This window comes from Leptonotus elevatus, chromosome 21 (assembly GCF_054856555.1).
Source record: "Leptonotus elevatus isolate MCC_2025b chromosome 21, RoL_Lele_1.0, whole genome shotgun sequence".
Lineage (NCBI taxonomy): Eukaryota > Metazoa > Chordata > Actinopteri > Syngnathiformes > Syngnathidae > Leptonotus > Leptonotus elevatus.
In genome coordinates, this window is record NC_141259.1 from 11,461,149 (window position 1) to 11,605,327 (window position 144,179).

General features: G+C 39.4%; 7 protein-coding genes across 24 annotated transcripts in view; 3 read left to right on the forward strand and 4 right to left on the reverse strand.

Annotated features, from left to right (window-relative positions):
• Positions 1 to 36,974: 36,974 nt before the first annotated feature.
• Positions 36,975 to 47,303, forward strand: shha (sonic hedgehog signaling molecule a). Its single transcript, XM_086066551.1, has 3 exons — positions 36,975 to 37,609; positions 42,232 to 42,493; positions 46,216 to 47,303. Exons 1-3 carry the CDS (start codon positions 37,307 to 37,309, stop codon positions 46,881 to 46,883), a joined length of 1,233 nt encoding a protein of 410 aa, XP_085922677.1. The 5' UTR covers positions 36,975 to 37,306; the 3' UTR covers positions 46,884 to 47,303.
• A 3,782-nt stretch (positions 47,304 to 51,085) lies between these two features.
• On the reverse strand, positions 51,086 to 77,518 carry rbm33a (RNA binding motif protein 33a). Of its 3 annotated transcripts, none has more exons than XM_086066096.1 (19): positions 77,292 to 77,518; positions 76,243 to 76,321; positions 75,789 to 75,837; positions 75,627 to 75,697; positions 75,187 to 75,430; positions 71,013 to 71,120; positions 70,673 to 70,841; positions 70,407 to 70,603; positions 69,889 to 70,210; positions 68,726 to 68,787; positions 64,790 to 64,919; positions 64,050 to 64,411; positions 63,259 to 63,525; positions 62,834 to 63,121; positions 60,901 to 61,614; positions 58,823 to 59,011; positions 57,466 to 57,645; positions 57,017 to 57,105; positions 51,086 to 56,277 (listed from the first exon to the last, which is right to left on the reverse strand). In XM_086066096.1, the coding sequence occupies exons 1-19, from the start codon at positions 77,308 to 77,310 to the stop codon at positions 56,229 to 56,231; spliced, it is 3,588 nt and encodes a 1,195-aa protein (XP_085922222.1). In that variant the 5' UTR covers positions 77,311 to 77,518; the 3' UTR covers positions 51,086 to 56,228. The 3 variants fall into 3 exon arrangements, with proteins under 3 accessions (XP_085922222.1, XP_085922221.1, XP_085922220.1); XM_086066095.1 differs by having other exon boundaries at positions 69,889 to 70,213; XM_086066094.1 differs by having other exon boundaries at positions 69,889 to 70,249.
• Positions 77,519 to 79,894: 2,376 nt separating this feature from the next.
• Positions 79,895 to 115,587, forward strand: LOC147155869 (uncharacterized). 7 transcript variants are annotated; one of them, XM_086065692.1, is made up of 6 exons: positions 79,895 to 80,169; positions 80,557 to 80,605; positions 83,616 to 83,676; positions 100,200 to 100,340; positions 102,036 to 102,168; positions 105,373 to 115,587. In XM_086065692.1, exons 1-6 carry the CDS (start codon positions 80,076 to 80,078, stop codon positions 105,432 to 105,434), a joined length of 540 nt encoding a protein of 179 aa, XP_085921818.1. In that variant the 5' UTR covers positions 79,895 to 80,075; the 3' UTR covers positions 105,435 to 115,587. The 7 variants fall into 7 exon arrangements, 2 of the variants coding, with proteins under 2 accessions (XP_085921818.1, XP_085921819.1); XM_086065693.1 differs by having other exon boundaries at positions 102,036 to 102,159; XR_015091979.1 differs by lacking the exons at positions 83,616 to 83,676; positions 102,036 to 102,168 and having other exon boundaries at positions 105,373 to 111,506; positions 113,872 to 115,587.
• On the reverse strand, positions 105,707 to 109,834 carry en2a (engrailed homeobox 2a). Its single transcript, XM_086065690.1, has 2 exons — positions 108,932 to 109,834; positions 105,707 to 108,084 (listed from the first exon to the last, which is right to left on the reverse strand). The coding sequence occupies exons 1-2, from the start codon at positions 109,464 to 109,466 to the stop codon at positions 107,768 to 107,770; spliced, it is 852 nt and encodes a 283-aa protein (XP_085921816.1). The 5' UTR covers positions 109,467 to 109,834; the 3' UTR covers positions 105,707 to 107,767.
• Positions 115,588 to 118,906: 3,319 nt separating the features above from the next.
• insig1 (insulin induced gene 1) lies at positions 118,907 to 123,536 on the reverse strand. Its single transcript, XM_086065691.1, has 6 exons — positions 123,317 to 123,536; positions 122,885 to 123,236; positions 121,309 to 121,433; positions 121,038 to 121,204; positions 120,857 to 120,956; positions 118,907 to 120,384 (listed from the first exon to the last, which is right to left on the reverse strand). The coding sequence occupies exons 2-6, from the start codon at positions 123,228 to 123,230 to the stop codon at positions 120,355 to 120,357; spliced, it is 768 nt and encodes a 255-aa protein (XP_085921817.1). The 5' UTR covers positions 123,231 to 123,236; positions 123,317 to 123,536; the 3' UTR covers positions 118,907 to 120,354.
• Positions 123,537 to 124,312: 776 nt separating this feature from the next.
• dlgap1b (discs, large (Drosophila) homolog-associated protein 1b) overlaps positions 124,313 to 144,179 on the forward strand; it is a 132,714-nt gene continuing 112,847 nt past the window's right edge. For 8 of the 10 annotated variants that reach the window (XR_015091974.1, XR_015091975.1, XM_086065683.1 and 5 more), the window contains exons 1-3: positions 124,313 to 124,447; positions 125,369 to 125,535; positions 139,173 to 139,256. The gene's annotated coding sequence lies outside the window, so the exon portion shown is untranslated. The other 2 variants (XM_086065682.1, XM_086065681.1) reach the window with 2 other exon arrangements.
• htr5ab (5-hydroxytryptamine (serotonin) receptor 5A, genome duplicate b) overlaps positions 141,737 to 144,179 on the reverse strand; it is a 9,942-nt gene continuing 7,499 nt past the window's right edge. The window contains exon 4 of the mRNA XM_086066269.1: positions 141,737 to 143,681. Within this exon, the coding sequence (XP_085922395.1) occupies positions 143,349 to 143,681 (333 nt within the window). The 3' untranslated portion in view covers positions 141,737 to 143,348. The remainder of the gene's footprint in view (positions 143,682 to 144,179) is intronic.

Genomic DNA, 144,179 nt, shown 5'->3' on the forward strand with positions numbered 1-144,179 from the left:
CGAATGTTAATACATGGGCCCAAACATTTGAGCTAATTTTGTTTGTTTTTTGTTTTTTTGAATATTGCTATATTATGGAAGAAAAATAACAATGCTGAACATTTTTCAATCTCATGATAATTTCAAATTATTATGTTGATAAAGTAAAAAAAAAGAAGAAAAAAAGTCATAATGATAAAGAATTAATGTTGACATAATACGAGAAAATATAATTATGAGAATAATAGATCAATTCTTTTTTTTTTAAGTCATTAAATAGCGTGGGGAAAAAAAGAAGTTCAGAGAATAAATTTGAAATATTTCTAAAAAAAAAAAAAAAAAATCCTAAAGGGGGGAAAAAGGTTTTAATTTTAGAATAATGTGTGAAATTATACAAAAATCTTTTTTAAAAATGTATATGCAAGAAAAAAAAAAGTCGTCTAGCTACCTACACATGAAAAAAAAAGGCTGGCTTGTATTCCTAACCCACTTAGAATTTGAGCAGATTGGGTTATTTTTACCCAAGGTTGGGTTCATTAATTTGACCCAGCAGATTGGGTTGAAGATTGGATTATAATTATAATGTAATTTTCAGATGATCAATATTGGCTGAAAAGATTGGATTAAACATTTTTTTAAAGTAAAAGATAAATGTTTTTTTGGACCCACTGGATGTACTTTTTTTGTATTTTGGTTAATATTACATTAATGGAATGTGAGTTTAGCAGCAAAATCCAGCAGCTTTTATCAATATCAGAAGGCGGCCATTTTGCCTTTTGCTGTCAAAGTGAAAATGACATCACAGTTGCTCAGGTCTCAGGCAACAACCAATCACAGCTCAGCTTAAAAAAAAAACAGGTGAGCTGTGATTGGTCGCTGCCTGAGCCCTGAGCAAGCGTGATGTCATCTTCAGTCGACAGCAAGTGGCAAAATGGCCGCTGAAATGGATAACTGGATTTTGCTGCATAACTCATATTCCACAAATGTAATATTAATCAGAATGTCATGTTTAGACTAGTGAGGTTACATATAACATATGCTAAAAAAAAGGAAAATAAAAGGCTGAGATTGACTTGGATGCAAAAAAGTGTGATCGAAAATTTGATCTTTTTAATCAATTTCTTGGTAGCAAGAACAAACAACAAAGCATCTTTTTTTGTGTGTATTTTGACACCAGAAACAGACATAAAAAAAAAATAATAATAATTTGCCTCAGCTGCGAATGCCGACATGTCACACAAGCGGCAAACGATTTGCCCGCCAACCTTTGAACTGTCACTCGTGCGTAGAAAAAAAAAAAAAAAAAAAAAAGCCCAAACAAGATGGCGTGTCAGCAGACACCTCGAAGGTCATGCAAGGTGGGAACATTTTCCACGGAAGCTCCCCCCTGACCACGATTATTTACGCCGCGGCTGTACTGTACGCGCAAGCACACGCATGCACGCCTTCAAAAAAGGAGATGAAACAAAAAAAGCAAACGCAGACACATCAAGCCTCGGCGTGGCCTTTAAAGCTTAATTATACCTGTTGGCGTGCTGAGAGACACATCACACAACCTAGTGATTAATAAACAAACGCCGCGGCCCATAAAGACCCCCCCCCCTCCTCGACGACAAGTCACTGCTCATCGCCCACCACTCCGCACTTGGCTGAATCAAAGTGTATCAAACAGAAATCAAGTCACACAACCTCACGTCTCTCCCTTGTCCCGCACGGGACCGGCTCCAGCTGTCCCGGGGTCGGATGAGAGCATCTCGCCGAGCTTTCATCTTCTGGCGGGCAGGCCCGAGATCACTCGACAGCGTCGCCCTCGCCGCCGTTTAGTAAACAGACACACCTTTGAGATGGAGTTACTAACTACCGCGGCCAAGTTGATGAATGAAGGGACATATTAGATAACAGGCCTCCAAGACGACACTTGGGGAAAAGCATCTTATCAAAAGTAGTGCTTCAGAAATTGCGTGGGAAGGCTGAATGCTAATAGCTGAATGCTTATGAAGAAAATGTTAAGGTAAATTATGTGAGAATTACCCATTTTTAATTGTAGTTAAGTAACAAATGGATAAAAAGAAAACTTGAACTGCGATCTGTCTAAAAGGTGGGATTTAATCATTTCAGAGAAATCATCATGTATTTCCTGATATCAACTGGTATCGAACGCACTAAAACGTGGTCCAAGCGGGGTTTGAACGCAGGCTCTCCGAGGCGTATTTGTATTGAATTTTTTTTGTACAAAGCTGAAATCTGCGGATAGAAACTGAATGGCTAATATCCGAATGTTAAATGCCAGCATTCCCACAAATATGCTGTTGTTTGATGAGAATAGCGGTTAGCCATGCTAACGTCAGCTATTCCGATCGCCGCTATTCCGATCGCCGCTAGTCCTTTAGCGGCGTTGAACGAGGGCAGCGACATCTGCGAGTCACGATATTTTTACAATGCAAACCGACATCACAACATTTGAGCTGCTTTACGGCGTTGTGTTGTACTATTTATACATTCGGGGGAAATGGGCAAAATGGTGAAAAAATGGTTGTAATATTATGGAGAAAAATTTCAAAATATTGATTTCTGTCAATTGAAAATATATCAAATGAAAAATTAGATTAAGAAAAAGTCCTAATTTGGGGTGAATTACATAAAAATATTACAAAGAAAAAAAGTCCTAAAATGATAAAGAAATTTTAAATCATGAAGGGAAAAAAATCATAAAATTATGGAAAGAATAATCGAAAAAATGTATGAGACAAAAGCCATAAAGTAATGACAAAAAAAAAGTTGTAATTTTATTAATGAAAAAGTCAAAAAATATAGGAGGGAAAGCTCTTTAGTTTAAGTGAATAAAAAAAGTCTAAATCATGGTAAAAAAAATAAAATAATAATACTATAATTCTACATGTCAAAACGTGATAACATTTTTTTTTAATTAAATTGTGGAAATAAAATGCCAAATTAAAAAAGTCATGCAATTAAAATATTAGCTCCAAATTTGGGATTTAGTTCCCGCTGACACACGATCAGATGCAACACATTTCAATCATCATAAAAACCCTTTTGATTGGTCATCACATGCAGCCAGCGAGGATTCTTTACCATCCAATAGAACATCAGCAGTACAAAAATGCCACCATTGGATCAGCGCTCTGTATTAAATACATTTTCCGCCATCCGCCAAGGAAACACATGATGATGTTTGTTCAGTCACACTTTTGGTATTTCTTAAGCCCGCTCCTCACTTTTAAGCCGCTTTGGCCAAACAAATGTGCTTGAGTCTTAATCATTCCACTCAAACAAGTTGCTATTGTTTGCCGGGTTTTTCCACTAGGATGCCAGATTGTGGAGCACAACGTATTGTATGACATTTATAAAAAATAAAATAAAAAAAAGGAGGACATTTTTGGCATTTAAATGATTTTTATTTCAAAAAATGATTACAAGAAATTGTGGAAATAATGTTGAAATGAAATCCCAGTAGTCATCGATGCCGCTTTAAACGATCACGCCTTCGCCGTTTCGCTAATGATGAGCGAATGCGCGGATGCAACAATAGTCATTTTGCCATAAAGCTGTCAGCGGTCAATCAAGTTGCGTTTAGGGCTTTCCTCGCGCAACGGAAGATTTACGACGCTTCGGCCCGTCCCTGCAACATTTAAAAAAAAAAAAGACAGACGCTTCCCATTTGTCACCATCATTGTTGCTTCATATGAGTTACTTACAGTATTCTTTATACAAAACGGGTACTAATTTTATTTTATTTTTTTAAACTAAAGTGACAGTTACATTTTTATTTTCCCAGCCGCTTCGAAGCAAAATATGAAACTCTCTGCTTCTAATGTGGTTTTACACAAAGATTAACTTAAACACATAGCATAGGATTGTAATTATTATTATTTTGTTAAGGAAAAAGAAAAAAAAGAAAAAGAAAAATCCCCCCCTAAATACAGTATCATGATATCAAATGGCTGATGATCATCAGTGGAAGCTGGAGCGGCAGCCATCTTGTCTCTCACGGTGTTATTAAATGGCGTAATCATAGACGGTGTGAATGAGAACAACTGTCTTTGGCGTACTTTGAAATGGTTTAGCTTAAGTGCGCGTGTATGTGTGTGCGCGTGCGTGTGTGTGTGTGTTGCCTATTTTTAGCACAATAGCTCACGCATGTCTATTTGCGGGATGCTTTGATCTGGGATGAAAATAGCAGAAAACTTATTTTCCCATTAAATGAAATAAAATGTAATCTTGAGTTCAGCTATTAAGTGTGCTCGCCAGGAAGACAAAAGTGTTTTTTGGGGGGGGGGGGGGGGCTGCGTAAACAGACGGGTGTGTGCGACAGATGGGCCTGGGCAAACTAGACCCGTTGACCTTTCAACTCCACTGTCCGGCTCTCCCGGTCCCCTCTGTAAGGCAAACATGCCAAGGAAATTCCAAGGAGATTATGGCGGCCATTGGGGGAACACAGGAAAGCAACGCTAGGTGGCTAACTAGCCAGTTAGCACGATTTAAAACCTTGCTTTGCTAACATTTGTTCATTAAAAGTTGCAATTTATGTCATTTTTTTGTGATATATGTAACTTTCAATTGGGGAAGCATTGCTTGGTTGCTAACTACCAAGTTAGCACGTTTTATAAACTTGCTTTGCTAGCATTTGTTATAGTGTGACAATAGTAATAGTATGATATTAAGCAACTGTGGGAAGGCGATGCTAGGTTGCTAATGACGAAGTTAGCACATTTTCTAACCTTTCTTTGATAATGTCCACTTGTGAAAAGTTGCAGGAATATATTTTAAGCAAGTAGCAACTGGGAAGTTGATGCTAGGTGACTAGCTAGCTAGTTAGCGCATCAAGAAGCATGTATGTATAGGTCATACGCCAACATTTTTAATTGGCCGATGAGGCAAGCCTCATGTACTCTGCCTAGCAACAATAGTGACATAAAAATGGGACAAGGGTGTGCCGCGCCTGCTTTTTAATTGAAATATAAAGTTTTATAACAAGATGTTTAAATGATTTTCATTTTCCTAATTGATTATATATGTAATGACAGAGTTGTCTGTCCGCACGAGGGATGGCAGCTCGTAGCAAAATAAGAGGAAACTAGTAATTTGGAAAATGATCACTTGCGATAGCCCAAAGCTATACTTTTACACACAAACCCATTTCAAGGTACAGGCACAGCCCCACCCCTTCCTCAGATTATTTGGGAGTTCTTGTCTTTTTTCTTTGTCGTTTTAGAGCATGTCATTCATTTGTATTTTTTTTTTTTACTTAAATATATATATATTTTAGTTTTTATTAGTTTTAGACTTTTATTTTCTAAATTCAGTTAAGTTGTTCATGTTCGTTCATTTTTATTAGATTTAGTATTCGTTTTTTTCAAAAGAACATTGTAGGTTCAGTTACTCTTCGTTTTTTTTTTTTTTTTTTAAAGCAATTGTTTTTTTAAATCATAAAGTAATCTTGGTCTGTACACGTCAATATACGTTTTAATTAGATTTCATTTTTGGGATTTTTATTTTATTTTATTTATTTATTTATTTTTAGACTTTTATTTTCTAAATTCAATTACGTTTTTAAGAGCATGTTCGTTCATTTTTATTATTAAGTTTTTATTAGATTTAGTATTAGTTTTTTTTAAAGAACATTGTAGTTTCAGTTAGTCTTCGTTTTTTTTTTTAAGCAATTGTTTTTGTTTCGTTTTTTTAATACATAAATTAAAATATGTTTTTTTTTTTTTATTGGAGTTATTTTGGTAGCTTGGTAACCCTTGGTCTTGTGCACTTCAATATACGTTTTCTCAACAAAACAACAAAAAGACAACAAAATCGACTACTTTTTAATTTGCTCATCCAATCTATCATTTTCCCGCATACAGATGGTGAAGGGTCATCATTTTTGAAGGTACGCACACTTACTCGCGCCTCACAATGCTGATTAACAGAACATTTCCCTTTTGTGGGTGTCGCACAAAGGGCGGCCCTCGGCCCCGCTGCGGCCGAGTCGGCGCCCATTCACGTTTTTCCCATGTTGCAATTTACTCACTGAATTAGGCCCGGCGACCGAGAAAAGTGTCTCGGGGCCCAATTATCATGTGGCAAGGAGGTGGCGAGGTGTGTGTTGGGGGGTCCGTGAGATACTTAAGCCTTTTCACCGGCCCTGCCTTGTTTCTCCTTGAGAGACTCATGTGTTTTGGCACACAAAAGGAGGATCTTCAGAGATATGCCAAGAGTCTGGAGAGCGTGTTTGCCGGACCCGTGAAGAGAGCCCTTTAGCGGCCCGGCGGGACAATGGTGCTTGGGCACCGGCCGCGCTCTACTTTGTCCACGCCAAGCATTTCACACGCACCCGGGGCAACATGGAGCGTAAACATTAGGATTGGGGGGTAGGGTTGGGGGTCTTGAAAAGGCCTCTTTTTCATCTTTGTCACCCAATCAGAAACCACGCTGGCTTATGTTTGCAAGCTCTCGCCTCATTTATTCTGACTTAGAGCATCCGCTTTTGTCGCTTTGCTAATGATTTTTTTTTTTTTTGTCGTTAAATCATCTTCACGGATGTCATCATAATGGATAGCATGAAGGCTTCACTCGTATTGTTGATTAATTACAAAATAATTCAAAATCTGACATGCTTTTTCCTCATAAAAATGAAAAATAAAACCATCAAAATGCACATTTCTTGTGAGAAAATAAATTTGGCTTTGGAAAAAAATAATAGACACAAAATCAAGAACTTTTCTTGAAATTTTCTGCATGAAACGGCGAATCCTTAGCTTAGCTAGCTGGTACGACAGAACATGGATGTATTTAGAACTTTACCAAAAGTGGAAAAAATAAACACACCCTAGGATCTTGCCGTTGGCCAGAGTACAGCGAACAATACTGGAAGTTTAAGTAAGTGGTTTTAGCCATAGTTCAGGGGACCATAACCTGCGGCTCTGGAGCCACATGTAGCTCTTTAGTCCCCTTTCTGTGGCTCTCTATAGATATCTACAAAATTAGTAGAAATTATTTATTTATTTATTTGTACATATTTTTATTTTTTTTAAGCAACTTCAGTGTCTCTGTCAATTTGAATTTAAATGAATTCATCAAAAATCCTTTAAAAAAATTCAAAAATATCAGTGATTTGAATTTAATTTTTTATTTAATTTTTTAGAAAAAGATAACATTCAAAATAAAATGACCCAAAATAAAAGCAATCCTGAAAAGTAACATAAAAAATGTCCACAAAATTGCACAAAAATTTTTTATAGCAAAAAGGGAGAAAAAAAGTCAGAAGAAACAGCCATAAAATTTCCCAAAAAAGAAAATTGCCATAATACAGTATGTACATAAAATAAAAATGACAGAAATTTTACAAAAGCAAAAAGTCTAAAAACGTAAGACGAATGGTAGCAGAAAAGGAATCTCTAAAGCACTATACACGTGCACTCCATTTACCATTATGATCAAACTGGAATTTTTTTTGGTCTTTGACGCCTTATTTATTTTTTGGGGCAAAAGCACAATTTTAGTAACCCATTGGAATAGGATTCAGGAATCTCTACTTAAATGGAAAACAAATAGCAAATGCAGATTTTAGTTGCTAGTTTGAGTTGGAATATATATCGTTTTTCCTCTTGAGTAACAATTGCAACATTTTTCCTTCTATTTTTTTTTGCTAAGCTTATAATAAAATTAATATAAAATATATTTAAATAGACAAAAATACACTATAATGTTTTTGTTGTTACTCTAAACGGCAGCAGCTGAGCAGCGCCTTCTGCAGGTGACACATATCCCATTGTAACAGTGAGCGTGATGTGACGGCAACAACACGCATCAATCACGGGACCGCCATAAATACTTTGTTATGGCGCCGATAAGAGCGCCGACTCTGCGCGCCGTGTTAAATATTAAACTCTCGAGCTGAAAACATTCCTCGGAGCTGGCGGTCGAGCCGACCTGTGGAATGCGACGCCAACTTCCTGAACCTGTATTTCCTGACAGAGGCATTCTGGGAAATCCTTTACAGACACCTTTACTAAACCAGCACCCAAATATATGGCTTTGATTGGTCAGCGAAAGTAGTGCATCAGAAGCGGCAAATCCAGGTCCCGAAAGTAAAAACCCTGCCACATTTTGGCTTTAGCCCTAGGTGCTAGCTAGCTAGCTCCCTAGCTATCTCCCCGGGTGCTTGTTTACCTGCTAGGTAGCTAGCTAGCTTGCCCCAGTTTGGCTTTAGCCCCAGGTAATAGCTAGCTAGGTAGTTCCCTAACTAGCTCCCCAAGTGCTTGTTTACCTGCTAGGGAGCTAGCTAGCTAGCACGAGGAGCTAAAGCCAAACTGTGGCAGGGTTTTTACTTCCTGGACCTGGATTTGCCATCTCTGGTGTGTATTAAGAGAGACTATGTTCAGGCATATCTGATCCCCAGGCAGTTCACAAAAGGCCTGTCAAATCAGATCAAGCCAACGGCAATGTGCCACAAACAGGAAGTAGAAACCTACGAAAATAAAAGCATTAAACATTAACTTTGATGTGCAATAATTAAGACATGATGTGACACTCAATGTGGGTGTGTAATCCCAAAAAGAGGATGCAGATTAACGCCATGACGATGTGTTCCGCTGCTGAGGAAAGGGCGCAAGTAAAAAAAAGGAGGGAGGAAGGATTGGAGGGGGACGTCGGAGCCCCCAAATTAGGAGGAGGAGGGGTGGTCGTTATGGGATTTTCATACTGTTCTTGATGCTCTCAATGGTTGAGAGAATCAAAAGAATTAAAAAAAAAAATTACATAAAAAAAAACGGACTAATAATGTTTACATTAAAATCAGTAAATTTTACTTTATTTTAGTTGGGTATTTTAGTTGTTTAAAAAGATTAGATTTATATGTATATTAGATAGATTTTCTTTTCAGAAATAATACTTGAAGAAAAATATTTTGTAAATTGAGTTTAGGGAAAAATATGACTTTATTCCGCCTGAGGGCTACCAATCACCTGTTTTCTGGTCATGTGACATTAAGGCACTGTGATGTCGTCATTTTCAGTCGAGAGCAAGTGGCAAAATGGCCGCCACCCCAGAGATGGATACAAATGGGTGGATTTTGCTGCTTAATTCAAAACTAAATAATGTGTTTAGACTAGTGGGGCTTCATAGAATATATTATGGTAAAGAATATTTTGCCCTTTAAGATCAAGATTTTTTATTCTCTTATAGAGAATCCAACTTTTTAGTTCAGATTTCCCAATTGATGGTTTTAAATGGAAAAAGTACAACTTCTTGTAACATCCAGAATTTTTTACTCAAAAATAATTCAATGTATCTCATAAGATTATTCCTCTTAAAAAAAAAAGAAAGAAAAAAAAGGGGGGGGGGCATTTTCGTGGGAAAAATATAACTTCCTGCAATATTACGATTACTTTCTCAGGAAAAACAAAAGCTTTAGCCTCAGAAAATACAAACTTTTCTCAAATATATATATTTTTAATATACAACCTTTTTCTACTAAATATGTTTTCCCTGTTATGACTATGATCAATTACATTGTAGTCAAAAAAAAAAAAGCTATTTAATTCAGATTCTTAAAAAATAAAAAAAGATTGAAAAACAATTTTTTTTCACATTTCCCAAGAAATAACATTTACCAAATAGGCCTTCTCCTTAAAATATACAATAGAGACTTTTTCATAAAATGAGATTTTTTTGTTTACCCTTACTGTCAACATAAAAATAAAAATAAAATACTATTCAACTTAATCCCAAAAATATTTACCAAGAAAAAAAATGCATTTTTTAATAATAAAAATACAAAAAAATTGGCTTTCTATTGAAATTACGAGGGACCTTGTGATGTTATTTTCATACTTTTCTTACCGTTCTCACCATTTGAGAGCAACGTATTGCACAAAAAAAGAAAAAAAAAAAAAAAAAAGAAGACAAAAAGCGAAAGTAATTGGGATCTCTTTTGTATCAAAATCCTCCCAAGAGCTCCTCAGCCCATGATTTCATTATCGCTGCGACTTACTTACACTAATCCTCTCCGAGTGGCCCTTGTTGGAAGCGTCCACAAAAAAAGCCCGAGTGTCAGTGGGAGCGTCAAATATTGCCCAAAAGTGGAGAAGTTGTGGAATGTGTTTGGGGATGATCCCCAGACGCTCCAGACTGTTTTGATTTCCCACTTGAGGGAGAAGGTGAAGAGTAATCCCCCGAGGATTCCCTCCTCTCCAGCACTTTAGCCGCCATAAGCCACCATTCAACAGGCCCGACCCGACATGGGCTCCATACAAGCGGACGGTATTAGCCGATGATCGGCTGGGGGGGGGGGGGGGGGGGGGGGGGCGTGCTTAATCTGCCCCAGTGGCTAAAGGGGGTCCCGGACGTGGTGCATTGTCACGTCCTGGGGCCGCATTGAAGGACAGAATTCTTAATTAGTCAATTACCTCCTGGACAATGACATGAATCCTCGCTAAGCTTCCTATCGCTGTTTTTTTGGGAACCAAGAAATGGCAAAGGGATAGCTTCTCATGCTGATATGTTCATAATGCTAATGTGTCTTCCTTATGTTTTTAAGGACAATGTTATCCAAAAGTTTTTTTTTTTTTTGTGGTGGGAACAAGGACAAAATAAATTTGACTACATGTTTCTCATTGAATAGCTCCATATTTAAATGTTAGCATTATTAGCATATGAAACTAGAGGCGTGAGAAGCGATTTCCTTGTCCAATGAAAAATTAAATATACTAAAGTGCTGTCCAATGCTTACAGTTTGCTTGTAAAAAGTATTATTAAAAAAAAAAGAAAAAGAAATGAGGAAAATATAAAATGCTTCTATTTTCATATGCTAATAATGCTAATCTTTTCATAGAGTGGCTAGCTTGCATGCATAGTCTTCTTAAAAAAAAAAAATCTTTTGTTTTTTCTTTTTTAATCTGAAGCAAGATTTGTCATTTTACGCACATGAACACACAATTTATATATTTTTTTCAGGGACAAATAAATTTTAAATTTGACTACGAGCTTTTCATCGACTAGCTCTATATCAAAAAGGTTAGCACTATTAGCATATGAAAAGAGAAGCGTGAGAAGCTTTTTTTTGTTTAACAAAAAAATATACATAGGCCTACACAATATATATTATAGTGGTGTCAAAAGTTTTCTTGTAAAACAATATATAATTTAAAAAAAAATCACTTCCCATACTTCATATGCTAAGAATTAAATTTTTATTTTCGGCCAAAACAAGTTTTATGACAATGTTATCCAAAACACGGGAACAAAATTACATTTAAAAAAAGCTAAGCTAATTGCTAAAAATGTTTTACCGTTTGTGTTATAAATGTGAATGTTGGGGACAGGCATGCTATTTTTTTTTTTTCATACTTTGGAAAAATTTGTAAATACATACATAAATTTTGTTAGTTCCTTTTTCTTTCATGAAAAAATCCTGTCCCCTTATTTTCCTCCCGTCTGAAGGTCTGACGCCGTTTGAATGTGTGAGCGTCTTTGTGCGACAGCTGATTGTATGCCGTTACCATGGCGATGGCACGAAGGTCACTGTGCTTTTGTGCCACCTGTACCTGCGCTGTCACATGTGAAGCTTTACACAGGTAAACTCTGTGCTCAGTTTTTATCAATCAAATCACAAAATGGGACGTTTTGGTGGGAGTGAAATAAAGACATTAGTAAAATGTGACATGATAAAAATTTGTTTTATGTTGTCATTGTTGTTGGTTTTATTTTATTTTTACAATCAAAGCCATCATTGAGTCTTTTTTGCTTCCTAAAATGTAGCTTTATTTTTAAACTAGTGCGATGAATAGTAACTAGGACGAGTACGTAGCATTAGCATTGAGTGTGGTGAAATGTAGCATAACTTTTAAACTAGCGTCACAGATAGTATCCAGGCCTGCGCTAATAGCATATTAGCAGCATGACGTTAGCATTTTTACTTGATTTGGTTTATCCAAAGCCTGCTTTTATCTGAGTTAATTTTGAAAATGTTACATATTTTTTAAGCTAGCACCACGAGGGGTAACTTCGCCTAATTTTAACAGCATGCCATACGGGTTGTTTTTTTAACGCAGTCAAAAACTATGAGGCTGTAGCATAGCCTGCTTTCATCTGGGCTAGTCTTGAATCACATTCGAACTCCTTTAGCTTCCTAAATGTTGCTTTTCCATTAAGCTAGCACAACGAATACTAACTAGGCCTCACGCTAGTAGCATAATGTTAGCATTCCGTTTTTTTTTTTTTGATGGATTCACATGACTGAAAATGAAGTATATCTTTATCCAAAATGTTCTTTTTTTGTCCTAACTTAGCTTTTAGTGTCGCTTTGCTTGTATTAGCTTGATAGTTTTTAAGGATAGCAAACAGTTCTTAAAAGCAGACACATTTGCATTTTGGCTAACAAGCTAACGATAATGTACCTTAATGAACCAAAATGATGGCCCTATACATACGAATTGATTTTGAATGTCATTTTGCATGGCGAGTAAAGCGTCAGACCTCTTTTGTAATTGGTCGATTGGACATTTCCAGAATATTTGCGCCATCCAAAAGCGTCTGAAGTGCGTGTGGGATGGGTGGCCTGACTAAGCGACAATTATCTGCCCGGCTGGAGAGGCCTGGCATTGAGTCCGCGAGAGATCAGAGGAGGGAGGCTCCTCGCCCCAAGATCCCAGGTATTAGCACCGCGTCTGAATTAACAGGATGCGCATACTTCGCCCGACATGTCACGTCTTAGCCGCGCTCGGCTGCGAATTCTTCCGTGAAGCCCCCTTTTCTGCTCGTTTCGCAAGCTCCGAATGAAGCCTTAAGCCCTCCGCCGCAAGATGAATGCTGAGTGCTAAATTAATTTCAGGCATTTTCTTTTGTGCGCTGACAAAAAAAAAAAAGAAAGAAAGAAACGAGCAGGTTGCTCGGCGGCTTCCGCGGCCGATGACAGATGCGTGTTTGCCCAGGTGTCAGGCCTCCCCGCTCTGCAGACAGCACAGGGTTTGTCCGCCTCCCCAAAAAAAAGTGCCTTAATTGTACACAGCGGCTTCATTCACGGCGGCTGGGAAAAGAATTCCTTAAAAAGTAATCGGACGGGGGCCTAAATAGCGGCGCCTCTTGTTGAAATGTTGAAACATGCCCCCCCCCCCGCATTCAAGTGATTGCAGGCTGCAATAAAAGGGAAAAGTTGCATTCAATGGAAGACCAAAGGAAGATCTGCACTTAGCGGCCTTTTCATTAGGCACACCTGCACTATTTAACCACCTCCAATATAAGCGCTGCAAAGGGTTAGAAATGGGCTTTATAAATGGCTAATAAATTGGTTATACCATTTTACTTAAGATTGCTATGTGGCAACTGAGTCGCATTTGTATAGCATGATGAATTAGTAAAAGAAAATCAGCCACAATTGACCGAGGTTCACTATTTGGCAAGACAGTCTCACCGTTTGAAAAACAGCCACCAATGACAGAGGCTCACAATTTAGCAAGTCTGCCGTTGGGAAAAAAGCCTACAAAATTTTTTTAGCTCACTATTTGGCAAGTGAGTCATTGGTTTGGAAAAAGGGCTACAAATGACTTAGGCTCACTATTTTGCAAGTCCATATATATTTTTTTTGTGCCAATTATTAAAGCCCTCGAAGTTTTCACAATTAGTCAATATCCATTTTTATAAACTATTAACAAATTGGTAGCTGCATTTTTGTGATATGATCAAATTCAGTAGAAAAATTGCCACAAACGACTTGGGTTGGCTCACTAGTTGATATCGTCCTCGTTATGTATAGCTGCTGCTTATTACGACTTTATGAAGTGCTAACAATAAGTCAATAACATTTATTATAAAGTACATTATTATGACATGATGAATTATTGATCAACATAGTGGAATTTGTTCATGTTATAACGCATTAATAAAGCGCTTGTTACTCTTTGACATGTGGGCTCACTATTTGGCAAGTCAATTAGGATGTAATTAGATTGTGCAGGTGTACCTCAAATTGTGGCCTTGACAGAAATCACTGTTGTTGGTTTTAGCTAGCTAGCTAAGATACTGGCATGTGTTTTGTTGCAGAGCGCGATCAAAAATAAACATATGCACTTTGACGTTGAAGGTGTCACTGTTTGCTTTGGGTTAATCTGTGTGTGCGAGCGTGCGTGTGTGTTAGACTGCTTGTTATGTCTGCATTTAGAGCACTGGGCTGAGTGATGGCTGAGCAGCTGGCAGGTACAAAAGTGTCCGCGTCCATAAAGTCCCTCTGGCCTTTTTTTTTTTGTGGCTAATTGGAAATATATATACATAATTGGTTGACTAATGGTATGCTGCTAGCTTGTTCACCAAAATGCTAATGTTGTGCTAATATTTCCTAAATTATTGACTTCCTGTCAGCGTTTTACTTTGGAGTCAGCCAGCCCACTCTATAAAAACAGAGTGAGGGTGGTAGTATGCCTGGTGAGCAGAAGACACGGTCTTGATTTTGAGATAAACCTGGGCAAGAGAATTTGTCTGTGTAAACGGGGTCGATGGCCTCGAACCTAGTCTTCCTGGCCCGCCCGAAGGGAGTGTCGCGGCTTGGGAACAAAATACCTCGCAGGCGCTCGTGTGCTCACACGCCTGCAAGTTTATATTCGCCTCTTTCCAGTTGATATAAGGGATCCCAAAGTAAGTCGACGGGAGAAATCGAGCAACTTGAAAGAGTTCCGGAGGACGAGGAGGAGGGTGGAGATGTTTTGCGATTGGGTTTTCCACCGTGTGGGAAAAAGAATCCGAATCCTCCGCCACTTAATTTGGCGGCCCTTTTTTTTTTTTTTTTTTTTTTTAACCCTCGCGCACGTTTTTGTTTTTCTAAGCCGCCAACACAACAGAGTGCGCCCGGGCCGTCAGCACCTTAAGCGAGTAAAAGCATTTGCCTTTTATGAGCTAAACCCGCCTCGTATTTGCTTTGCCACAATAGGCAAAAAGGACTTTTTCAAACAAGTGTGTGCGCAGGACGACATGAAAGAGCAAATGAATTGAATGTTGTTGTTTTTTCCATTGAAGACGAAGAGGAAGAAGGTGGAGAGGAGGGCCGATGGCATCTGAAGGCCTCGTTTTCCCACAAGCCTCGGCGCAGGTGATTCATCACGGCGCTCTGTCAAAGGAGCTTTCCACAACATGAGGCGAACAATGACGCTGTGATTGCAAAGCACAGCGGAGCCCTCGATTGAAAGATATCAGCGATACGTTCGCATCCACGCACGAGAGGAGGAGGAGGGTGAGGTACGGAAGTGTATTGCATTCACTTGGGGAAAAAAAAAAAAAAATCTGACTTTTGGGGGGGGGGGGGGGCTTTAGGTTTTTTTGTGTGTTTATTTTTTTCTGTTTTATTGCATATATTTTTCTGTTCTAAAAATATATATATCCGAAAATTGGGGAAAAAAATTAAGAAAAACAGGAAGGAAAAAGTATTCAAAAAAGAAAAAAAAATTCTGAAAAACATGGGGGATTATAAAAAAAACGAGTAATTATTATTATTATTTTTTTTTATAACTCCCCCAATAACTTATTTTTCTGAATATTTTTAAACAGAAAAAAAATGTTCAGTAAAACAGAAAAAAATATTCGGAAAGACAACAAATTGAAAAAAATTACACAAGAAAAACTGACAAAATATTCAAATATTAAAAAAAAGAAAGAAAGAAAAAAAACGTTATCCGGTAATTATTTTCAGTTTTAAATAATTCCCTTCCCCCTGTTTTTCAGAAGATTTTTTTCCTGTTTTTCTGAGTCATTTGTCCTCCTGTTTTTGTGTTGTTGTTTTTTTTATAACAGAAAAAAAAATTCTGTAAAACAGAAACAAATATTCAGAAAGACAGAAAATAAGGTTATTGGGGCAAAAGTATTTAAAAAGAGTGGGAAGAGTGTTCGGATTTCAGTTTTTAAGTTTAGAATTCTTGTAACAAGAATGTGGGAAAATGACAGGGGCCTCGGGATTGAGCCCTGAGGACCGCCTAACTCTACAAAGACGAGTCTACTGTATTTAAAAGTGAAATGGAATGCTTATCTAAATACTTGTTTTACCAATTCAGCCCATTATGAAAAAGTGAAAAATAAAAAACGTCTAAATTTATTAATTCAACGACATACTCCCCGCCCCGGCCCATTACCTCAAATGCTATTTACACTGAGAGGCAGGAACTAGCATTACCCTGCCATCAATATCAGTACTTTAGGCTCATAAAACACAGCAGCCTGTTATTGAGGGAATCCCTAATTGCTGGTGACAACAACTAATATTACAGGCTACGCCGACTCTCACTGCTTGCAAAAAGCACCACGGCAATGCACTTAATCAGAAATTTCATACCAAACACACACTCAACTCAACTATATATTTTAAAGAAATTCCAAATCTTAAAATAATATCCTAAGTAATTTTTTTGCAATTTTTTTTAAATGCCTTAATTATCTTCTCATGATGCAAATGATTAAGCCCTAATTAAAAGGAGCTGACTAATGATAAACATATGTGAAAATACTGTGAGTGTAAAGGCTCAAAAGCCACAGAATGATATTTTGTGCTTGCAAATATTTGCCAAGTACAACTTCATCTTCATCACAGCAAACGCCCATCGCGATCGGCGTACGGCTTCATTTCCTGCCGCAAGCAGTCAATCAAACACGATCCATGTAAATCCACTGTCAGATCAAATCGAATAAAACACGCCGATATTGATCTCGCCGCGTCGGTCGCGGGAGGGCGTTTATCCTGTAATTACACGCCGCCAAATATGTAATTATCAAAGATGATCGACGTGTGTCATAAGTGGGCCCTTTTTGGGGGGGGGGGGGGGGGTAGCGTGCGAGGACACGTCGGGTGTTATGAAAACACAGGCTTTCCCTGTGACAACAACGGGCCCCGACGACAACATTGGCGAGCTCCCGTGATTTCCCACCCCGCCGCCCGGGAAAAAGCACAACATTCATTATTGAGCGAGTTCCACAGGAAGCCAGATGTGTGATACGGAGGATGGAGACCAAGGCGCTCTGTAATTGCTTCTTTCCTGCAGCAAAAAAAAAAAAGAAGTATTTTTTAACTGGGGACTATCCTGAGATGCTCATTCAGATTGGAAAGCGTGTGCTATATGAAAAAAAAAAAAAAAAAAAAGCCAAATTAGCGCCACATTCACAAGTTGTGAAAGGCGGCTGAATAACAACAATGGAGGCTGAGCTGCTTAATTATGCCAAATGTGTGTGTTTGTGCTTGCGCATGTGCACTCGGGTCGAGAGGCGATGATGTAATATCAAAACTGTTTTTGTCTCGGGATGAGCATTACATCATTGCGAGCGAGGCGGAGAAGCAGCAAAGAGACAGTCACATTATAAAAGGGTGTCGGGTGGGGGGGGGGGGTGTACCGGGGTCTCTATAGGGTAATTTGTATGACAGGTAAGATTGTTTAATTGTACGCATGATTAAGGTTTTATGATGAGTGACAGCTTTCCTCATAAGCATGAATATTCATGAATATTAGCAAGGCCAGTGATAAGACAAAAAAACGGTACAATATTACTAATAGCAATTAAATAGAATTAATAAGCTGTTAAGAAAATGGATGGATGAATTTTTTTCTGTCGGATGTGTATGCATTGGCCACTAGGGGGCAATATTACGCATAAAGACATACAACATGAACACAGAAGAAGATTGTTGCTAAGCTTCAGTATCATTAGTCGGTTTTTTTGGGAGGAAAAAAAAAGCGTTGTACAACATTACTACTAACAATTAAATATAATGTAATGATTAATTGTTTTTTTTTTAAATCAATTTAATGGGAATTTTCTGTTGAATGTGTACGCTTTGGCCACTAGAGGGCAATATTACGCATAAAGACATACAACATGATGAACACAGAAGAAAATCATTGCTAAGCTACAGTATTTATTAGTCGTTTTTTTGCGGAGAATAAATAAATATGTTCCTGTGAGTATTGTTGTGTGCTCCGTCTGCATGTGTAGCTCATATTTGTGTTCAAATATAAGTAAGGTTTATAAGTAAGGTGGCATTGATGCTAGTTTTATTAGCCCGTCATGGCGTTTTGCACCATGTGTTAGCATCAAGCTAGCGGACTATTTTAAGGCAAAGTTATACATTTTCATTAAGTACATTTGTATGTATAATTTTCTGTAAATTGTAAAAAAAAAAAAACTTTTTTAACAATTACTTAAGTCACTTTTTATTTTTGATCAATAACATAACCATTTAAATTAACATATTCATGCAATTCTATTGAATTGGAACCTCTCAACATCTCCCTTCACTGATTGGCCGAGAGCAATCACATGGTCGCGTGGCAGCCATTACGGTTCAAGCTGAAGTTAGCAAACACTAGTTGTGCTAGAATACAAAATTATTGGAATTTTGCGACATTGAATGATAATTTTGAATTTAATGACTGCTCCCCCAAGCCAATGACGCCACTCTCCAAAACACATCCTGTGTTTAAAAGGCTGGCGTTATAAAAATGATCATCTGTGCAAAAACTTCACAGCGGCCCTTCATGTCTGACTGCACTTAGCTGGCCACAAAAAAAAAAATAAAAAAAATATAAAAAAGTTTGACTGACGGTGTGCATTGAGCCTCCTGTAATTGGGCCGCTCCCTCGTGGAAGAACACATCAAAAGATTACAGATTACAATTTAAGCTCAAAAAGAAGCCGAGATGATCACAAGATCCACAAAGTCCGGAAAGACAAATTAACATCGCAGGAAACGGCAGTAAACACGCTTGGTTGTTTTCTTAACAATTCAATTCATTGATACATCCGTTTTGCAAAGCTGGTAGGTAGGGTGGCAGATGGTAGGCCGGGTAGTTTGGTTAGTAGGTTGGTTCCTAGGTTAATTGATAAATTGGTAAAGTATTGGTAGGCCGGCAGTTTACGTGCTAGTTTGGTTTGTTGAAAGTAGGATGTTTGGGTAATTTGGTAAGTTGATAGGTAGGTATTGGTTGGCTGGTAGGCAGCTAGGTAGATTGGCAGATAAGTTGGTAGTTTGTAGGTCTGTTAATTGGTAAGCTGTTAAGTATTTGTAGGCACTAGGTAGGCCAGTAGTTTACTTGATAGGCTGGTAAATAGGTCAGTAGTTTGGTTAGAAGGTAGGTTGGTACGATAGATAATATAGTAGTTTAATTGGTAAATTGTATGTTGGTAAGCAGCTTGGTTGCTGGGTAGGTTAGTTTGTGAGCTGGTTGATAGGCTGCTAGTTACTGTAGGTAACTTGTTAGATAGGTTAGTACTTTGGGCAGTAGGTACTATAATTAGATAGACCGGTCGGTAGGCTGATAAATTGATAGTGAGCTAGTTGATAACTAGACTGGCAGCCAATGGGATGGTAGGTAGTTAAATACACTTTCTGTATTTAAACTATTAATCGGTAGTTTGTTTGGTAGGCTCGTATAGGTTGCTAAGCTGTTGGTAATTGGATGAAAGTTTGGTAGGTATGATGGTAAAATAGTTAAATTTTCTCCTGCAGACCTTGAACACATCCCCGCAGACGGGCAACATGTCGGGTCCTGCAGCGACGAGCGCATTAGTCGCAAGGAGGGGAACGGGGGCGAGCACCTTGACACGTGGACGAGCTGCCACGCTGACACCACACCACTCAAAAGCACACACTCATAATTAATACGCTTTTTCTTTTTTGTCGCCATGACGATCTGACATCGGCGAGAAGAAACCACATGTGAGCCAGGCGGCATGGACGCCAAGTGTCATGTTTACCTTCATTATAAAAGGCGGCAATCCCCCAACAATCACGCAGCCGCTCCTCACCTTGCAATTAAACTTGACTTACTTTCTTCTCAGGAAAGCAGCCATCCACAATAATAATAATGATAAGGATAAGAACCATTCATTTGATAAAAGCGCCTCTCGCCTTACAAGTGTACACGTCTGCATGCTAGTTTTACACGTGCCGGACAAATCATTAGGTACACTGCTAAAAGATGATCACAAATGCTACATTCACATGGCAACACAGAAGCTGAAATCTGATTGGACAACAAATTAAGACACAAATGGCAGTTAGTCAGTCCATTAGTTACATAGTTGGAGGTACATTTTGTGAATTTTGGGGAAAATATCTATATCTAATTTATAACTTAAGCAAAAGTTTGTGTGCTTGCTCTTGTAATTTGTTGATTAAAATATTGTAAATGGGTATAATTCTTGGAAAAAAATATGACTTTATTCAAATAAGATTATCTATATATATATTTTTTTTTACAATGTGCTGATTATATCACAGCTTTTTATGAACAAATATATGTTCTTGAAAAAAAAGATTTTATTGTTGTAAAATTATGACTTCGACAAAACTGCTTTATTATAAAAGTAAAACTACTATAACTAGTGCAAAATGATAAATATCTCCCCAAAAATACTGTAAGTTATGTTTGGAAAATACTCAACTACTTTCTGTTGGGAAAAATGCATCTTCAATCAGGAGTTCTCAAAAAATATACACGACTTACTAAATTGCAAAGTATTTGTCTTGGGGGGAAAAAAAAAAATCAAACTTTATTCTTGTGAAATTACAACTTTTTTTGAAAAAAAAAAAAGAAAGAAAGAAAGAAAGGTGAATATATTTTTTTAAATATTATGATATCTGGCTTCTTTTCTCAAATAAAATCTGACTTTAGTCTTTTAAAATCGCACTATTTTTTCAAAAAATATTAATTTTCTGAAACATATTTGACTTTATAACTGTTCCCCCCCCCCCAGTCTCCACATCCAGTACGCTCACCTCGATCCCAGTGCGATTCAACTTGTGGAAAGGTACAAGTGCGACAAACGGCATGACTCATCAGACTTCATCAGAAGTCATGACTTAGCAAATAATTGCCAGCCAGCCAAGTGGAGGAGGAGGTGGCCTGGTGGGAATGTTAATGGTGACTTTTTAATAAGCTTTGACCTTGTCTGCAGACGATAATAAGAAAGTCGTAGTGTTTGTGTGTGCGTGTGGGTGTGTGTGTGTCACGCAATAGACCTTCTAAATCATGCGCCACAAATGTTTTAATCTCACAAATTGCTTTCTTTGGTTTTCCAGCCCGCCCATGGCCGCTCTCGCATTCATTCATTCATTCATACACGAAGGAGGAATTTCCGAACGGGAGGTGATGTCATCGTCTCATCCTCTTAGCAAGGCACCGCGGCCAATATTGTACGGGATGGATGGAAGCACCACCTAATGGTTCCCCATAATCGAATCGCGGATCCACTGGCGAAAAATCAGCTCTCTGGACTGTTTTATTGCCAGACAGATTTGGTTCGATTTCCACCAAAGTGGAACCGTGGAAACTTCAAAAATGGGCGCAAATAAACGGACAAACTTTTTCGGCTTTTTTTGCGGGTGCAGTATGGCGGCAAAGGTTGATGGCTCAGAATAAAACTCAAGCAGGTTATGATGAGAGCCATTTGTAATTTGGTGGGCATGTTGATCAGGAGCAGACCCACAAAAATTATAAACAGGAAGTCTGCCATTTGCTTATGGTTTGATGTTACCCTTTTTTTTTTTTTCAAAATGACATTTGGCAGGCATGTCCATCATAAATAGACCCCCCAAAAAATCCAGAGAAACCATATATACGAAATGCTTTGTTTATCAGTTTTTGGTTTTTCTTTTGAAAAATTCATCCCCTGTACCCAGTTTCTTTGCGCATCATGAAATTTGGTAGGCAAGTCTAGCACGTGTATATCTTTAAAAAAAAAAAAAATAATAATAATAAATTATAATCTAATGCCTATGCCTGAAAACACAGGAAGGGATCCATTTGGTTTGGTCACATCACTCAGTTTTATTTTGAAAATTTAGCCCGCAAAGCCAGTTTGACTTAGCAGAATGAAATTTGGTGGGTATGTTCATCATGAGTTGGCCCACAAAAAAGTCACAAGAACCCTTACCTAAAAAGACATTAAGGCAGCCCTTTGGTTTGGAATTCTGTCCCTGAATACAACATCCAATTTAATATCTTGATTAATATTATGATTAGACCCACAAAAAGTTCTAAAAATCCCATAAAAAAAAAAACTGAAAGTCTGCCATTTTGGTTTGAAGCAGCTTTTGGGGGCCACCCACGAAAATTCAGCTACTGAAGTCAGTTTTACTTAGAAACAGAAAATTTGGCAGGCATGATTAGACCCACAAAAAAAAGTCTCAAGAATTCATATCAGAAAAGACACAAGGTGTCTACCGTTTGGTTTAGTCTGGTCATGTCTACCAGGTAAAAACCAGACCCTGACGCCTTTCCTTAGCAAAAATAAATTTGGTCTGTCATGATAAGACCCACAAAAAAAGTCTCAAAAACCCATTCCCAAAAAGACACAGGATGTCTACTGTTTGGTTTTGTTTGTTTAGTCTGGTCATGTCTACCAGGTAATTTAGTAAAAACCAGACCCTGACGCTTTTACTTAGCAAGAAGAAATTTGGTCTATCATGTTAAGACCCACAAAAAAAAGTCTGCCATCTTGTTTGCAGCAGATTTTTTTAGGGTCATTTAGACCATGGTTACTTCAAAAGGCAAAATATGTTGTCCGATTGCTACCAAATTGGAACCGTGTCCACAAAACAGACCGGCAACAACGCTAAATAGCCAACCATTTGAATTTCCGTCACTGCCTGCAGGAGTATGATGGCGGCCAAGTTGGAAGCTTCTCCGACATTCGTCACGTTGAGGCTGTCGGCGTGGCGCTCTACACCCGCCGCACGGATCAGTGCCTCTGTATGGCTCGCCTGGAGCAGCCTCTTGTTCCCCGGCGTTAACATTCCAGGTACACGAAAAAAAAAAAAAAAAAGCCGGGAGCCGGGCCTCCTTCCTGCCGCTCGCCTTGTGTGGTGCCGAGTGACACGCGTCCGCTCGTCTCTCGGGCGCGTAATCAATCTGCTAATTGGTGTCGGAGGGTCGGCCGCTGTTGAAGCGTCCCCTCCTCTTTCGTTGGCTCGTTCGTCTTTGTCACGCTCAGTGCCGGCATGCTACATTAGTTGCGCGCACATAAGCAACACCGTGCTTTGTTCACCCCCCCCCCCCCCCCACCTGATGCATGAATCACACAAAAGGGTGAGGCTCAATTGGTAACCACTGCTCAGGAGGAGCAAAATCTCAAAATGTGTGAGAACGCATATCGAAGAAGTAAACAAAAAACAGTTTGGCTTTAGCCCCTGATGCTTGCTAGCTAGCAGGTAAATGAGCGCCATCAACCATGGGCGCTCGCTAGCTAGCATCTGGGGCTAAAGACAAACTGTAGCAGGGTTTTTAACTTTCTGGACCTGGATTTGCCACCCCTGCAAAAAAACTTTATTCTCATTATGTTGTCAAGATAAGCTAAATTCATTTTTTTTTATCCTCTGCAGATGAGAAGGCGTAAGAAAATACTTAAATAGACAATTGAAGTCAACTGAGCGTGAGACTTTGATTAGATTGAGAGAAATATGAATCAGGGATCATTACATGTTGGGTCAAAAGTAACCCAATTATGGATCAAAAATGGACCGATCCACTTAATGGGTCAATTTGACCCAACTTTCTGGATTGTTTTATACAAAATGACCCGAGTAAAGGATCTAAAGTAAAGGAGTCGTTTTACACTAAACTACCCATTTCTTGACTCAAAGTTGGGTCACATTGACCCAAGTAGAGGATCAGCCCATTTTTGACCCATAGTTGGGTGATTTTTGACCCAACTGTTTTTAGAGTGTAGTACAAAAAAATCAGTAACTTTTACTCTAAACAGACTATTTGGTCCCACTCTAAACAGAGTAAAATGTACAGTTGGAAGAGAGTTAAAAAAAATAAAAAAGTCACCCAAGGGTTGAGGAACAAATCTACTTCAGGGTGGGAGACAGCCAATCCTTCTCCTTGTGGATATAAGCAAACAGTAGAAGTGGCATAGCTCAGGTGGTAGAGTGGTGGTCTGCCAAGCTGAAGATTGTAAGTTTGTTCCTCAATTTTTTTTAAATAAACTAGTAAAAATTTAGTCAAAATTGCTCCTTGCAAAATGTACTTTTTCTGAGTGAAAAATATTTAATAGTTTTTTTTTTCATGGATTCTCTCATACACACTAAAAATAAAATAAATAAAAAGTAAAATTTACTCCGAATATTTTTACACTCACTTTTACAATTTTACTCTTTAGAGTGGGACCAAATAAAATCTGTTTAGAGTAAAAGTAAAAAAAAATATTCTAGAATACTTTTGACATTACGCTGCAAAAGCAACAGGCGGCACTGTAAACATCGTACAGCAACAAAGTTGCTTTAGACAATCAGGGGCTTGAGAAAAAGTCATGTTCGGAAAAAGCGTGATTTAAAAAAAAAAAGAAGAAGAAGAAAATGTTGAAATGGTAAAGACACAAGGCGGGCGGGACTTTGCCATGTCATTCTGATTTCTATACTACCTAGACGGCAAATAGGAGGGCAGCGAGTAGAAAAAAAGCTGCACGGGAAAAAAAGAAAAAGAAAAAGAAAAAAAACACACGTCAAAGAACAACTGACGTGATTTTTCTTCTGCGTGCTTCTGACGGAGCCGTCTGAAGAGTACTTGACATGAGAGTGATTTACAGGCCGTTTCCACGCGGGATGCCAATCAAGCCGTGATTACTCATTGCTGATGGCGGACCCCTCAGCCCCCACTTTTTTCCTTTTTTTTTGATTGCAGAAAGAAAAAAGAAAAAAAAAATCGACTTGACTTTGACTCTTGGTACTAAACGCAGGGATGCGAAGGAAAGCACAGAGGAGCAGCAGAAGGTTACATTAGCCCCCCAGTGCCCCCTATAGGCCCCCCAAATCATCTGTGGATGATTGCAACCTTTTAAGACAGTTTGACGGTTTTCTGCTTTCTTCTCACACTTTCTTACCCATCTCATACATATACAGTGGATATAAAAAGTATACACACCCCTGTGTAATAAAATGACACCGAAGTAACTTTTCAAAACCATTTCCTTCCACCATTAACGTGATATATAACTTACACAACCCAATAAAAAAATAGATACAAAAAGTAAAAATAAACAACTGATGTGGTTGCATAAGTGTGCACGCCCTCTTATAACTGATGTGTTCAAATTTACCCAATCAACTGTTAAATCAGCATGCACCTGCCACTATTTGAAGTGCCTATGATTAACTTCATATAAAGTTCAGATGTTCTAGTAGGCTTTTCCTGACTTTTTTTTTTGCTTTCTAGCAGAATCTTGAAGGACAGGAGATTGTACTTGCCAGAAATTCCTGCAGCTCCTTCAATGTTCATTCTTTCATCATTTTTAGAGGGGTAGTCCATGGAATATGTATATAAATGCATTGTGCTGCAAGATGTGACCAATAAAAGGTCCAGGAAAAGCCTACTAGAACATCTAAACTTTAACTGGGATTAATCAGAGGCACACTAAATGGCGATAAGTGCGTGCTGACTTCCATCTAACATAGATTTAAAATTGATTGGTTAATTTTGAGCACAAGTTTTCGGTCACATGATTTCCATTTTGTTGATCACAAAAGCCTGGCATTCGAACAGGGGTGTGTAGACTTTTTATATCCACTGCACTCCATGTAATCTTGAGCTAATGCACTGCAAGCTACAATTTGAAATATGCGAATATGATCATTGTTGCAATTCCCTCGACTTCCACCGCACAGTAATGCTCTTAACATAGTAGAGTGCACTACTCTGAGCAGCACGCTATTAACGACAGAAGAGGGAAAAAAAAAAAGCCTCTCGAACCCTGTGCACCCTTTGCCACTGCTGATAGTGCACACTCGTTTTGAACAGAAATGGCAGGAAAACTTATAATATTTTGTATAATAAATGTAGCTGTATCCAATTAAGATGCACTTTTTGGGCTTTGATTGCACTGAAATCTGATAAACATTAGAAATGATGACAAAGAATTATAAAAGCTATAAAAATAATAGTATTGTAAGTGCAATTTCTTCAGAAATTGCGTAGGAATGCTGCAAGCTTGTGAAGGAAATTGAAAGATAAATTATGTGAAAATTACAGATTTTTAATTGTAGTTAAATGACAAATGAATAAAAAGAAAACTTGAACTGCAATCTGTCTAAGATTGATTTAATCATTTCAGAGAAATTACAATCCATTTCCTGATATGATAGTCAGTTGGTATCGAACCATCGAATGTACCAAAATGCGGTGCAAGCAGGATTTGAACCTGCAACCTTCTGGTTGGACAATGCACTTTACCAACTGCACTAATGAGCAGTATCAGACATTTGGTAATGATGATAAGTTGTAGCCATGGAAGTGGGGCTTAAATTATTATTTTTTTTATGCCCCATTGAAAATCAATGGGGAAAAGTTGATATTTAATCAGACGATATATACGGAAGGCGTGAATTTGTTAAATTTGAACGGTGTAAATTGGAAGTATTATGTTGGAATTGGGCTTTGTTGCTAGCAAGAGTGATTGAAAAAACAAAAAAAACAAATGGAAAAATAATTTCAGAAATTTTTTTATGTCTCGAATTTGTGAATTTAGAACAAATTAAAAATGTGTTTTTGTGGAACGTTATGATTTTATTTGAGTCTTGAATAATTTTGAAATTGCAATGATTTGAATAGAGTTGGCAAATGTGCACAAGGGAGATCAATATGAAAAATCTTGTAATTTGGAGATTTTATTTTGAAAATGTGGGAATTTTTAGGATGTTAAAAAAGCTGCAAAGCTGTTTAAATTGGTCGAAAAATGTGGAAGAAGGAGCTCAACTATAGTATGTCAAAAGTTTGCAATTAATCACGAAACATGTGGAAAACCTCAAGTTCTGAGGATGGATGTTAGGAATAAAACATTTGCGATTTTACTGATAAAATGATAGCGTTTCATCCGATAAAAAAAACAATGGATGAATAAAAAAAATGCCGCCTTCAAGCGCAATACTTGAGTGATGAGCAATAGATTTTAGTGCAACGATGGCCTTAATACCTTTTTACAGGCAGCGCTGTGGCGGGGTCAGAGTACGAGCAGATAAGAGCGAAAAACACAAGCAGGAAGTCCAAGTCAAGCGAAATGTCAAGATGATATGATTGATTCAACATATCGACTGTGCGTCACAACACGCACGCGCGACCAAAATATGGCGAGTGTGCATTCACCGTCACCGCATTCCTCCCCCGCGACTTTTCTCGAAAAGCACCAAAGTCGGTACATTCAACACGTTTTTGTGTGCGCAGCCGACAGTCTAGCAAGTGGGTGAGCTTTTACGCACTCCCGCGTCACTTTTCGGAGAGCTGCGCAATCATGAGGATGTGCTCAAACACTCACAGCAGGAAAAACTTCAATAAGTCTAGCTTGAGAAGGCTGAGAGTCCAAATAATGAACAGGGGAGTATAACCGTTTGACCTTTTCAGCTATGAGGGCAAAAAAATATGACAACAGCAAAAAAACATTGCATGCAAAAATGTGTGGTGCATGCCAAGGCAGCAGGGCGGCGCTATAGGCTGTAATCATGAAGCCAATTCAACCAATCACAATCATGAAAGTTCGTAGACTACTTGAAAAATCACACTGAAAAGTTAAAAGAATCATAATTGGAATAATGTGATATTAGCTGAAAAAAAATTCACTAATTGGTAACAAGTATTAAAGTTGTATATTTTTCTAGAAATAAAAAATACTTCTCATAATTTTAAAGCTACGAGGGGGCGAAAAAGTCATAATATTAGGTCAATAGTCACAATATTCCATAGAAAATATATGCCAGCTAGCATGCATTGTGCATGCCAAGGCAGCAGGGCGGCGCTATAGGCTGTTTTAATGAAGCCAATCAGAAACCTGGAAAGTAAAAACACTCAAAGTTAAGAGGAAAGTTGCAATAACGCGATTATATTAGATGAATAAAAATCATAACTAGTGAGAACAAAGTTGTTGGGGGGTTTTGTCAGTAAAAATTTACAAAATGTAGAAATATTTTTCACATCATTTTTAAGAAAAAAATTATAAATATAAGGACAATAGATAAATTGCAGTATTACGAGAATTAAGTCCAATTATGTCAAAGAAAGTTGTAAATATATATAAAAAAAAAAAAAAATTACAAGAATCTTTTTTTCTTCAAGAAAACAAATAAAATGTCCTAGTCCTAATATGAAAAAAAAAAAGTCACAAATATTAATTTTTGGGAAAAACTAAAAATTATGAGAAGAATGACAAAGTTACAAGAATAAAAGACAAGAGTCATAAATTCAGAGACAAATTATATGAACAAACTACGTAGCGACGACAACCAATGATGAAAAAGCCAAACTCCTTGAGCAGGCATTCTCGCAAAGCCTCTCGGCACAGATACACTGGACAACACCGTGATGCTCTTTAAGATGGCGCAGGGCAAAATAAACATCAATTCGATCCACAACATAACAAGCAAACTGCAGCATCTGTGAAATAGAAGTGACTTTTTGATCACATTACAACGTCTACGCCACTAAAAGCAACGTCAAACACCTGCACGCACGCCGACTCCTATGATCCTCTCGCCTCTGATGTCTTCGGCCTTTTATAAACTGCTCCGCCCTGCAGTCGGGAAAACTTTCCAGCTTTTTCTTCCTCTTTCTTTTTTGCTTGGAGGCAGGAAAGATAAAGGACGTGAGTGTGAGGAGTTTCCCACCTGCAGACGAGGGGGCGGTGCTATGTTCACCTGGACTCTCACGGTCAGAAGCAGACCGGCACTCGTTTCTTATTGGCCCGCTGCCAGTGATGGGAAGTAACCAAGTACAGATACTTTGAGTATTTAACTTTACTGATGACTTTTTACTTTAACTACCATTTATTTGAAAAAATAAAAATAAAAAATATACAAAATTCAGTTTGAATGTAAAAAATAAATAAATAATAGTCACATTTTTTTTCATTCTTTATAAAAATAAAAATAAAAGGTTGGAAAAAAGTTTAATGGAAATTGGCACGTAAAACATGATAAAACGTTGTTTTTTTAAAATACCGGCGCACCAAATTCAGTTTGAATGTTACAAGATATCACATATTTATTTTAATTTTCTAAAAACAAAAAATAAATTTTTTGGGGAAATAGTAATAATTAATAATAAAATTTAAAGTTAAATGTTACAAGATAGACTTTTTAAATTGGATTATTTGGGAATAAAATCACAATGGTAAAAATCTACAAGATATCGTCATAAGACATTTAAAATTTTTAAGTTGAATGTTACAAGATATTAGATAAATATTTCTATATATATATCACTTTTTTTTATTAAAAAAAAACAGTCACAATGTTACAGATATCATCCTTTTGTTTTTATTATATATTTTGTAAAAATAAAAAATAATAAAAAGTTGAATGTAAATTTCTAAAAAAAATTAAACATATTTCTATTCAAAATTAAAAATATATGTATTATAAAGATAAAGCTTTTATCAGACTATTTTTTTTTAAGTTACAAGATACTGACTATAAAAAACAATGAAATGATTGTTTTGAATTAAAATTTGTCACACTTGTTATCTACAATCATTTTCATGTATAATCAAATAAAAAATATTGGTTATGTAAAAATGGCAAATTTATCACACAAACATTTAATCACTACATATTGTGTTGTTTTTTCACATAAACTAAAAACTAGAGAACATGAATGTTAGCTATCACTCAATATAAAATAAAAACCATTTTGAATGTGAGAATGATCAATCATCAATAACAAATAGTGTGAGTATGTCATTACATTTTACTGCTTGGCATATGTTGACCTCCAGTATAATGAATTGCTTTGAACACAAGATGAAGTGGCCCTCGTCTTCCTTCCATTTTTGTATCTGACCTACCGTGGATGACGCCAACAAATATGGCGACTTGTCCCAACATGCCCGCCCCTTCTAAAGCACCTCCCGTAGCCGCAATTTCTTGTTTGAATTGTACGAACTTCTCAAAGGTTGTGTGTTGTTTTGGAGGAAAGCCGCTTTGGGATTAGTGCTGCTTTACAGAGCACAACGCTGAAGGAAAAATACTCGCAAGACGGCGTGTTACAACTAATTTAGAGTCGACGTCCTTTTGATGGCGGAGCTCGGCGCGCCGCTATTGAAAGCCGCGTAAATCAATGTTTTGTTAGCCAGCAGAACAAACTGGAAGGTTACAGAAGTTGCTCAAGGTTTGCTATTACTGCCGTTAAAACATTTGGTATGATGAGCCTCATAATAGTACTGAGAACCAGTGAACTGTGGCTGGCTTGTGCGCTAGCCTAGCATTTACCTTCTAAAGGATTGTTTTGTTTTTAAAAAAAATCTATTTGTAAGCGTTGATAAATTATGGATTCCAAAGAACTATTAACCATGGCATACAATGGCTCCTAACTAACTGTGGCAAGGTAGCGAACCTAGCCTAGCATTTGCCTGCTAATTTTTTTTCTAGAAATCTGAAGGAAAAAATAACAATATAATTTGTAGATCCCAAAAATATGAACTATGAAAATATTAGTCCAGAAATTGCTTTGATTAATGGCCAACTGCGGCTAGCTTGTAAACTATTCTAGCATTGGCCTTCTAAAATGCTTTTACAACAACTAATCGCTCAATGTAGCTAGCTTGCAAAACTAGCCTAGCATTTACATCCAACATTGTTTCCTAAAGGGATCCATTAAATAGTAAAGCGTAAGGACAATCCCTAATAAACAACCAACTGTGGCTAGCTAGCAAATTTGGTCTAGAATTTGCCTTAAAATATAAAATTATTTGCTATAAATTTCTATACACAAATGCAAAAAAAATCCTCTGGGGTAACCACAAAGGACTTGTAGCATTTATTAGTCCCAGAATACTGTGATAAATCTTCCAAAGGCAGCTGGTTAGCTAACGTAGCCTACAATTTTCACAGTAGTATTTGCTCTTTTACAAAAAAAAATATATATATATATAACATTTTACAAAATATTGTTCTAGAAAATTTCTGACTGCAAATTTCTTTCTGGGATCCGTATATTATGTACTCTGAAACTGATTCCTAGGAAGCAGTTGTAGCAAAACAGCCTCAACAAACTGCTAACTGCTGCTAGCGTAGCATTTGTCAATCTCTACAAGACATTTTGTTCTACTGGACAAACATTCTTCATATCATAAATATGTGATCATAGCACAGAAGCTCCTGAACGACAAGATGATGAAACGCGGCCCCCAGCGACTGATCGTCTTACTGCTTCATAAAAACATCTGCCATAAAGCGATTTGGGGCCCCTTCACGATCCATTTGAACTTTTTCACGGGGTCTTTTGAGTGCACATATAAATAAAACGAGGTGGATGTTCCTGTGTGTGTGAGGTTGTTAGCTAGCGTCATTCTTATTTTTAATATAATATGAGAGTCACGAAACTGAAAATCGTCAGATTAACTGAGCGAAACGATTTCAAATGGCAAAGTCCTCCAACAAAATAGCAATCTGGTAACTTTTGTTCTTCAACCCTTGGTGGGCAATTGCAATGTTTAACTACCAATAAAAGATTAAATCGTGACAGTCAAATCGTAAAGTCACCATAAATTAATTTCCTATTTTGTACATTTTTGAAGTCTGTCTGTTTTCGTCCGATTCTCGCGATTAGCACTATAATGTATTTTCAGGAACTTACAGTATGTGACGACAATAAAAGTAAACACTAAGAAAAAAAAAGCCAATCCAGACGATCCTGAAGTTGCCGAAACATTAAAATTCTGTAGGTTTTTAAAAATGTATCCAAAAAGACGACAAAATAAATTCCCTTCCTAGTTAGCAACTAGTGGAAAATAAACAGATGACCGTGGCTAATTAGCAAAACCTAGCATTTACTTTCTCAAATGCTCTTCTAGAAATGTTTCTTCAGAAATCTACAAAAAGTAAAATACAAATATTTTGAGTATACTTTAAGCGTGAATAACCGCTGATAAACTACTAATAGCCAGCTAGCTAAAATGATTAGTCACATAATAACTCTGATAAACAGATGAGTGCAGCTAGCTAGTGAACCTAGCCGCATTTGCCTTTTACTGTAAGACCCTAGTGAGGATAAACGGTTCAGATAGTGGATGGATGTAAAATTATCTTAAAAAAAATGTTTACACAAAAAGACTTCAATTTCCCTCAGGGTGCTCCTAAAGTATTTTGACTACACAGAAGACTTCAGATAAACGCTTAACCGTGGCTAGCTTCGAGAATCAATCAATTAGCCCACATGCGACCATGAATCTTTATGTTGAAAATGTTACTCTTAAAATGGTGTTAGTGTCAAGTCAGAAGAGTTTTTCCAGAAAATGTAACAGGTGTCAGTCGTGGACTGACTCGCCTATGGAGTGCGCAGGCACACACCTACACACAAACACACGGCGTAGCCCAACCCCCTGGCACTCTTTCACCTCAGTTCAAAGTGGCTGTGGCTGTCTAGCCTTGGCGTTTAATGTTTAAGTATTGGGAGCGGCCCCGAGGAGAGCAAATAAAAAGCCTTTACACACTCAGGAGAGCTGTGATTCCAACATTTACTGTATTGTGACATTCCCATTGTGAGCCACGTACACCGCCTTCGTCCTTTTTGGCTGGGGAGAAGAGTGTTCGGGTTCGAGCAAGGCGGGAAGCAGAACTGGTGAAAGTACTCACACTGTAGTTTAGTACAAGTGCAGATGCTAAAGAAAAGGGATTGTGGTGTCTTGTAGCATTCATGTTACTGTTTGATTTTCTTTTTTAAATAGAATGTGTAATGTCTTTTAACATTTATTTTTCTGTTTTATTTTCATTTTTTTATTCAAACAAAATCAGCTATTAAAAAAATTTAAATAAAATGTACAATATATTGCATACTTTCAATTTAATTTTTTTTATTTAAAAAAAAATGCCTTTAAAAAATGTTAAGTAGCAAAAAGTCTGATGGCTTGTAGTAACATCCACCTGTTCTATTTTTTTTTTTTTTATCAAACTAAGAAATGTTGAATAAAAAGTAGTCTGATATTCAACTCCTGGACTATATAATACAAAACAAAAAATAAAAAACTGAAATAAATAAAGGAAAAAAAGTCACATTGGCTTGACTTTTATGTTAACAAAAAGTGTAGCCTAGCAAAATGCTAAATAAGCTAATGCTAACTGGAGGGGAAAAAAAATCAGTTTGACAAAAATAACGTTATCTATTTTGACTAAAAAAAACATCTAAATAAAATGTGTGACATCTTGTCACATTACACTTTTAATTTCATTTTTTTTTATTAAAAAACTGTCTTTAAAAATGTTAAGTAGCAAAAAGACTGATAGCTTGTAGTAACATCCGTCTGTTCTATTTTTTTTAATCAAACTGAGAAATGTTGAATAAAAAGTAGTGTGAAATTAAACCCCTGTACTTTAGAAATACAAAAAAATAAGACTGAAATAAATATAAGGAGAAAAAAAAAAATCACATTGCTAGCATTAGCTTGACTTTTATGCTAACAAAAAATGTAGCCTTGCAAAATAAGCCAATGCTAACTGGAAAAAAAAATCATAGTTTGAAAAAAATAACGTTATCTATAGCTAAAGAGTTAAAAGTACATATAAATGTTTTCAATTGGAGTAAGTAAACTAAAAAGTCATCCGAAGTACAGCTACCTGAAAAATCTACTCAAGTACAGTAACAAAGTATTTGTACTTAGTTACTTCTCACAACACAATGCTGCTGCCGCTGCTTGTGCATGGCGAACAGGAAATCCTATTTGTCGCCAAGACAAACAACCCAGAAAGCCTGATACTACTTACATGTTTGTGCGCCATTATTCCCGCACTCCTAATCCGTCTAACAATGTTACAAAACATTCCGACACGAGGAGGCTTTAACGTGCTAATTGGGAGCAGGAGGAGGAGGAGGTGGAGGCGACTCAAGTCAACAGCGCTACCTTCAACGTCCCGCGACTTGGACGAACAGAACTTATTCTTCAAAATTCAATGATGTCAACCGAGCCAAGCAATCAAGTATTTGCCGCTTATCAGAAGCCAACGCTGTTAACCAATGCTAATCAGCGCGTCTATGCAGCTCTGCTTACCTTTTGACTTTGAAAGCAGGGGCGCTACTTCTTGATGATAACGTTTCAGACAGTGTGGTTGCTTGAAAGTAGCTCTGGATCTTCACCCTGTCGTCGTGTGGGAACGATTATGTAAATTAAAAGCGCTCACTCACAGGCACATTTTCAGATAATCAGCAGATATCTTGAGATTTGCGTGGTATAGTTGCATTTCACTTTTAATTTTACTCTAGAGACTATTTGTATACATGGAAGCAAATACAAAAATATATATATTTTCATAAGATATCCTCTTTAACATCCAGTGGTTGATTTTATTCAATTTTTGTGTAATTGTTTTTTTTTTTTTTTTTTTTAATGAGATGCGTTCACATAAAATAAGTAAAACCGGATTAGCCGCCACATGCGACCTTGGCGAGAATGGTGTAGTAACGACCTCAATCCTTCAAGAAGTGTTTGGGAGGAAAGCAGCCTAACTTTTGCTGTGTCACCTCTATTAGCAAAAAAAAGTGTGGGAAAGGAGACTTAATGTAGCAAAAGCAGGGCAAAATGTTGTAGGATTGTTGACGAATTTGCATTTAGAACGAAAGCTTTCATCTTTTCACTTATATTCATTTCATCTAGCTAGCGTCAGAAGTTAAAGTATGAGAACTAGCAAAGTTAGATTCCCCCTCAAAAAACAAAACAGGAGTAAAAGTAAAGCGTCATGAATTGTAGCGAATACAAACCACTCCAGACCTGTAGTTAGCTTAATTGCTAGCAAATCATTGATTTGAGAACTAACCTTGCTATGCCGTGCTAGCGCTCTCTCGCTTAGCACCTAGCATTATACATACAATACCAGTAGGAAACAGTATTGTACGTTAATTTAAAAGAGTCCGGCCACCAAAAAGAAGGTATAACAGTATGTGTCATAAAAATAAAAATAAAGTCGTAAGCTGTTACGAATATTGTTCCACTCCAGTCCTGTGGGTGGCAACAATGAGCACTCAATTTTGACAACTGATACAAATCTATGGCATAAACCTCCGCCAAGGCATAACAAAAATGCTAGCTAAAGCTAGCCTACTCACTTTTTGATTAGTGACAGGTGTAATTGCTTATTTTTATATACAGTAGTCACATATTGCAGTAAATAATCCACTAAAGTCCTTTAGGTGGCAAAGATCCATATTAAGATATTTGAAGGAGAAGAAGCTGTGGTTAAGGTATACGATCGAGCACAGACCTCTGCCAAGGCAGAAGAAGAAAAATTTAATCAATAGATCACATAATTGAATTTTTAAACCTTGTATACAATGCTACTACATTGTCTGTGGCGTGGCGTCCCTCAGGGCATCACCACTGCAGCATCTCTACGGGATGGAGGGAACAATTCCCCGCCGCTTGCCAAACGCACACGCCATCTTTTGGCGGCGGCGGACGACGTGGGCGAGTGGCAGGTTGGTCGGCGAGCCAACATGGAGGTCAGCCAGGATGAGCTTTAATGAGACGGAAAGTGCAGCGAAAGACTGGCATCGGCCGCCACTGGCAGGGCCACGAGTGGCATCCAAATGACGCAGGCACTTCTGCTATTACTTCATCGTTCCACACTTTTGTGCTGCTTTTTGAAAGCTCTTAATAAAAAGGGACTGATTCCAATTTTACATTTTTTTTTTATACATGTTTATGTATTTTTTTTGTTGCCATTTCTTTTGTTTTAACAAAAAACGTAAACATCTTTACAATACCATGTTCATTATTTATTTATTTTTTACTTTACCATAAAAATAAATAAATAAATTGTGCTAAAAAAAATTATTTGCATTTGTTTTCTTATTGGCTGAGGTAAGCTACATGGGTTCATACATCCCTAATGTAACTAAATATGATTTCGCCTGATGGTGAAGTGACAGGCAATAACTTTAGTTATATTTTTTTGTTGAATTTGATGGGGTTTTTCCCGCCCCAAAAAAATCTTAACTTCATATAAGTATATTTAAATAATTTGTATTTCATTATCGCTCTTTTTACTTAAAAAAAAAAGAAAAAAAAAAGGGGGTTGTTTGCTTTTTATAGTTATTTAAAATAAGTCATTAAAAAAATGAATATATTTTTATATATACATATATTTTAACTGTATTATCCTAATTCTATTTTATTTCTGACTGAGGTAAATTATTCCACTCCCTCACTAATGCAACCAAGCATGGTTCTGATTTAAAATGAGTTTGTACAATACTATAGAAAGTACTACAATATGCTTAATTTTCCCTTTCTTTTTACTGAACCTTGGAAGTTTTGGTTTCCGATTTTTTCAGCTCAATATCCAACATGAGAAGAAAAAAATGCACACTTTAAAAATAATCTAATGATGATCATTATTATGATGAAAAAATATTGTGCAGTCCAAGAAAATGTGACTGGAGCCATTTTTGGGCCTCGCCCCTCAGTTTGGTAACTTCTGTTACAAAGGGGATTTCAATTAGACCAGTAAATTTCTTCTTCTTCTTCTTCTTCTTTTACTCTATGTGCACTACAGTAAAATTTCATACAACTCTTGCATATTTTGATGTGCTGCAAAAAGTTTGCCAACTACTGCTTGTGGATTGAAAGTGTAGAGCCTTGGTTGCGTTTTTTTGGGTGGCTTGGACGCGCGTACGTGCGCAACCAGGGCGCGCGCGCGCGCGTCGTCGTCTCTTGTCACGTTATGCCACTTTTGGAAAATGTATCACGCATGAGTTGCCACGGGACATATTCGTGAAAGTTCACGGGGGTACAGCTGGCCAAGAGGGTCGCCTTTTTATGTATATAGATATATAAATATATATATATATAATTGATGTTTTCCCATGGAGGAGCCCCTCCCAGCGACGCAACACATGCAGGTGGAAGGAAATCTGTGCTTTTTGTGTGTGTGGGTTGGTGTGGGCGAACATGAAGAGGGCGAGCCAATCAAGTCCCTCCCCTGCTATAGATCGCTGCTATAATACAAAGCAGTAAAAAGCGGGTCGCCTCACACAAGCGGCTGCAGCTCGACTTGAAGATCCGGCGGGTTTCTTTTTTTTTTCTTATTATTTTGATTTCATTTCACCTCCTTTAAAAAAAAAAAGGGGGAGAGAAAAGAAGGAGAAGCGGGCATAACAAGCCTCCTTGGATGTTCTTCCCCCTTTCTTAAGACGTCCATTTCCGCACCTGCCGTATATAGAAGAGGACCGGAGAGGAGGGGGGGGTGGCGAGCGACAAGGGCACCGGGAGAGAGCCGGCAAAGGCGCACCGAGAGGCGGCCACCTCGTGAAGGACACACACACACACACACACCCTCCCTCTCCCTCCCTCCCTCCCTCCTCCTCCCTTTCCCCCCCAACATGCTGCTGTGGACCAGAATAGTCCTGGTGGCCGTCGTCTGCTCGTCCTTGGCGGTGTCCCCCGGCATGGGATGCGGACCGGGCCGGGGCTACGGCCGCAGGAGGCACCCCAAGAAGCTGACACCTCTCGCCCTCAAGCAGTTCATCCCCAACGTGGCCGAGAAGACCCTGGGGGCCAGCGGCCGCTACGAGGGCAAGATCACGCGCAACTCCGAGCGATTTAAAGAGCTCACGCCCAACTACAACACGGACATCATCTTCAAGGATGAGGAGAACACCGGCGCCGACCGGCTCATGACTCAGGTAAGAAAAAAAAAAAAACGCGTTTCTTCGCCACTCCGTGAACGCACCATCCCTTGTCAGCCCGATTGCGCACCTCCAAAGTGAAGTCTTTTTAGCCCCCTGGTGAACTCTGCGCATTATCCACGGCTCCACGCAGCCGAAACAGACCCTGCACTTTTTATTTATTTATATCAGTCAGATCTCACCCCCCCCCCCCCCTATATATAAAAGAAATAAAGTATCAACGCGGCAGCGCGCATGCGGACAGTCAGGGACGCTCGGCCTTCATTCTTGGTGACAGTGGATTTAAAATATTCATGCGCAAGCCTTGTTCTTCGTATCTATATTTGTATCCTCCTCCAGCTGCTCCCTTTAATAAAAAATAAAATAAAAAAAAGCCAGATGGAGATAATTTGGAGTCAAATTTGTTGTCATTTTAAACAAAACGTGTCCTCTGTATTATTCAGGGGGAAAATGTCGGGTCCGGTCATCCAGACACAAATGGACAGAAATGACATTTTTGGGGGGAACGTTTTTGAATTATTCACAAGCTCGATTCGGCTCGTGGTGGTCCTGATGTGGAGGCTGGTGGTCCTGATGAGGGCCAGACGTGAGCTGAGGAGTCGAGATGAAATATTCACCGTGCGTGCGTGCGTGCGTGCGGTCGCTCGCTCGCTCCAGTCTCACCCCCGCGATCCTCCCCCATCATCGCGTCTACTTACCGGCAGCCACGCACGCATCTCGGGGACGATATGGTCCATATTACGTCTCAGCGAAAATAGATTTTTTTTTTTTAACGACAGCAGATTAACTCTACGATGCATTGTCAACGAAACCACCCGGCGCTTGTCCGATCTCCACTATCAAGGTGATAACTGTTGGTTTTGTGCGTTTTAGCGCATTTTTTAAAATAAATGTCGATGAAACAAACGGTTAGCGTCTTTCCTCTTAAATCGTTAGTCAAGACCAAAAAAAGTGGCGACTTTGTGTGTCCGCGGCATAAGCACGGTCACATGGGGATTATTAAGGCTACAGTGCCGGTGCGTTTCACGGCTTTACGCACGAAGCCGGTCACCGTGAGAGTTTTACGCACGGGATTTTACGCATGAATGTCGGGTGGCTTATTTAGAATAAATGCATTTTGTGTTTGCGGACGCATGCCGAACGGTCCGCGTAAGCTTCCTAACAAAAAAGCGCGCTGAATGAAGTCATTAGTCGGTTCGTTTTATGCTTGATTAAGTCCAAGTGAATTCCAGATTGCCATTTTATGGATGGAGTTTCGTTTCATGTTTTATTATGAAGTCGCGCTTAATTGACAGAAGCTAATTAAGCGTGAAATCACCCCCCCCCCCTCCCCCCTCCCCCCTTCTGCTTGTCAAAATGGCTGTTTGCGCTGACAGGTAGCTGAGAAGTGTTTCCTCAAACCAAATCATTTGTGAAACGGATTAAGAGGTTGGCTGTTGGACAACTTTAACCCCCTCCTTCCCGAAGCACAAAGTCCGGGTGGGGGGGGGGGGAAGGCTGGTGGGGGCTTTACGGTGGCTGAACAGAATTGGGCTTGATTTGCGGCACACGACCTAATGAATTAATAAATAGGGGCCCTTTACGGCTTACTTCGAATGCCCCCCACCCCCACCCCACCCCCACTTTTTTTTTTTTTGCCTTGTGCGTTTAATGCAGCGCATTCTACAAGTGTGATATGCTCATAAAGCTGCAGCCGCTGATATATGTGCAGACTGCAGGAGAAAAAGGAGAGCTTGTGGACATTTCACAAGTCTGTCAGTCAGCAGGCGACTTAAGGAGGCGCGTCACGTCCGCCCCCCCATCCCCGATCCCATAAGACTTTGCTGGACAAGAAGAATGAAAGTGCTCCCTGAAAAGCCTCTTTGTGATGTTTTTATTTGACATATCGCTCGAGTGTGGAGAAGAATTGTCTCGGGGAAGGTGAAGCATCCTCGCTGAGGCCCAAAGGGAGCTTTTATTTATTGGCTAGATTACAAATTTATTCCAAATGGTCACCTGCTGCCCCTCTAATGTGAGTCGTGTTGCGTTCAATGGCACATAAACATAAAAAAAAAATGGAGAAGAGGGAGGGGGGTGGGGGGACCCTTATGTTCCCATGCAGACCCATATGTTATAGAGCAGTCAAGCGAATGTGGGCTCTTATCAATATTTCATTGTGGGCTTTTTTCTTTTTTTTTTTCCCCTTCCTTTATCCGAGATGTGCCCTCTGACGCGGCTGCTCGGCGCTGAGAAATAAAAATGCAAGCTCACATTTAAACATCACACCAGCTCTCGGCCATGCAGACAGCGAAAGGATATGCTTCGCAAGATTCCAAAGCGGATAAATGTTGGAGAAATGAAATAGTCGGAATTAAAAGCGCGTCATGATGCTGGATGGTCTGTTCTTGTTTTAATGACAGAGTCTACAGATTACAGTATTTGTAATTCAACCTCCTAATATTGAGTCAACAGTACAAAAAGTAGTAACTTTGAGTGGCACATCCCCAAAAAGAACATTTTGCACCCAATGGTATTGAACTCAAAAGCTCTCACAGGACCGCAAAGTGGGCCTCCAACCTGCTCACATCAATTTGGCCAAGTAATTGTACTTTTTCCAGTACGAAAATGTTATCTTGAAATCAAGGGTACACTAAAAACTAGGGTTCAAAAATGGACTGATTCTCTACTTTGAGTCAAGAAGTGGCTCTTTTAGTGTAAACAACTCGTAAATATTGACCAGATCCTTTACTTTGGACCGATCGGTCCATTTTTGATCCATAATTGAGTTACTTTTGACCTAACTGTTTTTAGTGTGTAGGAAAGTAGTAGTACCAAATGGTCAGAAATTGAGGTACAGGATAGTCACTCATGTCCCCCACAGAGATCATTACTATATGCAGCTATTTAAACCTTTTCCAAGAGCAATACAAAGTTGTCGTCTAGTGTCGAGTGTACAAAACCGGTTGATAGGGGCACAGCCCATTACTATTCCCAGACTCTAAAATAAAATTTTGGACCTTTCATAGGGTCAAAAAACTATGACAATCAAAAGTCAAGTACTGAGGGTGCCAAAATACCTTTTTCTGGAGGCTTCCCAGCTGTAAAGATACAAAAGTTGTGCCACTTGAGGCAAATATGGGTGCAGTGGGTGCCAATTTATGTCTTGAGGTTCTTTCTAGACTAAAGTATCCCCTGAAATGATACAGGGTGTGTTCCCAAGCTGTCAAGTCAAGCATTGATTGGTTAAATCTGTGTTGTAGGTACGATAGAATGGGACGGTAGGTGGCAGTTTGGGTCCCTCAAGGTACAAGCAATACATGTTCTGGGACCAGAAGTAAACGGTACAAACCACACCTTGTCAGAAATAGATATAAAAGCAGGTACCCAGTTTGGTCCCCAAGTCAATGTTTGTACCGTTTCTAGGGCTAAAAGACTCCAGATCTTAACTCATTTACTGCCATTGACGCCTATAAAAACATCAAAAAATAATTTTAACCATTTCTATTAGTTTAACTTTTTTTTCCAGAGTATGAAAACCTATACTTTTTTTTTTTTTTAAAAGATTACTAAAAATTAAGGGCGTCAGGCGATTTAATTTGTTTTTTTATTAATTAATTAATTAATCGCATGACTTCAATAGTTAACAAACGATTACTCACACATTTTAATATCTGTTCTAAATGTACATTTATTTATTTTTTCTAGGTTTTCATACTCTGGTTAACAAAAGTGGGGAAAATGTTAAACTCATAGAAATAGTCCAAATGAATTTTTCACACCTGTAGCCATCTATGGCAGTGAATGAGTTAATCTGAAGGCAGGTTAAGGGTACCGAAGGACACTTTTCCAGGGACAGAGTACAAAGTATGAGTCAACTCAATTCTGTCCTTAAGTCAGCAACTGTAAAATGGTAAAACCTTAACAGTAAAAAAAAAATATATATATATTTTACGAGTATAACCGTCAATGGCAGTGATTGAGTTAAAATGTACAATCCAAACAGGCTATAGTTATTTGGACTGTAAGGTTATATTAATGTTTCTATGGTTATTATAGTCAAGTTCTACTACTTTCTGGGAACTAAAGGACCATTTTCTGGTAGTATATTCCCAAGCCGAAGTAGTCCTGTATCAAGGGTACTAAAGCAGGGTAGTACCCTCATATTGTCAGGAATTGGGGTACAATGGGCACTGACATTGGAGTAAAAAAAATTCTAGGATTAGTCCTTTTATGCAAGATCACCAGAGGTGGCAAAGTCAGGTCCAGAAAGTAAAAACCCTGCCACAGTTACGCTTTAGCCATTGATGCTAGCTAGTTAGCTCCCTAGCAGGTAAACAAGCTCCATGGGAGCTAGCTAGCTAGCTAGCTAGCACCTGGGGCTAAAGCCAAACTGTGGCAGGGTTTTTACTTTGCCACCTCTGAAGATCAATAAGGTATGAGAAGAGGATGTACCCTGTAGGGATAATAATTTGATTCTGAACTATTTGTATGGCCAAAAAAGTACAGGATTGAGTATGAAAGATGCATTTTGAAGGTACCAGCTCAAGCGATAAAAACATTCCACCCTTTAAGACTCACCATTCGTTCCGCCATGGTGAAATGCCGTACGTTCAGTCACCGATGCTCCGTCTCGTCCGTAGCGGTGCAAAGACAAGCTGAACTCGTTGGCCATCTCCGTGATGAACCAGTGGCCCGGCGTCAAGCTGCGGGTCACCGAGGGCTGGGACGAGGACGGCCACCATTTCGAAGAGTCCCTCCACTACGAGGGCCGGGCGGTGGACATCACCACGTCGGACCGCGACAAGAGCAAGTACGGCACTCTGTCCAGGCTGGCGGTGGAGGCAGGCTTCGACTGGGTCTACTACGAATCCAAAGCCCACATCCACTGCTCGGTGAAAGCAGGTACGTTTGTGCAAAACAAGGAGACGTGCAGCAGCAGCAGCGACAAACAATGAACCGAAAATAACTGAACAAAAGACAAGAGACTAAATACACTAACGCTGATTGACAAGACGAGACACACCTGGGCAAGACACAAGTGGCAGAGGGCACTGATTGGTTGACACACGAGGAAGGTCAGGCTAACATGTGGATCGCATAAAGCTTAACGAGACAAGGGGAGGGCACTGGGACAACAGAAACAAAATCGACGACACAGACAAAAGACAAACAACAAACCAAACCACAACAGCGTTAACTAGGGTGGACTCTGGAGATGACCGTAATTTAAATTCATTAAAGCGTTGAAAAAATTACCTCCGTTTTATTTACAAGCTTTGTAGAAGAAAGTAGAAACAGAAGTACAAAAATGCCATTAATCGTGATTAATCGTGCGATTAATTAGTTGTTGTTTTTTAATCGTTTGACTGCACAACTTTTATGATCAAACCAGAGCATTACTGTTACAATTCTTATAATCATACTGGAAAGTAATTATTATTATTTTTTAATTTTACAGAAAATTGACCAATTTTAAGAGTCCCGTTTAGGATCCTAGTGGAACACCCTGCGAAGTTAGGAAAAAATTGTCCCAGATACAAGTTTCACCTATCAACACCAAATTTGGTGGACAAATCTGTTATGACAGGACCCACAAAAAAGTCTCAAGGACCCATGCCTGAAATTGAACAGGAACTCGTCCATTCTGGTGTATTTCAGAGCTCATACATTGACAAACCATTACTTGGAAATTCATCCAAATAAGCCACAATAGACTAAAAGATAACTCAATGACTAAATAACAACTATCTCACCCCTTCTATGGGGATTCTAACAAACTCAAAAACGGACAAATTTGGATTAAAATGACATCCTCAAAGTGTTCAAGAAACCACCAGCACCTGCACCAGCTCCTGACACCAATGCGCTGATTAGCACCAAATTTGCTGGACATGTCTATCATAACAAGATTCACACACACAAAAAAAAAAGTCTTAGGATAAAAGAATTCACCCAAATGAGCCCCAATTGGAATCACATGTCTGAGTTGGCTGGGTGACTAAATTGTGATGTTTTTTTGGGCTATGCCAACTAAAATGGGCAGAAATTTGAATGATCGCTTCCTGGATTGAAAAATGAGCGGGCTATGATGACACGAGATGAGCTTTCATTCTTATTAAAGTCTCTAGAAGCCCTTGTTAAAAAATAAACACTTAATTGGACATTTTAGTTCGCAGACCACCTTTTTAGAATTTCAGCCATTTGAAAAAAAAAACACACGAATTAATCGGATCATCAACGATTATTTTTATTTTATTTGTATTTATTAATTACGAGGACAAAAAGACAAAAACAGGAACAAAATATTTGAATTTTTTAATTAATTAATTTATTTATTTATTAATTTTAAAATGTAAGCAATTTTTGTTGCAGGTATTTGTGGTCTTACACTATATACAAATGATAAATCAATATTAAGATTTTTTATTTTTTTTCATCAATCATAAAAACCTCCAGTCATTGATCGTTGATCATAAGTGAGCTGATAAATCCCCCATTAATCATTCAGCACAAACTCTGTGAGATCACATTGTGGGCCGGCCCTCACGTATCATTTGGGGTCAGTCGACTTTACCAAAAGGATTTGCCCGCGAACAATGTTCAATCGCTCGGGCCAAATCTGGTTTGCGGGTTGTCACCTTATTTCATGGCCGGGAATCTTAAAAGAAGATTAAAAGCCCCCCCAGATTCTGCCCCCCGCACACCCCCACCCCCCTCCAGAAAGTGTGATCCTAGAGACTGGTATGTGAAGAGCGCCCACCAAGGCCAAAATTATTGTCATCAAGACGAGTCACAAAGCAGCCGCGCGGGCAGGGGGAAATGGGCGCGAGCATTTAAGGAGTCCGGGGGCCCTCATTTAAATTCAAATCTACAAGTGGAGAGTCTCGCAGGGTAAATAGTCAGTGGTGAGTCGCCTGTTTGTGTGAATTGTCACATAGAGGTCCCTGCACCTGAGCAAATATAGAAGGGAGGGGGGCAGTAAAAAAAAAAAGAAAAATCTTTAGCTGTCCACAAGCTGGGTTTGAATGACAATGGCTGCTCTTTATTGGGTTTTTTAATTAAGAATAGATGAGCCTGGGCTTTTTGGGGGGGCTCAGACTGCAGTGGACGGGCCAATACGCATCCGGCACGGAGGGGCAAAGAGGGCAAGGGATGCTCTTTTTTCTTTTTTTTTACTTTATACAGGAACTTTTGGAGGAATCTTGTGTGTCCGGATCAAGCAGACAAAAGTCTAAGTTGAAATTGAATTGAGCGGCGCCAAAAGAAAACCGGTTGTGTAGTACTTTCAGGACCTTTAGGGGGCGGATAAGTACTAAACTTTTGGAGAAAATTCCTTCACATTGTGTTTTTTTTTTTCAATTTTGAAAAATTTTGAAGACATTTGGGAGATTTAACTGTTAGTGATATTCTGTTGCTAACCAAAACAGCAGCACCTACAATGCGAATGAATGTGGTGTCTGGCATGTTGTAAATGTCAAATGTCTTTGTCTACCCTCCAACCTCACCCCCAACGCACACAAATTCTGCTTTCACTTAATAAATCAGTCATGTTTCAAAAATGCCTTTTCCATCTGCAGTTGAGTAACGCTAGTAAATTTGGTAAAAGACTAAACAGCAATTGCCAGCGCATAATGGGATGTTAATTCTAGCAGGGTTGCCGTCTATGTTGACAGAAAACTTTTTGGCTGCAAAGTCTGGAATTCAGCCCATTTGGATTCTGTTGCTAACCAAAACAGTAGCACCCACACAAATGTGCAGTGTGGCCAATTACAAACAGGTTGCTTTAAAATCAAAACAATCACTTTAGATGAATTGAATTAAATCACTAATGTTCTTTTCTTTCTTTTTTTAAGGCTGCAGTTGAGTATATGAGCATTTGAACTCGGTTGCTAACCAAAACAGCAGCACCCACTGAGCCAGGCAAATGGGGAATTTGGTTTTAAATTCTATAAATCAACTGAAACAGAGCAGTAATGATTGTTTAATGTCTCCACCAGCTGCAGTTGAGTGCATGCACTTTTGAACTCTGTTGCTAACCAAAACAGCAGTACTTACTGAGCCATGCAAATGTGGAGTTTGGCTAACTGTAAATAAGTTGCGTTCTGCATTATCTACAAATGAATTCAAATAAATCAGCCATGTTCTTAAAAAAAAAGCCTCCTGCTGCTGCAGTTGAATATATGCGCATTTTAACTCTGTGGCTAACCAAAACAGCAGCACCTATAGGCCTGAAGTAAAACGAGTTCCCTTTGTTGTTGATGTTGTTGTTTTTTGCATATTCTGCATTCAATTGACATTGAACTGAATCACTAAAGTTCCAGATATGCCTGCCCCGTCTGCAGTTGAGTAATTTGCGGAAATACAGTAAATGCAATAGAAACAAAACCGAATGGCAAAATGATTAACGGGAATAGTAAAATTAAAGAAGTTTGCTTAGAGGAAATAGCTAACTGCTAACCAAAACAGCAGCACCTATCTCGCAAATATGGCTTGTTGTAAATGTTGTTGTTGTTTTTTTCGGATTCACATGACATTGACTACCAGTATTTTTTTAATGCCTCTCCCATCTGCAGTTGAGTAAATCTATATCGACTACACTAAAGTGGGTTATGTCCACGTTACAGAAAACTCCGTGGCGGCCAAGTCCGGAGGCTGCTTCCCGGCAACCTCCACGGTGACCCTCCAGGACGGCTCCACCAAGCCGGTCCAGGCCCTCCAGAGCGGGGACAAAGTCCTGGCAGCGGACGCCGACGGCAAGCTCCTCTTCACGGACTTCCTCACCTTCCTGGACCGGGACTCGACCACCCGGCGGCTGTTCCACGTGGTGGAGACCGACGCGGGCCACCGGATCACGCTGACCGCCGCGCACCTCCTCTTCGTGGCCAACAACTCCACCGGGGGCTTCCGCGGCGCTTCGGCGGTGTTCGCCAGCCAGGTGCGGCCGGGCCAGAAGGTGCTGGTGCCGGACGGCGCGCGCCTTCGGCCGATGACGGTGGCGCGGATTTCCACCGAGGTTCACGTCGGCTCCTACGCGCCGGTGACCGCGCAGGGCACGCTGGTGGTGGACCGGGTGCTCGCGTCCTGCTACGCCGTGGTGAGCAGCCACGAACTGGCGCACTGGGCCCTGGCGCCGCTCCGGCTCGCCCAGTGGGTGTCATCGGTGCTCTCCGGCGCGCAGGCCGGTAACTGTACGCACGAGGACGGCGTGCACTGGTACTCCAAGGTGCTCTATCACTTAGGGACGTGGCTCTTGGACCCCAACGCCTTGCATCCACTCGGCGTTTCCAGCTGAAAGCAGACTTGAGGACCAGACTTTTCCACATAAAAAAAAAAAAAGAATAAATACAAATAAAAATTAAATAAATAAATGTAGGACTCTTCAGTAGATGAAATAATAATAATTAAAAGGAAAAAAAACTCGATAAAGGCCCCATGCAGTTGGAGTTGATGATGGGATATTTATTATTATTTCTGTGACTTTTCTATATGATGATGACGACGCGTCCCCCTTTCAGAGAATGAATGGAGCCTTAAAAAAAAGAGAGAGAAAAAAGTTTGAATAATTTATTCTCACATGAACTGATGGCTGCGGTGAAAAGTGTGCATAATCTATTTTTGTATGTGTCCGATGCAAAACCAACGAACAAGAAAAGACAAAAAAAAAATCAATAATGGCAAAGAGAAAGAAGCTAACTCTTGACAGGTTGTAATGTTCATAATGTGCATATATATATAAAACTATATATATGTATATATATGTATATATATAACTATATATATAGATATATATATAATTATATATATATATATATATATATATATATATATATATATATGAAAAAAGAAATATATATATATATATATATATATATATATATATATATATATATATATATATATATATATGTATGTATATATATGTATTTGTGTGTGTGTGTGTGCAACTGACTGTTATATTTTGGGGGACAAACAAACTTGGCGGGGTTCCATAAATTATATTTTTATACACAGAATTGTAAATTAGATTTTGACAGATCGCTACCGAATTTGAAATAGTGTAAAGATATGAGAATATATTTTAATTTAAATACAGTAGTAAATCGGGAAAAAGTGTTTGAAAATAAAAAAATAAAAATAAAAACTTTTGGGAGGTTGTCAGAGAGGGACAGACATTCTGCCTCTTTTTTTTTTTGTTGCTATTATTGCTTTTATTTTATTGTTTTCCTCTGAGAAAAAAAACTCATGCAGATTCTGACAATTCGGTAACAGTTACAAGTCGTATACTGTTTCGTTGAATAAATTAATAAGTAACTCATGTAAATATACTAAAATGTATTTTTCTTTTTTTTTTCCTCCATATTTTTAATAATAGGGAAATAGTTTTATAGATGCGGCAGATGCACAGTCTGGATAGTGAATATATATATATATATATATATATATATATATATATATATATATATATATATATATATATATATATACCAGTTAACTTTCATAACAGGGCGATGTGTCAACAACAAATGTCTAGAGTTTATTATTTATATGTTTATTACGAAAATGATAAAGAAAATGTGTTGAAACTTGGGAGTTGTTATATGTCTCTGATTGAATGGGAACGGTGGGACGGGACTTATTTGTTAAAAACAAACGGTTGCAAAAATTCGAGAAGTGTCTGAGAGAAAGGGCAACAAAAAAACCAAAAACGTGAGTCTTCCAAAAATGGCCATATTGCACTTTGAGAAACCTTTCGCGTGCTTGTGAAATGTGGAGCGCTCTCGTCAAATGTGACGAGCTTTGCCCTCTGCAAATAACCTCCATCTCGGCACACACAAGGCGTGTTTGTTTGGTCCCTTTGAACGCTTTACAGGCTTATTAAAACCGCCGTGACGCCCTCGAACGTCACCAATCGCCAGTTGGGACGATATTGAGGCTGCAAAGTGGATTTGGGAGTGGTGGGGGGTAGCGGTGCTCGCTGAAGAGAGTTTGGTGTTAAAAGTTGGGCAAACGCGACATCATGTGGACAATACTGGGAGTGCAATACAAGAACGTTCAGTTTTTATTTATTAAAAAAAAAAAGGAAAATACTTACAAAGAAGGCAAAATTATATCACTCTTTCAGATTTTTTTTGTCGTTGAGAAAATTATAATAAAAAATAAATAATTACAACATACATTTTTTAGTATTAGTGAGCACTTCTTTCTACTTTGCCCTTCCATCTCACAGGTGTGACATAATAATAATAATAAAAAAAGCTACCCTAAATTTAAAAACGTATATCCGTTGGCTTACTTGAGTGCATGTGTGCTATTCAGACGACTATTTTTTGATTATATGTTAGCATTAAGTACTCTCATAGTAATGCATGGAGCATTCCTAAAATGATTAAAGCCAAGCCCTTCAAACAAGGTAAACCAGACCGAGGCCAAGAAGAAGTGTTGCAACACGAGCAGGAATTCCACGTCCTGCTCTCAGGTCGCCCACATTGTGTGTACTTGTTGATATTGAGGTGGAAACGTTTTTTTTTTTTTTTTTGGGGTGGGGGCGAGGTGGTGGTCCATCTCAGCCGCGGAGTGTGACCCCGGGGTCCCTGCATGCGGATACAAAAGCGTGCGCGCATGAGGGGCGGCATTCCTGGGAGCAGGTAAACAGAGCCTCCCGTCTAATCCCTCCAGGGGCCCTCGAGTCTGCCTCGCAGCTCAATGGCAGAGAGAAAGAGAGAGAGGGCCTTTCACAAATGTTGACTTTTTGCAAACGCGGACTGTCTGGCATTCGGCAAAAAACAAAACTCCCCGTTTCCAAGAGCAAGCGACACAAAAAGCTTTTTTTTTCTCCTCCCGGCAACTTTCGCTCCTCCGCCGACACGCCAGGTTGATGACGCACAAGATGGATGCCTCTTTTGTACATACGGTTGTTGGGAAAAAAAAGAAAATAAATTCTCCCCTTTCCAGATTCCTTTGCGTGTTTATCTCCAATGTTACAGATCGTCAAGCCAATTTTATTATCTTACAGAGACATTCAAATATGGTTTTACCTGTGATGGTTCTGGGGCTGCTTTGCCACTTCAGGACCTTGACGACTTGCTGTGGTGAATGGAATGAATTCTGCTGTTTACCACAAGGGCGATCAAAGAAGTTGGGACAAGTTTTTTGCCACTTAAAGGCACCAATATGCAATTTTTTCCACATAAATTTGTGAGTTTTCACGCAAATTTCCACTTATGTCGCAAATATACTAGTTTTTTTCTTGTAAATGTGTACATTTTCTTTGTAAATTTGCTACTTTAAGGTCACAAATATTCACGTTTTTTTCTTGTAAATTTTTCTTGCAAATTTGCCAATTTATAACATCACAAATATTCCAGTTTTTTTCTCATAAATTTGTGAGTTTTCCCGCAAATTTCCACTTTATGTCATACATATTCTAGTTTTTTCTCTCGCAAATTTGCCACTTTAACGTCGCAAATATTCTAGTTTTTTTCTTATAAATTTTTTATCTCACAAATTTGCCACTTAATGTCGCATATATTCTAGTTTTATCTTGTAAATTTGCCACTTTAATGTCGCAAATATCTAAAAAAAATTCTTGTAAATTTGCTGAGGTTTTTTTCTAGCAAATTTGCCACTTTATAATGCCACAAATGTTTGTTTTTCTCTCTCGCATATTTGCCACGTTAATGTAAAAAATATTCAACTTTTTTTCTCAAATTTGTGAGGTTTTTCCCTCGGAAAATTACCATCCACTCTAAAAAGAATCTAAAAAATACAAATATTTGTACGTGGCCCTAATATGTCATCGTAGAAAATTGGTTTAGGGTCATTAAGTATTTTTGTTTTTGTAAAGAGGTAGTTTTGAAAAATATGGAGATAGACAGTGTTTCTTGGACAACAAAGGCATGGAGCGTGTTTTATCTCGTGTTGCGACAGCCCTTTTCCAGTGATAATGCGTCATAAAGCAAATCAGCAATGATTAAGTGCATGCATGCTTTAAATTCCTTAGATACAGCGACGCAACACTTACAACCGTAAAGTCGACTTGGGAATGACTATGACACTGATGCGTAACATCACAATACAACACAAAAGTTTATACTCTGAATGGAGGATGGGGCGGGAGAAACAATTATGATTTTTTTTCCCCAGAAAAAATCAAGCACTAAAATCACACAAAGCCATTTTTGTAGCTTATTGAGTCGTTCTGGTTAAGTATGTGACTCGTTGGCCTGTATTGCAAAAATAAAAAATCTTAATGTTATGATTAGAGACGAGAACATTATCTTCCTCCTGAAAAGGTTTATTTTGTTCCTTTATGACATTGTCGTGTTAAAAAAAAGACAAAAGCACAAAAATTCTAATGAAGTTGCTAAATTCACATAAAAGTGTAAACTAGGACCAGCGCCAACTATCTTACTGTATAGAAATCGGCCATATTTGATCAGATCATATAAAATCCAAAGGCTTGCACAATAAGAGATGAAAACAAACGATTGCCAATTTTCACTTGTCAAAGAATTTTAATTCTTTTGTTTCCACTTTGTGATCTCAAACAGTACAATTCCATGTATTTAAAATTCTTCTTTAAAAAAATAGACATTCTTCAGTACATCCAATAAAAAACCCAATGTACATTGACTTTGGTGTTTTTCATGTCAAAACATCACAGTTTGAACACACATGGCAAGCCAGTTCGGCAACAGTTTTGCTCCAAAACTCAACAGGTTGGATATTCCACAAAGTGAGTCGCTTACACCAGGTAACAAGTGCAGTGTCTTATGTTTCACAAAAAGAGGGAAAAAAAGGAGAAAAAAAATCCAATCACCATAACGTTGAATGTCAAAAAGTGCGTCAAGAGCTCTTATGAGAAGTGTACAGTGGCTTTTAGAGTAAACCAGTCTGGCTCCATATCCAGTGTGGCGATCCGGGGCGGGGCCACCCTGCTCGATACACAAGTCTTTAATGAACAAGGCCACCGTGGACGAAAAGGGGGAGGAACGTGTGAGGAAAAGAAAGGTGAAGCAGTGAAAGATTATAAAGTGCACAGTCGATTCACACCAGGTGTCACGCAGCTTTGCTGTGAAGTGAGCGCAAGAAGTTTGGTTAAGACGGGCAAAAAGTGCTTCCGGAGGCTGAGGGGGAAAGGTGAGATTATTGATGAGGAAACAGCGACACCTGTGGCCAAAATTGGTCATAACAAGCTCAAGTGAGAAAAATGCAAGATTAAAAACAAAACACTATGTCATGGTTTTATTTAAATACCAATAATAAAGCTAACTTCTATAAAATTTAGTATTATATAGTAATATTTGATATTTTGCATATAAATAAAGATGAGTTGAGTTGTGGTTGACCGTTAAGGCAAAATTTATTTTTAAAGCCGAGCGGTGAATTTGTGATTTTTGTCTGGGTTTGTAAAAAGCGGCAAAGATGTTGGCAGAGTTTTTAAATCGACGTAAACAATTGCTTGATTCAAAGTAATTTTCAACATGTTCAAAATTTCGCAAAGAAATATTTAACATGTTCAAAATGTCATTGCAACAAGAAAAAACACACGTAAAAACTGTCTGCAAACATCTTTGCAACCTTTTACAAACCTGGACACACAATATATATATATATATACACACATACATACATATACACATCCATATACATATATATACACATACACACAAATATATATACATACACACATACATATATACATACATACACATATATATATATATATAGATATATATATATATATATAATAATAAAGTTTGGTAATTAATTTAAAATATTTCAAATATGAATATATTTATTGTTTGTTAGTTTCATCTATTTGTAGGGCTGTTTTTTTTATTGAATAATCGATATTGAATCGATTTTCCTTTTCGAGCGTGATATCGATTCATAAAGCCATGAATCGATTATTTTAATATCTCTTTTTTTCCTCATAAATTAACCAGAAAAAAAATATTTTAAAGGCCGAATTTTTTGCATCTCAATGTTTGTGGAGTTTTATTTTATCATGTCATTGATATTTAAGAATTGATGTTCCATAATTTATCAATATCAAATTGCACTCTTGTGAATCGAAATTGAATCGAACCAAACTCTAGTGAATCGAAATTAAATCGATGGAGAAAATTTTAATCGATACCCAGCCCTGTCTATTAATATATATATCATGATAACCATTTTTATTAGTCGCATCAATTACTCGTCGTAAATTCATCAAAAAATTAGACAAATGTTCCCTCGCCATGTTTTAACATGAAGACGTACAAATGCTTCAGATTTTTGAGTTAAGTAAATCTTATAAAAGATTTGACACGGTGATATCAATTTAAAAGTACATTTAAAAACTAAAAATGGATGTTATTGGCAGAATGGATCAATCAATGATAAACATTTAAATGAACATTGCATTTCATGACTACCGTAATTCCTCATATAGTGGCTTAGTGATGGGGCAGTTTGATTGACATCTCCAATTCATCCACGGGACTGTTTACATGCTTCAAACGGTGCTGCTGTTTTGGTTAGCAATATCGTTAGGTTGAATAATGCAAATGTGTGAACAACAGAAACCAAGATATAGTTACAGTTACTCCTCTAAGGTAAAAAAATAAAAATAAAATATATATTAAGAGTTGGGGCCACTATTTGAGGAAATACGGCATCTCAAAGACCAGCTGGCTGCGCATCTGTAAGGGACAGTGACCTAAAGAAATAAAAACGGGATTAATATTTCAGCAAAACGCTTCCAGATCATCAAATGGTCCTGCAATAAAAAAAAAAAGAGTTAAGAAACACTTAAGAGGCAATGCCAGTGCAAACAGTGCAACCATAGAGTTATTTGGTGTCCAAAACCTTACGAGGTAGCATTTCTCCACTCAAGTGAGTCAAACGTAAAAAGTGCATCATGTGTAAAAATACCTCAATAAACAAGGTACGAATAGATTCAACGTGAATCTGATATCTCATTGCAAGAGCATCGGTCTTATCCTATCAACTCCTATGACTGGCATTGTCAGTACTTCATCATTTAAAAAATAAAAATAAAAATCCACTGGATTTAGCACAAACATTGAACAGAAGAACAAAAAAAAATAAACCTTTGCGATGTCTGTTCAATTCAAAACAAAAGGAATAGAAAAGATATTCATAACAACAAAAAATAAGGCTTCAGTTCATGACAACAAATGTACAACATACACAAGTCAAGTTTCACATGCACAATCCACAAGTCAATAGTGTTCAGTAGACCCTCCTTGAACTACGCTAAACTTGGATTAAGGCTTTTTTGGTGGGTTTTGCTAATTGAGGGGAAATACCACTACATTATTGAAGCCAATTCATTCTTCATTAACGTTTGCTAAAAGTACGTCCACACAGAGAGAGGGCAAAGTGATTGGAAGTCATTCATTAGATACTTCCCGGGCAACATCTTTTAAATCGGGATACACACATACCGATTTTTGACATAATCCCAAACACGAGGAAACAACCAAAAAAATCTTCACGGGTGATCGCGAGAGGTCAGTTGTAGTACCAATATGGACCTGTGGAGGCAGCACCGTGCCAGACGGAATCCAGATCGCTAGAAATTACAAAGAAGAAATGGAATACTCCTGTAGGGATTTGCGATTGTAAATTAATGAAATCGATTGGGAAGAGAGTAAAAATAAAAATAAATAAGCAAAAAAAACAACTCAAGCTAATCCTTTAAAGACATCCGATCGGGATTTGACTGACTATCACAAAAGAGGGAAAATGCTTAAATTCGGCCCAAATGTCAGTATGTGTGTATCCCGTGCATCTTTGCTTAAATAAATCATCGAGGTCGTCATTATATATATATATAAAAAATAAAAAAAAGTTTAACGTACCAATAAAATATATGAACATTCACGGAAGAGAGATCGCTCGCTTTCTGTGTGTACGTAAAAAAAAAAAAGAGCTGACAAATCAACTCATCTTCACTTACTACCAAGCCAGAACCAATTTCTTGCGAAACCGTCCACAATCGTTTCCACTCTCGCTAGCATTTCATTGACTATAATTTGCAACATTCAGTGGCACTCCCCCGGGTAATTTGTGAGGTAGTACTCGTCAGTCCTCGTTGAGTTGAGGATGAACCAAAAAAATGTGTCGTGTTTAAAAGCATCAATGTGGAATATGGGAAAGACATGCGAGAGAACACAAATATATGAGATCTACCTGCTAAAACGCAGCACAAACATGGACGTCACACACGCTAAAGTTCAACCGGCTTCACATACCCGCTCGTTCACGGTTATATTGGCCATCTTTTTTATTTTCCCCTCAAGCAATCTTTTTTCACCCCTCCACTCTTGAACAGAAATATGGTCAACATTTGCCGCTTTGGACACAAAACTAATAGTTAAAGATATTTACGCCTGGACATTTTACATAAAAGAAAAAAAATGTCTCCAACTTGATACAGCACGAGTTAGCAACGGCAAACAAAAGGTTTGTGTGAGACAATGTCCTGGTATGTACATCATATTTCTACACAGATAATGGTTGCCCCCTTTAACTTCCACGTGACACTTGGATAAAGGCTATGTAATAAAATTGAGCTTGAATGTTACATAAATCATTATTTCTTAGACCTCGTCAGAAATTATTATAAACCGTAGCCTTACAGGTTAAAAATCTGCCCTTTGTAGTTTGTCATTTTGCCGGAAATCACTATTTTGAGCCTTAAATGAACGCGGTGGGAGCGAAAATTTTAAACGTGCATCAAGTTTGTTTTGTGGCGATCCCTCAAGCTTGTTTTTTGAAAACTTGGCGCAATATATTCTGAAGTTGAGACGACTCAACTATTCACAGTGCTATGTTATGTAAATGACCTGTTGGAATGCTTCCAGTTAAACTTAGGAGAGAAGGAATCCAATGCATATAAAGACTAATATCTAACATCCCATTTGTTTATATCCTAAAAATCATAAAAACTAACAAAACAAAACAAAAACACTGGCCATAAATCAACAATGCACACCAAGCCAAGATTTTTTAAAAATCTATCACGTCGGTTCCTTTCTCAGTAACTAAAATACACATCACAAAAGGTCAATTAAAAGAAGGTCATGTTTATGTTAACCAACTGAATCAAACGGAACAGCGCCACACGCTGGCCAGAGAGTCAATTACAAGTGGAGCGCCTCAATTTAAAGGGCCATTAACCACACAACACTGATGTTGACCCATCTGCTTCAAAATAAGTGATACGATGCTGCCACCTAGAGCAGAGTATGGACTACTACAAGCTCCACCTGAATAAATAAGTGAGCTTTTTTTTTTTTTCAATAAATGTAAATTTCAACTTATGAAGTAATGTTCACGTGCAGGGGAGCAGCCATTATCGTGCGTCTTAGTGTCCAGGTGTACTGCACAAACACACCAAAAAAAGAGAGACTTAATCGTGTCTCTAAGGACAATGGTAATCAAGCCATGCTGTGCAGTGTTTGATTGTTCCAAGTTTCGAGGACGACACCGGCGTGAAGTCATGACGGTTGACCGACCCCAAAATGGCAACGCATCGTACGGCGACGTTTGGAGGTTGTGAGTGCGCCGGGTGGGGGTCGGGGTAGAACGGTGGAGCTCCTCGAGTTTGAGGGCGCGTCCCTCATCCGTCAATCAGCTTCACGTCAATGTGGGACAAATCAATCATGTGCCTGTGTGGTGAGCGGAACGATCATGTTTAGGGGATTTTTTAGCGGGGGGGATAAGGAACAACTTGGCTATGAAGTAATCGTACATGTAAAAACATGCAAAAATATAATTCAAAAATTTCATATAAAATTATATATATATATATATACATAAACAAGATTCATTAAATGAAAGTAAATGTGGAAATAAATACAAAAATAAAATATATGAATAGAATTAAACATCAATCAATCTGTAAAAACGCTCTGCTCTCACATTTATTCATTTCATGGTGCAGATGCTCTGTCAGGACGAAATGCTATTCAAATGAGGGGGCGGTCCTAATCTTGTCTTGGGAGTTGGACTCCGCCGTTGCAAACTGCCTTTCATTGATCCAGTGAGCGGGTCGGTGAACAAGGAAGTCTCACCGGCTTGCATGGAGAGAGAGCTCCAGCAATGGACGACTATCTTGTCCACTGTCACCATGACTTGTTTTCAAGCAACTCAAGTCGCAGAATGTTTTCATTTAATGATTGATATTTAATTCTATTTATATATTTATTTATTTTATCTCGTTTTTTTTACTTCTATTGATGGGAGATATAGTTGTTTTTATTATTATTTAGATTTTTGCATTACAGCATATTTTTTTATATCCATTTTTATTTTTACTTGTATTCATTTATTTTTTAATTTTGGAAATTATGGTCCTCCATGGTGGAGGTTCCACTGCACTAATATGAAATAAAGGAAGTGTATTACCTATGGAAGCTCATTTGAAAACTTGCAGCATGCTGGGGACTTGAAAAGGTGGCAATTGCTTTTCTTTGCTGAGGTATCATTCTGAACATCTGCAAAACAATGAAAAACAATTAGGGGGTGTAAAATGGAATGGAAAAAAAATATTCTTCAGCCACACTAGAGGGCGCCAGAGGCTGTGAAGGGAAAGAGACGAGTTGGTTGGTGGATGGGGAGCTACTAAATATGAGCAACAGGGGGCGCTGTGAGATCAGACAGGACCGTTTGAAAGCCATAAACTATTAGGAAGGTTTAGACTAGACTATTATTCAAATGATTAACTCATGAATACTAGGAATGTTTTGCAAGCTTGAGTACAAGGACACTCCTAAATTTTTCACAAATATTTTTTCCCTTTGTATGACTAAGTCCAAGGAAGTTAGCTTTAAGTTCATTTCCAAACAGATAATTACCTCTATTGGACCGATGGATCTTAAAAGGCTCTGCAGCTGCACATCAGTGGTGGACGACGAAAGCCCTTCGATGGTGACAGTGCGCCGTTGATTCTCGCCGACCCTCTGCCCTTGTCGGAGGCCCATTGGACCTCCACGGCCCACGTAAGCGCCCCCTCTTCCTCGGCCCGACACGACGACCTGCGACAAACACACGGGGAGGTTAATGCGAGTCAAACTTCCCTCTCAGCCACGCTGACGTTTCAATTGTCAAGAGCTACGGCGATCCCTAAAGGAGATAGTCGATGCTTTCTTCGCACACACCTCAGACACGGCTGACTTTCCTGTGATTGACTTATCATATTTCTACAGAGAACATCAATGTCAGCACATGCCGCACACGCTTTGGCACGTCTTCATACGACGAGCCCGTGAGTGAGAGGTATATTCCATCAGATGCAGAGGAAGATGGGCGTGTTGGGGGGGGGGGGGGGGGGGGGGGGCGAGTGCATTGTGTGTGCACAGTGTTACGGTGGCTGCCTTAGCCTGTCAGCATCAGTGAGTGCCACGGCAGCCTGGTGGTGACAGGCGTGCAAAGAGGCCAGGGGACCCGGTGTAGCCCCCACCCGAGAAACGCTGCTCCTTTCTGCTTGTCAATACACCTGGCACGCTGTCTCGTCTCATGACTACCACCGTACGACGTAATGTAGCTGTGATGGCGGGAATTAGTAAAGATCGGCGCACTATTTTTAACGATGACATCAAGCCATCAAATACAGTTTAGGGTTGTCACTATCAAATCTTTTTTTTTTATCGATTATTCTATTGAATAATTGCGCCCCCCAAGAAAAATTGTAATACACTAAAATTGAACACAAGTTGATTTAACTCTTCCTTATCTTCTGTATATATGTATTATTGAACACTACCAAAAATAGTCTTTGCTAAACGGTTAGCAATCGCAATTAGCATTAGCGCGCTAGCAATTACCGTTTAAAGTAAACGAACACTAACTACCATTTAGTTCACACATACATCATATCTACAGGGATTGAATCGAGTGGATATAACTACTATTTTTCTATTATCTTTTGTGCATGAGCATTATAGAACATCAACTAAATTAGCCTTTGCTAAGCGATTAGCAATCGCGATTAGCATTGGCGCACTAGCAACTGCCATTTAAGGTAAACAAACCCCAACAACCATTTCGTTTGAACAGACATGATTTTTATCTACATTACACGTGTAGAAGTGTCTTCAAAAGTTACTTTCAGACGACGCTTCAACATTACGCCATGAGTAGAAGTGGAGCAAAATAACTTCATTGCGGGCCACTGCAGACATTGACATTTCCCCGAAAGACTTGAGGACTTACCCTGTTCTGCTGCGGGTTACCGATGCCCCCTCGGCCCGCCTGTTGCATCCCGCCCGCACCGTGCAGCTGTTGCATCCCAACGGTGACCTTCCTTTGGACGCCCTGCCTGAGAGGGGTGTCTGGCCAGGCGCCGAGTTGCGGCTGATGCTGCTGTATTGGGAAACTCGTGGCCTCCGGGCCTTTTCCAGGCTGCAAGGCAATGCAAGACATGACAATTTTATAGAAAAGGCACAAAATAGAACCAGGAAGGTGGCTGAGCCCTGCTACAAATAGCAAAAAAAATTGAATGGATAGCAGTGCATATGTAGATTACTTGAAACACTATATTGTCTCTTCGTAAAAAAGAGGCTTGAATGTGATCGACTCGAGGTGATGGTCTCATTATCAAATAAAGTCACAGCTTTGACGCGTTGGGAGGAATTGAAGGTCGTCTCCTGCGGAGAGATGTGACAGATCAATACGCGGGAAGAAAAGAGGCGATATCTGCGACGCGACCCCCCCCCCCTTCACTGGAGAGTAAATGGATTAATCCCCCCTATAGAAATCACAGCTCCCCATCACGCCCATCAAATACTAAGCTGCATTACACTGGAACACAGCAGCTGGATGTGTACCCCATCCCCCTTCGCATCCCCGCCGCTGCATCATCATCATCCTCCTCCCGGGCCTTTGTGTCTTGCGATGCTTTGTATTATCCTTGATGAAAATATACTTTGCCTCTTATCAGTTTGCCTAAGCCATACAAATCCAAATCCTCAAAAGTGGCAACTTTCTTAGCACAGGTATTATGCTACACCCCCGCCCCTCCTTGCTTTTTCGAGCGGCAAAGATTAATTACAAGGGTCTTGGATTGGCGCTCCTTTGTTGCCTCGCACCTGAGGGACGGCTCGATGAGGGGAGGGGGGGGGGGGGGAGTGACGGAGGGAGGAAAAGAACGCCGATAACATTGTCAAGCTCTCGTTGATGACAGCGGAACAATGAGGAAGAGAGAGAATCTTTTCGCCGGTTGCATCTCTTGTTATCCCCCCCCACCACCACCACACCCTCCAAGATGCGGCGCGTCTGATCGCAGGTTTCCATTAAGGTGCTGACACCCGGTTATCTTCATCTGCAGCCAGCGTGATCCTCCGGGATGGGAGCCGGGGAGGGAAAACAGCGGCTTATTTCTAACATCAGTATGAGTGTTTAACATGCTCGCCTTTTGTGATTATTCAATAAAGATTGCTGGGTAATTAAAGGCACTGCAATGACTTATCAAGTGAGCAGAAAATGGCGGGTAGCGCTAATGCTGGTGGGCTTTATTGGGGTGACTGTCACTCTACAAGACCCCCCCCCCCCTCATCTTTACAAGTTGCCCTTATAAGAGGATGTCAACCTTTAAAAGCAGTGATGAGGTGTCCCCTAACTTTGCAGATAAATGTCACACGACTCTTTGATGCCTCGCTGCTTTGAGGGTTCGTTAAGACACGGCGCCCTAAATATCAGTTCCCCAAACTTACAGGAGGAAGAGATCAATTTCGCCAAAATGACACGGATGTCCCTCAGACCAATCCTTTTGGTTAGAGCTCCAAGATAAAATAGGGACAGAAAGTATGTGGGTTGAATGTCATCATTGGCTTTTGTTGTAATGCGTTTCGGTGCTTTTTATTATATATTTTTGGGCCAATCTTTGCCCATTTTGGAAGAGCTAATATCGGAAAAACCTGTCAGGGATCTAGTAGCTACAATTTACATTATGGAGTTAAGGACTATTTGAGGATAGTTGCATTTTTTTCCATAATATTAAACTAGTTACAATTGGGGAATGTTTTTTTTCTTTTTCTTGATGAAGACCTCCTCTGCTTGTCACCCCTACAGTGTGCACACATCTCTAATCATCTTTCCTCATTGAAATGAATGGAAATGCAATTAATCTGTTCTGCAAGGGTTTTCTTATTTTGAAACATAAGGGGGCAGTATGCAAGGACAGAGCAGTTCAACACAACTGCATGTGTGTCATGTGTGTGTGTGTGTGTGCGTTTGTAAACATCCAAAAAAGTATCACATTGGGATGAAAAGAAGTGAAAATCTTTGCTCACCGCGCCGGAAAGTTTGACCACTCTGACTTTTTGCGGCACCTGCTGGCCTTCGTTGTCTGCGAGCTTGGCCCGCTGCATCACCGTTCTTTTAGCCCCAGGTTTAAGTCCTTGAGCCTGGGGCAGGCCAGGCCCCAGCGCGGGAGTCACAGGGATGTTTTTTAAGGGGATCTGAGCAAACTGGTTGGGAGCGGCGGGTTTGTTTACATTCAGCGGCCCGCTTGGCCTTCTCTGCTGCAGCAAAGGGCTTTGTGGGGGTTGCCTCCACTGCTGGTCCAAACCGGGCCTGAGAGTCTGTGGCTGCTGGCTATTTCCTTTTCCCATCTGCAAGCGCGACTTGACGTTGGGACGAGGCGTTTGCACCTGAGCCGCGCCATTGGGATTACCGAGCGATTGATTGAATGGCTGCTGGGGTCGTTGTCTCTGCTGTTGCGGCTGCGGAGGTTGTCGTTGTTCCAGCGGCTGCTGCGGCGCTGGTAGCAGGAAGAGCTGCGGGGCGGGCGGTGCCGGCTGGTTTTGCTGTTCTGTCGGTTGCTGTGAAGGTGTGTGGCTTTGGGTTGGAGTTGGGGTATTGATCCTGTCGAGTAACTCTCTCTTCCTGACGCCGGCCTGCAGCTCCCGCCTCAGCTCCTTCCTCCTCAGGACCTCCTCTCGGAGGCGCTTCTGCTCCTCGATCTTTAGACGGTACTGCCGGGTCTCTTCATCCTCTTCTGGGTCCTGCGACGGTGGGACACAAAAGTGTCAACTTTATCATTGAAGATTGGAGAGGGCGTGACATTGAAATGTAATCAGTTACAACCCAAGACGATAAAGCGATCTTATTGATCGGTTCCCCCCCAATGGAAAGAGGCTGCTGCCAATAGCGACCATATGATTAGGTTTTGAATAAATGAGAGTCGCTTGCTAGCATGCTAATATGCTTAACTGATGCGAGCAGTGGGAAGAGAGCCAATGAGGCTCATTCTTTACACATAGTCATTTGTTTGTAATAAGGGCGTCAAAATGAGTGCGTTAATTTTGAGTTTATTTAAAGTTCCTTTAACGCCACAAAAAAAAATTAACGCATGATTAAAGACCGCCCCTTATTTGGAAAGCAGCAGACATGTCCATGTCAAAATTGAGCAGTAATAAATTTAATAATAATGCATATATTTGTGGACACTGGGGTCAAGTTGTATTTTAAGTGCAGAATTTCACAAGTTACTTCATGTTAAAGATTAGATAGCTCTTAAAATGAAAAGAAAAATCCACTGAGCTGTCACCGTCTTACAAATGCAATTATGCCATCTAGTGGCAGAAAAATGACCTCAACACAAATCAATATCACTCATTTTTACAGTATAGTACATCTTTTTAATTTTAAGTAAATTTTGTGAATTCTGAAATTACTGTATCAATGGCTAAAAAATGCAGCCATATTTCTATTAGTTTAACATTTTCCCCCCACTTTTGTTAAGAGTATGAAAACTTAAGGAAAAAAATTGGTTATTGTACATTTAGAACAGATACAATTTTCAATTAATCATGAGTTAACTATTAAAGTCATACGATTAATTACGATAAAAAATTGACACCCCTAGTTTTTAACATTGTGAGGGCCATAAACCGCAATACTGTGAAAAGTCTAAAGTCACATTTTCTATGGAAAAATGCTAAATATGTAATTTACATAAATACAGTAATTTTTATATATAGTAATATAAATGAGCCTGCAAAACACCACTAAAAGACCAGAAGTCTTCTCTATCTGTTGTGGTTAAAACTATTTAGGCAGAGTTGTCAACTCTTGGTTTTTCGCTAATCTTAGCTCTCTCCTTATCCCGCAAAAATAGCATTTGTATTTCCTATGGGAAAGTTTATGAAATTAGAACAAGTAGGATGTCAAATCGTGTTCCATTTTGGGGCTTCCCGAGTACTTTTGCGATCAAAATCTGACCTGGGGTTCTTCGCTGCTTGGGATTTCCTTGCAAACCACCGTCCTGCCCGCGGCTAAGGGCTGCGGGGTGGCGTTGGTGCCGACCTGGCCTCTCCCTCTGCCGCCTCCAGGCAGAGCATGAGCACGCTGCACGGGACGCACCCCCTGCGTTGCCTTGGCAACAGGCCTGACGTTGGCGCCGAGGGAGCCGGCGGGGCGGGGGGTGATGTTTGCGTTGCCAGGTGCTACGGGGAGCTCCCGTAGGTTGTTGTTGCGCTGAGGGTGGATTTGCTTGGAAGCAGGTGTGCTCTGTAGAAAGGAGAAAAAAATTATCGGCATTTTGTTGTTACTATGAATCAGGTGCGTCTGCGAACTTTTTTTTAAAAAGCTACTTATTGGATACTGATTAAACCCAAGGAATAGATGTACATCGAAGAATATCTCACCATCCTTTGCCTGTTGGCCATGTTGCGCTGTTGTAGGTTTTGGATGCGGGGGCTCGGCTGTCTCGGACTGCTGTGTGACGGCTGCTGCTGGAAGAGATTCTGTCCGTGGTGCAGCAAGTGGGAAATCTCGCTGAGGTTGAGCTGTTGCGGCTGCTGCTGCTGATGATGATGATGGAGAAGCTCCTGTCTATTGTGCAGTTGGTGTATGGGCTGATGGGTGGGTACGGAGTCCTGAATTGGGGACTGAGGGAGTCCTTGTATCAAACCCTAAAGAAAATAATTGCATTATTAATGCAGTAGCATGTTGTACAGTCACAATGACAGTGAATTGTACAGTGACAAGCAGAACAATTAAATATATATATATAGCCATACATAAGGTACATAATGTGTGTATCCACCTGCTGGAATTCATGGAATGGATTATTTCAGTATTTTTGTGACATTTTTGTGTATTGCGTGCTGTGACGTAACTGTTGGAAAATGCTGGCATGGGAATCAATCACTAGAGGGCGCTCTTGTCTATGTCTCATAACAGACTGTCTTTCCCTTTATGCTTCACTTGCACTGACTATCATTGATGGTGTTTATTCATGTAAATAGCGCTCAGGTACAGCAATCACTTAAATAATCAAGTGCAAAGCCGATAAAAATCACAAACTGAATTGTTGAACTGATTTGATTTGAATGGAGCAGGAAAGATCGAAGATAACAAGACTAACTGATCTTTTTAGAGCAAAAAGACAACAGACAGGTGTTGGTTAGGAAAAGTAGTTTGCACTCACTCGTACCTGCATGCCAAATTGGGCTTGCGGTGGAGGGAAAAGGCTCCCCTGCTGGCTGAAGGGCTGACGAGGGTTCAGGAAAGGCCTGGACTGGTTGGGTGGGGGACCTTGTTGATTCAAGCCAACCAAGCCCTGGTGGCCTTGGGGAGGAGGGAGGCTGGGTCTCGGCGGCTCTCTGGAGAACAGTCCAAGTGGGCCCTGTGGGCTCGGCTGGCTGAAGGCCGGTCCTGGTGGGCCGAAACCCATGTGGCCCTGAGCGGGCATTTGCTGCTGCTGCTGCTGCAGGTTGATGTTCATGAGCGGGTTGGGGCCCTGGTGATCAAACATGAGCTGCCCTGGAAAGCTTGTCGGATCTGTGCGTTCTGGGCCTGCATGACAAGCAAAAAAAAAAAAAAAAAAAAATACAGAGATGTCAGAATTTTTAACCTTCAGTAAATCCCTCTGCAGGTGTACTGTTTACGGGCAGCCATGAAAGCGGAATGTGGTAACAAGGTGAAAGGCTAACACAGCGCAACTACTGTATTTGCTGTTAAAAAAAAAACGACAATGTGAAATAATACACGCTTATGCAGTTTTCCCACAGCTCATTCAAATGAATGCACAGCATATGGACAAACATGCATTTAACATGAGCGTTGCTCGTGGGGCACACCCTGTAGGTACAACCGCCAGAGGTGATGTGGAATACTATTAACTCTGCCAGGAGAAGCATTGTAACCTTTGTACGCGCTTAGCATGGGACTCACCTCCCATAAAGAGGGGATCTCTGTCCTGGGGGCCTTGATGTGGCTGGTTCCTGAAGGGTTCCATGTGATGAGGCGGCCGCTGGGGCTGACCAAAATTATTCGGCATGTGCTGATGGAAGTCTCCCGGTCCCTTGGAAAACAACAGGGACGTATTCAGGATCACACAAACTCAAAAAAATAAAATTTCCATTTTGTTCAGTCGTTCACGACGATTACGATTTGAATCTAATAAACCCAACAAACATTTAATTGTTTTATTTGTTCAAAAATAATTCCTATACAAAATGTTCAGACAATAATGTATACTGGTTCTAAATCAGGTGTAACATACTTAACATTCATAGTTTGTGCTTATTTGCCACAATTAAGTAGTGGGTAGCAATTGTAAACATGTCTTGTAAACCACCCATCCAGCATTCTGCCACTTACAACTCACAATAACATCTGTATTGAACAGAACAGAACAACAGCTTTTGATAAACCAGAGGACAATTTTCGTTTTCAACCATTGGATTTTCAAAATGGTCGATTAATCTAATTAACTCTATTTATTGCCCAGCCCTATGCAATATCTGCCTTGACTCAATAGTTGCCAGGTGCCTCATCCACATCATCTTGTCTTTTTTGTGTGCAAAATTTGATGATGCAAATGGTTAAATTTTTTGTGTCCTGAAAAATCTGAAAAAATGACTTAGGGTGATTATCTTAAAAAGGCGTCAAAATGGCATTTCAGTTTTCTGACGACTTGAACCCATTTGAACACCTAAACAGCAGCACTTGTCCACGCACATGAATTGCGCTTTTTGCTCACACAACATTTTGAACCAATTCCCCGCAGTTGAGTAAATAAATGCACCTGGGCGCCATTATTTGCTGAAATATTGTAAACACACTCATGTGAAGTAAGGTGTGAGGAATTTTGGGTAGACGGCCCTTATAATTGAACATGGGTGCCAATCAGTATAATCGACATTAATACTACTTGGGCCTTGATAAAGCTTTTGAAATTCGAGGCTAACAAGACAGGGGGGATTTCAAAGGGGGATAAGTGCCCTCATCATTGTTTCAAGCACTTGAGCTGTCTGTCCGTTGCATACTTTCCATCTATCTTCCAAGGAAAAGCTGATAACAAGCATCTAATCCCTCATTGGAATTCAATTGCCTCTCATAACCGTCTGCATTGTTCTTTCAAACATTCATCTCTGTTGAAAAATTAACCTGCTATTCAACACGTGGCACTTCCACAAATGGGATGTTTGCCTCCTCGGAGCTCATTGTGAATTACTTAAGATGCTATCAAGGCTTAATCCATCTTCATTCCGCTGCCGCGTGGCCGTGTTTGGGGAGGCGTCGGAGAGCTGGAAGGCAGCGCGCGTCCCCAAAACTTGCTTAACAGAAAGTTAATCAAAGGGGCTTAAAAGACAGGGGGGTTTGGGATCACTCTGGGAGCGCCGTCGACGTGTTTGAAAAGGTCAATACAGGCTGGTTTTCACAATGAGGCGTCCATATAATAGCGCGGCTCATCCTCTCAGTTCTAATCCTCCATAAACTGGCTACGGGGCTGTTCAATACGTGAGTGATGCTGAGCTCTCGCCAGCCAAGGGATAACCAAGACGAATCATAATGAGAGGTCAAAGAATGCAAACGGTGAACATGGACTTAGTTTAAGGAACTGTGTCGTGTTTGTGTTATTGTCCTGCTCCTACACAGGCTGTCAATTAACCATTCTCAGCGGTCACAACTATAAGAGTGAACATTTCCGGCAAATGACCAGAAACTTTTCTAGGGGAATTTTGGTACATTTGACAAGGTCTGGAATATGGAATTAGGCTTTTAACTCATTTGCTCCCCAAAACTTACTAATAAATAAGTTATATTTCAAATATTACCATGCTTCCAAAGACGTATTTATACGTTAATGTGTTGTTGTTGTTTTTTAATGCTACAGCATACAGAAGGATTTTTTGCAGCCTCTGAACAGAAGAAAATGCATGAAGCAATTGTAGTTATTACAAAACCGACCAGCGGGTGGCAGCAGACTATAAGAGATCCACCAGGGTCATGTTGCAAAAAGCTCTTTTCCCCACTGTTCTAATGCTAATTGCCGCAAAATGGATAGAAATATAAAAAAAATTCCTGATGAAAGAAGAGACTCTAATCTTTTTGGTAGGTTCAATGTTTTTTATAGCAATAGAACAATATTCTGTGGGCCTTGCGAAATCAGTCAAAATCCAGTAAAACAGCCGGGAGCGAAGGGGGTTGCTTCAGTGAAAATGGCTGCGAGGGAATGAGTTAAACTGGGAAACTAATCAAATACAACTTTAAAATTAAATAAAAACAACTAAATAAACCATATTTCTAAAAATGTTTTCTTTAACTGCATTTAGATTGCCTTTTATTTGCGTTTTAACCAGTTTCCATTAATACCCCATAGAAGGTTTTTGGCTTTGTAAATCTCTGGAATTTTGCAACACTAGTCAGAAGACGTGTGCCTGGAAAGAAAAATCCTTTGTTTCATTACACAAAAGGAATCCATTATGGAGAAAAAAAAAGAAATAATCTCCCATGTGAGCGCGAATTGGTTTTGCAGACTCCAGTAATAAGTAACAATTCTGGATTAATCATCTTCATGGGGGATTTTCATTCAGAGGGCCCAGGCCCAAAATGTGTGCCTAACCGCCATAGTAAAAAAATTGACGTTTTTTTATTTATTATTATTGATATTCAAGCAAGCACAACAAAGATCTTTTTAATGTATGACTGTTATAAATTCATGCATGTTGTGTTCTTGATCATTTATGCACAGCGTATGGAGATGTTTGGGTGTCGGTGAGGAGCCAAATGTCTAATTTGGGTCCCATAATTAACCAGCAGGAATTTCAAAACCACTAATGAAAATTCCGTTCAATAACTCTAGAGCCACAACCCCCACCATTCCCCCTCTAGCAATTGGCTCTGATGGGATGATAATGTATGATAATCACGAGCAATCACACGTCCACTGGTAAATGGGACGTTCCCGGCTGATATGATACGTGCATTTCAAATGGTGTCCGTGGCAACGGCTGCCTAAATTCGATCAGGGGGCCGGAGAATTGATCATCAAAACGCTTTTCTGCATAGCCTTGCAACTCCTTGCTAGCACCACTGGCAGATTTAGAGGAAAGAAAGTCATAAACAGCTCCCCGCTGTTGTGCTATCAATACCGCACAAATGGGGCACATTGGGAGCTGAAATACAAAAATAATGACACAGGCGGTCGAACACGAGGAAAATAAAAACATACTTATGTTTTGATAAGGATTGGCTTGAGAAAAAAAAAAAGGATTTCAACTGACTGGATTAAAAGGCACTTTTGGGAAAGACGTAATGACTAAAGTGGGCGAGCTGTTCCCTCCCCGGAGAGTAACGACTTTAAAGGCATTTGTGTCATCCCTCGGTTAGATCCTTTGCGAGTGAAATAAAGCCCCTTTTCTAACAGGAAGACTCAAGATATGTGACATGAAATTCCGCTTAGGAATAAATACATGGTACAAAAGGGCGAAAGGCACACCCACCCACCCCCCTCAAGCCCCATGAAAATACCACCATGTTTCATTAACTCAAATACCACTCCATGCCTTTGGGACGCTTCTTGAAAGGGAATATGAACTGGCACTGTAACCTGACTTCCATTATGTGTTGAGATGGTCGGTCTGAACCCGAGTCTGGGTCCACCCGTGACAAGCCGCTAAAACTAAGTCCCGCCGCGGCAGCGTCCACCTAGCGCTCCCTATCGCGCCTTTCCAGTCGTGCGGCCCGTATCAGTGTTTACAAATTGGCTTGGAACGCTCGAATGATACTTTCGCACAAGAAAGCTTGCTAGTGTGTAGTGGGGGGGGGGGGGGGCTGGCTAAAGTGCTTCGAAAGGGAGGGCGAGGAGCAGCTGCTACTTACAGGGAACCTTTGAGGACCAACAGCAGGCCGAGGCTGGCTCGGAGCAGGAGGCATCAAGGGCACTGCAATGAAAGGGAGGTGTGGTAGAGGGGGGGATGAAAATGAGGAGCAGTCGGCAGAGAGGAGGAGGAGGAGGAGATCATTACAAGGAATTATACCACAGGCACAAGTACATTGCACAGTTTAAGACAAGATTACATAAATAAAAAGCTGCAAACAGAGCTGAACAGGCCCTCGCCTCATCATGGTGGCCAAGTACTGAGGTGCATTGAATTTCCACATTTTTTTTTTTATATAGCAAGTCAAACTTGAAATAATTGAAAATGTGTTTTTGATATTGCGTTTTTCTGATGTCCTTGGCAGTTCTACTTCTACGGTGGTGACAAGGTGAATTTGCACGCAGTTTTTAACCACGAAACATCATGTATCTTGCAAACTGTTGTGTCTACTCTTGAGCAATTGTGGCGGCATTTTACGATATGTTCTAATGAGAGGTGATAGGCTATTTTAAATTGGGCGTTTGGAGTACAGCAACGCCATTAAAGCAAAAAGGTTGAAGAATAATCACGGGAGAGAGAAAAATTAGGAACTTACAAATGCTGATAATGCATCATATTTTTCTGTTTAGTATGTATGGTCCTTGGATGGCTATTAAAAAAAAACGCTGATCAAATTAGTGCAATCCGTTAAAGGAATTCATAAGCAAAAAAATATATAAATCTTACATGCTGAGGTTGAAGCTACATGGAGGACAGACAGGCTCGATATACCCCTTGCAGAGAAAAAAAATGTGCTTGTCACCAGACCCCCCCCCCCCCAAAAAAGTCAGAATAAACCCATTAATGGTAGTGAGAACTATTCACTTGTCATTCACCCCGACGACAAAATGACATTCGAATCCACACACCTTTTCCGGACCGTGAGGAAGGGGTAACACCAGCACAAGGTTTTAAGTTGCATGGCATGAAAAAAAAATGCTGATCCAGTGGGGTCCATTTACAATGCAAAACGTTCCAAAGAGCCTGAGGCAGCCAGTAGATATAATAAGGAGGAATTGGTTCGCTCGTGCTCAAGCAGTATACATGTAGTCATGTATCATCTAAACAGCACTCTTCCCCCCCTGCATAAACATGATATGTATTTTGCCAATTTGGGATACAAACCTGGTACAGTGGATGGCGCCGAGCCTCTGAAGTGGGGGTTGATGTGGATGTTTTTCGGTTGCGGTGGCGGCTGCTGCTGCTGCTGCTGTTGTTGATGCTGTTGATGCTGATGGTGGTGATGTTGCTGCTGGTTGTGATGATGACCGAAATTGGGCGGCGGGGAGCCCATCAGTCGCGGCGGCTCCATCTGGGGCTGCAGCGGCGGCGAGCGGTGGCTCATGTGCGGCGCGATGAGTGGCTGCAGGGGCTGCTGTCCGTGCGGCCGGCCGTGCTCATGGAAGGGGTGAGGCCCGCGCGGCCGGAATAAAGGATGGTGGTGCTGCTGCTGATGGGGAAGATGGAGGAGAGGTGTTCGAGAGGACTGGTGATGTTTGGAAAGTGATGGAGAAGGAAAGAACAATATTATTAGCACCAAAACTGTGCAGTATGCTGCTTGTTCAGGCAGAATATTTGATACGATTCTTATTTCTGCTGCTCTCCAAAGGGAGAAAGAATATCGTGAGTGGCATTCATTTTACCCGCATTCCCATGTTGCCCCTTTGGTGGAAGTTGTGCTCATTCATTCTTCCTCTGTGTCCTCCTCTCATGTTGTGCATTCCAAATCCAGCGTAGCCTCCTCCTCCTCTTCCACCTCGGCCCCCGTACCGATTTTGCCGTTTCTGCCGTTCTTGTTGCTCGAGCTCTATGAGATCTCTTTTGGCCTTGTCTGACAGCTCTGAAGAAATTAAAGCAATCGATTAATGTTTTGTGACACCTGAGAGAATATTTAAGTCACTTCTCATACCCAGTGTTTCCGGGATATTCCTCCGCTTGTTTCCAGCGTCAGCCAAGCGCACAACAACCGCGTCCTTTCGCTCCGACTTGAAGCGGATACGACCAGAGTCTCCATCTTCATCCTCGTCGTCGTCAGAGTCCTCCTTTGGTACTTCTTCGGGCTTGGCTTCATTTTCAACCTAGGGACAAATAATTCAGCATAGGTGTGCTTCGGTGGATGGAATCAAACACGAATGTGATTTCTTATTCTCCCAATTCAACAGCTCAGCCTTGACTGCAATTTAACAATTCATCGTTGAGGCATACAATCGGCTCCAGTCTACAGAGTATACCTCTTGCCTTTTCAATACCTGAGAGACTTCCGCTGCTTGCTGCTGTTCATTCGCCAAATCCTCCTGCTCAGGGGACACTTCCTGCGCGACTCCTCCTCCATCCTCATAGGTTTGATATTCATTGTCCTGTAGACAAAGGTGTAAAAAATGGTGACTGTAGCCTATTACCACTTGTGAATTTGCAGAAATGTAAAGGTCTCTGTCTTCCATAAGTCTATATACTAAAAAAAAAGACACAGCTAATTGCAGAGAGGCAAACAAAATGTTGTACAGAAGGTTTTCGGGAGGCACCGTGTAAAACCCCACCCAGCCCCCTCTTCCGATAGCAAATTAGCATAACAGTGGGAGCATGGCTTCATTACTATTCCTGACAGCATTTGTAAGTCAATGAGATGTAAATGATGGACATGATACAGAAAAATGTGGGCAAAGCTTTGAAAAAAAATCAGCATATGATAAGAATCGCAGAGTAACAACACGATAATTTGGCAATATTTTAGCAATGATGTTACGCAACAGCGCGGGAAAGGTTAGAGCTCACTCATGACCTGATTAAGGGTAAGCGCTATACAAAGGTTCTGGATTCAAATACAGCGATTGAGCAAACATTTATCAAGTGAAAGATAAATATCCACAACACTAGGGATGGGAATTGATCAGATTTTTACGATTCCGATTCAGTTTTTGATTCTGCTTAGCGATTCGGTTCTTTATCAATTCTTTTTTTTAAGGTGAATAAACATAGATTAGCATCCACTTTTTATGTCGTAGTTGTATCTGTAAACAAAAGACATGTTTAAAAGTAACACGGCCTAACAAATCCAACTGCAAAGTTTTATGAGGTCCACATTCGAGGACTCAATGGGGTCCCCAGAAAAGAAAAAGAAAAGAAACAACGAAAAAAAGATTTGAAAATAAACATAGCTAAAACAATTTTTAATGATCTTCTGTAGAAATTTACAAAATACAATCTAGATTATTTTGTGACAATAATGAACAACTCCAGCAACATTTTATCACTCACATGAAATAAGTACTCAAAAACTCCCCCTCCCTTCCTCAGTCAAAACAGACGCAGCCAGTAGACTGGTATGCGACTCCCTTGAGTTGCCTATGAGCAGAATCAGAATGTTTGGAAATCATGGTTCGTTCTGTACGACTTTGCACGTTTTGCAACCTTGAATGAACCCCGGCGAAGAAGAAAAAAAAAACACTGGCGGGCCGCGGCATTTAGTGAGACACGTGTTTTAACATTAGCAGTTAGTAACTAACGGCACGTTTCACATAAAGGCAAACTGGGGCTAATATAGTTACTACTGAACGCTTGCATCGCTAGCGGCCGTTGCTGCCGTGTTGATCCCTGCGGACTCCGGAGCGCTCACAAACACGACAGACAGTCATCGCATGCTGTGGGTGCAAGTGCTCTTCCATCGTGGTCGTATTTACTCCCTTAGACGAAATATCCAATTTGCTAATATTTCAAGTTGCCCTGTTAGCTTTTCTTAGAAGAGGTCAACCAACTTGAGCGTGGCGCCATGTTTGTTGCTCGTCGCGCACGGAAATGTCGCGCTCGCGGTGACGTCATCGTCCCCACACGCAACCGATAAGGGAATCGTTAGCAAAAATGGCAAACGATGCCAGGGAATTGAATCACTGGGAGATGGTTCTCAACAAGAACCGGTTTTCGATTCCCATTCCTTTACAACACATTACAATACTTGACAAAAGAAGGAGTCTGTTCACTGTTCAGCATACAAAATGATTAAAGAAATGAAACTCCAACAAGGACAAAAGTTATTACTTAAAATGTATTTTCAGGAGCAAGATTATTTTTTTTTTACTATCTATTCCAACAACATATAGTGAATTGATAGGCAGAAAAACGAAACTCTTTCTTCCACTACATGACTGAATGTCCACCTGTGAATTCAACTGTTGCCATTCTTACAAAAAATATCATTTCTTTGGCATTGCAACTAAACGGCAACATGTTTTACAATGAGTAAGGGTTAGGTCAATATCGCAGTATCTCTGTGTAAAAGAGGCTAATTTGATACCACGCAAACATTTAGCAGATGACAAATGAAATGTAAGTACTTAAAAATGTGCCTGTCATGACTTGTCCTCAGCATTCCAAACCCACAGTTGCAAAGGCGCCACAATGAGCAGCATTCAAGTGGCGTAGGACTTGCTTGCAATTAATTAAAACGTTGCGTCTGCTCAAACAAGCCCTCGCACAAAAAAAGCAAGATAAGGTCACACCTTCAGTGTATGGCGACATGCTTCATTAGCCTTCCAAAACCGCAGCACATTTTCAGCAAAGAAAAACACCAGCTTAATCAGACGGACGGACAAGGATGCCCCAGGGAGAAACGGGCGCTAAATCCTTTAAACTGGTTTTAAAGTGCTCAATAACTCGCAGAGTCAGAGAAATGTCAAGGGCAGGTAACTCAGTCAACCTTGGAAGTATGCGCACGTTATTTCAATGTGCATCTATGCTGACAGATCATGTAAACACTGATAGTGAAACTGGAAATCTCAATACCATGTATCTCCATTTCCCCCTCCTGTAGGTGTTAAAAGGCCGGGTGTCCCAATAGTTTTGTCCACATCACTCACGTAGCAAACAGCATGGCATGTTGGTTAAATGGACCATGGCGGACATTTGCGCACGGATCGACGCTTATCTTTGATCCTCTTAGCGTGGAGGGGAGCAAATAAAGAGAAGCTCACCATCAATCACCAGGGACGTGTATAGGGGTGTCCTCGGGAAGGTCAATAATCTTTTCACCTGCATGACGCGCGTTATCAGATCCGGATAAAAGCTCCCATCAGACAGCCACCCACCCACTTGCACACATTAACCTCGGCGACTGGCAGCACAAAGCGTCTCCTTACTGGCCCGGAGATACCAAGGCCCAAGGTCACAATGGCACTCGGCGGAGCATCGTCTCCCGCCAAACAAGCCGTCAGCGGAAATGTTGTCAGCGTGATGGAGAAATTAACCGGCAGAGGGGGGGGAGATAGCGGAGCAGAAAAAAAAACCACACACACAAAAAACGCAAACCTAGACCTACATCTCCTTTTACCTGAACAGATCTCCAATCCTCACAGTCACCCAAAGCTAAGAGATATTACTCACACACACAATAGAGCAAAAAGTCCTCAATTAAAAGTTAAAGGGCCGAGTTGCAGGACATCATAATACAACACTAGACTAAGTGCAATTTCTGCAGAAATTGCGTGGGAATGCTGAATGCTAATAGCTGAATGATAAGATAAATGCTTATGAAGTAAATTGAAAGATAAATTATGTGAAAATTACAAAGTATTAATTGTAGTTGAAAGATAAATTAATAAAAATAACAGTTGAACCCGAGAGGCGTGAATGTTTGAATCAAGTTGAAATGTATATGGAAGTGTTATTTGAAAGTACCCTCCATTCATTTAGATGGAAAAGTGGAACTAATGAAATCCAATGAGGGGAAAAAAAAATCAATCAATAGCGCCACCTAGGCATGCAGTACCCTCCATTTAGTTCGATGAAAAAGTGTAACTATGATAGTCAGTTGGTATGCATGTATATCCCTTGGCATAGGATATGTTTGCAATGTACACCAGAGGCGGGATTCGACCCCGCGACCTTCTGGATACTGGACAAGGCAATTTACCAACTGCGCCACTGAGCAATATAAGACATCTTGGTTATGATGGTCTGTTGTATGTATGCAAGTGGGCGTAGAAAGTGGGACTTAGAAAAAGTTCAATGTCAGTCCCATTGAAAATGAATGGGGAAAAGTTGATATTTAATATTAAATTGTGCCAATACTTCTAAGTAATGTGGAATCAGGCAATAAATACCCCGGAAGGCGTGAGTTTTTGAAGCAAGTTGAAATTTGAACGGTGTAAATCGGAAGTATTATGTGGGAGTTGTTTCATGGCAAAAAAAAGTGCGGAGAATAAAAATCACAATAACATATGTGGGAATGCTTCCAGACCGGTCCCGGGTTCAAATATCGACTGGGATCCTTATAGCTCAAAAATTTGACGTGTGAGAAAAACTGAGATCAGTTTTGGATTCCGCACCCAAAAATTTCGCAAAAAAACAAACAAAAATACAAGAGAGGCATCCATTTGTTTACGTGGATGACAGAATCACTGACTAATTTAGTAGGAAGCAGTCGAAACTCACTTGAAATTCTCCGTCGATGGGTTCATTGATTTGGATGTCGAGCACTTCGTCTGCGGTGTAATCTTCAGGCACGTCGCCTCCGGTGAAGTCCTCAGCGTATTCCTCATCCCCCTGCGGGTAACCCGGCTCCGCGCCCACGTCTTCGTAGTCGTCGGCGCCCAGGTTGACGGCGTCGTCCGGGTAGTCCTGCATGTTCCCTTGCAGGTTGAAGCTGTACGCGTCATTGAGGCTCACGACCTGACCACTGGACACATACAAATAAGACTTATTCACACATGTATTGTAGCATCGTATGAAAAATAATTGGGATTAACATTCTGTATCGTAGTGGTTGAACGACTAAAGAGGTTTTGTAGTGGAATATAATTTGATGAAAGCATAGAATTAGGTGAGATACTGATCCAAATTAGTACTGAAGTAGAATTGGTGAGCTGGCTTACCTCATGTGTTCCTCCTCATCGCTCTGAAGAAGAGCATCATTCAGCTCTTCGTCCTCATCTTCAGAAAGATTCTGGGAGGGGAAAAAGTGGAGTAAGTTAAAATACGGAAAGAAAATGTCAGTGTGTCAACATACTCGATTTTGTTTTTTGGAGATGTCTTACCTTCTTACCCGACGGCGAAAATTCTTCTAACAAATCCTCCTCCAAGTCACTAAAGGAGAAAATGCAAATCCATTATAGGCAGAACGTGTATTTTTACCCTTTTCAAAAATCAGTACATTGGTCCTTGGGTCACGGCGGAGCTACAATTCCAAAGTGGCAATGCAACCTGATTTTTTTTATGCAAGTCTATCACTAACTTATGCTAATGCGGTAGTGAAGTGATAATTTGCATAAATGCACTAGGTATAAATATAAAAACAATCAAATGAAAAACAGTAAGGACATCGTGACTGAACATCCATCCATCCATTCTCTGAACCGCACATTGCACACAATACTAAATTAATTCATTGTGCAATGTTTGGAATCTCAAAACATCACGTGTTGGGACCATAGTAAACTAAGGATCTCATGTAGTGTGCCACGATTTATTTATTTTTAAATTAAGACTTACCTGTCTAAATCATCATCTTCGCCCCTCCTCCTTCGTGAACGCTCCGTTCCAGGCTTGTCATATTCGTCAAAGGTGTAATCTACACCGCAAAAAAAAAAAAAGACTGCATTATGATCATGATCGCAACAATTAATGCAATTTTGATCCCTGCAAATTTTCCACAAGCTTCTAAATGTATCCAATCGTGAACTGGACCAATTATCAACTGTTCCCATGGCTTCCACCAATCGTAGCAGTCCCATCCACAAATGTAACACTTTATGTTCTTGTAAAGATACAGTATATGCACGCAAGACTCAAAACTGAAGCGCACACAACTGACACCATTTAAAGTGCCTTTTAATACATCAAATAAAAGTTCTGATGTTCTAGTAAGCTTTTCCTGACATGTTTTTGCTTTCTAGCAGTAGAAATTTCTGGATTTTTGTCCAAAATTTCAACCATGATTTATTTTTATCATAATTTCCCATAAGCGATTATAATTGTCATTTTTTCTTAAATTGTGTCGGGGGGTTTCCTTTGAGAGATAAAGCTTCCATGAGTAACATTTCCTTTATATAATTCTGGGCTACAACACTGTGCTATCACAACTAGTAACTTGAAATAACACACTTTAAAAACAATGTAGTGGCATCCCATTCAAAACGCCAGTCAGTTTAAATTGAGTCTCGCGTTTTTATGATCGGGATCGAGAAAGAAACTACGATGACTTATTCAAACACCAACGTCAGTGAAAGTTGTTGCATATAAAACGCTTACACAAGACAATTTTATTGCGCCCGCATTTAACTGATTGCTACTACGTTATGTAGTTTTCAGCTGACGCTAGCTATGCTATATGAGGTCATCTTCCTGAAGCTCCATCACATCCAGCCACAGAGTGTGCTGTGCAAAATCCAAACAAAAACAGCCCATTCATATGTGCCACTGAAGTTGTATCGCGCAAACATCAATTTCGACGTATGTGACCAACAAAAACATCTCATGGCTAACGTTAGCCGCTCGGCTAAGTTAGCATAGCACCCGTAAGGAAGAAAAGAGCAGCTTACCCTCGTCATTAGCAGACATGGTGCGTGAGCGCTTTCCGTTTACGGAGTTTGACTAAACAGCTTAGGGTAACATTTGGTATTTGCTTAGAAAGTCGACATTTAGATGAGGCGAAACGTAGGATTTCAATGAGTGGGGCTTTCGACACGACGGAAAAAAACACAAGCTCGGCTGCTCGGGGATCCCAGCCGTGCTAAGTTGCTAACTAGCAGAGCAAAAACATGGCAGAGCTGTGTGCTTCCGTTCCCGGTGATTCATCTTGGGTTAGGAAACAACAGCGACCCCGCTCGGTGAAGTCAGGAAACACACAGAAGACTGAATATAAAATATTTTTTTGTGATAGATCAAATCAATATTTTCAAAACGTTTGTCCACTATCATTGTGACAAAACCTGTCAAATGTTTCCAAAAAAACAAGTATAAATAAACAACAGACGATGTAATTGTGTTCAAAATTAAACAATCACAATCATTTTTTTTGTAGACTGGCACTATAAGCGGTCATGAATATATACGTTGGTATCAAATAATATTTGGGATGATTCAAGTCATAAAAATTCAGAATGGCGCATATTCATCCTTCTTCCCCGTCATTCACCATTTATATCAGACGATTCGTTAGCTGTCCACTTCAGTGGAATTCCAGCCCCCCTTGAAATTCCTTCTGGGCTGAAAAAAAGGTCAACAAAGACGACAAGAGACAACCAAAGAGAGGTGAGCAGTGAAGTGAAACCTCATTGTATTGCCTGATTATGGGCTCCCACTGTGAGGAAGGAGCCATTTTGTGGCACCAACCAGGTCAATATCTGCAAAGATGGCTGATGGAGGGGATCAGCGGAGCAGATTGTGAAAGACTGTGCATATTAATGGCCTGTGAGGATGGGGGGGGGGGGGGGTGTTGATACAGTATTAAATACAATCAGTTGTATTGTTAATACGTTTTTGTGTCTGTCCATGAATGGTAATAAATACCATACGTCATGTGTCATTAAATATTCACTCCACACAGCTGTTTCCGAAAGCGACATACGAGATATTCATCGCCCTCCCCTCTGGATTCACTTTCCCAGGAGTTTTGATTTCTCTTCCAAATAAATGGTGAAAAGGGGAAGCTGTCACACTCCATTATGGCCTGTCCAAATCCAGCGGTTTTCCATAACAATGTAAATAAAAAAAATAAAAAAGAGTGCAGACCCAAAGCGGACAAGACTTGGTATTTTCCCCCAAAGGATGGCAAAACGTGCCTTTGACGAAATCCAAATGTCTTTGAAGTGGTTTCATGAGGGAGACATTTGTAGTTTTTCCCATAGGAAAGTGAAGTGATTCATTCCAGGCTCCAAACTGTTGCCATCACACAATTAAGTTAACCACTATAAAATGAAAGTTTAAAAATAAAAAATAAAAAAAGACACCTGACAGACAGGTAACAATACTGTCTTTTACTTTGTGGTATTTTATTGATATTGTTGTTTTTTTTTATTACAAAACACTCAAAACTACATAATAAAACAGGAATAAAACTAAAATAAAGTAAAACTACTCACCAGTTGAAGACACCTGACTGACAGGTAGTTATACTGTGACCATGTGGCGGCATTGCTGTGTTTAAAATAAGCACATGTCCTTATCTGCTCAATTGCTGATCATTTTCTATTTCAGTATGCAATTTTGCACATTGCTGTGGTTTGTATGTTGTTGTTTCTGAGACTCAATAAATCAATTTCAAATGCAACCACAAATATCAAACATTTCAAGATGTAGCTCGCAAAATGCAATATCTTTGATCATATTTGTTTATTTTTTGTGTTAACAATTGTCTTTCACTATAAGAAATAGTTAAAATTTGAAAATATGTTTGTTAATTGGTATTCCTTACTATATCCAAATAGTACGTATATTTAATATTTATATACCAGTACAGTCTAAGAAACCTTATTTTTTTTTATCATGTAAAAATATTTTTGGGTTTATCTTATTTTTAGTGTCATATTTTGTGTGTAATTATAGTTGGTTTGGAAAAATGGCAAAGTAATAAAAAAATCTGGTGTATATGACTGTTGAAAGCCTTTGTTTTGCTTTTGATATACACTTCAAATAAAAATATTAAACAGAAGAAAAAAATCCCCTCACACTAAATAGAATATTTAAAAAAACAAAACGGTATTTTTTCATAAATGCTATCTTTTTGCAGCATATGGAATATAAACATTTGTATTGCTAATATCACCATATAACATATTAAATATTTTCTAATTTATATAAAGTGATGGTGAGAAGTATCTCGAGAATTGAGATTAGCTTTTACTATCAGAATATTATTGGGTGGAAGGAAATTGTTTATTATATTCAAACAGTATGGCGCCGTTAATAGCTCATCCTTGTTCCCTGGAGAGAATTTGCACCAGTCTGTGACCCACATCTCTTGCTTGTTTTATTCAACCATCGTTGAGTGTCAACAGAACTGTGAGGAGGCTGGGTGGGCGGAAACCTTTTAACATCGACCCCCGTGATTGGACGACGCGCTGTGCCTCTCGCCGCCATTGGACCGACTCGCTATCAATCAAACACGTCGCTGCTTCCCGCGCCATTCGACGTGCACGCGCGGAAAGGGACGTGCACGTAGCCGCTGCGAGACTGTCTGGAGTGTGTCTGAAATTGACAAAATAGGACACGGACTTTTTTTTTTTTCTCCACCCCCTCCTCCTTCCGTCTTCACGCTCGACTCTTTCCACCGAGGACACCTGGCCGTATGTGGGATTTTATTCAACCGCCAACGGACCGTCGTTATGAGAGAAATTTTATTTTTGGTGATGGAGGGTGGAGGGGGGAGCGATGTGAAAGTTTTGGTGCGTCAGCAGATTTCGCTGAATGCGCAGACAGGTGAGTTAGCTAACATACACTTAGACGAAGCCGCCAAAATGCTACATTTGGTCAAACATTCTTAGAGACGGCAGTCTTGACTCGAGTTTAAACAAACCCACCGTACCGTGCCTCAACACGACGCTGTGGTTTTGAATGAGCAGATATGCTTTGTCGCTAATTACCCCCCCCCCCCCCACACACACACACACACACAGGTGCACGCTTGCTCGTTAGCTACCTGTGCAAGCAACAAACAAACTTATGCTGTTCGCCTCTAATAAGTCACATTTTCACCAAGTCCGCAATTAAAAAGCACTTTGTGTTACCGAATAGTCTCATCGGCTGCTGTTGTTGAACGTTTTTTATTTTAATGTCTTTTGCCCTGACACCTGTTTTTATGCTCAGGGGTGTCTGCGTGCTGCGTTCAGGTTGATGGAGAGAGCAGCGGAAAAAGGTTGGTTGCAACTTGCTACTTTTTTTTTTTTTTTTTTTTTTTAAACCCTTTTTGTTTCCCCACAGACAGAATACAGTACATTGTCATACAAATTTCATACATACACATTTTCATCTTGTGAGGTTAAAGTTGGTATATTTGCACAAAACCTTCAGGCTTTTACCAGAAAGTGAAAATACTTAAGTCGGAAAAAAGGCCACTTTGACGACAAGTGAATGTAATTGGTTGATTCTGAGCACAGCCACACGTCCACACCCCAGTTCTCAGGGTGTGCACACTTGTGCAACCACATTGTCTCAGTTGTTTTTTGTTACATCCCCTCTTGAAAAGATAACAAAAATTAACAATTGATTTTTTTTAGGTAGTAGGCCAAAATAATGGTGGAAAAATAATGACATAATTTGTCTCACAAAAATGTGGCATTTGAACAGGGGTGTGTGGATTTTTTATACTCTATACTTGTATTTATTATCTACGTTATTAAATCACAGATTTTTCCATAATTTCTATACTATCTGTCCATCCTTTCGATCACATTTACATTCACACTTGAGTGTAATGTAAAATCTTCCTTCATGCTAGCTAGATGGCTAACACATTAGCTAGCTAACTAACCTACTATGCTACAGTATTGCCTATTTTTATCTATATACAGTTAGCTAGGCAATTCTTGTAGCCTTTCGCCGCTTTTATGTGCATTTCCCGTCTATGGGGCAAAAATAAGGTTCAAACCAATCTTAACTCGCATAAGAATAATCCATTTAACACCCCCCCCCCCAAGATTTTGCCCACAACAACATCCACGAGTGCAATGTGTCCGCCCCCACTGATCGTCTGCTGCCTCAGGCCCGTCTAGACATTTGTGCTCCGTCACTGCAGTCTGCGCAGTCTTCCCCCCTCCCTCCTCAACGGGAGCTTTTTAGGGGGCCAAGATGGCGGCCTCTGTGTTGTTGTTGTTGTTGTTACCCCCCACTAACCCCTGTAAACCCATACGGCGCGCGCCCACGTGACGAGTAAAAACACGGCGCCTCAGTCACGTCACGTCAGTAGCCATTTTGTCTCATTCGCTACATTTCAACTTTGATTTCTGCTCGCGTCGCTTTATCGAGAGCGCCATTTTTGTGCCAAATGCGAGGTCAATATCTGGCAACATATTTCGACTCGTACCTTTTTCGGCATTGTCGTGAAGAATGTCAAGAAGATTCCACAAGTTTGCTAACCTTTTCAAAACAAAATGAGCTCCAACATTTGTTGCACTTGATGTGTGCCACAAGATGATTTAGAATTATCTTTTAAATTGAACTCACTCTGCTAATTAAAGGTAGGAGTTGGTCACCATAAGATCACACGCACAGTACTTTTTTTTTTTTTTTTTTTTTTTACAAACTTTGGAGTGGTAATTTTAAGTGGGAAGTAAAAATTAAGACAAGGATACAAATTTAATTACTATACTTTTTTTTTTTAGCACTCTTTGGGGGGATGTGACAAAGACCAAAAACTTTTAGGCAAATTAATTAGAAAAAATACAAAATGAAGCAATAATAAAAAATAATCATTTAAAATGAGCTATCACTTTTTGCCAAAGCAGGCTAAAAAAAGTTCTACAGCTATGACTTATTTTGTTGTTGTTATTAATGTTACTGTATTATTTATTTTCTTATATTTGATCTTCAATTGGTCCATGGCTTAAAATTATGTGGTACTAAAAAAAGTAGACATTTTTCTTAGTTTCAAGTAAACAAGATATATATATTTTTTTTTTTTTGTCCAATCGATGCAATGTATTGGTAACGCTGCCCGTGTGATAAGTGAATTGTTTCCTGCTTGTCGCGCGCTCTTCAGTTGTCAGAAATGCGCTTGGAGCATCCCTCCGACATGACAAGTTACTTCGACTCTGTGATGTTTATCTGTTTGCCGTATCGCTGACCGGCCCGGACAAGATCTCTTCATTATCACCTACTTAGCACGCATACTTGTCGTCGTATTCTTTTAATAGCTCTCGACTGCTCCACTATTAGTTTTGGAGGGGAGCGCTTGAAAAGTTGTCGGTCAAAAATGAGTGGAATTGTAATTATGGAAAGGTGAGGAAGGCGTGGCAGTTTCAGGTTCATTGATTTGTGTTGCAGTAGACTCACTTTTTTCAATTCGTCCTGTTTTGACTATTTAAGTCGAGTTTTCCCAACTTTCAACTCTGGAACTCAAACAGACAAAAACTATTAACGTATTACTGTGTATTGCTGTGAAATCCAATTGGCAGTCCGGTATTATAAGCATGCCATGCAGCATTCAGAAAAGTCATCAGTCATATATTTCCTCTGTGAAATGTAGTTTTCATTGAACATCACTTTATTTTTGCATGAAACCCTGATTTATTTAATTATTTTTTTACAAGGGGGCAAAGGGGGTGCACCAAGGGGGGGAAAAATACTGAACACTAATATTAAAGAAAAAAAAACATGTGAATAGATTGCCTGGGGAAAGGGCTTGAAAGTGTAATCATGGTGTTAAACTAGTAATTAAATAAATAAATGACAAAAGGCTAACAGTGCTGCACGTCATGTGACCTCTACAAAATGTATTTTATAACTCACCTTAATAACTTTTTCCTGATGTTTTGACTTTTTGTTGAGAGAGGGGGTGTGCCAACTCCATCAGTATGTTATGTAGAAAGGACTGATCGAACCCAATAACCCAATGATTTGACTTGGGGCAATATTGAAAAATTCTGCAAAGAGAGCAGACCTCCACCAAGGCCAAACAATCCTATTCTGGCTCAGCCCTGAATTGTACTTAATTTCCTACCTCCTGCATGTGCATGATATTCTTATTTTTGAAAATGTTTACATCCCTCATCCTACGAAAGCATAAAAAAAAATCGGACTTTGTGCCAGATATTAAGGATTTCCTTGGCCCCGCAGTCCTCCACAGAGCAACTATTCAGAAACAGTATGGATATAGTTGACCATTTTTATTCCCCCCCCCCCCCCCCCCCCACACACTTCATCCTCAGGAAAAGCCCGTGTGTTCGCGCGAAAAGGGCATCAGACCGCGTCTACCTGCCCCTCCAGCTGGTAAGAGCTCTGCTGACCCGTTCTTTCAAGAGCATTTTGGCCACGTTAAAAATGGAGCGAAGCAATTCCAAGAATGCTGTGAACAGCGTGATTGCCTGAGGGAGAAGTTGGTCCACTGCAGGGTTTCCCAAATTTTGGCCTCAGAAGCCCAAAAATATGGGTCGCTGTGTTACATATATTTTGGGGTGAGTAGATTGTGAGAGTAACATTAAGTAAGCACATTATTTTTTTGTGCTGTATTGATATGGCTGGCTGTGATGTTTCATGTAGCTATGCAAAACGATCTGGAAAAATGACATCGTTATATCACATGTATTATTAGGCTTTATTTGGAATTTTTTATTGGGGGGTGCGCCAGCTATTTTAGTTCATGTAGTTTAGCAAGTGTGTGTCTCAGGCTGGAAAAAGTCTAGGAAACATTACCTCCACCAAGGAGCTTATGTTGTTTATTTTTTTTTGGTGAGCTAGAGGAGTGGACATTGGCCACCATTTGATACTTGTGCAGACTCTGTTAATGTGTTTTTTGTTTAATTTCTTGTTCATTGACTAGGGTGTGGTTCTTTAACGTTTTGACCAAGTATTTTATCAAAAAAAATACTTATAAGTACCACTATCACTACCAACATTAAAATACATTAGTGTAGTATCCTTCAGTGTCAAAAACGAAAAGTTTTTATTGTAAGCCACTGTAACATTTTGTAACTTAAATAAGATCCATCATATGATTAAAAAAAAAAAAAAAAAATTGTCCTCCTTTATGCTAACCACGGGGATGTTTGAATGTCATTATTTTTTGCCGTAATGTGTTAATATGACACAAAAAAACTGCACAAAATATTCAGATTTTAGCAGATTTTAAGTGAGCTAATATGAGTAGATTAAATAATTACAAATGAATCAACTGTCTGCTTAATCGGTCGGGCTCCATTTTGAACATTAACATTGTGCTTGAATGTTGGAAAATAAAAAAACTACTTGATGAATCATTTAAACGTATTACACGTAAAAGATAACAATTGTACGTAAACTAATATTAAAGCAACTAACTAGCTTAGAAGTTAAATACAATTGAACTGAACGTGGGCAGTAATTCTTTCACGCACCTCTAGAGGGGGCCCACGTACACAGAGTAGTACTCGCATAACACAAATTGGCACCAGCAAGCAAAAATGTCACGAAGAGTCTGCCTAATGTTTCTGCCTTTTTAATCTGTTGCTGGCATACATATGCTTTATTTGTCGTGAATAATTTTCGGAAAAAAATAAGTAAAATAGGGTCATTTCCTGTGACGCACCTGATGATCTCTCATTGCACATTGGTTTGAAATCTTGAAGTTAATGTCAGTCATCTGTAGGAAGTGGGGAGTTTGTTTGGCCTTGGTGGAGGTCTGTCTTTCCCCCTCCAAGTGCTACAGTATCTATTGGTGATCTGTCCATGAGAAATTCGACTGCATTTTCGTCGTTTTTTCCCGATTGCATTTGAGGCCCGACTCTAAAATGCTGAGTCCTCCCCGCTGTCTTTTTAGTCTCCGCCCACGGTGCGGTCACGAGGTGTGACGCCATGATGGCATCTGGATGAAAGCTGCCGAGTTACAGCTTGTGTGTGCGCTCAAGAGCACATTTCAAAGCGTAACCACTGCCCCCCCCCCCCCCCCCCGACTGCAGCTGCTATTGTCTGTCCTAAACGGCGAGGCTCTTCGTCACCTCCTTTTTTTTTTTTTTTTTTTTTTAAGTCTATATATCACCGTTACTCATTTGAAATGAAGGCCTTGTCTGTATTTTAAGGTGTTTCCTGGCAGGCGGCCAATCTACGCGTCCATTTGTTGCCGCTGCTTTTTGTACTGTGCGACTCTGCCGTGTAGTTGACGGCGCCGAAAAAACAGGCAGCTTCCATTTTAGGCGGGGAAACAAAAGACCCCTTTTTAAAAACAAAACAATCTCGCAGTGCTTATTGCATTTGCTTTTATTTCATTTTATAATATAATATTTTTAACCTCCAACGTGTTCATCTTTTGTGAATTTTGCTTTGTGAAATTAATTTTGTGTGATATCGCGTTCAATATTTTACACGGCATTTAGTTTTTAGGGGTTATTTGGCAATGTTGTCATCGGGGGTTTGTTTATTATTTATACGTTGGACTGAATATTCACAATCAATTTTTCAGAGTAACAATTGAGGAGGTGCGTGTTTAAACAGTGAATAAATTCCTCTCGAATGAAAGCTTTATTTAAATTATTTCTACACAAAGAACCAATGTTTATTTGCTTAGAAATTGTAGTGCAAAGCCGTTTTATTTCTGTTTTGTAGAGACTTGATACTGTTTTCCAATGCGCAAATTTTTGTAGGATGCGTGTTTATTATTTAAATTTTTTTGTAGAAGAGATAAATGATTTTGCATTTGTTCAGGGAGTGTACGGTGTTGCTAAATAACGTTTCCTTTTTTACTTGTCAATTGTTTAGATTCTTCTTATTGCCGCATATTTTTTTTCATCCTGTCTATCAAACCAAATATTGTTCCATAAGTACGGATTTTCACTGCAGTATATATATAAAATAGTAAACTTTGAGTTGTTGTCTTATATTATTAATTGAAAAGGACATTTTGTGTGCACATCTGCTTTATATCCTAATGTTCACACGTGTGCATTAAGTTTTTGTTAAATTCTGTATAATTACAAAGGCAAAAAAATATATATCTTGTGGCGAAAAAAATAACATACGCCCTATATAATATGCCATAATCATGTTTTTCATGATATTACATGTCACCGTATAATTTGAGTCATTAGTGGTTTTGTCATCTAGAGGCTAATTGAATAGTGTTTTTGTTCATATTGAGGCTGAAGTTGACTGAACCGTTTCCTTTGCTCTTATTGACAGAATGTATCTGCAGATAACAAGCCGATAAAACATTTTTTTTTCCCTCTGTAGACTTAAAAGGAAGCGTTAAAAATTTGAAGAGTGAAAATAATAATAAAGCCATAATACATTAGCCAACAATCCGAGATTTGATTTTCAGCTGCAGCCCCTTGAGATTGTCAAAAATTGTCCGTCCTCTTGAAATAATGCCAAAACTCGCTCAAGTCGCTCTAATATTTGTTTGTTTGCATTGTTTGTGATCGGGCGGCGCCCGACAGCACGATACAGCAGACAGCCGCGGCATTACTTCCTGTTTTCATCTTCAAATAACCTCCAATCCCCCTGTAACCCCCCCCCCCCCCCCCAAACTCCTTGCAAATGGTGTGTGCTCATCGACAACACGGCGACAAAGACGGCTGTAGGCCCGAGCGAACACTGTTTATCTCCTCGCTCGCTCGGTTTTAACACTGCTTACTTTCCACGCCCAAACTTTTGGCCTCAGATGAACTTGGGCAACTTTCGGTGTTATCGTTCCTACACCTCTGGATGGGGAAAAAGTTAGAGCAGCAGCCCAACTTCTCAGCCTCCTTTTTCTTTTTTTTGTATTTTTCAAAGAAACGTAGTCTCGTACTGAAGCATTCATTGTGTTGAATTAGCGAGAGATTGTGAGACGCTTTAATTTCAAAAGCTTGGTAGTGTTTCTTAAAATGCGGTCTGTGGCCCGCTTTTAGTCCCCAAGAAACCTCAAGTGTTGCGTCATCGATCAAATTTTGCCTTAAATATGTAAACGCTTTAAAGCCGATGATTAAATGACATTTGTAGCAAATTGTTGTATGAGTGCGAATATAAGTTTGACTAGTAGCTGCCATCAAAATGTAAAACGTTGCCAACAATATCAATTAAAAAAAACAACAACAACTACTTGATTGCTTAAAAAAATTATTTATGTAGATTCTCTCTATCGAGGTCTGGACTGTTATTTTTTGTTTTCCGTAAACATTCAGCAGTAACATAGGCAGTTATTGTTGCCGGCTAATGACGTACAAAAAGTTAACTTTGACTACCACTGTTCTTATTTTTGGCTGCGAAAAGGTCTTTGTACTAGAGATGCGCATAATAAAATAGGATGCCTATTATTGTCATGACACAATGAGATTATAAGCAGCTTTTTTCTTCAGTGCAGACATGCAAGGACAGTAAGAGATAAAATATAAGTAAAAATGCAAGACGATAAAGAATAGAATTGTAGTCTGAATAATGGTTTTTGCACAGGAAACGTGGATATTGCACCGTTTTCCAAATACATTGGAAAGTGACGTCGGCTAATTGTAAGGAATTTGTTTGATCATGGAACTGATTTGGATGAATTTGATAGCAATTTCGTTAAAATGGAGTCCCACATTCTCAACTATTTTTTTCTAATAAAGGACATCATAATGTTACAACACTACCAGGCAGCATTATTGTGCGTAATAAGATCCTGCCACACCGCTATATTAATAATATTGAACTAGCTTCATAAATTCATATGAACCTATGTCTAAAAAATAGCTATAGCAATCGTTGCTAACAGCCTCCGAAAAATCCACAATATCTCTTCTTCTCGCCATTTTCCTCTTTGCATTATTATCATGTTGCTACAGTGGCAGGAAAATCTTACTCGACAATCCTGCCACATTGTTTGTGGTTCAATAAAATGATAATGAGGTGACTCAAAATGTTTTGCTCCGAATATATGTCAGAGGGTCAATCAGTCGCTGGGTGTGCGGAAGCGTGCTACTAAATGATCAATGAACTGTGTTGTGGACTTTGAACTGCCGCGATGTGATGTATTCAAGTGGAAGTCAACCATAAACATTTCTTGACAATAATATATTATATATGACTTCACTAGTTTAAACATGACATTCTGATTAATATTACATTTGTGGAATATGAGTTAAGCGGCAAACTCCAGCCGTATTTAATCCATCTCAGTGGGCGGCCATTTTGCCACTTGCGGTCGACTGAAGATGACATCACAGTTGGTCAGGGCTCAGGCAGCGACCGATCACTGCTCCTCTGTTTTCTGAAGCTGAGCTGTGATAGGTTGTTACCTGAGACCTGAGCAAAATTGATGTCATCTTCATTCGACAGCAAGTGGCAAAATGGCCGCCCCCTGATATGGATAAAACGGCTGGATTTGGCTGCTTAACTCATATTCCACTAACGCAATATTGATCTGAATACCATATTTAGACTAGTGGAGCTGCATAGAGCATATTATTGTCAAAATTTTTATTTTTTTGGGTTGACTTCACCTTTAACCTCCGTTCCGTAGGTCTAAATTAATTTTCAATTTAGAGATCCCACTTCATTTCCCACCCACTAAATGTCGCTAAATTCTAGGGCCCGACCGATTAATCGGCCGCCGATTATTAGCCTTCACAAATCGGCCAATTGGGCCAAATGGCCGATTATTTTCCTCTTAAAACGTTATCGAAGAAAACCAAAGTCTCCGGCGCTGAATGCACCATTTTGCTGTGTGTAGCGTATGTTATTCTGGTTAATCTGTTGTCCCGAAGCGTCCTTTAAGTTGTTTAATGACACCCCAGTTGGAGTTAACTGTAAAACTAAACACACAACGATAAGAATTACATCCACTGAATATTTAAATACAAAACATGCTTCGTTTTTAATATCATCACTAGCCTAGCGCTACTGCAAAAAGCGAATGGAGGATCGCATTCAAATGCTAACAGGAAGTTAGCATCGACTTCGGGAGTGTTTTTCCTTCAAATAACGAATATTCACACACAAATGCTGTGGGAACACATACCCACAGGTGAGATTGCGCAAAGGCACAAATTCTTCCCAATGTGTGAAAAATGAGTTATTTTAATTGAATTAAATCACAACTTTCTTCTGTACTCACTTTAAAGTGTGTACAGCATGGATGCACGACACCACACTGCCTCAAGAGGCCAAAAAGTATTTGTTCTTACTGATTTTTTTCAGTTGCTATTATTTTAGTTTAGTTTATTCTTTTATTTTGTCATTGTCCTTTCAAGTTATGTTTAAATAAGAATTGTATGCATTAAATCTACATATATTTAAATATTAAGCAGATTAATCGGTAATCTGTATTTTTTTTTTCTGCCAAAAATTGATATCAGTATCTGCCTCAAAAAATGCATATTCGGTCGGGCCCTACTAAGCTCACTAGCATTTTGCACTAGAGGGGCTTTTATTGCAACTTTCCATGCATTTCTCTTAATTGGTGCTAATTCAAAGGAACCTGGAGGGAGTACCTGTTTCCGCTTTGCCATTTGACCTTTCAGTGAATTAAGATGGCCGGACAGAATTGGAGCCGCTTGACCCCGCGTGGCACCACGACTAATTAGTAAATCATACATCTCTCTGAGGTGGAAAGAAGTGATTTCCTTTTTTGCACAGAAAGTGGGGGGTCGGCGGCTAATAACCACCTGGCCCAAGCGGAGGTTACTGATTGGCTCTCGCTGGACTGTGAAAGTGAATATTTCACATTTGCTTTTCTGCGTGGATCATATTTGACCCTCCGTAAGCTGTCCAGGCCGGTTGAGTCGGCGGCATCTCTTTGCTGTCACACAATGGCGTGGAAAGGTCAGCCCTAATGAAGTCGGGGGGGGGGGGTGTGACCCCTGGTATTTAGTGACTTGGCGTGGACCCCCGTCTCTCCGCCGCAACCATGCCGCTTAATCCCCGTTTGATCCTAATTGATAGGCATTAACATGATCCTTATCCAGGAGCTGTGTTTTGTCTTGCGCGGCCCATCCTCTGGCGGTGTCGCTGACACAAAAGTGTGAAAGCGTTTAGCCAAATGTGAAATTGATATTTTTCCTCGTTTGTGTGTGCTTAAATGCAACCCGCGCTTCTAAACACTGAAGAGCGCTTTGAGGCTCTTAATGGGACTTAGCACGTGACCCGCAGAAATCCAACACCAACCCTTCACCGCGCTGTTTTCCTTTGGGTCCTTTTCATCCTCATTGCGGGGCGATTACTGCCTCTTTAACGGGTAACTAATTAGCCTCTTTTAGAATGTTTGTGTTGACTTTCAACTCGCGAATGCGTGAACACGTTGCGGGCCTCTCAAGTTGCTGCAGGTGTCACAGCGAATGCCTTAACTTTTTTTTATTGAAACTTTAAGCAAAGCATTCCGTTCAGCACATATACAAGGCAAATTGAGTTTTTGGAATTTGGGGTTTTATGGCAAGTCATCAAACACTGCTGCCATCCTCTGCCCACATACTGTTGGAATCATAAAAAAAAAAAAATGCAATTGGAATTTGGTAGCAATTTGGAAAAATCTCTCGTGCAAAAAAGGATTAGGGCCAGTGAAGAGGAAAAAAAAGGTTGGCATGATTCTGACTTTATTCTCAGAATTCTGATTCCCCCCCCCCCCCCCCCACCATTGATAGATCTACGTCACAAAGTCAGTATTTTCACTTTAAAGTAAAAATGCTGAGATTAAAGTGAGAATTGTCACTTTCAAATCAGAATTTTTCGATTAAAGTCAGAATTTTTCGATTAAAGTCAGAATTTTTCGATTAAAGTCAGAATTCTGAGAATAAAGTGTCAGAATTCTGAGAATAAAGTGTCAGAATTTTGAGAATAAAGTGTCAGAATTTTGAGAATAAAGTGTCAGAATTTTGAGAATAAAGTGTCAGAATTTTGAGAATAAAGTGTCAGAATTCTCTTTTTTAAATCAAAATTCTGAGATTAAAGTGTAGTCAGAATTCTGAGATTAAAGTCAGAATTTTGAGAATAAAGTGTCAGAATTCTGAGAATAAACTGAGAATCCTGCCAACCTTTTTTTTCCTCTTCACTGGCCCTAATCCTCTTCTGTACTCGAGCAAGGTTATTTTGAAGGACTTTTGGAAGTGACCAGAATGACCCGAAAATGGCCAATTCAAACCAAAATGTTAGACTTTTCCTGTGTTTCTGAGACTTTCTTTGACTTTCCTCCAAATCGAGCTGTCAACCAAATTTCAGTAAAACTTGCTTTGGGGGGTGGACTTGTGAAACCGTTCCAAGCGGTGCACGCAAATGAGCCAAGTTTTGGGGATCACGCCTGCGTTTACTGCTAGAAGTGCTAAGTTTTTTAAGTAACTCAAAAGTCTGTACTGTAAAATGGCCTGATAATAAGTCACCCTATCATGTTTTTTGCATTGTATATGCGTTATGTTGGTGTACGTTATGTGCTTTGGGTAAATGTCACTAAAGAAGAAATACCAGCCTTTATATAGGTGGTGCAAAAGAGGCTAATATCGAATCCACCGTCATGTGGGAGGGAAACATTGTGTGCAACAGTCCACTTCATCACGCCAGGTGTTGCTTGGTTCTTGTTGGTTTCACACGGCGACTCCGTTCCTCCCCGGCATGCCACGCTCCCGTCTCCGTAGAATTGGATTTTTCTTTCCGTCTCGTTTGCGGCACTGAATAATGAGCTCTCTGTAAGGGCCTGATGACATAATCTGGAGACTGCTGTGAGGAAAAATAACTCATTACGGCGGAAAGCTACAGATTGGTACGGCAGTGGTGTTACTCCACTTGACTGGCCCCACCTGTCCCACTCCTATATGCGTCTCACCCCCAATTGTCAGGCTGGGTTGCTACACCCCAATTTTTATTTTTATTTTTAAACTTCTTTTCTTTCCATTTATGCCCTAAAAATATTTTTTTCATTGGATTATTATCTATTTGTTTAGCATACTGTAGGTTAGTGATGAACTACGCCTCATTTTGACTTGCGCATGCTTTTTGAGTGAAAATATCCGCCCAAGAAAATGTCTGAACTGTGCGGGCCATGTTTAAAAGAGAAAAAGAAAAACGGATGCCCTCTAAAATGTATTATTGTGAATTTGCTTTTTTAAAGTTTGAACTGTAAATATAGCACACACTATGACACAGTTGAATATAATGCTGTCGCTATTGAATATTTTTAGTATTTATTATTCAATCGATTAATCGACTAATCTGATTCATTTCAATGTTGCATTAAAATGTATCGCAATAAAATTAAAACATGTGTTTGCAAATGTCTTATTTTGATTAAACACAGACGATAATCAGTCCGAGTCTGACTACAGAAATCAGTGAACATTACTGTTGATATGCTAAAAAACAGAGGATTTGGACAATTCTAAATAAAAAATGGCTCCAAATGATTACTCGATTAATTTGATAATTGATTACTTGTCGATTTAATTTTGAAAGCTCTAGTTTGAACACTGTCTCAAACTCGTCACACTAATGATCTGCCAAGATGTCTTACTTCAACAATACTTCCTTGACACCAATTGCTACTTCCCATTATCCAGGGCTTAGGCGGCATCCGGTATAAAACACAAGAATACGTGAATTCCGAAATAAAGTGCGAATAGATGGTTATAAAGAAAAGTAAGCAATGTAACCAAAAGCACCTTTAAACACTTGTTTAACTTTTATTATGAATGAGGAATTTAACAAAAGGAAGAAGGCATTCATCGTTAGCCTAATAGCATAATTGGCTAGGTCATTTTAGATATACATTTTGTAGATGACTATGACCTGGATGATAACAATCTGTTTTTTGATTGATATTGACTGAAATGACTTAGCTGGCTATGCTACTAGGCTAACGCCATGTTCATTAACTCATTTGCTCCCCAAAACGTATAAAAACTTTCTACTGCCATGGTCCTAAAAATTTATTTATACGCGTTTTTTTTTTTTAATGCTAAAGCATATACAGAAGGCTTTAATGCAGCTTCTGACCTGAAGAGGTCGCTTAAAGCAATGGTAGTTATTACAAAAAACAGCCCGCAGGTGGCAGCAGAGTATAAGAGATCAGCCAGGGCTATGTTGCAACAAGCTCTTTTTGCCAGTGTTTTCAACAGATTTGTGAATAATGATAAAACTTAGCTATATTCTAATGCTAATAATAATAACAGCGAGACTCTGCATGACTCAGCAGTTCATTGGACACTACTAACCTTAAACACATTGACTCAACGCTGTCAAATTTTGTTGTCTCAGTGATAGAAAATACTTCCACCCCCCCCCCCCCCCACCCCACCACCCCCACCCCCCACCCCCCACCCACCCCCAACCCCCCCCACCCCCCCCACCCCCCGGAAGCTTCAATCAATAATTGCACTTCTCGGGGTACGTACAACAAACGTGCGTGTGCACGTGTGTGTGCGCGTTTTACTCCGAGGCTCCAACACGCTAAGCAGGCTCAGATGTGTACAATAAGGCACGCATGTTAAACCCTCATGTCAGCGCAAGTCAGCAGTTGCATCTCTATATTATCTGCTTTCGCAACATGAGCCTTATTGCCGGAACATCACAACGTTTTTCTTCTCGCTAACTGCCGGGATGACAGATGAAAAACGCCGCCGCGATGTTTGCGCATCGCTGCCGAGACGCGTGTTGTTTTTGTTGTGCTTGCACTCGTGGCGTGTGAAGTGAATCTTTTCAAGATCAAAAATCCACACTTATTTGCACCCCCCGTCGGGATAGAGTTGTCAAATCCCCACCAGTGGACCGTCATTTTCATTCATTTTCCACCATGCTGTCCTGTTTCCCATGCATGAACATGCATCATTTTTTTTTTTTTTTTTTGTGTGTGTGTGTGTGTGTAGCCGCCATGTTGACATGGATTTTCTTGCTCGCTGTCTGTTTTAAGTCAATCGGTTGTCTTTATGGCTTGTCGTTTGAAATGTGTGAAATGAGTTAGTTGACTGCTAAATTGACGTTTGCTGCCAGTGTTCGAAGAAGGTTGTTAACTCGTGAGTGGCAATTGCTAGACGGTCTTAATTTCTTTACATTTGTTGTTCAGTTGATTTTTAAAATATCGGACTGCACTTTGAGAAATTGTGTTCATTACGAATGTTCATAGTCTTCACTTGTGCCCTTCAGGAGCTCAAATAAAAGTCGTAATTACATTACAGTCCACATGGACCAATCCAACTTGACTTGTCAATGTGGCACCTTCTCACACACGCACACGCACACGCACACGCACACGCACGTCTCCTGACAATAGCACTCACTATCAAAGGCGCCGTCACCTTTGCCACTAATGAGTCTGTTTATTTACCAGATTTCTTCACAGGCTTTTGTTTTTGCGAGAGGGGAAGAAACAAGGCACGCATTGCAGAACAGTTCGTCGGCTTGTTCACACAACCGCAGCATGAAACGTACCTGAAGTGTCTTCACTGGGTTGTATTCTGGAACATTTTTTTTATCAAATGAAGAGGTTTTATTCACGAATCCTGTAGAATTATAGGAGACGGCTTTCAAATGATGGCAAATTATAATGCAAATTTTTCTTGCATGTTTGTGGGATGTTGTGCGATTGTTTGTGATTGTTGTTTGGTGCTCTTCAGCTTCACATTTGAGTGTTTTCTTGATTTCTGTGTGGGGGGGGGGGGGATCAGAGCTGTCAAAATGAATCGATCAATCGATTATCAAATTAATTGTAAACCATTTTATTAATAGAGTAATCTTTAGGAGCCATTTTTTAATTTAAAATTTTCTCTAGTCCTTCATGAAAGAAGACTGATTGTCTTCTGTGTTTAATCAAAATAAAACATTTGTAAACATCTGTTTTTACTTTGGAAAACAATGGCCGAACGGGTAAGATAGTTCAACATCAACCCTCCCCCCCCCCTTTTATTTTTTATTTTTAGCAGTATATGAATACAAAGTACAGAATAACCACCAATCACTGGTTAATAAACAGTAATCAGGGGGGAAAATGCTTTTGTAATACACTTAAATGCAAAATTAAAATTAATGCGATTAATCGATTCGAAAACTATTTGATAGCAACAGCACAAAAAAATCAAACAATATCATAGGGCTGGGTATTGATTCTAATTTCCTCAATCGATTTGATTTCAATTCACAAGGGTTTAGTCCGATTCAAAAAAAAAAATTCCCGATTCTGTTCGATCCACTTCAATTCAATCGGTCTTGATTAATTATGGCACATCAATTCTTCTTATCAAGATCAACTGCATGATTAAACACTAAAAAAGAACCAAAAAAAAGGATGATTTAAAAACTCCCAAACAAATTCCAAATTAAATTAGTAACTGGTTAAATAATTCAATAATTGTAAATAAAGATTCTGAAAGATCTTACATTTAGTGCAATAAGTCAGGTCATGTAAGAAAATACTTTTAAATTCATGTGAACAATAAATTTCAAGAAAACAGTAAGATTAAAAAAAAAAAAGCCTTTAAAACTTTTATTTTATTTTTATCATCTTATTTTCTAAAAAAAGATATTAAAAATAATTGATTCATGGTTTTATGAATCGCTATCAGGCTCAAAAAGGAAAATCGATTTGATATGGATTTTTATTTTTACCCAGCCAAACAACAATATTTAGACATTTAACTTGACTAATTGACTTAGTAATACTTCACACCTACTATGTCACTGACTTAAATCAAGTTTGCTTGGTTTGACATACGGTTGACTCGACCTAACCGTCGGCTTTATTTCTTCACATTTGGTGATCGTTGATGATGTTATGTTTCATCATGGCAGATGTGATAACGAGACCCGCTTGATTCACATCTGTCAACGCCGCATAGCAATGCTACATGGCTTTATTTGCACATGTCGATTGGCTCTCGCTCTTTGAGCCTTTACTGTATGTTTGCTTATCTGTCCGGCCGTTCCGTCTATTCAGACCGCGTTCCTTCTATTCAGCCTCTTCTCTCGCTGGCAGGATTTCTTTCTTTTTTTTCTTCTTTCTTATTTGGGAACCAGATGGTGAGGGCCACGGAAGCGCCTCTTTTGTCTGGCCGCCCTTGTGAAAGGAGTCTGTCCTCCCTAATGTAATCAGCGGCACCGGAAGGGTCCATTTCGGAGCGTGAAAGGAGACAATCGGGGCCTTGGACACGTCTCGATTACACAAACGTCGAGTTCATCTTCCGAGCCAGCCCCCAGGAAGATCCCCATCTTTGATCACTGGAGGGTGGAGGCGCTGATCCCACCTCGGCGGGGCCAAAGGCCGAGCCCACCCCCCGAACCCTGTTTACCCTGCACTTGGCTACCGCTGACCCCTCCTTCCGGAAGCGACCACGGGGAGCTGGTTTGATACCGTGACCTGTCTAGACACCCTTTGCCTGTTGCCCTGGCGTTGCCAAGAGGACGTCGTGAACCCTGACCTCAAATATAGTTGGAAAGGAGCCACGGTGCTCTTTTTGTGTTAGAATTTTCAGAGGCCGGGATGGGTGCTGACCCGTTTGGTCTGCGGAGAAATGCAACTTGGAGGATTGTTTGAAATTTAAATATCAGATTTTTCAAACAAATCGTAATACTTACTACCTTCTTTTTTTTTTTTTCCACTTTTGAATGTAATTGGATGACGAGTGATGAGGGGGACTGATTTAATTTATTTTTATTTTTTTATTTAGGCAGATGTGCGTAGGAGAGGAATCAAGAGTATGGGTGGCGACCCTCCTAATCTGCCTAGAAACACTGCCTGACCCATTTTTTTCCCCCTCTCTCAATAATAGTGTGACATTGTTAGACAGATAAAATTATTGCTGACTACCTGTTGTGAACTTCATTATACAACTTTTAAATGACCTTTTCAAAGACATTAAAAAAAAATTTTTTTAATGAGGTTTGGCAATAAATTTAATTAATTCAATTAATCGTCATCTTGTAAATCGAATCGTTGAAAATGAGCTACATCATCGAACTTTGTCTTCTGGATTATTGAGTTGTTACATCCAGATTTTGTTGTGAGTTGTATTTTTTCTAACTATGAATTAGGGTTGGGTATCGATTCAAATTTCCTCAATTTGATTTCGATTTGCAGGAGTTCAGTTCGATAAGATTTTGATTTTTCCCGATTCAATTCACTTGGTTCAATCCGATATTGATTAATTATTGAACATCAATTCTTCCTAAATAACAAGGACATGATAAAAAAAACTCTATTGTCATAAAGTGCAATAAGTCGGATCTTTCATAAATCTAAGAAAATACTTTTAAATTCACATAAACAGTAAATTTCAAGAAAATGGTAAAATACAAAATAAATTTGCCTTTAAAATTCTATTTTGTTATTTAATTTATGAGAAAAAAAAGATAATAAAACAATCGATTCATGGTTCTATAAATCCATATCACGCTCGAGAAGAAAAATCGATTCGATGTCGATTATTCGATTTTTAAAACCCAGCCCTACTATGAATGTTAAGTTTATGTTCAAGCTGATCTAGAATCAGTAAACATTATTGTTGTCTGAACATTTTGCACAATAATTATTTTTGAATACGGGTAAATGGAACCTTTAAATAAAGGTTTGTTGGGTTTATTCGAATAAAATTGATTTTAAATCGTAATCGCCCTGAATGACTGGGAAAAAAATCTAGATTTTGTTTTTTGCCAGTCCTCATTTGAAAACAAATGTGGCGGACCAATTTGCTGATTTCTGGCATATCTTTTCATTTATTTAATCAAATATTTTCACGAACATTACATTCTGTTTTCCTTATTTTAATAATATTTGTATGTTGCATGTTGTAAAATGCTACATGGAAATTTTATTTTAAGTTCCTTTAACCAATCTAACTTGTCCCAAACACTTTAATAATAAAGCTTTTTTTGTCAGTCATTTAAAAAAAATTCAGTAAAATAAATTTTTGCATGCCTCTATTTGCTTTTTAGACTTTGTAGTATTTAATCTCTACATGTGGATTTAAAAATTCGGAGAACCAGCAAAAAAAAAAAAGGAAAATAATAATTAACCAACTTTTGTGAACTCCTACACATTTACTCAACGTACGAGATAAAATTATATTTTTGATCCAAATATGAGAATGTCCCTCATGCGAACATCTTTCGTAGCGATGGAGGGCGTGCTCTGATGTCAGAGCTCCTCTCATAACTGGTGTTGTGATTGTGCCGCCATCATGGCCGCCGCCGACCCCGCCCTCTCTTGCCCGACACTCTGCAGCGGTTGAAATGGCAGCATGAGTGAGAGAGGGAAAGGGTGGGAGAGTTGGGGAGACGCCCGCCACGGTGAGTTTGGGCACGGTCCACTGAGCTGGGGCTCGCCTCGTATGCCCGCCTCAAAGACACACGAGGATTTTTGCCCGTGTACACATTACATTTGTAATTTAAACTGCACGTCCAATTGCCTCGTTATTTTAGTGCCTTTAAAAAAATAAAATAAAATAAAAAGTTTATTTCCATGTGATCTATTTTAAATATAATTGGGGTTTCGTTTATGGGCCAGAAGAAAAAGCTCACAAGTCGACACTGGGCATTTGCAATAGTTGGCAGGTTTTTTGTTCTTGTTTTCAATCTTGACATTGCTGTCATGCTTATACAAATTGTGCCACTTGGAGGCTAGAGCTAAAAAAAAAAAAAAGATTATTTATTTTTTTATTTATTTTAGCTCCTTGCTCAATACATAAGTATATAATTTATTTATTTTAGCTCCAGCCTCCAATAAATAAATACATAAATAATATTTACAAATAATATTTATTCATTATTTATTTTATCTCTTTGCTAAATACATATATACTTTATTTATTTTAGCTCCAGCCTCCAATAAATAAATAAACGTATGTATGCGTTTATTTATTTATTTCTTTATTTATGTTGGCTCCAGTCTCCAATAAATAAATAAATTACGTTAAATTATTTATTTTTTCATTTATTTTAGCTACTTGCTAAATACATACATATATAATTAATTAATTAATTAATTAATGTATTTATTTATTTTAGCTCCAGCCTCCAAGTGGCACAATTTGGGTAAGCATGAGAGCAATGTTAAGATTTTTTTTAAATGCAATGTTCAGATAAAAAAAATAAAACTCTTAAGATTTAAAAAACAAACTATATGAAAAAAAAATAAAGAAATATATATATATTTTTTTCTTTATTTAAAAAAATTATAATAAAAAAATATATATACTGGAAGACCACCAGTTGCACTGGGACACAATTTTGCTGTTGAAAAAGTGAATCATCCTCCAGCGCTGTGTGCGCAAAACCTCAGCTTGAAAGGCAGCCAAATAGAACATCGTTACATTTTTGTAACTCAATATGGCCTTTATTGCAATTTTATGGCGAGCATTAACCTCCTTTGAACCCCGTACCCACATCTTTGGCCAGCAGCCATTTTAAAGTCCGGGTTAGCGTGTTGCATGATGGGAACCGGCGCTTATCCCTGACTTTTCCCAGCACACTATCCACATGCTTTGTTTCTCAGCAACCATTGTTGTCCTCGTTTGCGCTGTCATTTATCTGCTTAAATGCTCAAAGTGTCGCCTGCGCGTTCGTTTTTTTTAATGGAGGCGGAACACACAGCGGGTTGTGATCAGCGTTGATTGAACCGCTTCTGTGCGCCAATCAGAATGGATCAAGCCAATGCAATTCCCAGTTTAGAATGGCTGACCAAATGAGCCGATTCAGTTGGAAATGACTCAAAAAGCGCAGGCCTGACTGACACGTCACAACAACTCAATTGCAATGTGCAGCGTGGTGGAGGTTTGGTGAGGAGGAAAATGTCCAAACAATCTATTTTTAGGTCTACCTACTCATGCTGAGTGACACTTTGCCATTGGCTCTTGCCATGAACATGTTTTTTTTTTCTCTCTTTCTCTCCCTTTCCACAGCGGCGGGCTTGGAGGAAGATGTCATGCACAGGATGGGCTTCTTTTTTTTTTTTTTTTTTGGGTGATGATGTTGCCACTGTTGCTGCAGCAGCACCGAGCGCCCACTTTGTGCCTCTCGCAGCCATGATGCAGAACCACCAGGTGAGTGACAGGCTGTTGGGAAACTGGAAGGGGGGGGGTTGATAGGTGAGTCAGATATATCCTTGACCCTGACTCCTCGTGTGTCAACTAAGTCGCCACAAGTGGCACGTTTTCATTTGTAAAGCAAAATGGAGGAGCTAGCAACAAGTGAGGCGGTTTAACCACAAATTCTATTGGTGCCTTTTCTGTCCTCATGAAACAAGAATCATGAAAAAGGAGATATGATTATAAAAATATTTTTCTCTCAATATATAAAATATTTTTTCCCCGGTAATAATTAACATGTTTTTTTTTGGGGGGGGGGGGCAGTTGTCCCTTTTAAATGATGTCCCCAAGGCAAATCTTCAGCTTCAAAGAGACATATTTGCAATTTCAATGCAAATCAATAGAAATGCATGTTTGTGATAGGTTAGATTTAATCAAAGTATCGCCAAGTATATTAATGGAAACAGGGGTTTTCTTTATTTTCCTTTTTTTTTTTTAAAATATAAAAAAAAAGGAAGCAGTGGTTTTTATTATTTCTTTATTTTTAATTTGATATATATTGTCTCCCCATTACCACATTCCACCCTCTTAGTCTGGAAATGTTGCCCTCTTAAAAAAATAAAAAAATTCCCATGAATCCACCTCCTGAATGAAACACCATGACTGTATTTTGGAGGGAACATAAAGGGCAGTGGTAGTTTATTTCTTTATTTTATTTTTTATTGTAAACTCCTCTTTACATGAGCAATGTGAGATGTGTACATTTTGTCAGTTGCCAACTTTGGCTGTCCGGCCAACAGTTTGGCTCTAGCCCCAGGTGCTAGCTAGCTCGCTCCCACGGTGCTGGTTTACCTTTGAGCTAGCTCCCTAGCTAGCTCCCATGGTGCTGGTTTACCTTCGAGCTAGCTCTCTAGCTAGCTCCCATGGTGCTGGTTTACCTTCGAGCTAGCTCCCTAGCTAGCTCCCACGGTGCTGGTTTACCTTTGAGCTAGCTCCCTAGCTAGCTCCCATGGTGCTGGTTTACCTTCGAGCTAGCTCTCTAGCTAGCTCCCATGGTGCTGGTTTACCTTCGAGCTAGCTCTCTAGCTAGCTCCCATGGTGCTGGTTTACCTTCGAGCTAGCTCCCTAGCTAGCTCCCACGGTGCTGGTTTACCTTCGAGCTAGCTCCCTAGCTAGCTCCCACGGTGCTGGTTTACCTTTTGAGCTAGCTCCCATGATGCTGGTTTATCTTTTAAGGAGCTAGCTAGCTAACATCAAGGGCTAAAGCCAAACTGTGGCAGGGTTTTTACTTTCTGGACCTGGATTTGCCACCTCTGTTAATTGGCAATCATTTGCACATAAGCATAGCGCTTAACCCATAAAATGCATTTTGTACTAATGGCGACTCTGTATTTGTTTTTTTTCCCCCCTCAATAAATCACAAACTTTAAACAAAAAGTCAGCGTGAAGTAACTTGAGACAAAGAAATTCTACACAGGCCTCGATGAGGATTGACCACTTTTGTTGAAAGTTAATTTTTAAAAGTTTGGCTAATTAAAATTAGAAACGGGAGTTTTAAGTGAATAAATACGAGCTCGGTTGCAATATGAATGGCAATATGTGATAAATAAAATCCATAACATCATTGTGCTCAAAGCTTACATCCGCGATTAGATGGAAAGCAAACTATGGATGATCTTTTTTCTTTTTTCTTTCCCCACTCTCTGAAAGACTTTGTGTGAAACGAGAGTTGCCTGGGGTGTGACTTTTGCCCAAAGCATCCGCTGCCTATTGTGCGGCCAGTCAAACCTCTGCAGGCACCAGCGCCCTGACTTCCATCCACCAGAGATCAAAGGTTACCAAGGTGCTTCGCCGAGCCCAGACCTCAATGCGAGCCACAAAATACTTGTTTCCTTTACATGCTCGTTTGCCCGAGCAGGGATTCAAACATGGTCGCCGACAGTTTTTACTTTTGTTTGTTTTTCTCCTTCCGTCTGCCAACGCGATCTTCTTTTTGAACCACCTTTTTGTTTATCCAACAGCAGACGGAGGCGGCCTCGCAAGTCGTCCCGTCCACTTCTCATTCCGGCCACTGCGGCACGGCATTAACTTGTATTCTAACAAGATTAAAATATATTCGTCCTGGGGATTAGCATAGTTAGGTGTCCTTTCACCTCGCCACAGTGGGCTTTGATCTGCGTTGCGAGGCGAGAGTCCTTCTGGCTCGGACCTCTCCGTTCGAGTGCCAAGTGTGAAATTGGCCTGATGTCATCCCCATTCTTCACCTTTTTTTTTTTAAAACGTCTTTCAGCACTTTAATGATGTTTCCGCCACGACCTCGGAGGAGATTCCACTCCGGCCCGGAGGAAGCATGTGTGTAAATGACACAGTAGGGGGGGGGGGGAGGTCATGGCTGGATGGGGCCTTTATTTATTTAATTTATTTTTATTTTTTGGCTTTGGAACATCCGAATTAGAACGTACCAAAAATGTGCAATTTAGAGTTCAACTAAATTATTCTGGAAAACGATCTGCCTCGAAAGTGTAAAAACTCAACCGCAACTCAACAAGTGCTTTTTCTTTGGATTTTTAGGCGTGAGAAAGATACCAGTATGATCATAACTATATTCTTTGACTGGAAATTGAATACACTGTGACATAAGTAGAGCTGTCAAAATTAATTGATTAATGGACGAGTAATCGATGATCAAATTAATTAGTTTAAAAATCAAGTCATCATTTGGTGCCATTTTTTAAAATTTAAAATTGTCCAAATCCTCAGATTTCAGCATATCAACAGTAATCGCTCACTGATTTCTGTAGTCCTTCATGAAAGAAGACTGATTTTCTTTTGTGTTTAATCAAAATAAGACATTTGCAAACATCTGTTTTTCCGGCCGAACTTGTAACATAGTACTACATCAACCCCCACCCCTCCTTTTTTTTTTTTAAATCACTATATGAATTCGAAATAAACACCAATCACTGGTTAATAAATAGTAATCAACAGAAAAAAATGCTTTTGTAATACACTTTAATGCAAAATTGAAATTAATCGATTGAATAATCGACAGATTAATCGATTCTAAAAACATTCAATAGTTGACAGCACTAGACATAAACTGTCTTCAAGTATCGGCTGCAAACTAGTCGTGGTTGAATCGATTAATCGACTAGTTGATATTACTACTCTGCATCGATCTTTAAAGTTTGAAGTTCAAATAAAAAATATTTAACTAGTTACTGCCTCCCCAAAATTTAATTTAGAATTTAATGTTTGTGGAGTTTTTATCTTGATATTTAAGAAGAATTTATGTTCCATAATTAATCAATTATCGGATTGAATTGATGTGAATCGAATCAAAATTAGAATCAATACCTGTGTACATAACTTTGAACTTTTCTTTACACTTATTATAACTTCGTAAAATGTTTTTTGTACTCTTAATGGTTTTATCTATAATGTAAGAATTGCCTTTACTTCCTGTGGGAAATTGTATTTTTGAAAAGGAACTTTAAATTTTCCATCTCCGATTGCTGGCACCACTCTTGGAAAATAAGCCATATTTCACGCACTTGCTGCCAGCCAGCTATTCCTGGACACTTGTTTACTTTCTTGCCACCTACGTAAACATTCAGGGTTGCGCTTGGGGAAAAAAGCATTTCCCAATCGACGATACTTTTGGTCCATCACCTGAACCAAAAATAAGTCGCTCATTTCTTTCTTTTATTTTTTTATTTTTTTAGGAAGCCCTCATTGTTCTCCTGGGATGGTAAACATGAATGCGTGGAGCGATCATTAACAAGATTGTTATGAAAGACACTTTTTTGAGTGCTGCAGTTTTGGTTAGCAACAGTCACTGTTTAGGATATTTGTAAGACGAAGTCGCCTCAGAGAGATTACTTGCATTTGTAGGTGCTGCTGTTTTGGTTAACAACTATTTGAGGGAGGCTTTTAGTTGTTTTTAGGGAGTGGCATGGTGTCTATTAGTGCCTTCCTGAATTGAACCAAGCATAATAACAATTTTAATCGATCAGTTTATTTCCTATGAGAGTCTTTGTTCTGTAATAGATGCTGCTGTTTTGGTTAGTTACAGAGTTCTATTGGTCTCAGCGTTTAACCATTAACTAAGTGTGAATACTAGCGAGTTTGCACTATATTTGAGACTTGGTGTCATTGATCTTCTACTGAGAAAACCGTTTGCCTGCCCCAGTAGGTGCTTCTGTTTTGGTTAGCAACGAAGTTTGACAGGTCTGCCGTTAACGATTTAATGACTGTGTACAAGCAGTAGCAATATTTCCTTTTTTTTTCCCCTTAATGATCATGAATGAACAATCATATTTGATGATAATGATAATAAAATAAATATATACTATTACTAAATATAATACAATATAAATACATATAAAATGAATTAAATATATCATAAATATAATACTAATACTATTATAATAGTAATAATAAATAAATAATTAAATGCAATAAAAAAGTACTGCTAATAATAATAGTATAATAGTATAATATTAAAAAAGTATTTAAAAAATAATATATAATATATAATAAATATAAAATGCAAATAAATTCAGTATATTAAATTATGTTAATTGTTTTATTATGTAGATTAACTTGTCTGAGCCGTGCGAGTTTTTCCTTTAGTTTTCTTTTCCCGGCTCATGATTCCATGTCCCGGCCTGAACTTTTTGGGAGCTTCCACAATAGCGGGTAAGTGCATGCACAAATGAATGAAGTGTGTGTGTGTGTGTGTGTGTGCGTGTGTGTCAGGCAAGGAGGAAAATAATAAAGGCGGGTGATAGTAAGATGTGTGTGAGCGTGAGAGAAGGGGAAGAGAGTTTGGGTGGGAAGGCTCTGTGTGGAGAATGGGTTAGCGAGGGGTGGGTGGAGGAAGAAAGGGGTATGGGGAGGGTACGAGGGGGGTGTATAAACCAGCCACCTGCAGCCATGACAGGCTTTGACCTTCATTTCTCTCCCTTTCTCTCGCTCTCTACCTCCCTCCTTCCTTCCACTCCTTTTTTCAGGATGCAAGTTTTTTTTTTTTTTCGTTTTCCAGCAGGGTGCGAGGAAGACCGACCGTGGCGAAGACAGGACAGCGGCCGCACAAACAAAGACTAGCGGCCCAAGTATGAAAATGCAGATAGGCCATTGTTGTTGCCGGGGCGGGTGGGGGACACGGCTGGTGATTGTTCAAGGCTTTCTCGCGCATAATGTTTTCATCCGAATTTCAATCCTGCCGAGTGGGTGTTTGCGTGGCAAAGGAGGATTATTGTGCCATTCAAAAATGTAAACCTTTTTTGTTCCGATGTTTTTTTTTGCTGCATTGAACATGAGGGTGAAACATTCCGGCTGATAAAAACATAACAGTATTCTTGTTGTTGATAATCTTCAAGGTTTATTTACTCTTTTGCAATTTCCAGGAGGCAGTTAATTACACAATTATTACATGATACAAATTATGTACACTTTTTGAGTTTGTTCTTTACCAAAGGATAGCATCCAACGTAAAATAAAAAATAGCGTTCTACCACTCTGTGCTGTCATTTCATTTAAACATTGTTCATATATATAGATAGATAGCTCTACGCTGATGAGTAAATTCATGATGTCGTATACCAGCAGTGTTTGTAAAAAGGCATTCATCTTGAATAGTCTGCATTTGTTTTTGTTTTTTGAAGTAATACTGCGTATCTGATTCGGCACAGTTATGTTTCAGGAAAAAGTCCACGCGGGGACTTTTTAAGGCAAAGTGTGTTTCAGTTTGGTGGATCATCATCATCATTTTTTTTGTGTTTGTTTTTAATTCACACACACTTTTTTTGCACAACAGAAAACACAATGAAAGGCAAACCAAAAAGAAATTTGGCGTATGGCAAGGGGTGGGGAACCTGCGGCCCGTGGGCTGTATGCGGACCCCGAGATTCTACAAACCGTGTTATAAAAATCCCCCCGAAATGCTCATAACATTTGTTGGATTTATTTTTCGTGGCCCCCCCCCCGCCCCGTGATACATGAATACAGCTAGCCTTAGCTCGGTCACACTTGTTTTGTCCATTTATAAACACAGCTGTTTGCCCCCAAGTACAACAAATTGCAGCGTTCATGCAAAAAGGCCTCGTAGACACATTTTCCATTCACAGAAAAAAAAAAAGAAGTTATTGCGAGATAAACAAGCAGTGTAAACACCTCGGATACCTACTCTAAAGCAACACTGGTCATTGGATAGATTTTTTTTTTCTCAATAGAATCTATATAAATACACATGTGAAGTCCTTTTTTTCTTTTCTTTTTTTTTTTTATACAGTCACAGACGGATGCCTTCTTTTGCCATAAGTCCTCAAACACTGTCGAAGATTTAACAAGAACACAAGCTGCATGAGTGCTTGTGGTTGAATGCTACACGGTCACTATAAAGGCAGCAGTCATTCATTTAACACAGCAGTGATTGATATTGCTATTTAAAATAAAAAAACACACACACACACATATATATAAGCAACATGTTAGAAAATAATGCCATAGACCTCTCTCTCTCTCTCTTCATATCTATACATGATTTAAAAACACAAACGATGTTAGTTAGCATTGATTTGAAATTCACAGTAGCCTTGATGCAGCAGGAACAACAACAACAACAAACAAACAAAAACATTCTTTGGACTTGCTTCTTCTCATATAGAAGTGCCAGATGTAAAAATGACAATCATTATATCATATATATATATATATATATATGTGGTCCTCGAGTTACGTCGTTCGCGACCTACGTCGTTTTGACTTTACTGGCACCCGTGTCTCGTCAGTAGCACCTTCTTTTTCGTTAATTTCACACAGTAAATACGCCATTTTTAAGTGATTTAAAGTTGTGTTGTTACCTCCAGCAACGGACGCCCATCTTAGCAGGTCGGCTCGCCGTCAGGCACGTCACATTTCTGTGTTTTAAGTTTGAATTAGCTGCGCTCCGGCGTCCTTTAGCAATGAATATCCGTGCGGAAACACGAAAAATTGGTTCCGGCGTCTTCCGTGTCGCGCAAATATGTTTTTAAAAATAATTACTGTACAAAGTATTGTGATGTAAATATCGACTTTAACGGTGAAATCCGACTTTAAGTTGGGTTACATCGCCAGCGTAAGAACGGAACTCCGCCGTAACTTGAGGACTTCCATTAATTAATTAATTAGAAGCTCCTGCTTTGAGAGGGAGGGGGGGGGGGGATGGGGGGCAGACAGTGACAACTTTATACAGCATCTTGTATAGACGTGATATTGCAGACTCTGGATTTATATGCTGGTATATTCTCTCTTAAACTGGCCCTTTTGTTGGATGATATTATTGCATCTTAATATTTCTATATCACGGGCTGGCTTCTATACTCTGTAGGCTTGCTTTATATTTCTGTGTGATTTGATAGACGAAAAAGAAAAAAAGCCATATAGAAGAGGGTTGGTGTTCAGTCGCTGTCGGATTTGTCGTCCTTGGAGATGGTGGCGTGGTTGTACAGGCCCTGCGCCATCAGGTGCAGGGCCAGCGCGTTCTTGCCCCCGTTGGCCTTCTTGATCTTGGCGCGCTTGTTCTGGAACCAGATCTTGATCTGGGACTCGTTCAAGCCCAGCTCCTGGGCCAGGTTCTGGCGCCGCTGCTCGGTCAGGTAGCGGTTGGTCTGGAACTCGGTCTTGAGTCTCTGCAGCTGCTCGGCGGTGAAGGCCGTGCGCGGTCGCTTGTCCTCCTTGCTGGTGCACTTCTTCTTTGGCTTGCGGGATCTCGGACCTGCAACCCAGGAAATGTGTGTGTGTTTTATCCACTTGTGCGCATTAAGATGAAGCCAGGCATATGCATATGAATTTTATTATTATTATTATTATTTTTTTAAATCCCTGCATGAAGTAGCCTAATGCGTTTTTTTTAAACAAACAAACAAAAATTAAAAAACACTATTATTCCAAATACAAATTTTAGGGTTATAGCAGTCAATTTGAATTTCGTTTTAAATTATGAAAACAGTTCTACTGGTGCAGCTAGTAATCTGATGCACTAGAGCATAAATTTGGGGCAATGCTTAATTTTTTATGCTAACACACACATACATATAGGCTACACACACACACACACACACACACACACACATCTCGATGAATGTGTGTCTCCTCACAAACACACACACACAAACTACAACTCGTAGTAGTCGCCTCCTCCAGCTACATAATGCATGAGAACAAGTTGTACTCCGCTCATTTTGATCCACGCACGACACTCGTACATTTTTTTTTTCTGTTGACGCCTGCAAACTTTGTTTTGAAAATAAATAAATAAATAATAATAATCGGACATGCAATCAAATGCATGCAAGTCATGAGAAACCGATCGAGTGTTATTTTGCACATGCAATGAGCAATAATTAGTTTTAAAAATTAAACTAATCCCCCCCGACAAACAATTAAGGCAACTCTCATGCATTTATTTATTTTCTTTATATATATTTTTTATTTTCTAAAATAAAGTCTGTCTTATTTGAAGTAGCCAAAAATGTAAACACGCATGTAGAAGACGAGGCCCTAACGCACAGCTCATTGACAGTCAAGTGTTTCGTGGCTTTTCGGGGTTCGTACCCACCCACCTGAAGAGGGCCTGTCCGAGTAGCGGGTGCAGTACACCCAGGCGGGCCACAGCATGGGCTGCTTTGCCGGGGCTGCGTTGGTGCTGGCTTGGGAACTGTCCGAGTCCGAGCTTAGGCACTGGTCTCCGCTCTCCCCGCGGGCTTTCGGGGGCTCCTCGGCGGCTATGGCTGCAGGCTTCTTGGCGTCCGAGTGCGGTGTGGAGGTGCCCTCCGTGCTGCCCACCGGCTCGGTCTGAGGCGCCGCCGGGCTGCCGAGGCTCTCCGGCGGCGGCGGCGGTGGAGGAGGAGGAGGTGGCGGCGGCGGCGGCGCGGGCGATAAAGTCTCCCCGCGTCGGTGCTGGTGCTGGTGGTTCGCCCCGTTGTCCTTTTTGCGTCCGAAATCCGGCCTCAGGATGTTGTCGATGAAGAAGTTGGTGACCCGGTGCGGGTTCTGCGCGTTGCCCTGCACCTGCAGCAGAGGCAGGATGGCTCTGTTGGATTCCGCCGACTCGTGCCGATCCGCCTCGTCTCTGCTGCCGCGCTCATTCTCTTCCATCTCGTTTTTTTTCTTTCTCTCTTTACGTTTAACCCCTTTGTCGCTCTTCTCCTCCGGCGCGCGCGGATGCACAACTTCGGGGGTGGGGGGGATTTAATCGCAAAAAAAATAAATAAAAACAAAAACAAATTAACAATGGCTATAGCTATAGAGCGGCATGCACGGCCTCACGGTAGCGTCCTCGGAGAAAAGCATACTTTTTGGACATAATAGCCCCGGCGTCGCTGCCGTTATAAGTGCGCCCGAGCCATTTGCGCACATTTACGGAGACGTCCGCGCGGCGGCGAACGGCGTCAAACTAAACTAAATAAAGAGGCTCGCGAAAAAAGTGATGCCCTTAATACTCTCACTCTGGAGTTTGCTTCTTATTTTCCATACGAGAAGCCCCCCTTGAGTGACGTTTCCCCACTGTCCTCCCAGACACGTGCCTCCGACCAATGGGAGGCCAGGAGCCAGGCCACGTGACGTGGGCTCTCAAGCTCTGCGCGCACGCCCCCTTTCTCGCCTTTTCAGACCCCCAAATTCACTGCGAGGCTCTCAAATAATTGATTACAACCAGACATCTATTTTTTTTTTTTTTTTTTTTTTTGCTAAACATATTTTCAATATTAGTGTAAGCCACTGTAACATTATGCAGTTTTACCAAAATATAGGGGGGAAACAACAGAAATGTCTTGAACATAGAAGTTAGACAACATGAGAGGATTAAAAAAAAAAAAGTGTCAGGAAGGGCATCCAGTGCAGAAACTGTAAAAAACAAAACAAAAAAACCCCTGCAAGTCCCTGAAGACAACAGTCACAAAAACTTTATTAAATGTTTAAAAACAACCTTTATCTTATCTTACCTTATCTTAAACATTATTTTATTCTATGTTTTAATGCATTTAAATATAAACTTTTTTTTATTTTTTTTTACAAATTCTTTAGTTTTAGTTTTAGAATTGCATGTTGGACCAATTGAAATGCTTTAGCCAAGTCTTATGGCCCACGAGATATCAATTTATTATCTGTATGAGCCAAAATAGGCAAAAAAAACATAGGTATCCCAAAATAATTTTAAATAAATTGGACTAAACAAATCCAAATTATGCACAATTTGGTATTTTTATTTTATTTTCGATGTCATTCATCTGGAATGTATTTATTAGATTTTAAAGGTATGCATATAGGGCATGCTACAAATATGGAAAACAAACAATAGAAGTCTTTTTTTTTAAATTACATATAAAGAGTATTTGTTGGTTAAATATTTGTTTTTAAAATTGCATTGCGGGCCAGATTAAATGCTCTACTAGGCCGTATATGGCCCACGAGCCGTAGGTTGACTATCCCTGATACAGACTAGTAAATAAATAGCGTATAGACAGTAAGACAAAATTATTTATTAAAAAAAAAAAGCAGAATACACCCAAATTATATGCAATTTTCTATATATTTATTTTTATTTTATGAAGTCATTCATCGGTAACCTTCCGTCCTCACATTTGTTAGAAATTATTCACATTTGTAAGTTAAAAAAAAAAATGGTGGATTTAAATTCTTTATAAAATTGCATTTCAGGCGTGCTGTACCTGGCGCCGTGTTATTGCTTTGATCCCAATTTAGTCCCAAAATAGATGAGTGAGCGGGAAAAAAAATATCATCTGACCTGTTGACCACAAGCACAAATGTTTTGTTTGTTAACTTCTTATATTATTATTTTTTTTTTAAGAGTCGTCACAAAGTTGTACATTTTGCAATATAGTATGTTTGTACTATGTGCCTTACTTATTTATTTTTCTCTCCCCCACCCCTATCCCAAGTGTTCCCACGCTGACCTGTGGTCCATATCGCCTTGAAAAAGGAAAGCAGTGATGCACACCGACACGCAGGGAGGGGGCCCCGGCCAAAGACAAAACTTTTGGGGCTAACTTTTGCTGACCAACTTTTTGTGCGTTAGTAGTCCTCCTCCTCTCGGGACGACGCATGCTTGCGGGGCGGTGCAGACTGGACCGTCCGAGCCGAGGAGAGAGCACACTTCGGGGGGGGAGGAGAGCTCGGGTGAGTGTGCCACTTTTTTGTACTTTTTCATCTTGTTTCTGTAGGATTTTATTTTTTATTTTTAGGACCAGCACATGTGTTTAGCAAACAAATTGTTGCATTTTTTGGAGGGAGGGGTGGGGGGGAGTGATGCCCGAATAATGTGGAAAAGTGCCATGTTACAACTCCTTAAAGCTCCATTTGAATTCTGATTGCACGCACACACACACACACACACACACGCTGTTGTCATGCTGGGAGTGGAAGGAAGGCGCTAAATGAGCAGCAAACAATGGAGGCACAAGACGGCGGGCTTGTTTCCACAGAATAGAGCATTGCATTATTTACACACGCAACCTGCATTTTTTTTTTCTTTTTAATCATTTCACCATTTATTTCCTCAAGAATCAAAACTACACTGATAAATTCCTCCAAATCCACATAAAAAAAAAGAAAAAAAAGAAGTCTTTTTTGGACACTTGAGGTAGAATTTTGAAAGTGACAACAGGTGAAGACAAAATGGCTTCAGATGAGGAATAGTTTTGTAATGTTGCTACAATGACAACATACATTTTAATGTCTTGCTAGGTGGGGTGGGGGGGGGAGCAGCATGATGATGATGATTTTAAATGTCATTTTCATCAATATCTTTTGTGTCATTTTCACAGGACTTCAAACTCGACTCAGAATGTACTTACAGAATGTGAAGACTCAAAATTGACTTAATGTTATTTTTTAATCACAATAGTAATGATATATACAATCAAAAGAAAGGGGGGAGAAAAATAAGCCCATTAGACTAAAAAAAAAAAAATTGTAGTTTTCCATTATGTGAACATCTTATTTTGGAGTTATTTTCTCAAGTAATTAATCTCAATGTGACTATAAATTAGACTGTAAAATGTTTTGATATCATTTTCTCACATAATAGTCGAAAAATAAAGACTAGGCTTTGAAAATTTATATTTTGTCATTATCGGAAAACGTGTTTGTAATTTGTGGAAAAACACACACATTTTTTTTTGTCACTCTTAGAACAAACACATCTATTTAGGTTAAAAAAAAAAAAGAAGAAGACGTCTCCTTTAAAATAGATTTTTGTCATGAAAGGAGCACATGTTGTGGCTTTTCCACTAACAATAGTCCAAATGAAGACTTTCATGATTATATTTCTCATTGGAGGAACCTGTGCTTGAATTGTCGTGCTCTTTTATGGAGGATGGTCAAAATGGAGCTTAAAAAAAACTGACTTGAAAATGTTGTCCATTTGACATTACAGCAACATGTGCGTCCATTTTAGTGCCACGTCCTACTACTCGTCCAAATCAGAACTCAAAGCTTGCACTTGAAAATGAAAACACATGCATGTATTTTAGTTAGATTTTCATAAGTCAACGTCAATGTATTTTCCGATGGCAACATGTGCTTTTATTTTAGTGACATTTTCGAATGCACGACACTTCAAAGACGTGTGTAACAATATGAAGATACATTTTGTGGTTTCGTTTTCAAAAACAATAGTCAAAATGTGCAGCTAACATTTTTGTGCAAAACGAACTCAAAGATAAACTACAATTATTCGCTTGAAGGTTAAATACAACTGAAGTGCAGCATAACCTAGCTAGTGTAATAATATGCACAGTTTGAACGTTTAAGTTGGGGATTCTTACACGTGACCTCTAGAGGGCGCGTGTGTTGCGTCATTTCGGCGAGGAAGGTCATCGACCTTCAGGTATTTAAACACATATTTCCAATTAAACTGAATCGTCTCAACATCAGGACACCAAAGTTGACTTTTACACCGTATATTTCTTATTCTTTTGAGTTTATGGTTCCATCTTAGCATTTTTAACTCATTCACTGCCATTGACGGCTATAAACGTCAAAAAATTATTTGAACTATTTCTATGACTTTAACATTTTTCTCCGCTTTTGTTAACAAGAGTATGAAAACCAAGAATTGTTTTTATTGTACATTTAGCACAGATATGAAATTTGTGATTAATCATGAATAAACTAGTGAAGTCATGCGACTAATTCCGATTAAAATTTTTAAAAAAGTTTTTAATCTTTTTTAATTTTTATTCATTCACTGCCATTGACGGCTATTAACGTCAAAAATGCATTTTATATTTCTATTAGTTTAACATTTTTGTATGAAAACCAAGATTTTTTTCAAATCACAAATTCTGGTGGTTCACGGGCTCGCTCTAGTGGTACTTGAAAGAATCACAGAATAAACTACAAATAATATTGACAACATTTTAAAACGTGGAATACAATCAAACATTGTTCGCCGATTAGCATAATTGCATAAGTTGTTTTAACGTGTTGACACAATACGATATGCTTACTAAAAATTATGTTTTTGTTTATGTCTATCTAGATTTTCAGCCATCAAGGCCATGGTAAATCCGGAAAGGTTCAATCGTGGTAACAGGACTCTTCATTTGTTGTTGTTTTTCTAAAATGTAACAATTATGCTACTAGGCTAACAATATTATAATAAAGCTTGTAGATATACGCATACTTTTTTTTTTTTAAAGTCCAGTACAGTACTTTTTGTTTTTTTACATTTAATTTACCGGTGACTTAAATTAAACATTTAAGGACAGTCCAATACATTTGAATTGAATCTTAAATTTTTTTTTTTTTTTTTTAAACGTTTTTAAGCCCATTTTTGTTTCAGTTAAGAGCGATGCTTTTTTTTTTTAATGATAATTTTTCTTTATTTCAGGACAGTGATTAGGCTTATATTAAATATACTATTTATGAATAAGACCTGCCTCATTTTAATGAACACTTCAACCTACTAGTTATTGTATTTGAATGTTGATCATTATGGTGCGACTTGGAGACCTAAGTGTGTGTGTGTGTGTGTTTTTTTTTTTAGATAATAAAGACATTTAGTCTTTAATGAAGCATTATGAGATGAGGACTGCTGCTTTCCACGCATGGTTGAATTATTATTATTATTATTATTATTATTATTAGCTTGAGTTAAATCTGCAGCATTTGTAATTGATTGTTGAAAATAATACGGAGTGACATGATTTCTGTTTTGTGTGTGTGGGCGCGCGCCTCCAAAAGTGCAGTCCAATTTTTTTGGTGTGTGTGTGTGTGTGTGTGTGTGTGTGTGTGCAGCCAATTGGCATGCAGCCCCACTCGCTGCTATACTATACTCACCTTGCGCGCATGTGCAGTGTCCTTGAGCTCCCATAACCCACTTTCAGAAGAGGCAGTGTGTAAGTGTGTAAGTGTGTGCGTGTGTAGTAGTAGTAGTAGTAGTAATACACTACAAAAGGTGCTGCACATGGATTTGTGAATGGACAGCGTCATGTGTGCCAGCTCACAGATTACAGGGTGATTCCCCCCAAGCTGAAAATGTAGAATGGAAGGGGGGGGGGGTGTAAAATATCCCCATTGCAGGGGTCGCCTCCAAATCCTGCTGCTTCCTGTGCCTTTCACACAATGTGAAAGAGCCCAAACCACCCCCTCCCCATGGATGACCCTTATGTATGATTTGTTTTTGTCTGCCTGTCCGAACCCGGAAGTGTTCTGACATCCCGGGTCAGACCTGCCGTCATTGTCCGATTATTAGCAAGGAGAAGAAAAAAGGCACTGCCGTCAAGAAGGGAAGAAAAGAAAAAGAGAGGCGTGCAAATTATCAATGATTTTTAATCACATTTGTGTTGCTTAAAAAGTGTTTTTTCCTCTTTCTTTCTTTTTCCTTCCTTCCTTACTACCTTTCTTTCCTTCTTTCTTTCTTGCATCCTTGCCTTCATTTTTCTTCCTTTCTTGCTTTTATTTTTATTTTTTTATTTCTTCCTTCCTTCCTTTCTTCTTTCTCTCTCTCTCTCTTTGTTCTTTCTCTCTATCTTTCTTTCTTAAAGGTCACCTTAGAAACCTCATTGAAAAGGTCAACAACAAATAATTACAGTATTTACTTATTTTACTCAAGTTGTAATTTAATGTGGTAATTTTTTTAATTTTTTTTTCTCTTCTCTCTTTTTTTGTATTCTATCGTGCTGTTGCTACTATGTATTTGTATTTGTATCACTGTAGTTCAAACAATGGAAATAAAAATTGCATTTTGACTTAAGCCCACTAGCCCAACTTCAGCCAGCTCCGCCACTGATGTTGGTGAGTTCCCTCTAAATTGAAGGCTTCTCTCTTAAGGTGAAAATGGAGGAAAGTAATAATTAAATTGCACTGCCCACCAGGCACCTGCCCTCTATACCAGTTGGCTAGTCCAGCCCTGTGTGTACTGTATTTGATACAAACAAAAATAGACATTGGGCAGTATGTATGTAGCCTACTAAAATCCTATTTTTACATCTACAATTGACCTTGTTAGCTTGTACTGTACAGTAGTTTCTAACAGGATACATTTTTTTTTATCCAAAACAAATTGCAAAAAAAGTCGCGCAATTTTGGCCAAACATTTTTAATAGATAGATTAGAATCTATAAAAACAAAATACAAATGTTGATGTTCGCTTTGTCTTGTCATTAGTGACGCTGTGGGCGAGCCATTCAATTAGAGGCTTCATCCAATGACGCCTCGGGCCTTAATTGCTCGCGCGGGGGGGGGGGGGGGGGGGGGGGGGCTGGCGTTTGTTGTTCGTGCTCATGCACTTAAGTGACTTAAGTGAGAACAATCCCGATTGAAAAGAGATTTCGCCACGGAACAGCGATCACGCGGATTAAAAAGTTATTAGAAGCTGCAAAGGGCCAAGAGGGATTTATTGTCTTTTTCTTTTTTTCTCTCCCTCTCGCTGTATTGTAAACACGCTCGCGTTTATTTAGACATCAGACAGATTCGTGACGTCACTGAGGTTTTGGGGGAAAAGAGAAACGTTTTTTTTTGTTTGTTTTTTGCCTTTGTAGTGCAAAGAAGGGAACATGGTCAAGATAAGGCAGTAGAACCACGTGAGGACTTCCAGCCAATCACCGAAGAGAACGAACAGACGGGAAATCGAGCAAAAGTGAATTCATGATTAGTGTTGGAAAAGGAAACTTTTAGATTTATCTATGTATATATTTTGGAAAAAAAAGTATTCTATGATCAACAGTAATTTGTGCTTAGTTAGAAAAAAAGTAGAAAAAAATGTACCACTTTAATGAATCTGTTGATAACATTTAGACTGCATTCATTTGAATGGTGTAATAAATTATAGTTTTACAAATAAATATTGTAAAAACATGTATTTAATAATATTTGAAAAAGTTTAATACACTGGAATAAAAATGGCTAAAATAAATGAATAAAATGCTCGTTAAAAACCTTCTGCAGTTCTCCAACATTTTGAAATTGTAATTATAATGTTAGAAAAACTTAAATATACTAAATGAAAGTTAAATATCTATGTATATATTATTAGAACATATTATATAATTAACATGTTTATAGGTAATGATTATTTTGCAACAATAATTTGTGGTGAATCCTAACATTAAATACACTATATTATTGGGAAAATATCTATACCTAAAAAGAAAAAGATAGTAACGAAGTATAAAACAATTCGTTTAGCATATTAAGTTGAAATAATTTATTACATTTTTATAAACTGTAATTCTTAAGCAAATGTGTTCTTTTTTTTACTATAAAGTAAGAAAATTACAATTGAAGGAAAACTATCAAATGTTTTTTGAGTCAGCTTTTTTTTTCAATGTTTTGCTTTTTAAGAGATCTATATGCTCAAATTTATTAATCGTATTGTGTGTGTGTGTGTGTGTGTGTGTGTAGGGGGGGGGGTTGCAAGATTTTGAATGTATTAATTATAACGTTGAAAAAATCATTTTATAGTAAAACATGCTACAAGTTATGTTGTATTGATCTTTATACTATTTAACTTAAATCGAGGGTTTTGGAGGAATTATTTAAAAAAAAAAAACTTTTTATTTTCTCATTAGTTTATTTTCGGGTCAAAGTCCACCTGCATGTACACTGTGTGGCCCTTAAGGGTCCTCGCGCGTGGGTGGTGGTTTGAGTCCCACTTGATGAGGGCATGCTTTTCGGGCTTGGGATGGTCCACATGCCTCGTGCACCTGTCCCCCACTTCCCGCGCCCCCTTTTCGGCGGAGGGACGGGCAGGTGGAAAAGCACTTGTTCCGAGGTGCACTTTAAATAACGACAACGTTCATTTAGTTTGGGTATTAATAAGGATTTTTAAAAGGGAAGTTTCCCTCTCCTGTACAATATTGAAGTTCATTAAAATAAATAAATACAAAGTTTCCGTATGGAGTGTGCATTATGGAAAGTATCAAATTATTCGGATGTATGTTATAACACACAAAAACAAGAACAAAAATTAAATAAAAATCAGCATATATGTTTATTTTTAGCTGTTGTTGCCACAAAACCAAATGAGCGCGTTGACAGTCCTGGGTGTAACTAATGACGTGACCTTACGCGTGTATGTTTTGCGGGTGGGATGACAACAATGCGTGTTATGTCATTTGCGTGCGCAAAGTCGGCGGGCCTCGCCCGGAGGTCGCGGCCAGTAAAGCGGTCACCCGAGCCGCCCTCTCCCTGTGTGGCATCGCTCGCTCCCGGCTAAAATAGAGCCGGCGGGGCCCCACCTTGGGCGCACCTGAGTTGGTTTTGACCCCACGCCCAGCTGCGCACATGGCGCCCGTGCGTGTTCACTTTTGCCGGGTTGGATTGAGCGCGCGTGCGTGCATCGTCACGAAATAACAAACGCACATTTATATTGATCACATTTCGGTAACTAAATAGGTAAGGAACTAAAGTGAATATAATGAAATAAAAAATAATTAATAATAATAATAATAAACAAGTGGCATTTTTTTAAGTATAGGTAAATGAAGTGAATTATAGAAGATTAAGTAAAATTCATAGGGAAGTACGTAAATCAAGTAGATAAGTGAGTAAATAAGTGGATTAGGGCAGATGAGTAAAAGTAAACAGCAAAGTGAATAAGTGATTCAGCACTTTAACCCCATCACACATAGTGACGTCACACACGAAAAGCGCGAATCTAAACACGAGTCAGCACTTTTACTTGTATTCCCAACGCTTGCCCAACATTTTAGATTCCGTCTGAAGCATGACTCATATATACAACAGGCGCCAAATCTTTACAATCATACCTCGCTGACGTCACACACACCGATTGTTTTTAATTTTTTAAAGCGTATTGGCGAGTATTTCCTGGTGTAAATTGAATGCGTTATGTGCCTTTCCTCGTTTCTCCACTAGGGGTCCACCATGACTGTCATAAGCGTCCAGGCTGAGCTGAAGATAAATGCTGACATCTAGTGGTAACACGACATACTACATGTGATTATTATTACCCACAATTGTATTATGTAGCACGTTCATGTTGTTTGATCTTAATATGTTGGATTTTCGACTTTCCCCCATCTTACATTCCATAATAAACACACCAGTCATCATTTCCACATGTATTTTATTTCAGGTAATATTACAAAAAAGGCTAATAAGACAAAAGCATGAACGAGGTGCTTCATCACCTCCAAACCAAAGTAAAGCTTCTTCCACCTCTTTCATTCCATAGGAGGAAAAAAAAAAATCCTGCCGAAATGTGGCTGAATCCACTTTGACACCGGATGAATTAAACTTGACTTGAGACATGTCAGAAACTGTAATAAATAAGAAGGAATTGGCCTGCGCGTGTGCTCCGATTGCACTTCACCTCTCACCCAGTTTAACATACTGACAGTAAGAACACCTGAATGTGTGTGTTTACAAGCCATAGTGTCCACACGATGCTTGATAACGACAAAAGCACAGTCTTCTATCTAGAATACTTCAATGCACGGGCAATCACAGATTGCAAAACTCATTTTCGGCCTCTTTCCAAAACACTGAACAGATTAACAGTGTCTGTCGCCAAGGAATCGGTTCTTTGGATACTGGCTAGTTCCTGAAGTCTTGCCCTCCAATACAGACTCGTTTTTGGATTCGATTAACGCTGGCTAATTAAAAAAAATTTTTTTGCTCAAATCTGGTGTTCTGATTCTTTTCTGGGTTACATTTCTAGGATATTTGCTAATGTGTGGTCTCCGAAACAGGCTACTTCCTGGTTTTCCGCACCAGCAAGTGTTTGACGACTTTCATTAGGTCACATTGGCTAAATATGAGGATTAGCCGATATGAACGTTGATGCTAATTTCTACATTAGCTAATATCTGACTTCCCTTTCAGGCACTCAATTGTGTGTTTTATTTCCCGACTCCTGTTTTGGTGGTACTGGATAAAGACTGGAGGCTATTTCTCTAATACTGGCTAATTGCTGGTGTCTACTGAGAATGGCATTAGCTCTCCCAACGTTTTGAGGCCGTTTATTTTTTTCTTTTTAATACACTTGAGACCATCTTGTCAGTTTGTCGACAATCCAAATGTGTTGCAGCGTCACACTTCAACAGCACTTGTCTCAAGTCATGACGCTTAATTAGCTTTAAGCGCGCATAGAGAGCAACAGACTTTGCAGACGCGATGCTAGTTATTAACTAGCCAAATTGGCACTCCTGCATACATATCCTGTCGCTCCTCATTCCTCCGCGTAGTGTGGTAAAGTCACTTAGAAGAATAAAAGGCAAGCAAAAAAAAGTTAGGAAACTCCCCCGAAAAAAGGTTTAAATTTGTTGCATGCCAGAATTTTTTTTTCCAGAACGTTTCCCTTTAAAAGACCGTTGTCAAGTCAAAATCAGAAGGAGAAAAAAAAAAACGACAAAAAGAATCAAAACACTGTCCTGTCGTTTTCAAAGCTGTGGTGGGCGGGGCCTCTACGAGGTCACATGGCACACTGGACCATTGGTCCCCCCCCCCCCCTCAAACCACAAAAGTTTTTTCTTTTGTCCTTTTCCCGACGTTGCCTTCAGTCGCTGTGCGGCTTCTCGACACCCGCCTGTGGGAGGAAATGCCAATGTGTAAGAAAACGCTTTGACTTTTAAACATACGCACAAATTGTCGATATATTATAACTTTAATCATCCTAACGATACAATTGAGATTTTTTTTGCGCGACAAACCTTTAAATATTTACCAATTGCCCTGGCGCACCTAGCTTTGGGCGATGACTTGGCAGTAATTAAAACGAGTTATTTACATAATGAATAGCAAAACACCAAACTCCATTAGTGAATTATTTGTTTGATCAAAAAAAACTGTCCAAAATATGTCCTCATACATAACACGTGAATATATTATCACTTTTCTCGCTAAGTCGCAGCCGTGCTCAAGTAAAATTATGTCTGAAAGCTGTGGTGGTTACCGTAGCAACCCCTAGTAGCACAGCCCCATACACACACAAAAAAGAAATAAACGACCCAATAAACTCGAGTTCTAAAACGGGCGGCACAATAGCTACCCGGACATACCATGGCCAGTTGGCGTCCGATGTTTCCCACGGTAACGCCGCCGGAGAAGAAAATACACGGCAGCCAGGAGCGCACGTACAGGAAGTCGGGAGACGTGTACCTGCGGCGCACAAATGACAAACATCGCTTAAACGGTGAATTCTCTCAAAATGGCCGCTGGCCATATGACGCGTTTACATACTGATAGACGCCGTTGTAGACCAGCAGCTGAGTAAAAACGGTGGCGAGGAAGGCCGTGGTGACGCCCAAGCCGAAGCCGCTGCGTGAGCGGTCGAAGGTCCACCACAAACCCAGCGACAGGGCGGCCAGGGTGAGAGACAGCTGCACGCTGTTGTCGATGTCCAGTTTCTGGTTTTGGTGCAAAGTTAGGGACAAAGTGACCATCCGATATTTGGAGCAACCTATTAAACGCTCCCTTGAGGTTACTCGAGGACATTCATGGTGAAGGATACGACACTGGCGTGGTTGATGCCCACAAAAACGGCGATGCATCTCATGACGCTCGCCCATTCCCGCTTGAACTTGTGCGGTTCGCCAAGATGGCTGTCCAGGCACGGATACAGCAGGCCGACCACCGCTGCGGATGGAAAAAAAGAAAAGAGGAACAACAGTTCATAAGATAAGCAAAGTAATTATGGAAGTGTTATTTGCCGAGTGTGCACATTCATGAAAAGAGGAAACTAGTTCATTGAAATTAACTTTAACTCATTCACTGCCATTGACAGCTATAAACGTCCAAAATTCATTTTAACTATCTCTTAGTTTCATTTTTTCCCCACTTTTGTTAACAAAAGTATAAAAACCTATAATTTTTTTATTCTATATTTAGAACAGATATGCAATTTGTGATTATTCGCGAGTTAACTAGTGAAGTCATGCGATTAATTACAATAAATAAATAAAAATCCCCTCTTGCCCCAAATTTCTAATAATCATTTTTTTTATATGAATTTATGGCAGTGAATGAGTTAAAGTGAAAGTCAACCCTAAACATTTCTCGACCTCATTAGTCGAAACATGACATTCTTATTGATACTACATTTGTGGAATATGAGTTATGCAGCAAAATCCAGCCCTTTTTAATCTATCTCAGGGGGCGGCCATTTTGCCACTTGCTGTCGACTGCAAATAACGTCACAGCCTTCTGATATTGATAAAAACTGCTGGATTTTGCTGCTTAACTCACATTCCACTATCGCAGTATTAACCAGAATACCATATTTATTTAGACAAGTAGGGCTGCATAGAACATTTTATTGTCAAGAAATTTTAGTAAGTAAGTTACAATTGGAAATCAGATTTGGATGAAAAAAAATTATATGTTCAGGCCATTCCACTCCACCCAGTCTTTAATTCTCCTTTTAACCCCCCTTCACATTGAGACAATAGGCTGCTTAAAATTGGGAATACTGGTGAGGACTATAACTCATTAGAAAACCATCTAAATTACATATTTTATAGCATGTTAACAAGTATGTGGACCTTGAAGAGTCATCTGGCAGTTCTACATCGTCTTTGAAAAGTAATAATTGATGAAACTAATTCACTGTTTTAAACGAAAACGCCTCATGTTATCCACTTCCTGTCTCTTCCCCTTCAAACAAAGCCTTTTCCTCCAAAGCCCCGCCCCTCCAGTCACCAGTTATGACTCCAACCAATGAGCGCGCGGCTCGCCTCGTGTCCTGCTCGCGCCAGCCAATGGGAGCGCGAGGATATCTAAAGAACCACGATTTTTTTTAAAACTCCTTTTAACCCTTACTTGTCCGCCCAACAAACATCATAAAAGCCCACCATAAAAAAAAGCCCGCGAGGCCGAGTTACATAATAGCCAACAAAAAAAAACATTGCCAAGTGATTAATCATAACTGCACGATTGCCCTCAAGTAACCCCCGCGCCCGACATGTTATCGCTTCGAAAGTGTCGTAAGCGTCAAGCACCGTTGACTAATAGCGGACTTACTTCCATTTTATCGTGAAAAACAAAAGCAGGTGTTTCAAAGGTAAGAGTTCATTTTCGGTCCGACTCACCTGCCCCGGTGCCGCAGCACGGTGGGATCCACCAGGCGGACGAGAACAAGGTACTCATCACCTCCTCGGGGAAGAGCGTGACGTTGCGTTGGATTTGCAGCAAGTTGAGCACCAGGGCGAGGATCACCCCCACGGCGAACAGCACAAGGCCGCGGCGGATCAAGTTAAACGTCCGGTGGCGGTGCAGCGAGCTGTAGGCGCTGCTCAGCACCGACGTGATGATGGACATCATTTCCACGCCTTTGGCCGCCAACCAGTTGGTCGCAGACGACGTGGACGGCGAGTGTTCGCGTTCCGACTGCGGCGCACGGGAGCAGCTCCAGTAGTGCTCCTCCAGGCTGGACATTTGGCACTAAAGACGAAAAGGGTTCAGAATCAAAACAAAAGTCAAACACACGGCAACAAAGTCGTGACGTCACGATCGAGGTTTACCTTGATCTCTCGCACCAAGCTCTCACCCGCCAGTCGGTTTCTCCACTCCCGGGATATTTTTTTCCACCACAGTTGAGTACTTTCTTCACATTATTGTCAGCACGCTAGCAAAGAAAAAAAAGAGGGAGCTCAAATCACGTCGTGGCGCTAAACAGAAAAAAACAGCTTCTCTCTCTCGGTCAGACAACATAGACAGCTGTGTCGGGTGAGCCTCGGCGGCCAATCAGGGCGGCGTGTAATGTGACGTCACTTCACCCCACCTTCCCACGCGTCACAACAACAGAAAGGGGCGGGGGAGAAGCGGAAGTCGACACGCCAGCGACAAACAAAACCTTCCTAAATAGTTTGATTTGATTGTAATTATAAAACTTGATAACATTCAGCACAATTAAACCCACAAATTATTTAATATAAAAATGTATCATTATTTTATTTTTTTTAAAGAAGAAAATACAGTAAAAACTAATTCCGTTCTTTTCCACACTGTAAATTTTGAATTGGAAAATAGATTTTGATTCAACGAAATGGTATAATTACATTTTAATTAAAATGTGAGCATGGGACAATTTACTTGGGCGAAATTGTACATGCAACAGTCTGAATTACTGTCTTCATACAGAAGTCCTTGCTTTTAAGCCACAAATTCTGATCCACATCATAATTATCTTTTACATGCAGCACCTATTACAGAAAACCGGTATTATCACTTGTGAAATAGCCATATATATATATTGTCCACAAATAATGCATTTGGCCAGTTTTAAAGTTGTACTACAAATAGACAAAATGTACACTTACCACTAGTGTAAAAAAATCGAAAGAAAAAAAATCCTCGCAGACCAACAAGCGCGTGTTTTACGCACACGCACACACACGCATACCTTTTATAGTCTAGCAACCTTTTGTAAACGAGGTCAGTGGCACGACATGGTGTCATGCTGCTGGAGTTCATGGGGAGGCGTGGTTTGCGTGTCAGGCTGCACATCAACATTATCATATCAACATGCGTAACTCACGAGTTCAACGCCCAGGCAGGGAAACATGTTTTTGCAAGAAGATGGCACTTCTGTATGATAACAACAAAAACAACCCTCCCCACAATCTGATAGCCTCAATTTACCTCAGTTTGAGGTAAGTTTTTTTTTTAAAGCATACCACCATCTCAACAAAATATTTATAATTGATTTTATTTTTTTAATTCAAACCTTGACTCTAGTAAATCGCCCCCAGGCGGATGGCCGAGACCACAAATACAAACACAACACTCTTGATTTCTTTATCCTTTTGTTGTATTATGCCTTTTGAGTCACAAATAAAGTTTACCATCCTGTTTGTTCATTCTAACATCAAGCAGGACGTAACCTGTTTTTCTTTGCGATATTTCTGACCAAAATGTGTTGTCTCAGAGACTTAACAAAGACTACGATTTCCTACAACTCCCATTCCAAAGTCGAAATGTTTCTCTAAGCTTTGGAAGTGTGACTATATTTAGCCTAGCGCCTATTAGCATTCGACGATAGCGCCACGTCTGCTCTCAAAGGACCGTGCCTTGCACAAGCCAGGGAACTTGTTTCATTCTCCCACTTTTGTAGTTGGAGTTGTAAACCGTGTCATCACTCCATTTTCGAGATAAATCCGCTCTTTTATTCCTTGTGGTACGCTCCCCCCGAATGGGATTCTGGATGTTTTTTTTTTTTTTTTGCGCTGCGTACCCAACCAGCCCCAGAGTTGTCATTTCATTCCAGCGCTTTAGATTTGTTCCAGGCCAAACAGAATGGCTTTTCTTAGAACGAGGTGAAATTTAAATGTCACAGTTTTGTGCTGCTTGAAAAGTAGTGTAGAGAAGGTCACAATGTTTGCCTTCTATTCTTAGAATTGTGTGGCTTGTATATACAGATCTTTTGACCAAGTAAACAGGTTTATTTTCAGCTCTTATTCCTTTTAATGAAAAAAAAATAATAATACTTGGCCTCACTCCCAGACACACTCTATCCACTTTTCTTGTCAGTCTTCCATATCAGTCATATTTCTTTCTTTTTTTTCTAATTTCAGCTGTCCGCGTGCTCGCTCCGATAAATATTCACTGGAGCCTGTGCACTTCACAAAAGGTGGAAAAAAGTGGTGAATGGCAAAAGAAAAGCTTCATATGACTGCTGCTACAACAACACCGTGGCAGAAATCCAACCGTAATATGTTTTTCCGCCTCAGGACTGAAAAGGGTAAGTGTTCCCCCAATGAATATGTTTCTCTTCCTCTCATTCTTGGCAATACTGAGAAATTGCTTCTCAGTGCTTGAGCACGTACGGCATGTGTGAAGTGTGTCAATGTACTTTAATGACCTCGCAACCAAGCATACTATTGTGCGGATTTCCTATTTTGCTCTGAACTGATGTCAATTACCTCAGGGTTTATGCGTGCAGCTCATTGCACCAAAATCTCATCTGAAAATGCCGCATTTAAAGAAAAACCCGCATCAAAATATATGCTACGCACAGGCCAGACCTTTGTGATGCTAACCGTTGTTTTTCTCCAAAGTGAGGCAAGGATTCATCTGACAAATATTTGCTCATGTTTCAAAGGTCAGACCTTAAGTCAGCAAAAGTTTATTCCTTATAAGAGAGAAAAATGGTTGGAACCCTGTCAACTAAGCCGTCTAATGCCGCGCGTTGTAATTAGCGTAAAAATGCTACACATTTTTGCATGTGGCTCCGAGGAAGGGTTGATCAAGAAGAAGAAAAGTCAGGAAGCCGCCACGCTTCAAATCAGCAGCGCGTCGTGCTTGGCGAAGATTAGCGGGGGATTGGAGACGTCGCTAACACAAGGAGGCCTGCCGGAGAAGCTTTGCTAAATTGAGCTATCAAAGTCATTTTTATTCCCTCTCAACCTCGACGCTGCGAGTAAACCGGGGGGGGAAAAAACAACATCCTAATCCGTATTGAAGCGTAGTGGATTACTCGAGTAAACATCTTAGTTAGCTCAGGTGTCAAGATGATCCGTCCTTTGGCTACATACAGTAAGCGCTAAGCTAGCTAGCTTGTTTCCAACCCAAATAAATTGACTAATGATATGAAAAAGAGTCATATTTGATCACATCGCCTTCACAATTGTACGTTTATGCGTGTTAGCTGTTATACTGCTAAATTCATTGTTTTATTCGACACGTAGAATGGCTAAAGCGTCCATAACATTAGCTTGCTAGTTTCGAAACGAAAATGTTGAGTAAATAGACAGATGAGATTACCATATATAATATTTAATTATATTTTGGCATAACGCAGGCGGTAGTGCTCATACTGTGTGAAGTTTAACTTAAGCAGCAGCTGCTTATCTTATCGTGCGCATTATAAACTCCTGAAAGTTCCCGTCAAGAGTTGCGACCAATGACAAACATCAAGCTGCTCATTTCTCAGAGTATCTGATGCATTAAGAAATGATTTTTTAAATTGTTTTTATTCTTTAGTAATTCAATTGTAACAATGCTACATTGTTGTTTACAGGCACCTTTTATGACTTCCAATGTCACCATGAAAATGGAGCAAAAACTGCACGTCAAAAGTTGAAAAGAGTTGTTGTTTGAGTGAACCGTTGCATAAGCTGCATTGAAAGAGAGCGCAGGTGATATGACAGCAATGTTTATGTAGCTTGTGTACACAAAGGCTCTATTCTATTCGAGTTTATAAAACACTGTAAAGGAACGCCTCCCAAACAGCCAATCGGCATCCTCGCTCATCAACAGCTGACTGTTCAGGTTACTGTCTCCACGAATCACAGTGAAGAAGACCAATATTTTGTCATTTATCATATTTTATATTTTTACCAGATTGTTACAACCTATTATGGGACATATAATGGATGGTGATTAAAAAAAAAGAAGAAAAATCACATAAAATCGGTGTTACCTGTTATTTGCTAAGTTAGCATGCTATAAGCTATAAATTAGCATGCTGCTAAATTAGCTTAGCGAGTGCTACAATTTATGACCACAAGTATGGCTTGTATCGTGTTATTGTGTCCATCTTTATAAAGTATTGGAATCTAATGTAGTTACTTTTAAAAATCTACTAAGCGGTCAAGTAGATAAATTACTTGTAATAATATTACTTTGTTTACACTAGTAATAATTAATCACATTATCGTGATCACCTAATTTCACCTCTATGTGGGCCTTGTCCGGTTTAATGTTTAACATCATGTTTCCAAAGACTGAAAAAAAAAAAGTGTATGGCCGTTTTACGGGAAACTGTCTTTTGTCTACCCCATTCCAGCTATCTATCAATCTATTTATAGTCTATCTATCTACCTGGCAAGCTATCCAGCCAGCTGTCTTACCTGTTCTACCTATCTATCAAGTTATCACCTACTTACGGGATCAAGCCAGTGACGCAAATAACAATAACAAGACATAAAAAAAAAAGAAGCTTAAGTGAAAGTAGGGCATTTTATGGCGACTTTGGTTATTATCAAGTAGCTTGTTTGGGTCGTTGCAGGTCATGTGACACCAGTGCAGCGTGCAGCAATGCTCCGAGTGAGCCGCTTCATACAAGCCACCAGCAGAGGGCGCACACATTATAGCAAATAAAATAACCACCAGTAAATGCAAATGAAAATATAAAGTAAATAAAAATAAGTAAACATGGGAGAAATATTTATGAAAAATATGACTGAAACAAACTAATTTGAAAATAAACACAAATAAATACTAATACATGCAAAAATATGGATTAATAATACAAAAACAATGATAGTATGTCCAACTAGCTTTCACAGCCTTTTAAGTGGTCCTCACATACAAGTTTGACATCCATTTAAGGATTAAAAAAAATCATTTACACTGATATTGATATTTTCTGTAAGTGTTTGTGTATGTGTGTTATAAGTAGATTGTTACCAGGAAATAATCCAGCATGTGGTTGTTGACAACAGCGTGCTAGAAAGGTCACAGAAGAGAGTGTGCGTGTGCAATCACTGACTACTGGAGTGTATATTACCCGCCGACGCTTATGCGATGTGTTCAGCACAGCGTGTACATTCACCGGACGCTTCATTAGGTACACCTGCTCATCTACGGGAGCTTTACACTGGTAGACATGACATGCCTGTCAGAAAAGTTTCAGGATTGGTGTCACAAAATATATTCCATTTCAAATTCAAACTACAAGTTTTCCCCTTCAAAGTACTCCCCCTGGTGGGTTTACCCTTTGTTTCCGTAGCTGCTTCCCAGAGTGTTCCTCCAGTGAGGTATTGTCAGTGTGTGGGGGCCGGGTTGCGGCATAATAAACAACACTAAAGTCTACCGCAGCATACTCGTTAGGCTCTTGCTTTCTGCTTTTACAAATATGTATTTTACTGAACAAAACCATTTGATGTAGTATTTACATTTGTTTTTATTGTGGACCACTCATGTTGCACATGTCAGAAACTACCACATTTTAATTGGGCTAAAACTTTATTTTTTTCTAATTTGAAACACGTATTTTTCAGTTGTTATCATTAGCTAATTTAGCATTTTTGTGTTAGCCAGGGCACAACTTGAGCAAATGTATGTTGATGTAGCAGTCAAGCTAACGCTAGCTAGCTTTTAAATGACATACAACATGTAACGATATTATTATTTTTTCAATATATTTTTTATTTTATTTATTTTGTGCTCAAGGTAATAATAACAGTATTGCTGTGTTGCCACCTGGTAGCACTGTGGTGACAAATTCTTTGTCTAATTTGAAACACGTATTTTTCAGTTCTTATCGTTAGCTTATTTAGCTTTTTTTGTTAGCCAGGGCGCCACATGAGCAGATATATGTTAATGTAGCAGTCAAGCTAATGCTAGCTAGCTTTTAAATGACATACGACACGTATCCCGGTAACATTATTAAAAAATATATATATTTAATTTTATTTATATTGTGCTCAAGGTAATAATAACAGTATTGCTGTGTTGCCACTTGGTGGCACTGTGGTGACAAATTATTTGTCTAATTTGAAACATGTTTTTTTCAGTTCTTATCATTAGCTTATTTAGCTTTTCTTTGTTAGCCAGGGCACAACATGAGCAAATATATATTAATGTAGCAGTCAAGCTAACGCTAGCTAGCTTTTAAATAACATACAATATGTAACATTATTTTTAAAATTTTATATTTTATTCAGTTTTACTAAAACAAATTAAAAACAGTATTGCTGTCGTGACGTCGTTTGAAGTGAGTTAAGTGCAGTGCTGCCATCTTGTGACATGTATTTGCAATTACAGAATATCACAGGCTTCTTTTGCCATTTAATTATCAAAAAAAAAAATCTTCTTTCTTACTTCGACAGACTGAGTTTTCTTACCCTCTCCAGCCATATGCTAGCCACGCTTGTTATGTTGTAACTTCAGCACAAATTATACCCACATTTACACCTACACACGCAGCGGCAGGACAAGCACTCGGTCATCAGCCGCATCCTTTTAAAGCCAATTGTCTCTCGTCGTCCTAATAGATTTTCCGCTTTGCAGGGGGACCACGAGCGAAAATGCAAATTCATCTATCCAGCGAGGCGGGCAATTATGACAAAAGTTCTCTTGTGGTCTAATTGCGGATAATGGGAGAGTGAAACCGGGATGATAATTGACAGTAATATACATATCAAAAAGCTTGCTGTCAGTGTGAAGTGTGGCTGCTGACGTCAGCAGTCTTGATTGGAAAAAGATCACCCAGTAACCTGAAAAGAAATCTCCGATTTTTATTTTTAATATGTACACTTAAATATGAGTAAATAAAAATACAATTAGCTCATGTTGGATAATATATTTTAACGCCTTTCAAAGGAGAGAAAAAAATCATGCCGTTGTTATAACTGGAGACATATCACTAAAAATATATTTTTTTGTGTTCCTTTTTGCCCGAAGGTGAAAGCCACAATGCGCTTCATTTATCATCGTCGGCAAACATTGAGTGAAGCGGGAGGTGGAAAAAAATGTGATGGTGAAAAAGGTGAAAAATGTCAGCAGCCCCGTAATTGCGTTCCAAGTCCTTGAGATGGACGAAAATGAACGGGCACACTTTTAAAATGCTTTCAAACAGCGAGAAGGCGGCGACGCCCTTTAAATGTTATTAACAGATCAAACAGATTCACTGTCACACTTTGGAAAATTGAAAATGAAGTTCTATGGGGGTGGTGGGCTTATTATAGATGGCAAGTTTGGTGCTAAATAACAGTTTGCTGCAGTGTATTTTATTCATGAAAGCCAACAAGGTCAATTGGAGAAATCCTTGGCAAAGCTGGTACACATTTGCTTGAATAAAATAAAAAAGATACAATACAATGTAATACAAGGACAAGGTCTAACGTTAACCTGCAGTCAAATTTTTTCTTCCCTCTAATAACTAAAATATTAAACAGGATGGATGATTTAGTCCACATGGGAAGCGGAAGTGTCTTGACAAATGGTGCAGGCGGAACTAATAACTATAATAAGAGCGCTAATCCATTTAGGTGTGGGGGATTGGGGGGGTACTAGTAGTGATTGACACCCTCCCCTATGAAAACGTTCATCCTGAGCCATCTTGTAGGGATCAAATCACAAAAGTCAGAAATGGTATGTCATATTTAGATTGGGTTACCCCTTTACTAGCCAGCTAGCTGCCTAGCTAGCTCCCATGGAGCTCGTTTACCTACTTGAGCCTCTGATGCTAGCTAGCTAGCTAGCTCCCTAGCAGGTAAACAAGCCCCATGGGAGCTAGCTAGCATCAGGGGCTAAAGCCAAACTGCAGCAGGATTTTTACTTCCTGGATCTGGATTTTTCACCTCTGCTGCCGCACACAGGAAAAGGATCGTCGAATCAATCTCAATATTTATTCATCCAAAACTAATGGGCGTTGTTGAAAGTGGAAAGTTCAAGTGGGAGCGCTGACATTTGTGTCCTCCAGATGATTGTCTGGCTAAGAAACATTTAGCTGCCCATTGAATGTATTTATTTTTTGTATATTTTTTTAAAACTTTCTTCCCATGTTAAACTTAAACTGACTTTAACTCATTCACTCGCAGCCATTTTCACTGAAGCAACCCCCTTCGCTCGGGGCTGTTTTACTGGATTTTGACTGATTTTGCAAGGTCCACAGAATATTCTGTTCCATTTCTATAAAAACATGGAACCTACCAAAAGAAAGATTGGAGTCTATTCTTTCATCAGGAAAAAAAAAAGTGTATTTCTATCTTTTTCCGTTTTGCCGCAATGAGCATTAGAATATAGCTAAGTTTCATCATTATTCACAAATCTGTGGGGGAAAGAGCTTTTTGCAACTTGGCCCCTGGCTGATCTCTTATATGCTCTAGCATAAAAAAACATATATATATATATATATTTTTTTTTACATTTTTGGAAGCAAATTTAATGTAATATTATTGTGACTTTATTTATAAACATATTTTTCTTGAAATTTACGATTTCACTTTGTTTAATTAGCGTCAGGGCTACGAGGGGCTCCTTGGCTTTTTACATTTCCCAGCATGCCCCACGTGAGGCAACAGGTGCACAAATGTTCTACTTTTGATCTCCACGCAGAGTGCCTTGCTGTGATGATCTCAAGCTCGCCCGCCTTTGATTCATTCGCCGACCTACCGTCTATTTTAGGGGGCCATCTATTCTCCCGGCTCGATTTTTTTCTTTGATTTTTTTTCTGCGCGTATTTAAAAGATCTCACGCACAACTACACAAACGCTCTTTGATTCAAAAAGAGGCATCGCAGGAATTCATCCAGCAGGGAAGGCGGAGATCTCTGCGGTGATTTCCGTCCGTCTTTCTCGAGACCACCTCCTGAATAAACGGATTAGTGGATAGCTGAAATGCTCTGCCATAAGAAAGATGTGAAATAAAATTTGCGGTTCGATCAATCATATTGCATTGAAGGGAGGAGGTGACAGTACTGCTCCACAAACTCCGTCGTCTTATCTGTCTATTAGTTGTCCTCAAAGCTTGAGTCGTTTGGATTCCTTTTGGTTTTATTTGACACTTGACAGGATTTCACATGAGAATGTTTTAAATTGTGTTGGACCTGAATGCACCTGCATGTGGCCGGCGGGTTTATATGCAAATGACCTGGCTCAAGATCAGTCCGTTTTGCATATTTGGCAGCGTCAGCATCAGTCTTGGTCGCCTCCTCACTTTCGGCAACATCTCTCGTAAAAAACGTGTCGGCACTGAGCCCGAAAGGTGTGAAGACCCTCAGGGCGATTGAATGGCTCATGCTAGGTTCATGTTAGCCTACATATGCTAACAGTGCTGCACTTTAACCATATTTGTATATTTTCTTTTTCTGCGTGAAATGAGATATTATTATCGCTGTATGATAATTTCTATATTATTTTTACATGGACCCGTTTTTAACTCATTCAAACCCAAAACGTATAAATACGTTTTTTTTAAATAGTTTGTCCTTCACTCCCAAAAACGCATGTATACGTTTTTTAAATGTTTTTTTTTTTTTTAAATGCTAGAACATACAGAAGAATTTGATGTAGCTTCTGACCTGAACAGGTTGCTTAAAGCACTGGCAGTTATGGCAAAATACTGCCAGCAAGTGGCAGCAGAAAACAAGAGATCAGCCAGGGCCATTTTGCAACAAGCTCTTTTCCCCAGTGTTTTAAACATGTTTGTGAATAATAATAAAACTTAGCTATATTCTAATGCTAATTGCTGCATAACGGAAACAGAAATAGCAATAGAATATAATATTCTGTGGGCCTTTCAAAATCAGTCAAAATCCAGTGAAACAGCCCCGAGCGAAGGGGGTTGCTTCTGTGAAAATGGCAGGGACTTCAACACTATTGTGACCATTTTTCTTTTAGTAAAAGCTAAACAAAGAAAAGTCTAATGGATTGTTAAAAAAAAAAATGTATGCCATTGTTAAGACATACAATAAGGTATGACAATAAGCAGTAATTGATTAAGTGGGGACACCGCGTCGCCCTTATTGTTTCTAGCTGAAAGCAAAACAAACCTCACGAGAAGCTAATGTGCATTAAAGAGCCTCATTAGCGGCATATTTGCACAAATTGCATCTTTTGTCACAGATGTTTGACAAATGTGAATATTTGGCACCCGTGTGTGTGTGTGTGTGTGTGCGCGAGCGAGCGCGAGAGTGAATGTCTACACATGCAAGCAATTGGGTACCTAGACGGTTTTCATCTCGTTTTTGGGCGGTGACTTGTGAAATTGACGGTGAATTTTTCAGCATCCAATCTGCTGTCACAAATATTCATTGTTTGCCTCTCCATTTTCTTTTTTCGTGTTCCCGCTTTAGAACGAAAAGCCTTTCCGACAGTCAGCAGATGAGGTAGAAATGGATCGCAAACGGCTTAATGAAGAGTAGCTCGGAATTCCTGCTTCCTAGGTCATGTGTTAAGTAGAAATTGGCAAAGCTGCGGCAGATTGTCATAAAAAAAAATATACGTAAAAAAGCGCACCCGTCAAACAGGGACACACTAAAAATATTTGATTATAATGGCCGATGTGTGTGCTTTTTTTTTCTTGTTCATTCGGTAATCTTACCGATTCAGCATGTCTTCATCATTGCGAACAGTTTAGGAAAAATATTCTCCCATGTTGGATTAAATGTTAAATTGGATCTGATTATTTTTCAATATTTTATCATCTTTCACACCTTTACATAATTTTACAGGTTTTGAATTTAAATTCCCCCCACCCCCCCATTGTTTGTCATAGAATTAGCCTTGTCTAAAGTGCTAACTCGTGTTGATATATGTGGAGGAATCGTCCACACGTGGGATTAAATGTTCAGTTTTTACTGAATATTGTTCGATAGAAGGAAAACAAAAGACATTTGTTGCTATTTTTGTTTTAATTCCATTATTTTTTACAACCTTTGTTGTACCTTCAGTCTGGTTTTCCAAAGTGCTAACTAGTCTGGCTTTAATTGGATCGGAACATATTTCCATATTTTTTATCTCTTTTCAGTTTTTATTAGATTTTTTTTAACCATTATACAGTTTTCTGTTGTTGTTTGTTTCTTCTTAGCCTATTTCTCTGAAGCACTAACTAGCTTGGATAAAAATAAAAAATAAAATAAAAATTGTTGAATATCTTGTCTATCTTATCTGATTGTAGCTAAAGCCTTGTTGGACTAAATAAGTGGAATAACTTTCAACATATGTTTTTATTTCCATATCTTTCCACCTTTTGTTTTTAGATTTGTTGTCCAAATTGCTATAACATTGCTAGCTGAGGCTACAAAGTAAAAACAATTTCCCTCTTTATACAACACACACAGAATGTGAAAAAGAAAGTTTCACATTCACCCCTCATTTTATTCACAGAAATTGGCAACAATTCTTCGTTGCTTTCAAATTAACAGCTCATTTTGCACTGTCCAACATCGTCCAAGGACACAGGCCAGCGCTTTTTACGCTACATGGTGAGATGATGTTGGAAAGTACATCAGATGGGATAGGGCACCCCGGATCTAAGTGGAATTTATTGGCCCGGACTTGGAGCGCCATGACATTACAACCGGAGCAATTACGTCGGAACATTAGCAGCCCTAAGTGAGATGGAACTGCTCATTAGGCAAATGGTGTCAGCGAGGGGCCGATTGTTTTCACCTTGTGAATTATTCTATCTATCTATCTATCTGTCTATCTATCTATCTATCTATCTATCTATTATCTATCTCTCTTGTTAGCTCTCTTGCTATCTGGCTAGCTATCTGGCTAGCTCTCTTGCTAGCTCTCTTGCTATCTAGCTATCTGGCTAGCTCTCTTGCTAGCTCTCTTGCTATCTAGCTATCTGGCTAGCTCTCTTGCTATCTAGCTATCTGGCTATCTATCTATCTAGCTATTTAGCCCACTATCTATCTATCTCTTCGTCTACCCTTCCTTCCTTCCTTCCTTCCTTCCTTCCTTCCTTCCTTCCTTCCTTCCTTCTGTACTTACTTACTTACTTCTCTGTCTGGGTGTATGTTTAGCTAGCTATATAGCTGTTTAGCTACAAAGCGATCAAGCTTTCTAGCTACATAGCTATCTAGCTACATAGTGATCTAGCTTTCTAGCTACACAGTGATCTAGCTCCCTAGCTACATAGCGATCTAGTTATCTAGCTACATAGATATCTAGCTATAATATTATGATTAATAATCAATAATAGTGGCAGAAATAGAGGGCCCCAAGCTCATATTTTGCTTCGGTCCTAATGGAGGCGTGGTAGCTTGCATTCATGCAAGTTTTCCCTGTAAGCAAACACTTGTCGACAAATTTTTTTGACAGGTTCATGTCAGCGACATGATCACGTTCGAAGACAGTTTCAGCGCTCCCACGATGATTAGAATTCGCCGCGTAGTGAAGACATCTCTGAGAATTCTTTCTCGACGTTCAAACAGGCTGTCGAGGCAAGATGCTTCACGCGACCCCCTGTCATTATTATGAAAGCTGACAGTGGGAAGTGACTCCCAGCAGTGAGCGTACACAGCGGGAGAATGCGCGAAAGGCTCGAACGCTGGCAAACGTAGCCCGAAAACATCCATATCAACTCGCACGTCTTTTCATTAATGACTTCATTTGGATTCAGATCAGAGCAGATGTTGGAACGGGATAAATTATACATCGGCTCGTAATCCCGAATGACTTGAACTCATTGCAGTGAATCTGTTTAGTAGGAATTCACACAAAATTTGCTCAGGTGGCGGCGATTTTGGTATTTGATGTTGACTGAAAATGACATTAGAGTTGCTCAGGGCTTAAGTAACAACCAATCATGGCTCGTCTGTTTTTCGAGTTTGGTCATGTGACATTTGCAAGCAGAGGTGGCAAATCCAGGTCCAGAAAGTAAAAACCCTGCCACAGTTTGGCTTTAGCCCCAGGTGCTAGCTAGCTAGCTCCCCGGGTGCTTGTTTACCTGCTATGGAGCTAGCTAGCTAGCATGAGGGGCTAAAGCTAAAAGGGTTTTTACTTTCTGGACCTGGATTTGCCATCTGTTAGCAAGCTGAGCCGTGATTGGTCGTTACCCGAGCCATGAGTGTGATGTAATTTTCAGTCGACAAAAAGTAGCAAAATGGCCGTGTTCAGTAATGCGTGGGCTCATACAACAAATTGTAAGACATTTTTTGGGTTGACTTCCCATACGTACCCAATGCAGGTGTACCTAATGTTATGTCCAACGCGGCTATGCATGCCAACAAAAGCTTCTTGGAGCGCCGCCAAAAACCGAGAAGCCATTAAAGTGAGGCCGACATGTTTTAACGTAATGAAAACGGAACATTTGATGACTTTCACCTTGCCGGCGAACGGCGTCACTCAACAAGCGCACTCGCATGCGCGGCACTTGATTTTATTTTTATGCCCGGCGATGACATTATGTACAAAGTTATCTCCGGCGAACGCCCGCACACGCCGTTCACTTGAGCTAATTGGCTCCCGTGTGTGTGTGTGTGTGTGTGTGTCCACTCAGCACTTTCCGTCGCTGCCTACCTGAATGATCAATATGTGAATTAGCCTGGCAGAGGACGCTAAGCGCAGCTCAGATGACAATATCAATAACGCTCATAGAAATGGATGGATGTTTATTGGTCCGTTTCATGAGGTTGAGTGTGCTGTTTGTTGTTTTAATTCGAGAGGAGAGAAGCTAATGGCCTAATGGTACACAAGTTGAGGCCATTAGAATTCTATTGTTAACCAAATATTCATAAGGAAATATAAATAAATAAGTAAAAAAATGTTTATATATTTTAAATGGCGATAACAAATAAATAAATAATTAATTAATTTAATTTCATGAACTTTTTTTTTCTTTTCTTTTTTAAATCTGCTTGTTTGAGTTGAGTTGAACTCTAAAATTGCTATTCATTTTGCTGTTATATTTTCATAGTTAAGCACAATATAAATAAATAAGTGAAAAAATATTTGAAATGTCAAAATGTTTTTTTTCATTAATTATATATTTTTTTACTTGTTTGAGTTGTGTTCTCAATGTTTTGCTCCCAGGTTTAAAGCAAAAAAAAAAAAAGAAGGAAAAAAGACTGTACTTGAATGTTGCCATTAATGTTCATGTATTATTCACTGAGAAATAAAAAATAAGTAAAAACCAAAACAAAACATACCTTTATGTGTATCTGGCTGCTCCCTTGGCCAACATTGTCAAGTTTTATGTAAATAGCGTTTTTCTATAAGGTCAATGAAAACAAAACCCGGAGGCAAAATAACAAAAGCTGCATGTAAAAACGCAAATACATAAAATCTCCTTTGTAATGGCTTACTTCCTGTCCCCTCGTCATGTTTTGCCCAAGTATCAGCATTAGTGGGTTTCATTAAAGCGGCGCCGCTATCGTTATGCTAATTCAACAATTGCAACATTGTGAGCTGTGAAAAGAAGTGGAAAGCAATCAGCTGACTTAATGCAAGTTCATCACTGCAGGTATTCCAAAAACGATGGCGCTGATAAAAACGACTGACGGAGATGCTCCTTGCCAAAGTAAATGGATATAAATATCTTCAATTGAAAAAGAAAGAAAAAATAGACATACAGTTAAGCCTCCCGTGCTGTGTTCCTTCCACAACATACCATAGCAACAAGCTGTTGCTATCCTCCACTTAGTAAAGTTGCAGCGTGCCAGTGAGAAAGGGAATCAAACCACATCGGTTAACCGCAAGCATCACAAAACATTCGGCAACGGCACTTTGTTGTCATTCATATCAAATAATAAAATTGAAAAAAAGAGCGTCATCAAACATCTCGCCGTCATTTCACACCACAAAAAAAAGGATGACGTGGTATTGTTTGGTTATTTGATGAATACTTAAGCGGCACGGTGGCCTAGTGGTTAGCATGTCTGCCTCATGATTTTTAATCAAAGGTGAATGTGTTTGTTGTAAATGACGTTTTATGTCAACAACTCCAAAATAAAACTAAATTTACCAGTAAGTAAAATAAAGCAAAATGGTCAAATTTATTTTGCCTTTTTTTTTTCCATTTACTTTGGCTTGACTACAACACAACTAAAGAATAAACTTTCATATGGCTTCCAGCTATATTGGAATTGTTCCAAAATGTGCAAATAACCTGCAGTTGTATAAATAACCCCCCCCAACTACTATTTGCAGAAACACACCATCTTCTGAGTTTTATTAGAACACCCACTGAAGTTCCAAACAGGATTTCTTTGCCCAGTAATAAACGACTTTCAGTGCCGCAACCCGTTGAGGGAGCTTTTTGGCGGGGCAGAGCGAACGGCACCACCTGTTTCGGAGGCCGGGCGCCCACCATTGCACAACAGGAGGAGCTTGACTAACGGTCTAAATCGGGCTGTGATTTATGACCGAGTCTGCGACCCGTCTAAGCGGCAGAGTTACAGTTATTTAATTTGAATTATGAAAATATTTTCGTTTTATCCTTACTGATGCAAATTGTCGCTGCTATGTGAAAAACACTTATGCCCATTTTTGTCATTTAAAAAAAAAAACATTTTTATAATTTGGGGATGAAACTAAATGCAGACATCCCCAAAAAGTAAAAAAATATATATATATATATTTTTTTCACATAGCAGCGATGACATGTTTGTGTAACACTTAAATGATTATAACACAAAATCACGTTTTTATCATGTCCTTGATATTTAAGAAGACTTGATGTTCCATAATTAATCAATATCGGATTGAAGTGAAGGGAATTGAATCGAACTGGGAAAAATCGAAATCGAATCGATTGAGGAAATTCAAATCGATACCCAGGCCTAATATAATATATATATATATATATATATATATATATATATATATATATATATATATATATATATGTGTACACACAGTATGTAGCTAAATACTATATATACGTTGCATTGATATATCTCTAACCTGTGTGACAAAGGTTCTCCCGCCGCCCCGCCGCCATGGCAACGGAGCACGAGGAAGCTCGTCTTCGATCACCTGCCTGTGCCGCCACTCTCCTCCAGTGAGTTGACTTCCATCTCTTATTACAATGCCGGCGACGTCGATGACAAACAAGCGGCGAGGCCCCCCCGACCGCCCGCTGTTGTCAAACCAATTAAAGGCCCCCCTTTAATTGAGCTCAGCTTGACCAAACTCGCTCTTGCAGTCGTTTATCTGTGTAAAATTAATTTTTTTTAATTTAAATTTTTAAAGTTTTTTTTAAGTTTTCAGACAACGGAACTAAAACACAACCTTGTGCTTAGAATTAAAGTAGTCAGATTATAATTTTCAATTTCAATTTAATCCCCTGCTCTATGAATTGCTGCGCAATCCTTTTTTTGTACACATTTTCTCACCTTATTAGTTATTAATAGGCTAATTAAATGCATCCTCATTGAACACGGTAGGTCAGCACAAGAACATCTGCCTCATCTGCTTGCCATGCTTCCCCGCTCGGAATCTTATCAAGTATTCATGACCTGCTGGAGTGCAGTAAAGAGGTCAGGGTGAGGAACAATAGGCATGCAAATAAACGTTCCACGTATACACACACACACGACTTTAAAAATAGAAAGTTACAAAAGAAGATTGATTTCTCTGAGAGGGCACTTTGGAGTTTTGATGATAGGGTTCTTCTCTCGTTTCGCGTTCTGATTTCAAAAGACGTGAGTAAAGTGTCCAAATGTCAAGAAGTGAGAAGAAGATAATTGTGTCACTTTTATAAAGCGTTAAGTTCCAGACAAATGAACAGGGGAAATGGTTTGCATACAAAACAGTGGTGACTCGCACCGATGTGAAAAGCCTCATTGGAAGAATTTAGTGGCATTTTTTTTTTAACAGAAATCTACAGCTTGAATTAAGCACTCGGTCTCTTATTTGAAAATGTATTCGCTATGTATGTAGCCCTCGCAAACTTCAGACAAAAAAAGCAAACGTGCGGCAAGCTTCGCCAGCTAAGCTAAACCAAGCTAGCTGAGGTTATTTGAGGCCCGTGTGTGATTACACTAGCGTATGAAATTCACCTGCGTAAGCTCGCATGGCCGCCAGCAACCCTCCGCCTAAACCTGTTTAGTCGAGCCACGTTTCCATCCGTGCAAAAAAAAAAAAAAAAAAAAAAAAACGGCAGCTGGCAAGGCTGCGGCGGCGAGATAGCACGTGCTAGTGGCGCTTTATTAAATCTCCCCGTAGCGATGGAGGAACGCTGAGCATTCAAATCAACTCTTATCTGAAGTAAAAGGCCTCTCGTCGGGAACGTCTCCATCAAAACGTGTGTCGTTCCAACTTGTGAAAGCCTCCATCTTGAGTTGAAATTCATGTTTAACAATGTATGCTAATTTCAGTTGAATTCCTCTGTAAAGCCTTTGTCTGATGTTCTCGTGAGAAGATAGTAGGATTTTGTACAAAAATGCCTTTGGCATTTTTTTTTTTATACAATTGTCAGAAATGTATAATAAGTTAAAGTACCACTGATCTAAATGCATTTTGTACATTATTGGCCCGTAATTAGTAGGTAAAACCATATTTTTTCTCTCAAAATGAAACCTTATGCTAAATGCTTTCACGTTGTAGCAAAGCAATACAATACATTTTATACAACAGTGAAAACTCCCTCGTTTGTGAAAAGTAGTCATTTAAAAAATCGGTTTATCGTTAAAGTTTCAATATTTAAGCACTGTATGATTACACCAAAGTAAATGAAAACTACTCATGTTTTGGAGACACCAAACAGGCCAACAATGAGTCTGAAAAATGAAAATGATAAATTTCTGTTGAAATTTCTGGAAACCTTCTGGAAAATCATTTGTCGAGTCTGTGTGGTTCAAATTGATGGAATTTGGATTATATTGCTAGGAAAAGTTGCCTGGAAATTGACCAAATTTCAAAATGTGGCAAATTTAATAAATAGTGCCATTCATCTGTCTCGTTCGTATACGCAGTACTTTTATATATTTTTTATGAACCCCTCCAACTGGCCTTAATGACCTTAATGACAGACTTGATGTGCATTTTCGGGCATGGGTTCTTAAGACTTTTTTTGTGGGTCCACTCATGATAAACCTGCCTGCCAAGTTTCATGTTGCAAAATGAAACTGACTTCCGGGGCTGAGTTTTTAAAGGTCATGAAGCAATTAGTAAATTGTTCCTGTAAATTGTTTTTGCCAATAGGGTTGTGCTTTGTTAATCCATAAATAACACATACCATCTTTACAAACCGAGCGTTCAATTTTTTTGTGCATCTTTTTGCACACCGCCTTTTTATTCCCACTTACTTCAAGCTATGCGGCATTGCACAAGAAAGACCAACTCTGAATATGAATACGTGCTTCTTTTGTTATGGCGGGCATGTAAGCAGGAGTAAAGCCGGCGAGCAGACAGGTGACAAATTACCTTCTGCGTCCTTTAGGGTCAGTGTGCCGTGAAACAATAACAAGAACAAAGAGGAGTCATTTGAAACACCATGCAAAAGTTTTTGTTTTTTTAATACGCGCCCACACCTAAGAAGTCATTTTTGCCGCATTCCGGCACGGAATGGAAATTCCCGTGACGCTGCCTGCAACGAGTGAAGTTGCAAATGAGTTGTGTGAGAGAAAGGGTCTCGGGAATACTGACGGGGAAACACAAAGTGAATTGGATAAACACAAAATGTGGGACGCCATTTATATACACCTTGGCTAATGGCAAAGACTTCTTTGATCTCCAATCCAATAATGTCCCCTTTTGGCAAATGTTCAGTCCCATTTCACAACATTAGGTACACCTGCACAGCATCATGACGTTTGCTTTTTACAAAGATAGGATTTCTTAGATTGAGCTCAATCATAAGGTGACAATTAGGGGTGTCATGAAAACTGATTTGAATCAGACAATTGTTGATTTTTAACCATCTGCCAAGAGCACGTGCTTCTAATTTGGTTTACTCTAAAAACAGTTGGGTCAAAAAGAACACAAATGGGTTAAAAAAGGACCGACCCAACTTTTTGGGGTATTCAATTTTCTCAAAATTTTGTGTCAAACTAATAACCCACAAAATAACCCATATAATTGTGTTGCTTTGTGGGTTATTCATTTATTTTGACACAATATTTTGGGTTAAATAACTCAAAAAATGAACCGACCCAACTTTTTGAGTTATTTAACCCAAAAATCTGTCAAGTTTCGAGTTATTTACCCCAAAAAGTTGGGTTGGTTTATTTGTTGAGTTATTTAACCCAAAAAGTAACCCAATGATATTGGTTGTTTTGTGGGTTATTAGTTTGACACAACATTTTGAGTAAATTGAATAACCCAAAATGTTGGGTTGGTCCCTTCTTGACCCATTTGTTATTTTTTAAAATGAAAAAAAAATGGAAGTGACCCAACTTTTTATTTAAAAAGTTGGGTTGGTCCATTCTTAACTCAATTTAGGTTATATTTGACCCAACTGCGTACCAATTGGATCAAGTTGTTTTGAAGCACCTTTGAAAATCTCCCAAATGGCCTGAAAATGATGTCTTGTTAGCCAAATGGCAAACTTCGTGTCTCTCTCCAGACTTTTTTGACATTCATCTGGTATGTGTGTAAAACTTGTAGCAATCAGACAAAACTTCTACAAGTTTGTTTTGAAGGACCCGTGGAAATGGACAAAATGAGCTTTTTTGTGAGGTCCGCTCATGATCGACATGCCTACCAAATGGCCACTAAGTGAAACTGATTTCAGAAAGGGAGTGGATTTGAATGGAAAAACATTGCTTATGATATCGTAGTCGTCGATACCAAATGCTATTAGATAGCGCAGGTGTACCTCCAGCTGTGCCTTCATTAAGTTCCGTGCGTCTGCTTTCCTTCATTTGTCAGCTCCCAGCCACGATGATTGCCTCGGAAGCACCAGTCAAACTGATTTTGTGCACCTAAATGAGCGCTTTTGTCGTTCACAGATGACTTTCTTAGCAGTCAAAGTTTGTGTTTGTATGTCTCCCGGCTCTCCTTTTGATCCAATTCCCGGCCGCGTTCAAGTGTTTTCCGGCCTACTTCCAAAGCACTTTTCCTCGTAAACAAAGACATTTTAAGTCATCTTTTTTTGAGGAGGTTGCACAAAAACAACACAGGGGGGAAAACAGGGTAGGAGTTCTCCGGGTCAACGTTGCCTGGAGAAGAGGTTCCTCAGGGCGTTGTTGTAGTTCTTGTTGAAGGCGGTGTAGATGAGCGGGTTAAAGAAGGAGTTGGAGTAGCCGAGCCAGAGGAAGATGCTCTTCCAGATGGGCGGGATGTCGCAGGAGCACAGCGGCTCGATCAGCTCGGCGATGAAGAACGGGATCCAGCACAGCACGAAGACTCCGATCAGGATGCCGACCATGAGCGCCGCCTTCTTCTCCTTTTGCTCGCGCCACGTGTCGCCGTCCGTCTGGAAGGTGACGGTGGCGTGGCGCGCCGTGAACACCATCTGGGGCTGCCGCGCCTCCTCTTTCACCTGCGGCGACATCGGCGCGTCAAATCCAATTTCAACTCGTGGTTTATGGTGGAGTAGAGAATTGTCAGGCGGCTCAACAAACAAACAAACAAACAAACAAACAAACAAAGAGAGCCCCGTTCCGGCAAACTCCAACCAAGAAGCTCAATAATGTCAATAATTATGACTTTCTCCTCTTTTGTCTGTTGGCGCTACAACTTTTTCTCGCTCTGGCTGAGGAAGAATACGTGAAGCCGAGCGAGTGGCATCAGAGGCAAATGCATACAGAATTTCCGCCTCTCCTGACGTTTGATCATTTGGTCGCAGAGTTACGAGAAATAACGGTTGAGAAGAAAATCCCGATCTTAGTTTGCGTTTTCCGAGAAATGGTTTGCCTACGAAACAGGCCTTGGGTAAAAAGCCTCCATTTTCAAACGTTTCATCTTTGCCGTGGCTTGATGATTACATTAGCGTCCGACCTTTTGAGCGTGCTGATGAGCAAGCGACGAGGCGCACAAA

Excerpts from the sequence above, each read along its gene's own strand:
- shha (XM_086066551.1), top strand. The coding sequence starts at position 37,307 with ATGCTGCTGTGGACCAGAATAGTCCTGGTGGCCGTCGTCTGCTCGTCC. Across the intron at positions 37,610-42,231 it reads CCGACCGGCTCATGACTCAG|CGGTGCAAAGACAAGCTGAA; the intron begins GTAAGAAAAAAA and ends TCTCGTCCGTAG. Across the intron at positions 42,494-46,215 it reads CCACTGCTCGGTGAAAGCAG|AAAACTCCGTGGCGGCCAAG; the intron begins GTACGTTTGTGC and ends TCCACGTTACAG.
- rbm33a (XM_086066094.1), bottom strand. Across the intron at positions 75,838-76,242 it reads GAAGATGATGATTTAGACAG|TGACTTGGAGGAGGATTTGT; the intron begins GTAAGTCTTAAT and ends TTTCTCCTTTAG. Across the intron at positions 75,698-75,788 it reads TTTCGCCGTCGGGTAAGAAG|AATCTTTCTGAAGATGAGGA; the intron begins GTAAGACATCTC and ends TTCCCCTCCCAG.
- LOC147155869 (XM_086065692.1), top strand. The coding sequence starts at position 80,076 with ATGAGAGAAATTTTATTTTTGGTGATGGAGGGTGGAGGGGGGAGCGAT. Across the intron at positions 80,170-80,556 it reads TTCGCTGAATGCGCAGACAG|GGGTGTCTGCGTGCTGCGTT; the intron begins GTGAGTTAGCTA and ends TTTTATGCTCAG. Across the intron at positions 83,677-100,199 it reads TCTACCTGCCCCTCCAGCTG|CGGCGGGCTTGGAGGAAGAT; the intron begins GTAAGAGCTCTG and ends CCCTTTCCACAG.
- en2a (XM_086065690.1), bottom strand. The coding sequence starts at position 109,466 with ATGGAAGAGAATGAGCGCGGCAGCAGAGACGAGGCGGATCGGCACGAG. Across the intron at positions 108,085-108,931 it reads CTCGGACAGGCCCTCTTCAG|GTCCGAGATCCCGCAAGCCA; the intron begins GTGGGTGGGTAC and ends CCTGGGTTGCAG.
- insig1 (XM_086065691.1), bottom strand. The coding sequence starts at position 123,230 with ATGTCCAGCCTGGAGGAGCACTACTGGAGCTGCTCCCGTGCGCCGCAG. Across the intron at positions 121,434-122,884 it reads GTGCTGCGGCACCGGGGCAG|CGGTGGTCGGCCTGCTGTAT; the intron begins GTGAGTCGGACC and ends TTCCATCCGCAG. Across the intron at positions 121,205-121,308 it reads GCATCAACCACGCCAGTGTC|AAACTGGACATCGACAACAG; the intron begins GTATCCTTCACC and ends CACCAAAACCAG.